This window comes from Semicossyphus pulcher, unplaced genomic scaffold (assembly GCF_022749685.1).
Source record: "Semicossyphus pulcher isolate SPU_LCO1_2020_fin unplaced genomic scaffold, fSemPul1.0.p SCAF_12, whole genome shotgun sequence".
NCBI classification, from domain to species: Eukaryota; Metazoa; Chordata; class Actinopteri; order Labriformes; family Labridae; genus Semicossyphus; species Semicossyphus pulcher.
In genome coordinates, this window is record NW_027211626.1 from 25,612,655 (window position 1) to 25,755,633 (window position 142,979).

A 142,979-nucleotide genomic window follows, 5' to 3' on the forward strand; every position below is an offset into this window, starting at 1 on the left:
CTGCATCCTTCACGGGCTGCGGAGGATGCATCATTCGTAGCCTGTTTTTTCCTGTTTGTGTCACCAGCTGTTCCCGCCCTTAACCTTGCGTCACCAAACGTGGCTCCTGTCGCCTAGCAACATGTAGCTAGCTGGCTAACAAGCTATCATAACTAACGTCACACAACTTAACCTGTTATTTCAGAGATAATTTGTTCCAAGGCTTCTTCCAGCCATTTAAGAGTCCGGCATATTGTTTGAATCAGCATGCAATGAATCTTGGGATACGTTGGGCCATGACGGATCGATGCATCCTTAGCGGCCCGGGAGAAGGAGGACTCATTTGTCAGTTGCATCTGAACGAACTTTCGAAACGGGACAGCCTTCGACACGCCGCTGTGACGCAATCGGCCTTCAAATACGTCCTTCTGAAGGATGCAGCCCCTGATTTGAGACACAGCTCGTCTCTATGTGTCAGCCCTGTGATTGGCTGGTGACCTGTCAAGGTGTAACCCCGCCTCTCGCCCAATGACAGCTGGGATAGGCTCCAGCCCCCTGCGGCCCTGAACAGGATACACGGTATAGATAGTAGATGGATGTGAGAATTTCAAAATAAAGGTGTCTCGTTATGATGATGGATCAGTGTTTTCACTTTGGATCAGTGACATTGAATTGATCGTGAAATAGATAAATCGATCCATATTGATAGATTGTTACATTTCTAGTATTTAATGGTAGCCACATCATCTGGAGAGGATTCCTGAACAGACGTTGTGATTAATATTCAAAGACATTATTTGACTCTGCGTCGCCCTCTGCTGTCTGCAGACCTGAAGCTGTATTTGTGTGTAAATGACAAAGACTCAAAGAGTTACTGGAAGGAGATTTATTTCTTTATCAAAGCAGTTAAAGCAGCATGTTTTTGATCACACGGAGCAGTTTCAGTTGGTACAGTAACAAGGCTTCACTGACTCCCTGTAAAAATCCTGCAGCACGAGAACATTATGCAAAATAGGATCACGAGGAGGAAAAGAGTGGCATCATAATCACATTTTTCTTCTGCTTCGTTTGTTTCCTCACCAGGGCACTGAGCTTCAGACTGTAATCCACACAGTTAAGACATCTATGCGACGCCTCGGGAGCATCCAGCGGAGAATAGGAGACATGCTGCTGCTGGTCAAACACGAGCACAATGCCTTTATTTTGAAACACCTATCGGCATCCAGAACATTAACACAGAAAAGAACATGTCAGGAGGGTTTGCAAGCACGGCCCGATCAGGAGTCATCTCTGACATCAGGGAACAAACAGATCGTAACCTCCTGTGACCGTCAGAGTCAGTCGTTTACACATGATTCATAGAAAGCAGACTGATGAGACATATCTGAGCTCTGAGACATTCAGTGTTTTCATAATGCAGCAAATTCTGTGTCAGAGTGACGTTAAAAACCTCCCCAGCTGCAAATATTCGTCTTCGTTTGCTGCAGAGACAAAAACGCAACACTTAACTCACGACAGAGCATCACACACACCTCGCTCCACTCATCCAGCACGTTACGGGCCTGGAGGTTACGTTACCGAAGCGTTAAGACAATCTACGGGATGCCAAAGGTTCTGCATATCATCTAAAAATATCATGCCGTCCATATAACACTGGATTTATACGACTTTGTACAGTTTAAGGTTCACAAAACTCACTGTCCAGAAACATGAATGCAGGCCAGGTACAGTCGGAGTCTATAGTCAGGTGAGCACTCAGGTGTGCTGCCACCCAAAGCTTGTACATGCACAGATCAGCCAATCAGGCTCGAGCTCCAGGCTTTGGCAAAAACAAGCTTATACTGGAAAGGTTCATGCAGAAAAAGCTCAGGGCTTCAGACTAAAGTCGTCACGTGTTTCATTTGGCGGATTGACGATGCCACTTTTATCGCTTTAAAGAAGCTTCTTACTCTAATAATGTTCAGTGTTTAAACACGTTCAGGAAATACACCTGTCTCATGTCTTAGAGTGAATCAGAGGACTTATACCTGCGTTAGCTCTCAGGCTTCAGGTGGTTAGCTTAGCTTAGCATAAAGGCTTAAACACATACAGCTGGAAAATGTTAGTGTCTAGATGCTAAGATTTATCCACATAGGTTTCGATATGGTTTTTGTTTCAACAGAGGTTCAATATTTTTGATCAGTGATGTCATATTTCAAAAGTAGCAGCAGGTGTGCTTCGAATGTTTGTATCAGCAGGTAACAAAGTGTGGAAGTGATGACTGCATCTGTTTGTAGAATCTGTAGGCGAGCGACTGGACTTTAGTACAGGAAGTGTTCTGGTTTCTGTTTGTAGTCCGAGTAGTCTCTATAAACAAACATCTGCATGCTAACAGCTAACAATCTGTTCTTGAGCTAAAATTCAACTTGAGACAAATCTGCTTGATGCCGCTTCATGAAAGCCGCTCAGTGTTTAGATTTCCTGACTTCCCTGAATGCATCATAAATGATGGCTCCGCCCTCCGTCTCATGTTAAAGTTGTTTTCATGTTGACTTGTTCCTAATCTGCATCATGATGTTGTTATTTCAGCAAACCGAAGAGCCGTTAATTAAAGTCGATCACATGAAAATCTGTTTCTGTTTGGGCTTCATCCCGCTGAAGTAAGCCAGAGTGCAGCCTCTGTGTAACTTACTGTTTACAGGGAAACTGAGACTCAGCACAGACAGATGAACGGGCACTCCTCCGGGGGATGGGACGAACCGAGAGATGACAGCGGTTACTTTGCAGACACATCTGGAGGGAGAATTTCACTTCACTTTGCTCTGAACACACGGTCGCTTCTCAAGCTGCTAACTGGACTGTAAACAATGTAGCGCACGGAGAAGGAAGGCTGGGCTGGAGGTCATTTATCGCTAACCGCTAGCTTAACGGGAATGCCAGCGATACCTGGAGCATAAAGCCTGAAAATGTTCACGTTATCAGGCTACATGGATCTTTGGAATAAATTCCACACTGTGCAGTCTGCAGAGCAGCACACTACTGTTTCTTTTCACCTCCGTGACTCTGAAGAAAATATCTCTGGATTCAGCTAAAAGTTGTTCTACAACTTTACGACAAAATTATTTCAACATATTTTAAGGATCCGACTGGGAAGTTAAATTAAAGTAAAAACTGCAGCTGATTTAAAGACGTCTCCCTCACAGGGTTGGTGGATGGAAAAATTCGTTTTTGTTTGGTGTGAATCATCTTTTGTTTGATTTGTTAAAATTGGTTTCAAAGCTCGGAGCACTTCTTGACATTCCCTGATCAAGGAGCGGTGAGTTTTGTTTGTGTGCTGTGCTGATGCCTAACACAGCTTTGGAAAGAAAACCAGGCTAGCATGCAGTCTTTATGCTAAGCTAGGTTAATCGACTCTTAGCTACCGTACATAAAAGTGGTATCAATATTCTGAATTGACTCTTATAAAGACACAAAACAGGCGTATTTCCCAGCACGTCTCACTCTAACTGTAAGCCCCCTCCCTACCTGAAATAGATACTTTATACATAATCACAATATGATCGTATAAATGAGTTCACTTGCAGAAGGAACACTGACTTCATGTTATACTGGGAAAAAGAGACGTACATTCACACACTCAGAGTTCCTTAGAAATGGTTATGCAAATGGTAGAAAAGCTTTGGCATATTCTGCCTACAAGTTGTGCCTGCACACTTGGAAAGAAGAGCCGAACGAAGCGGCCGAGCTTCACCCCGCTCTTCCTTTACTTTGTACGCCGCAGTCCCACATAAAACTGTGGAGAGGTTAAGTACCTACACTGTTCGCTATTTACACTGTTATCATTGTATTAGGCCTTAGGGTTTAAAGGTGGACCTCTGCTACATGTTCCCAGGCGTTCACACTGGGATTAATGGTGCCACCTTAAATGTGGCACTATCACTATGACAGTAATAGACTAGCTCATGAAGTACCAACAGCTACACGTGAAATACAGCCCCGAAACAAGCTCTGCAGGGGAGGATGTGTGCGCTAACCGAGCACTTAAAGAGGACGAGTGAAGCTAAAGAGATTTCTAATAGAGTCTTATAAGATGTGACTGTCGGTGGTCGCTGTTTCGTCCCACAGCGGAGCAGAAATACTGATAAACACACGACACGGAGGCCTTTCATTACGATCGCTGCACCGATCCCCCACAGCACCTTAGCATCCTAACAAAGCTGCATTAAGAGTGGTTAGCTAACACTTCTGACCTAAAATGCATCCATGGCTACAAAGGACGTTTTTTACAGTCGGGTTGCACGAGGTACTTTTTAATAGTGAGTTTATAACGGACAGCAGATGGAGCCGGCTGGAGTACTGACACAGAAGCTAAGCTGTGTACGGCTGTGGGTTTGAGATCAGTTATTATCAGTGTAAGGGTGCACTATAGTGTCAATATTTTCACTGCCTCACCTTGCTGTATCAGATTTGTCAGTTATGCTCCAGCTTCTATGACTTTCTTTTTAGATCAGTTTCAACAGGATAATGTAAAAGAGCCCCCCTGCAGCCGCCTGTGGGAGGCCTGTTTGTTAACGTTCAGTGGCTTAAGAACATCTTGCTCCTTGGCGGTACAGCTTAGCTTCTGTGTTAGTACTTCTCACATCTACTGAAGGTAATACACCTCATACAACCCCACTTCAGAAAATCCGAACTATCCCTTTAACAAATACGGATAATCATCAACAGGCAGCACTTTACACAACATGAAAGCAGCTGTCTGACTGTAGCTGCGTCTCTGCGGTGCTGAAACAGGAGGAGAAACTAGAAACGGCTGTGACATGAAAGAGTCTGAGAGGAGGAGGGAGCTGAAGACAGAGACACAGACTGAGAGTGTTCTGAATTATTCACTCGTCCCATCAGAATCTGAACAGGAAGGCTGAGAGGGCGTCTCCACCGAAAACCAACAACCCCCCCACCCCCTCCAAGAAAATAAAACGCTATTGCTCAGGATGTCATCATGCTCGTGGAGCGCTCTGCTCGTGAACACCTCCTGTACCTTATTTGTCATGCTATATTCAGTAACGTTGCATAGAAGTTAGAGCTTAATCTAGGGTGGACGGGGAAAGTGGGCGGGGCTCTCTGCTTCATTCATGCCTTACCGGAAGGATGCTACAGAAAGAAAAAGGAGGGGAGATAAATGATGGGGGCCATTTTGGGTCCTGCTGTGCGTTAGTTTCCTCCTCCGGGCTACGACAGAGGAGAGAGGAGAGATCGATCTGTTGGCGTAGCACAGAGAAGCCTGCAGCGTCACTGTGAGGCGATGTGGCGCTAGCTAGCAGCTGCCGGGGGAGGAGCAGACAGAGCCGCACATGCTCAGTTTGGAGGAGGACTCGGGCTCCGGCTCGGGATCCGGTTCTGGTTCTGGAGCATCATCGTCGGTGGCCCCGGCTTCAGCCTCTCCGTCTCCGTCTCCGCTGGCATCATCGCCCCCCGCCTCGGACTGACCCTCCTCCTGACGCCTTTTCAACCTGAGACACAAGGAGAGTTAACACACGACATGCTCCATATGTATATTCATTACCATACCACGTGTAAGACTTCATCTGACTCTTATTTTAACCTTTGACCCTTCTGGAGGAACGCAGTGAGCACATTCGGTCCTCAGAAACTCAAAGGAGACAGACTGTAGTTGAATCTAATGACAGGTCTTTACTCTGTCATAAAGTCTTCATCTCAGCTGTGCATAATTCTACACATTATGTCCTCCATTATAAATAGAAGTAGATTGCCATTCATTAGAGCGATAGAATTAATAAGACATTTGCCAAACAGATGATCTCAGTGACGCTGCAGTGTCAGGACCTGCTCAATAATGAATGAGGCAATAATTTAGAGCAGCGATGAACCCACATCCAAGTCAGAGAGGACACACATTCAATATCAGTCTTTTATGTTACTCACACATGCAAAACATACTTAATATTTAGCCTTAAAGGAGACTTTTAGGTACAAAATATAGTGTCTGACAACATCACAGAGTTACAGATTTAGACCTTATTGTTAAAGAGGAAGATGATTTTTTTTAAAAACATAAACTTTACATCGCTCTCGTCAGAGACACCAGACTCCATTAACAAAAACAGTAATTTTACTTCAGTAAACACAGGAGTTGTTGGTAACTGCTGCCTCAATCTGGTATTTTGTTTGTGTTATTGTGAGTTACACAAATACTGTGTTGGATCCAAGCTAAGCATTTGTTAGACCAAAGTCAAACAATTACACAAACTAACTAATCCATCGAGCAGGAGAGCAGCAGCTCCTGTGTCTGTGAGCTAAAATCAGTGTTTTTCTCAATGGAGTCTGGTGTGTTTGCAGAGAGCGATGTAACGTCTGTTTGTGGTTAAAACAATCACCTTCCTCTGTAACAAAAAGGTCTATCTCTGTAGGGATCCTTTCTGTAATGTTGTCACACACTTAGAATAACAATCTGAGCCTGTCAGTGGAAACAACTTTTAGCAGACGATCCATCAAGGATTATGTTGCAGCCATTACAGCCTGTTTCACTGCTGCAGATTGAACACATCTACTGGAGTGAACTTGTTGTATTTATTACACCACCAAATAAAACAAATGCAAATCTGGAAAACAGCTCAGTACGATGTGTTTTCCTATAAAAGATGAAAAATCGATGGCCATAGTGCGAGTGTGTTGCCTCACAGTCGAGAAAAAGGGAAGCGAAGAAGAACTAATTCCAAAACTAATGCAATGAGCGACATTCAGTCGATCAGGATGTGAACTTTATCTCTGCGTCACTGTGAAATGACGACACAGAATCTCTGTTTTTAGCCCGAGTTATCGCTGCCCGTGCTCTCTTACTTCTCACGGTTGAAGATCATGAACTCCTGCTGCACCACGTCAAGGCACTCCTGTAGGTAGTCATTCTCCTGCGGGCGGAGGACAGACAACACATCATCAGCCTCGTGAGCATCATTAAGACCTTCAGATGAATCAGTGAGCGAGGGGAAAACGTCTTTCTCCTCATTTCCTCCTTCTCCTCTGTTGCTCTTTTTGAACTCGTCATGAATTGTTTGTGAGCCCTCCTCAAATTGGATGTTTGGCCCGAGACAAAAATAGAAGCTCATATTTCCGAAAGCACTCGAGGCCATGACAACAGCAGTGAAGGCCTCATAATTTAATAATCTTGGTAATAACACAGTATGAGCACACACACACAGGCACACACACACGTCTTGTAACCTCGCTATTGTTTGAGGCACACTCCACGCACACACTGATCAGCTTTGATGACACGTGACACACACACACACACACACACGGAGCTGACGTTAATAACCCTGTCTGATGTCATGATGACTGTCTGATGGGAACAGGCTGTTTCTCATGAATACAGAGGACTCCTCCTGTCCGCTGTAAATAACATCTCAATCCAACATAACGAGGCAGAAGACTCAAACAGACCGTGTTCAACATGATGCTGCTTTCAGGACGGGTCCTGGTTTTATAAACTGTTCATGTTTTCATTGAATTCTACTAAAAAGGTGTCATTTTAATACGGAAACTTTACTTTTATGTATTTATTTATTGCCTTTTTGTTATTGTTTTATTCCTGGTACTATATAATATATTTGAATAATCTTTTAAAGATTCACCGTCTGCCCACGGCGCTAACCCCTCGATCCCACAGGATCCGCCTCCGACCCGTTCCGTCTGCACCACGTTTCTGGTCCGTTAACGGCGCGAGCCCTCGCCCACAGGAAGCGTTGGTCCGCAGCGCAGTGGAGCGCTGGCCCAAGCAGCTGGATTCGCGAGATCACAAGATCGCCGGAGAACTACATTATCGCGAGAGAATTGAGAAATTACGCAATAACATCAATGTTAGCACAGCAACACACAAACAACAGCTCAGTTTGCACATCCGAGGTTGATTATCTGCTCATTTGGAAATCATTTGTGATTTTTGTGCTTCTACCGTTGGCGATTTGAATGTGTTGATCTCAAAATAAACGAAAAAAAACGGGAGTCTGTGCCGGTCTGTACATGGTGTTTTATTTTGAAATGACCGGATGCTGTATGCTGTTTTCGTGTGTGACTGCCTGTTTGGAACGATCTGCTCTGTTCAGCTTGATGCGTGTTTGAAGCGGCCTCCGTCAAAAATAGACCCGGCGCATATCTTTAGCGGAGCAGAGCGGAGAGACGCTTCTGGGACGCGCCGGAGACAGACCGCGGCGCGTGCTGTGGAATCACTATCATTGACTTGAATGGGCGCGATCGACTCCAGAGGTCGTGGCGCGCACGGAACGCGCCAGAGACGGATCCTGTGGAATCGAAGGGTGAGGGTGGGAACTACAAATCCTCCATGTTAACAGATGGGACACGAGTCAAACTATAAAATCAAAATACACGTCAAAGACATTTTTCTCAAACATGGTTTCTGTCATTATAGTTAGTTCTTATCATGCTGATTTATGTCCAAGTGTTAATTTTTCTGACTAGTTTACATTTAATTAGTTATTTGATGTTATAAAAAGGGGGTGTGGCCTCATGATTGACAGCTCTGTCGACAAATGGGGCTCCTGGGGCACTCTGTTCCAGAGTAGCAGAGTAGAGGTGGAACGGCAGGAGAGACGTAACTAACACTAACACTACAGTCATTGAACTTTCCATAAGCGTGAATATCTGCTTCAGACCGACACAAGAAGCTGTTCTGCTGCAGACTGAGCCCACCTGAGGGCTCCAACACGCCAAGGACACCTGAGGGCTCCAACACGCCAAGGACACAAGGTAAAGGTGTGTTCTGGGTAGAGGAAGGGGCGGGACGTCAGTACTGTAGCTCAGCCGATCTCTGCTGCACACACTCTGCTTCACTTTTTGTACAGGTGTCGTCCATCTTTATATACAGTCAGTGATTTAAGTAAAGAGCCCCTAACAGTAATGTTAGCTCGGAATTTAGGCATTGAATGCTTCGAAGATTGATTACCTATGATGCTCAACATTACGCATTTTTGCTCCAAGGAAGTTTTGTATTTGTAAAACTTTCCTCAAACAGAAAAAGAGTGATTTATAAACCATGACCTCCCAGCACACACTTGACCTTGAAGCTTGACTCTCTTTGATGTAATGCACCAGGCGGGCGATTATTTTACTAAATAGGTGCCATCTTTGGGTCTGGGGTCCGTTTCACAAAGCAGGTTTATTGAAAACTCTGAGTCTGTTAACCCTGAAATGAGGGAAACTCTGAGTTTTCCGTTTCACAAAGGGAGGTAACTTAAGCTCTAGGTCAGTTACCGTAGTAACAGACTCTATGAACCTAACCTGGTCGCGAGCAGGTTTTCTTCAGGAAACTCTGAGTTTCGCTCTGTCTCCTCCCTCTAGAATATAAAACACTCATTCGACTTCCTCATTCATTCAGCCTGTCTCACGCGTGTGTTTGAGCGGTTACAAATTTTAAAAAAAAGAAACGTCGCGTCTCTGTGCTGCTCTGACCCCTTTGCAAAAGTCTTTTATAATTATGATACAAAAAAATCAAAAGACAAATCTGTGTCAAAGTCATAACTTTTAGATTTTCCACCACCACTGCCGAGAGCGCTCAGATAAGACGCCGTAAGTTATTGGATTTTTTTTTAAACTAACACAATTCAGTTTAATCAACATGAATTATAATGTATGTGAAGTCAGCATCATGTTAGGGATAAAGCTAATGCACATTAAAACAGCCACTGAATGATATGTCATTAGTTTAATATTTAAAATCTGACTGAAGTGAGGTTCAGCCATGAGCCTGTTCTGCCTGAGCCGCACCTTTGAATGATGTTCTGGTATTTTATTTTTAACTGCTTCCATGTACGTTTTTTTCTCCCGCTGGATTGCTCCTAAATTAATATAAATTTTAGCTTCCGGTCGTGATTAAGTATTAAATAAATAGACCAGTTCAAACTTGCAAATTTACTCGAGCAGCAGTTTCTTCCCACGCCGCTTCTCTCTCTTTTGCAGCTGCAGCCGTGTTACTTTATGTTTCTAAAAACATGCTCGTATTCGCTGAACGTCCGCGTGAGTATTTCAAGCTCCACTGGTGTGACGTAGGAGGACATCTTTTTGTGTACCGTTGCCATGGTGAATCGTGGTGTCGGGGCTCCATTAATGCTGGCTTTTTACAGTCAGCGTGCACGCACTTAACTCCGGGTGAACCTACTCAGAGTTGATTGAACTAACTCTGATCAGCTGTTCTGAAACCGAAAACTCTGAGTTTCCTATCTCAGAGTAGATCAACTCAGAGTTCAGGGTTAGACTCAGAGTTTGTTGAACCTGCTTTGTGAAACGGACCCCAGGTATCCAGGTTCAATGAATAAAAACCAAAGTTCACGAGATGTTGTTGTTTTGGGAAAATAAATAAGCTAAACTCATAAACGTGAGGGAAAAGAGTAAAAGAAAAATGGCCGCTGAAACACAAACAGTCATTATCCCCGGCATCCTTCAAAGAGCTGTAAAACCTTCACTCTTAGCCTACATTACATCTCACTATCTTTACCCAAAGTGTCAAATTGACCATTCACCATTATTTCCTCTGACCTTCTAACAGGGAACCAGCAGAGACTCGAGGACATACTGCTACTGACCATGCCGTCCTCTGGCATATAACCATTTAAGGGTAAATTGTTGTTTCTATCTTTGTTTTTTCTATATTTCTTTATGGTAAGCTAGGCTAACTGGATCCTTATCTAACCTTTGGGCCCAGTTGTTCAAAGAGTTTAATCTGGATTACAGGATCAGGTATTCATCTTCCTTTTGTTCTGGTTTTTCAAAGTAAAACTGGGTTAGATCGACATGATCCAGATACAGACTTTTCTAGATTATTAAATTTGGATTACCAGAGCTCGAAATTAGACTACACACTACATACTTTGTCCACAGGGGGCACCAAAATCCACACAATGAAAATTCCATACAGCTGCTTTAAATTAAATATTTTATGTTTGTTGATAGCTTATTTTATTTTATTTTTTAAACCTAAACTTATATCTGCTATCACAGCAGCAGTACAGCAATCCTTGTGCAAAATATAAAACAATGTCGACACTGTAAAATTTAGCATTTGCTGAAATCCAGCCTGAATCCAGATAATATTTTTTATCCAGATAAAAACAAACTAGATTACCTGATCTCATTTTTTTTCTTTGAACAACCCATTCATCAGATTTGATCCAATCCGCTGTAATCAGATCAGATTACTTACAGATTACAGCTGGCCTTGGAGTTAAACAAGTTCCCACAATCTAAAGTATTCTAAATCCCTCTGTAGTTATAATTAGTAGTATTAGTATAATTTGTAGTTAACAATTTAACATTTTAATATAAAATCCTGCAGGATTAATCTTATGTCCCCTGTTCAGCAGTAGTATAAAACACAGTGTGACAGTAAGGGAGAGAGTCCTGTTTGATCTGTAGAGAAACTTCTGTAATCACTGTACTTCTGTGATTCCTGCAGCGAGGATACTTGTACAGTAAGTCTCTCTTTATGTTCAGGATGTTTTCATGTAGACTGCTGAGCTGAGATAATTCACAGTGAAGAAGAAAAGATGCTGGGATTTGCTCACCTCGATCTAAAAATATGCAGTTTTGACAGGAAGTGACAGAGCGGAGAGGAAGGTAAACCTGAGCTGCATTGTTATCCAGCGTGTCTTCATGTGTACGCTATCTGTGAGTTACACTCCTACTGTATGGCAGGTTATTATCTCAAGACACGTGTGTGTGTGTGGTGGAAATAACATTAATGTGATGTGCACCAGGCTGCAGAGATCACATTAACATGGAGGCAGTAAATCACAGCCCTGTATAATGGTAAACAAGCCTGTTAAATGGGACTAAAAATAACCCCCTCTACCATCAAAGGGAATAAAAGCCTTTTAACAGATGCAGTGACATCTTGAATTCCACCTTCATCCTCGCAGCTCCTCACGAGTCCTCCTCCTCAACACAACAGACTGCTTTAAAGGCCGGGGTTATCCAGCGTCTCACCGTTTCATTTCTCATATGTGAAGCTAAAATATGAAAGATGATGCAGATTATAAACTTATCTGAAGAACGTGACCCTCTCACGCTCTACAACTTTGTCTTTCTATTTAGCAACTTAATACAATCAGTTTTATGATGTAGTTTTATCTTAGACTGTCTAGGCCTTAAATCGCCATTCTTTCTAATGTCCAGCAGGGGGCGTCTCCACTGGTTGTTTATATCGAAGTCTATCAGAAAATGGTCCTCCTTCTCTCTTGATTTATCCCCTCAGTAAACATTTCCCTAATGAATTATGGTCTCAATCTCTAGTTTCAAGTCTTCTTCATCACAGCGTGATGTTCATTTAGTCACTAATGCTCCCATTTAGAGTCACACAGACCGGAAAGAGGGGAGGGTTTTTGGGGCGGGGCTACCTGTGATTAACAGGTCACCACAGCGACCTGGAAAATGTCTTTGATGATGTTTTAAAGAATATATTTTGTTTGTTTTGCAAAGCAAAGTTAGCTTAAGTTACCGTGAACTAAAGATCCCCCTTGCTAACCAAGCTAGAGCTAGCATTAGCTGATACATTTGCATCTTCCATGTGTGGTAATTATACTAACAGACCATCCAAGACGCCTGTCTCTATTTTTTAAAGATAAAATTCCAGTGTTATCTAATTTATATGTTAGCACTAATTAGCAGATATTTAGTGTCTGTGCTCACCACACCTAGCTTGTTAGCTTATCTTTTTTAGCTACGTTAGCATTCAACCACTTCCGAGCTGACATTACCATTTGATAGTGTCACACAATATGATGTGAAAGGTGTAAATTCCTACCTAACAGTCATGTCAGCGTGTCAGGAAGCTTTCCAAAGTGTGGACAGTGAAATACTTGTGTTTAGGATTACCCTCCTTCTCCCTGTGTTAACAATGGGAAACAGCCAAACGAGCTAAACATTAAAATGCAGGAGAAAAGAGTAATTGCTGTTTGGTTTATTGAACCATCAGACAATCCAGGAAGTCTGAGATAAATTGTAGATTTTCTGCATTTATACGTTAGGACTAATACACAGGTATCTGTGCTCACCATGGCAGGCTCTTTAGCTCACCTTCTTAGCTATCTAATTAGCCAGGTTATGATTTCGCTTTGAACATAACTGCATAAATTTGATAACTTAGTTCGCGAAGCCCTCATTCCTCTCCATCTCCTCCTCTCGTCCAAATATGGTCACTTCTGGCTTGACCAAAACCAAGATGCTGACCGGCAAAATCCCAAACTCAAGGCTTAAAAACATTGCTCCCAAAATGCTGTTTATATCCAAACATCACTCACAGACTGTGAATCCTTGCTGTTGTCTCGAGACCGGTTCTTGGCCAGCCTCTTCTTCTTCTTGTGAAGGGGGCGCGACTCCAGGATCATCTCTTCCAGCTCAAAGGTGGGGTCGCAGTGTAGGCGACCTTTCTGTAGGAGGGAGATGCACAGCAGATAATTAGAAACACAAACACTCACACACAGGATCATAAATCAGCTGTGGTATGTTCAGCACCACACAGAGTGCACAATTGCAAAGTGCAACACATGAACGCACTCGCATAATGTACCGTAAGTTAATTTGCACACACACACTATATAAAGAGGCTGCATTCAGCTTCCTTTGCATTATTTAGTTGCTACACTTGCTCATTACGATCGGCAAACATGAAGGAGTGCCTGCGTGTGTGCTTTTAAGTGTTTATTATGTGTGTGTGCTGATGGCTTCACACTAACATTAGGAACAAATCCGGCCTCCATCTTCTTCTCGTACACGGCGTCCCAGTTGACGTCAGCGAGGTAGGGAGAAGTCTGCATGTCAGACAGGCTGGAGAAACGATGCTCAGGGTTCACTGTCAGGAGCTGGAAGGAAAGGACACACACACACACACACACACACACACACGCACAACAATGTCACCTACATCATGTCACCTTCACAACTTCTCTCCTCACTCTCAGCCAGGCTCGTCTCTCGGGGAGGTGAAATAGACTCTATAAATTGAAGGTGAAAAATAGAAATCAATTTGAAGGTTTCCGTCCTTTTTGTTGTGCAGTCTGAGAAAGCAGAAGTGCAGCCAGACTGTGTTTCTGTGCTAAGTGAAGTGAACATAACAAGGAGCCAAAAATACTCTGTTAAATTTGTAATCCTTCCTGGCTTCCCTGAAACTATCTCTCCATAAAAAATTTTCATCGAGGCTATAAGACCTGCATAAATTCAGACTTGGTGCCATTAATACCACACTGTCATGCTGTTTCTTTTCATTGGGAATAAGATATATTTTAGAGACTATTTCTTATAAATTCTGCATCATGTAAAGCTGAAGCGTTTATAAGCAGGCACAAGATAGTGCTCTAAACACAGAAACCTGTCTATTTATTAAGCTTAGCAAAACTAAATGTAGCATGCTACTTGTATAGCCTGCTACCTATCCAGGCTCCAGCTGTGGGCTTTATTAGCTGTGGAAATGTTTACTCAGCGTTATGGTGAAGAGTCAGTGTGTATGCGATGCTTCCTGTTTAAAGCAACATGGACCACAAAGTTTTACAAAGTTTTAAGGTTTACTAAACTCACAGCTAGTAAGCCGGCTTGGTTGTTAGCATGTGCAGTTGTGTCAAGCTAAAAGTAAAAAGTTAACCAGGTTTCAGTTGTTATGTCTGTGTTCTATGTGAAGTCACACTAGCAGCTAGCTGGTCAGTTTAAAATTACTCTAATTACTACTAACTTATTAAAACTAAATAAACATAATACTTACGTAGCCAGCTAACTCTCTACACTAGCCTGTGAGCTTGGATAATACTCGGCAATGAAGTAAGCCCGTGCTAGCAGTGTAGCTAGCTTCTGTTTGGTATAAAAACCACAGAGAAATTGTTATCAAACACAGTACATATAATTCACTTTATTAAAATGAATGAAGGCGCACAACTCATGTTACTAGCTTTCTGCTAGGCTGGGCTTTTAGCTTGGATAGCTCACAGCCCAGCACAGCTAGTTAGCCAACTAGGTTGGTAGCTCGTTAACCTTTTTAAGCTAAAGCCTAAAAGCTAACAATGTTTAAGTAATTGTGTGTGTGTACTGTGTTTATGTAAAGCAGGAACTAGCTGATTTACTCATAATGTCTAATTTATTTTTAGCTGACTAAATTTGGTATAAGGTGTTTAGCTTGCTAGCTGTACAGGCAGGGTGCTGTCATGAAAAGTAACAGTATGAAAGAAAAAGGGACAATAGCACGAAATGCAATTATGAACTCCTGTTAAACCCTGTTAATGTGGCATCAGAGTGATGAAACACATTTTATAATAATACATATTTACATATATATTTTATACTCTTACACAATTTATTCATATGATTAGTTTTCCACACTTGTTTATTTAAAGCTGTCTAAATATGTTGCCACCACACTTCAACAGGAATACCAGACAAAGTAAACCAACAGGTGGCAGTGTTAATCAAATCAGCCACTCATCAGGTTCCCATCACACAGTAAAGACAGAGGAACACCACACATGAGTGAAGTCTCTTATTCCGGAGAGGAAACCAAACCTGGTTCAGTTGTGTTTTAATGGAATCCATCTGTTTCATTTCTCCCCTCAGGATAAACATGGGAAACGATAATGGGATCGGGCTTTGTTGTCATGTTAACTCTCTTCCTGTGCTTTATTTCCTTCTTAGGGTCACTGGTTGATTCAGTTTTCTCCTGCAGGGCCGGCCGAGTCCAGACGAGGTAATCGATCAGCAGCAGAGCGGAAGAGACCGAAGCTCCGTCCAGAACACTCAGACGCTCTCCACATGCACGCTCTCATGCTTGCTCCGACTCTGCCAGAAAATATCCTGCTTAACAAGCCGGGGCTCCTCGTGCTCACGCTACAATCTTAAACTGACTACAGAAAAACTGACAGAAGAGACGAGATGATCTTTCCTGCACAGTTTCCCTTGTTCAGATTAGAACAAAGGTAGGCTATACTTAAAGACAATATGAATCGGATTCAACAGAAGTATTAGAGTGATTTAGATGAAAAAGTGAGGAATTAAAATAACAATGTGAGGTTAACTACTCGTTGTGTTGAATATTATCAGCAAAAATACTCTCTCTATCTCTCTCCTCTCATCCATTTGCTCTGTTTCTGTGCTTCCATCCTTCGGATTCCCATCTGTCGTTTTCTTTCTCCTTTGCCCTGAGGGTCTTGGATCACCCTCCCCCTCCAGCTCCAGCCCCCCTACAGTACCTGCATCCTCAGTGTTTTTTCTTTACCTCAATATGAACCTCAGTATCACCTCTTCATCCCTGCTCTACATCCCCCCTACTCCTCACCCAAGGGCTACTCAGTGTCTAGTCAGAAGGGTCAGGGTTCAACTTACTTAGATTTTTACTTAACAAAAGTACAACCTTAAACTCATTACATTACGGCATACTTCAGTTTTTAACCCACTTTAATTATTTGTCCTAAAGTACATACTGAAGCCCTGAAAGACAAGTGAACAAACAAATTCTGCTGATCCATTTTTTTCATCTGACCGATGATTCAAGAACAAGTGAAAAGGTTTTTCTTGCATTTATAAGTTACTTTCTTTTTTTAAAAGTTTGCAACATGTGGCTTTATTCTTGTACATGTTCAGTATTGACATTTCCATTTGGGATAATCCATTTTATCCTACTTTTTTTTTTTTTTTTTACATCTTCACTTGATTTCCAAAGAAAACTGATTCTACTTTTACTTCAACTATGGCAGCTATGGCATACAAATTCCGAATTTCCATTACAAATATCAGTTTATAAAATGCAATGCATTTCAAAGTTTTAAACCCATCCTTGCTTCAGGTACTCCAGAAGTTCCTTTTTTCACCATTTAAAAAAAGGTTTGGCATGTGAACGTTGATTGTTTGTGTTTTAGTTACGAACTTGGCTGTCATGTCTTTTTTCTTGCTGTAATTTTTAATATATTTTGCCATATTTAAACGGAAGCTATCGTTTTGAAAGTGAAAAACTAAGGAAGATTATCAAAGCAAAACATTTTCTTTGGATCAGATGTTGAAAAATGTAGCACCTGAATTTTTTGCCTTTCGGCGCTTCTTTAAGTACATTCAAGTCTTACCACATTTATGACTCTCAAACACAGGATCATCACTCATCATTGATTAATCTGCAGATTTTTTTCTTGATTAGTATATAAAATGTCCCAAGATGTCAGAAATGCTCATCAAAATTGTAAAAAGTCTAAAGTGACCTCTTCCATCTGTTTTATCCAATTAACAGCGTAATGCAAAGGGCAGCTTAATTTATCTAAAAAAGTCCTTCAGAAGACCAGCTGGGTCAAGAACGTTCAAAAATATAACTTAATATTTTCTGTGATATTTGAGCTAAAGTAAGTCCAGTTTAACCAAATAATGACTTGCACTATTAAATTTATATCTATTGAATACAGATCACAACATTATTAGAGTTACTGTGCAGGAGGCCAAAAAAAAGTTACTGCAAGAAGTCCAAGTATCGGCTCATCATAAAAATATCACTGATAATCCGGGTTTAGATTCTGACGTGAATCCACAAATTTAAACACAAAAGCTAAACCTAATTGATGCCCCAATGTGTACCGCTCACCTTCCTCAAGAGGGAGACCAGGTCCTTGGGCCAGGCCGGGCTGTACTGGACGCTGACTGTACTGAAGAGCTGGATCAGAGACTCCACCGAGTTACTGGCGTGGATGTCGTACGGTCTCTGGAACGACAGAAGGACATGAGACATGAAATGTGAGGTAGAGAGAGAGAGGAACCTAATAACATGAAAACTCAAACTCCCATGATGCCTTACCCATCCACGCAACACTTCGAAGGCTGTCACCCCTAATGACCACCAGTCTACTTCAAAGGCGTAGCCTGTCCCTCCACTTACAAACGACTGGAAGATCTCTGGAGCTGAAAACACAAACAGAAAAACTCCTCAGACAGCTGCCCGAACATGACAATCATATTTCATCAGTTGTGCAATATAATGAGATGGGACATTACTGCCTCCACTTTTTACTAATACATCTCATTTTAACACAGTCGATCTACATCAAGTCTATTACATTGCTCCAGTAGATGTGTTTAGCCTGCAGCAGTGAAATGAACGTGATAGCTGCAATGTAACCCTTATGGGTAAATATAAAAAGTTCTTGTTGTTTCCACTGCTCAGATTGTTATTCTAAGTGTCTGACAACATAACAGAAAGGATCCCTACAGAGATAGACCTTTTTGTTACAGAGGAAGATGATTTTTTTAACCACAGACTGTTGATCCATCAAGGATTATGGTGCAGCCATTACAGCCTGTTTCACTGCTGCAGGATGAACACATCTACTGGAGCGATTCCAACACCTTTTGTACCTATTAATCATTTAGACCCCAAAATATGTAAAAATAAGACTCTGTTTAATACATAAATTCCTATTTAATCTCTTTTTATCCCTTTTTAATGAGGTTATCTGCCAAAACAGAGATTAAAGTTTGGAGCCCATTCTTCCTTTCCAAACAATTCATTTTAAATGCAACATAATTCAATTCTTCCATGCAAACAATACAACCATTTTTCTCTTATAATGTTCTTTTCTGACAGTACACATATTTATTTGTACAAAACATCAGCTGACACCACACATGGCTGATGAGATGGTTGTTACCCATGTAGGGCTTTGTCCCAGCTAAGGCTGTGGCTCTCTCTCCGTCCTTTATAATCGTTGCTATGTTGAAGTCCGTCAGATGAACGTGACCTGAGAAAAAGAAGCACAATTAAATCACAAATTCTGTATTTTATAATTAATGTTTCTAATTATATTTAATGGAAACAGTGACAACAAATACTGACACTTAAACTGGTTCAGTGCATCTTTGGGGTTTTGACTCCTCTGACCGTGTTAGCATTGGGGCTCATTATCAGCTTTCAGGGTTATTTTTGTGTACCAATGATGGACTCTCACTGCTGTCTGTGTCCTGTGTGCTTAAAAGATAAATCAGAGCTCAGACTTAAAGAATGTTTTATGGACATATTTATTCTAAATCAGTTATTCTAATTAAGATCTGTTTGCCTAAAAATGTTTTTGCATTCTTCCCAAGTTGAGTATTTACAGGTGTGCATCATCTGCATACAGATTGGTATTAGAGGTCTGTGTTGCAGTAAGAATACTGTTTATGTAGTCTGCAAATAATAACGACCCTAGCATCGGACCTTGTGGTACCCCGCTTTAATTTTCAGTGGTATATATATATGAGAGCATCAGAATTTCTATCAGACATATTTATACTGAATTGGGTTATCCCATTGAAATTTGTTTGATTAATGCAGATGAAATAAGGACATAGATAAGACACAGGGCCAGCCACACACACGAGAAAATGCAAACAGCATCATAAAACCAAAGACTTCCCTACAGAGCTCTCGACAAAGTTTCAGGTCACACACTGGAATCAGACTTTTAAGTTTTAATGTCTTTTGTTGCTCCTTTTTTTCATAATGTGCAAAAAGGATGGGCCGGTTTAAGGATCTGCTCCGGTTCACAGAAGTTTTAGATTTTAGAGAAGATGTTGGATTGATATTAGAGAATACTGTTTATGTAGTCTGCAAATACTAATGACCCTAGCATTGACCCTTGTGGCACCACGCCTTGGTTGATCAAACATTTAAAACTTCTCTGCATGAAACCAGTTGTGAGAAGGTTTCTTTTCCCTGCCCATCACGGCAGGCTGTAAAGCGCTCACTCATACACAGAGCAAACAGCTCACTCTCACCTTGCTCGTCCAACAGGATGTTGTCGGGCTTCACGTCTCTAAAGAAGACAAAAACAGACACACATATTTAAAAACATTTTTTGACATAAATAACCCATATTTTAGTCACAAACTCTGCAGTCAGGTGCCGTTAAAACACTGCAGGTGAGGAAGGTGAATGAGATTATGTAATCGATTGGAAAACTTCTACTTTTTTGTGACATTTGGTTTAAATTTGTTATCTTGTTTTTTTTAATTGGCCAAGACGCTGATTATTTTATTTTACTAAATACATAAAAATAATACATTTGCATAAAATTTTGTTTGTGGAAACACACCTGTTGAATTGCAGCCATTAATAAAAGTGTTTACTGTGACTCGGGTTTTTGCAAAGCTGCTGATTTGTTCTAATAATCTCCAGTTTAATCACAAACACTGTAACAGGTGGACAGATTATAGTTGAGATGTTTGCAGGATGTGAAAGTCTGTAGGGGGTGTTTGTAGGCTGATGCACGTGTGAATTATATGTTGGTGCAACATGTTAAGTGTGTGTGTGTGTGTGTGTGTGTGTGTGTGTGTGTGTGGGTGTGTGTGAGAAATTCTCATCTTGCATTACAAACGTTGCCAGAGAACACGAGCGTCAGAGATCCCCCGGAGGCTCCTGCAGGTCTGTCTGCACACGCTTATTATACAGAGCACCCATGCAGCGGACACACACACACACACACACACACACACACACAAAAACACACACATCTCGACATTTCCTCCAATCCCTCCACAGGCAATTAACGGAGCCCACACAGCTGATTTAATTACGCCTCACATCACGCTGGTGTGGAGAATACACACGGTCCACAGAGAGCACCGACACTTCCCATGTGTGCACTGCGGCGATGCTACGCTCAGCTGATGCTAATATCATGTGCCAAGACTGAGGAGAGAGGTGGGGGGTCAAAGTGAACCAGCAGAACAAGCCTGGAGGGAAATACATACATACATGTTCACATCCTGACATGAGAGCAGCACAGAGACGCTTTGTTTGAAATTCTCTTCATGCTGATTTCATGAAACAACATGTGGACTTATTTTACACAGGACCAAACCTCCTGTGTGAGAGGATCTAACAGGTAGCAGGTCTGACACGTCGAGTGTGTGAGGGAGATGAATGAAGCGGCCTGATGGTCCGTGCAGAGAGGAAACACAACAGAGAGAGAGAGAGGACTTTTACTTCCCTCCTTCTCATTGGACTGATTTTACCTCCTTGGGCATGGTGGCAGCTGACTGTTGCTAGGAGACTACAGACCCTTCTTCCTCAGTTGGTGCAACAAAATAATTGTATAGTATTCTGCTGTCAAAAACTTACAGGCTGGAACTAAATTGCAGAGCTGGGGACAGCCGTGGATCCCCAGGGGAGGGGCAACACAGAAACATCCGTGTCAGAGGCAGAACAGCTGATGTCAAGGACGGAGAGGAGGATAGATACGAAGCATCAGGTCCGAAGTTTACATTATGGACCTGTTTGTCAGAAAACACTGGCTACCTGGTGGAGCGCTGCACACCTGAGATGTTACATAGCACATATGGAGCTGTGAACAAAACCGTATTTTAGCGATAAACAACGCAAACAACCTCCTGCAACCCTGCGTTCACATGTGGGCATCACATTCTGGGTTTGCTTCACCTTCTGCTCAGTTTACACCTGTTCCAGCTGGTGTTAGCAAAACACCATAATAAGTGGCAGCCATCTCTGCAAAATGATTCTACAGCTGATCAGGAGACAAAAGTGAGCACATCTTATAGTTTATTTATTTACAGTAGTTTAATGTTGCTTACCAAATTGACCAATTGAACTACTCGCAACTGCCTATGCAACAAAGGAAGTACTCGTTTGAGGACGTTGGCACTTTATTATTGTTCATGCAAAGTGAAGAGGTAAAAAATAAAAAGGCCTTGCATGTGGTTCTGATTAGTCTACATTGATCTGTAGTTTCATTCTCACCATGCCATCTCCAGAACATGTTTCTCTGTCAGGAGCAGAAAAGTTACTGAATGCAAATGAAGGAGAAACTCTGATGTGGAGGAAAACGAACAGATCACAGGACTTGTGTGGAATTGTTTGAGTCACGTTTTTGCACAGAAACGTTCAGGCTTTAAAATAAACAGTTTTATAATTTGTTAGAAAGAAATATATTCCACCACACCTGTTTACCTGTTCACCTGCCCCACGTTCCTGACAGTTCCTTCAGCAGTCATTAGGCTTACTGAGGCAACCTGCGCCTGGTTAGACAGCACGGGGCCCTCAGTGTTTTTTGGTTTCAAAACTGAGTGAATAGAACAGGTTTCATAATCATGTTTTAAATTGTTGATTTGCAGTGATGTGTTTCGGTGTCCCACTTTGATGCTCAGACTTTCCATGTTGTTGTGAGTTTTGCGATTGTTACAGTGGTGATTTCACTCTCTGGTTTCCCTCGTTAACGCAGGTTTTTCAGACACGTGTAGACCCGCTAATACAGGCTGATTGTCCCTTTGTTCCCATTGTCAGTGAAGTATACTCCTTTCAGGCTTTTTCACAAACGCGCCAGAAACCTGTCGCCTTATTTCTTCTTCCCCTCGGATCAGAAGAAGCTCTCTCACCTCGCTGTCTTGCCAGTGTTGCTGCATGTTGCACGAAACGAAGAACAAATTCACTGTTGTACATTTACACGACAGCAGCTTGAACTTCAATGCATATCATAGCATTGCGTGGGAAAGGGGGCGGGGATTAGCGTGTCGACACAGGTTTTGTGTTTCCATCAATGCCGATCGGAGCCGAGGTGATAATCACCCGGGTCTACTGTAGAGTCATGTGACCTGGGTCTGAATAGTTTGCAGCTTTTTTGACCAGTGGGGAAGCGGCTTTAAAGATATTATTTATCTACTGATGCTTGAATCTGCAGGAATTATTCTATGGACCATGCAGTTGTTTTTTTTCCTAGTTGGATGACATGAGTGACGTGTAAGAAAGTTAAAAGATACACATAACCTCCTATTTAAAACCTGAAATATCTTCCCCTAGACACGAAACTCCGACTTTGTGTGCTGACTCACTTTGAAGTGTTTCTCCACTCACCAAGCTGCCGTATTCTTGGAGTGAGAACGTGTTGCTTCCTAAAACGTATGCTCCTTTATGTATTTACAATTTTACTTGATGTTTTTATTGTGAAAAACACTTTGATTCAAACATTTCACACTAATAATCCTTCCTGTTACTGTGCTACATGAGAAGGTAAATCAGACCCACAGGTTTGCTTTACTGTCCATAGACTAAACACACACACACACACACACACACACACACACACACACACACACACCGTCTGTTGTTTGAAGAAGAAATGAAGCCCCTCTGAGGTTTTAAACAAGGTTCAAACAGTTTTTCAGCCATCTGTGGTACTAAATCTGCAGTCTGCAGGGATCCAGCTCCTCCACTTACTGGACTGCAAACACACACACACACATGCACACACACGCACACAAACACACACACATGCGCGTCCTGCTGCGCTCAGCAGATCTGCACAAAAAGCTGCGGACAGCGAGTCCACCCTGGTAGAAGATGATGGATGGTTACAATTACAGGAACACACGAGGCTATTTTTACATATGTAAAGTAACAGAAATAAAAACGGTGAGGAAATACCTTCAGCCCAGACAGACTTAAACTACAACTGAGGTTAAACATGGTGCCAGACAGAGCGAACGGAGAGGCCATGTTTTTAGAATAAAAGCATGACTAGGGCCCGCTTTCAGAATAAAAGCATGACCCACCCTTTCAGTTGTGAGGAGCTGTAGGGCAGCATGAGGAGTACCGTAGTGTCGTATGACAGGATGCTCTCTAAACGCTGAGTGGACGCAGGTGAGATTGATCAACAGGATGTGATGAAGGTGTGAATGTATATTTATCTACACTGACACAGTTGACTCATGTGTAAATAAGTGCACATGAAGCTGGTTAGAAAGTCGCCGTGACTCTGTGGTGCTGACACAAAGGATTATTCCCTCAGCGACAGAGAGGAGAAACTCACACAGGCCATGAGCTCACCCTCTGAAGCAGACAGGAACCATGTTGTTTAAACTGACCTAAAATATAAACTACAATAGCTACAGCATTTACTCTTTGTGCAGTGGAAGCCACAGCTAATTCCGGAGATGTTCTTGCTTTTTAATCTTGCGTTCGCGTACACAACCGTCTGCATCATGATACGTCATTGTTCATGTACTTGTCTGTGCACTACACACGTTACTGGAGGATACCTCAGGCCGTATGCAGCAACCGTATGAGCAGGATGTAAACGACAGACATGGAGACACTCGAGGAGGTTACTGTGATGTTCACTCTGAGTTCTCAGCAGCCCTGTGACTGACAGTCTGCAGCCAGCTCAGGCGACTGATGAGCGGTGGACAGAACACACCGTCTGCCTCGTCCCCGCTCCGTAACTTATCTGTTTGCAGCTGTTTGACAGACATGTTTGTCTCTGTGCAGTAGCAACGACACATCGTACACATGTGGATCATCGTGGACTTGGTCTATCAGCTCGTCTTCAGAACTTTCTGCCATTGTTGTCCCTGCTGCTGTGTTGACCCTGTCACATCCTTCCCATTTAAACTGATCTGAAATATAAACTATAATAGCTACAGCATTCAGTCTCTTTAAAAAGAGAGCTGTTATATTTTGCATGCATGTGTTGTTTGTTCCTTGATGACATCCTGATGCTACGTTATGTGGAGTCTTAAACATGGTGAAACATGCAGAGAGAGGGAGGACTCTATGCTTTAGATTATTATTTGAATAATGAAAATGATTTAAAATAAAACATTGTTTTACATTACAAACAAACATCAAGAGTACAGATTTTAGAGATGTGAAGCATTTAAAGATACTTAGAGAAACAATATGTGTTTCATTTATTTATGAAACAATCTTAAACATTTGATGAATTATTATGGTTTCTATTATAGTTTATGTTTTCTTAAATAACCTTTGAGTTTGGGCTGTACAGTTTCTAGGGACATAAAGAATCCTCCACGTAGTGACCTCACAGTAATCAATAACACTAACGTAGGCGTCGGAGGAAAGAGCTCTGAGGGTGAAAATAAAGACGCCTGACTTTTACATAAATTCATTCTGCTGTTTGAGTTCCAGTCTGAAGAATAAATCATTACATTCATAAATCACCAATAATAATAATAAAGCTGAAAGCTGCAGAACACAAAGGAGAAAAAGCTCCTGAATACTGAGACTCACAGACGTCACCTTGAGCGGCTCCTCGCGCTGCAGGAGAAACTCTGCTTTAAAGTCAAACTGAGCTTTAGTATATTTGATGAGACACAGTGTCATGATGAAATGGGCTGACACTGGGGCTTTGGGGCTATTTTGAACGTACTGTAGGGAGGAACTGTGGATATATGGAGGGAGTTTAATGTTTAATCTGCTGTTTTGAAGGCTGAATCAAAGAGAAAGTCTGTCGTCTGGTGCCACACTAGGAGCGTCGTTATATTTAATGTCATTTATTCTGTGAACACTGAGGGCCTAAAAGAATCCAATGCAGCATGACTTCTGTCTCTGAGACAGATCAATAAATCACAATCACAGAAACTAAACAAAAGTGACGGTTACAATCGTTGGCATTCACAGCAAATTAGATTTATGTTGAGATCAAAATTAAAGCTGCATTAATCAATGTTTGCAATTTAAAAGGGAATTCTGGTATTTTTAACCTGGGCCCTGTTATTAGATATTTGAGGGTTTAAATGACTAATATGTACAAAACGTGTTGTTATTGCTTTTAAAGGATTGATTCATGCTGCAGCAGTGAAACAGGCTGTAATGGCAGCATAATGCTTGATGTTGAAACACACCAGACTCCATTGAGAAAAACAGTAATTTGAGCTCACAGAACACAGGAGCTGCTGCGCTGCTACTGCCTCAATCAGTGTTATCGTGTGTTACACAAATACTGTGTCGGAACCAGTTCAAGCACCATAGGCAGATAATTACAGAAATGAAACTAACCAGACGAGGCAGTTAGATTGGCCGAGACAAGGAACTTCTGTGCTGAGTGATATTAAAATCAGGTATTTGTGAATGGAGTCTGGTGTGTTTACTGAGAGCGATGTAACGTCTGTTTGTGGTTAAAACAATCATCTTTCTCTGTAACAAAAAGGTCTATCTCTGTAGGGATCCTTTCTGTGATGTTGTCACACACTTAGAATAACAATCTGAGCCTGTCAGTGGAAACAACAAGAACTTTTAGTGGACGACCTTTGATCCATCAAGGATTATGTTGCAGCCATAACAGCTTGTTTCACTGCTGCAGGATGAACACATCTACTGGAGACATTCACACACTGTTTATACCTTCATCATTTAGACTCAAAATATGTGAACTGTTCTGGCTCAATCTTGCAGAGGAAGATGTTTTGCAGACCTGAACTGAGGACATAAAGACCATGAGTACCTGTGGATGATGTGCTGACTCTGCAGGTAGTCGAGCGCCAGCGTCATCTCACAGAGGTAGAGTTTGACGGCGTCCTCGCTGAACTGGACGCTCTGCTGCAGGTGGTAACGCAGGTCTCCTCCCAGCAGGAGGTCCACCACCATGAACATGTCCTCCTCATCCTGGAACGAGTACCTGAGAGCAGGAGGGAGACAGAGTGCTCACTCAATGTCCAACACAGGCTGTACAAACAGACTGAGCACATACAAACAAACATGCACGCTCTTGCATGCTGTGCACACAGTACAACATGTGCAAAGCTTGAGCAGTAAACATCTGCAGACACACATGCATGTTTACAGAAAGCCACACAAAGACAAACATGGTATATCTATATATCTATGAGCAAACACAGGACAACATGCCCCGTTCATGCTTGTGTCTCCGTCACATTACATCAAAGCTGGTGTTTTATGCTTTAATTTCTTATTTCATGTTTAAGATACCTCATATACTCTGATCCTTTTCTCACAGTGTAGATCGGCCGCACTGTTGGCCAATATTCATTGACAATAACTTAATTTTGTGCTCAAAGTTAAAAAGGTTAAGCTGTTGTTAAAGAGAAAGATCACTATTATGACCCTGTTTCTGGGGGCGGGGCCTCACTGATTACTGTAAATAACTTTATCCACTGATTGTGGTGAAACTGGATCATGTGTCATGGATCCTGATTGTCCCTCTGATACCTTGCGGCTGCTCATCTGAAAACTGTGAGTTTCCTGATGATTGGTCATTTGTTATGGTTAGCTAGTTAGCTTAATTAGCTCAGTTAGCACTTGGTCTGAGAGCTCGACACACTGGGGGAGTGATGGCTTGGGCTTTGGGCTGCGGGTTGGACGTAGAGATGCTATCATACAGTTTTTTCCTTCCTATTCTATGAACCCTGGATGTGGAAGTGCTAACACTATTGCATGACGTTGCTCAAGACAGTAAAGGAATCTTAACCTAAAAACAAGCTGCGCTAACGTCTGCCACTCAGCTCGAGGCCCCGTCTGATGCCATGTGTATGCTGAAGAGCGCTGGAGAACCCTGTTTTTAAATGTGGAACCTTTTTTTTATTAGTGTTACTTATCTGAACTTTATAATACATCATGTGTCATTGGAACATCACGATAGCTTTGGCGTTACACTCTCTGCTAGCAGTGCACTGTTCTTCTCTTCTGCTTTAAAACAGAAGGAGTGGAACCAAGCCCATTTTTAGGGGTGCAATTAAATAATTGTATACGATCAATGCAGCGACTGGCGTAATAACTGATACCCAATTCTGCATTCAGGCTGTACTGGAGGTCTTTCAGATGAAGACTTTTATGTATAAAAACAAATGTTTCAGGTTGTTTCTGTGTGAATATACACTTCCCGACGGGCTCTGAACATAAAATATTTGAGAGTTATTGACATAACAGATCAACATGTTTCCCATTAACATGCCATTTATTTGAAGGAATGCAAAGAGAGAGTTATCAATATTTGAAATTGCAGCTGGAAAACAGCCTTTTCTGCCTGATGTGATTTGGCAGAATGCTCCTCGTGGTCCTCTAAACGTTTTCAGGCTTTTTAATCATGCACATCAAATTAAAACACAGCCTCTGGGTGATCTGGGAGGGGATTTGTAACACTCCACTCCACAATTTCTGCCCCAGACTCTGAACAAAACATTTATTCACACGGGTGAATAAACTGTTTTGGTGCAACAGAAGCTAATTTCTCATAGAAGAAAAAAGAGGCAGAATAATATCTTAATGGGGCCCACATGTCGCCGTGCAGCACAGAAGGAAACAAACTCAGCCTTGTGGTTTCTTCCTTCACACTCGGTTTAATGCAGTTTTCTTCTCAGCCAAATCTTTATTTTTCCATTAAAGCTCTGACTCTGTGCTGATATCACTTCTCTTCATAGCTGCAGGTTCTCGGCTCTCAACACTCTGATTGGTCCCATTCAGGTGCAATTTCCTGCCTCTCAATAAGTGAGAAACAGGCCCGTGTTTCTGCAGAGAGAAAATGATTTCATTTCGTCCACAGATTGGAGAGATTGCCGCAGAAGAAGAGAAACCGTGGATTCGTTCATGAAATAAGGTCCTCTTTCATGTGATAGGGTAGATAACGGGCTCAGAAAGGCAGCTGCATGATTGTGCACAGACACAAACATACAGCACTTTTGTATTGTTAGATTATTAGATTAGGAATGTCCCATAAGAGCGAGAAAAACAAACAACTTTAATACAAAGAGAATAAAGGACGAGCATGAAAGAAAAAAATTATATAATGGAGCAAAATGTATTTTATCTGTATCGATAATAAAGACGAAAAGTTGAGAGTAGTTATTTAAAGTGTTATGAAATAATAAAACACCTTTATTCTTTATACTTCATTCCAGTCATTAAGACTTTATTTCGGATATTTGGACTTTGATCTCATTTCACTTCTCATTTTATTCTCAACGTTTAAACTTTATCTTACTGTTTGAGTTTTTTTTTATAAAAAGCACTTACACTGACAGTTCGAATGTATTATTCATGTGTTGACTTTTGATTTGCAAACGATAAATATAAAGTCAAATCTCTGCACAAAATTTAATCTCTGTATAAGCATAAAAAGTGTCTCTTTTCCTCATAAGACGCCCTGCCAAAACTATGTTAACCCACAGATCGGCCTCGCGTTAACCCGCAGATCGGCCTCGCGTTAACCCTCAGATCGGCCTCGCGTTAACCCGCAGATCGGCCTCACGTTAACCCAAAGACCCACAGATCAGCCTCACGTTAACCGACAGATCGGCCTCACGTTAAACCATACATCGGCCTCACGTTAAACCACAGGTCGGCCTCACATTAACCGACAGATCGGCCTCACGTTAACCCACAGGTCGGCCTCACATTAACCGACAGATCAGCCTCACGTTAACCCACAGGTCGGCCTCACGTTAACCCACAGGTCGGCCTCACGTTAAACCATACATCGGCCTCACGTTAAACCACAGGTCGGCCTCACATTAACCGACAGATCAGCCTCACGTTAACCCACAGGTCGGCATCACGTTAACCGACAGATCGGCCTCACGTTAAACCATACATCGGCCTCACGTTAAACCACAGGTCGGCCTCACATTAACCGACAGATCGGCCTCACGTTAAACCACAGGTCGGCCTCACATTAACCGACAGATCGGCCTCACGTTAAACCACAGGTCGGCCTCACATTAACCGACAGATCGGCCTCACGTTAAACCACAGGTCGGCCTCACGTTAAACCACAGATCAGCCTCACGTTAAACCACAGATCGGCCTCACATTAACCGACAGGTCGGCCTCATGTTAAACCATACATCGGCCTCACGTTAAACCACAGATCGGCCTCACGTTAACCCACAGATCGGCCTCACGTTAAACCACAGATCAGCCTCACGTTAAACCACAGATCAGCCTCATATTAAACCACAGAGCAGCCTCATAATAAACCACAGAGCAGCCGCAGCAGATGGCCGGCCCCAGGATGTTGTTTGCTGTTGGCAGGATTCCTCACTGTCACCTTTTTATCACCTCATTGTCACAGTTTGATTTCCAGGATCCAGTTGACGGATGAGCCTCCTCTGAGGCTGCACTCACTATCTCAGTGTTCCACTAAACAGCCTTCCCAATCCACCGCTCAAATATCTGGGCTCCTGAGAGAGAAAGAGAGACGCTGAGGATCGGTCTGGATGTCACTTCCTGCCTCACTTTGACTCTCTGAGGTGACAGCGAGATGTCAGATACGGGCCGACAGCTGGAGAATATGAAGCTCCGGCACTGACAGGCCTGTCACCTTTATGACTCTCTGCCAAAGACGGGACAGAGACACAAAATATTTTACTCCCCCTTTTTCTGGGGAACACTTCACTTCAAATCAATACAATGTGAAATCCACAAATGTGACAGACGTGAAACTAAACTAAAGAAATCTTCTGCTGTCTGGGAGTGGAGAGGGAGGCTGGCTGAACACGGAAAGACTTGGTTAAAGGACATTTCTGTGGAAAGACATGAATCCATCAGTTTTCTGGCATCACTCCATCACTTTTTCATGCACAATCTCTCTTCAGGTGTCCGTACGTCTCACCTTGTTGCTCAAGGTAAGGAAGCAATAAATTCAGATGCTGGAGCTCAGATCTTCTTAGAGGAGATAGTATATGTTGGGAATAGACATATTTAAAAAGTTTAGGTCTTGTCTTGGTGGTCTTGGAACAAATGTTTAGAACAGACATCCCCATTTTCCAGTAGGCCTGCTGCGTAGTCGCTGTTAAATTGTGTGAAGGCATACAGAAATAAGACTTCTTACAATAAAACACAAAGTTCAGTGGAATACCAAGGTGGAAATATTTTTAGTTTCTCATTTTAAGACCTCCCATGTTTCCTGTTGCCTTCTTGTCACCTTATTTTATCATATTCTTATTAAGATGAAATCTAGTTTGCCATCAACCATTGGCAGGAGTCAGTGTGAATGCAGCGTTGGTGTTCTACAGACATAAGCAACATCATATTTAGTAAAATGTCTGGTGTGATCTGTAACTCAGGTTATTTACCGATGGGAAAATGTTTAAAACATCCGGTCCTCTGTGTCAGTCATGGAAATATTAAAGCTGATTCTGGTACATGTTTGCTGGATCCAGGAAGTAGCTCTGAGGAGAACTGGTTAAAGTTAGAAAGTACCAATGGCCAATATTTCAGAGCGTCCAGTGGAGATCTGGATCTCTGATAAACAATATCTGGGCCAACACCTCCTCCTCCGTGTGCTGGTCATACTTTACTATCCGTCGAGGACATCAGAGTTTAAAGGAGAGACGATGTGCAGATATTTGTTTATTAATTAATATTAATAAAAGGCTAAATTGTCGTCAGATGGGTCCAGGACACACTTCAGGCGATGATGAGGTGAACTGTTTTCCTGCATACTACCAAAGCTTGCTCAAACGTGATTGGTCACTCCTACTACAAAAGGACACCAGACCTGTTATGATCAAGTTCTGTATTCAAATGCCGATATTTTACAGTCAGTGTAGTTGGCATAGCTACTTTTCTACTTAGTTTAGTTCTGTAAATAGCGTTACATACTTCTGTTGTTTTTCTGTGTCTATTGAACCAATGTTACATTTCAGATTTCACTTGTAATCGAGTTGTTCTTATTTTCTACTGTAATCTTGGAACAATCTGGCTCTTTGATTTCCTCTGGTATTAATAAAGTTCGTTCTTATCTTTTAATAACATCGTTTATAGAGATTAGTGTTAAATGTGAAATTAACTGGCCTAAGATGCTGTTCTAACAATAATGATTGTAATCCATGGAGGAAAGCAGAGTTAACCTTAAACCTGCGTTCATTGGTTATAGTCAGTCAGTCAGTGACTCAGCCTGTCTGTTAGGTGCTGAGCAGGAGGATACAGACGGTGTATCAGATTATTTTTCATTGGCACATGCTTGAAAAGAGCTGAACGTACAGCCAAGTGTATATCCAGTGTCACTATGAGCAGCATCTTTCATTCTGCAGCCTTTTTATTAACTGTCAAACCCGTTCTTTTAACCGCTCTTCACACTGTAAAATGCTGCTTTACAGCCAGCACAGATGAGAAGTGGGTGTGAGGGAATGCCCGGCGGTAATCTGGGATCATGGGAGAGCTGTTTCTGTCCAAAACTAGGAGGAGGCCGTGAGGAGAGGACGGGCCGAGGCTGCGACAGTCACAGGATCTGAGAGAGGAGGGCTGGCCGGCTGGAAGGAGGAGCAGGCGGAAATAATCAGGCCATGATGACAAACGAGCCCAGGGAGGCAGGGAGGAGAGGGAGATACAGGGACAGTGAAGAGGAGAAACAAGAGCTTGTGATGCTCGAGTCGGTCTGCAAAGTTTCCCTGTCCTACATAAAGTTGGTGATAGAGGTGTGAACGGCTGCGTGACTCAATCACACGACTCTCGCTCGCTCCTCAGAGGATTCCTGCAGGAATGGCGTGAGTGAACGCTGCATCTCCTCTCAGAGGCCTTCAGCCGACCGCCTTAAGACACATCACCTCCTCTGTCCTGCTTTCACAAGGTGCACTCCGCACGTCCTACAAAAAGTTCTTTACAAGTAGTGCGAGGGGCCGATTCGAGGCTGAACTTCCAGGGCAGCCTCAGCCCTGGATTCCTGATACTTTATTAGAGGCATGCTTTTGGAAATGATCCGCACTTTTTATGAAGATGGTTTAAGTAGAGGTTATTTGTTCCACAGTCTTCCTAAGCATCAAAAAGATCTTTTCAAACTCTCTACATGCCTTTATTTTTTCTATCTTCATGTCTGACAAAACATGTTTAGGTAACAAAAGACTTTGTCAGGGATTCAAAAACCAAGCGAAGGACTGATGCAACAACACGTCACAGTTCTTTAAGATGTTGTGATCGCGCATATTCACTGCACAGTAAATTTATAATAACTAATCCAACACTGGATGTCTTGTGATCATTTATCCACATGTAGAAAACTGTTAGCCCTCCACTTAGCCACTTCCTGATGCCTTGCGTTGAGTCTAATGACCAATCAGAGACTGTGTTTCTAACTTTCCACCAACCAGAGTCTCTGTTACTGATGTGTGTCTGCGCTGGTCTGAAATAGTCATCATACAGTGAGACAGTAATCCCCTGCAGCAGAAGAGTAACGAGGATGCAGCGTAAATGTGATAATGTGTAGATTCTCCTTTGCACGTATGAATAGCACTGAATGTGCACTTCACTGAGTCACTGCACTTCAGTTTCATTTAGTTTTTACACATTTTATTTGATGTCTTGACTCGAATGTCTTCGAGACTTGATGTCCTCCGTTTCCTGGGCCACGACGGATTCATCGGGTGCGTCCTTCGCTGCCCAACGCATCCCGAGATTCATTGCGCGGCAATTCAAACGAGATGGCAGACTTTTAAACGGCCGAAGAATACACTTTAAAATGTAAAAGTTTTTGGTTTCAACTCAATCGAATAGCTCGTGTGACACATGTTTAAGAAAACTAAAGGGCCCTTGAAACAAATTATCTTTAATATTAATAATAGGTTACCTTACGTGACGTTAATTATGCTAGGTAGTTAGCCCACTAACTACCTGTTGCTAGAAGACAAGAGCGTCGTTTGATGACGCAAGGCTAGACCAGACCGTCTCATTTCAGTTCGGCTTTAATGGTCTACGCAGGCTATGACTGGAGCCTCCTCCGTGGACCGCTTCCTTCGAAGGCTGCAGCCCGTGGATTGGGACACAGGTTATGTGTGGCAACTTTAAAAAGCAGCTGTGAAATCAGCAATCACTGAGGACGCTGTGAAGTCCTGGATGGACTGAATCCTCCCTGTTCTAAACTACTTTATCATATTGATCTTTCAGCACCCTTTGCACTCCTAACGATGGCACTACTGTTTAAAAGTGCTGTTGTTTCATATAATATTATTATTACTTAAAATATGTATTTTGTCAAGTCAACTCCATTGTCATTCATCCACATACATCTCCTCGTACGTGCACACATACCGGGTCAATAAAGCTGAATCTTTAACGATGCTCATTTGCTCTGCGCTCTCCTGAGGCCTTCTGACAGAAAGATCATTCTTTAATTTTCTTTATGGTCACGTTCGCCCTTAAAACAAACTCGAGCGTGTTTCAATCTTTGTCTCAGTTTTTGACTCCATAAAAACGTTGTTTTGATACCACATCACGTCACATGTTGTTTCAGGGTCTTACATGACACTGTTGTGACAGTAAATGTTTTTTTGAGTTTGATTTTTATGTTGTTATGTCGACCATGTTTGTACTGTCACACAGCTGTATCACTGTGCCGTCCCTCTCCTGTCACATGCTCTGGTGCAGCCTGTTGAAGTCCAGCCTTTGCTTCCAGCAGCCTCTCAGTGCAGATCAGACAGCCTCTCTCTGAGAGAGGGCCGGTCGACCCGAGCTGGCGAGCTCTGAGGAAGATTTTGGAAGTGATGTTTGGTTTGATGAGGATGATTTAAGGCTGAGCCCCCTCACAGGCCTCGTAATATCTGCTGACGGGGGGGGTGCAGAGGCTAATTTGTTCCACAGTCTCCAAAGGCCTCGTTCCATCCAGGCCTGAAATCAATATTCCTAATGGAGGCTGCACACGGAGCATCCATCCTCAGCACTCCTCTGCCCGCTCGCTTCCTGCCTCTGATGGCGGGATGGACAGTGAGCAGTGTGCCGCTCCTCCAGATGACTCACCCTGTTTGGGTTTAGAAACCTTTAAAATCCTTTAAGACGATCCCGAGGGGCTGCGTTTAAAACTCTGTGAGGACGGCTGACCCGAGCTCCCCTCAGAGTCCGTCTGCTCATGGTTTACTGCTGCGTTTGCTGCTGTTAGAGACAGATCTGTTGTGATGTAACGCTTCAGGCCAAACTTTGCTTCATAATGAAGCACCGCCCTCCATAAAGCAGGGATCAAACTCCGCTGGCTGTCCTCTGCTTCTGGGCGGGGCCGGCGACCTCTGCTCTCTGAGGTTTCAAACACACGCGAGGGAAAGAAGAAGTCAGCGTCTTCTCATGTGTCACAAATCCTCACACAGCTCTGTGTGGATTTTCTGTGTGCAGCAGATGATAGTTAATATTTTCCTCCTCCAAGGTAATCCATTCAGCGCAGCCCCGACTCCCACACATCATATCTGTGCAGCAGTGAGGGAACGGTCGCTGCAATTACTGAGGCCTGCACAACTTGACATCCGCCCAGCTTAAGGCCGCCTTTAGCGCGCTGCTGGGATTCGCTGTGGGCTTTCACAACGTTTCTTCCTAATGAATTTCCTGTGAAGCTCTTGGACAGAGCCGCTCAACAGCACAACTCAGGATGTGTCAATGAAAGCAGCTTCGAGTGTGTGTGTGTGTGTGTGTGTGTGTGTGTGTGTGTGTGTGTGTGTGTGTGTGTGTGTGTGTGTGTGTGGAGGTAAGAGCTGCAGGAAAACAAATCCTCTTCGTCTGTTCTGTTCTTTCTTGACAAAACAAATCAATTCTGAGTTCTTCCTCTGCTCCGTCTCGTGCTGCCTCCTCTCTGTGATGGCAGGAATCATTACTTCCTCTCACATCTGTTTGGTGTTTTCCTGCCTTCTCTCTGCCTGTCTGTCTGCTTGTCTGTCTCTCAGCCTGTCTGTCTGCCTTCCTCCCGGAGCTGCATCGATAAAAACACTCCTATCAAAGCGGGCGTTTCCCGTGACTTGCATCTTTTTTGTTTGTTTTTCTAGAACAGGCGCTCCCTAAAAACACGGCTGCTCCATCACACGAGCATTAATACTGTCATGCACCAGAGAGTGTAACGCTCTGTTTGAGGAGCCCATGGAAGCTGCGGCAGCCTGATCTACAGGGACTCGGTTAAACAGCATACCCACGCACTGAACCAATTAGGACTCGTTGTTGTACAGCGAGGGAGACGAGGGGAAGATGAAGCAGAGTCCTCATCAGTCCTGTCTCATTACCTGCGCGGCTGAGATGCCGTCTCACGCAGCAGCTAAATGAAGCAGACAGGTGATGAGATGCATACAGGTGCAACATAACGCTGCTGTCAGGCACAGGCGCTCTCAGAGAGTCTGAGTAAAGTGGGGCAGAAACAACAAACTCAGGATATAAAGTGATTCCTTTACGTCTCTCTGTTCTCTCTCTGCAGCTGGAGGAGGGAGGGGGAAAGTTTCCTCGATTCTTAAACACAAAGAAGTCTTCAGAGAATCATTTATCTGATTCGGTCAGTTTCTGACTGCAGGTCTGCACAGCAGGACACCGTGATCTGGTATTCTGGAGCAGACTTATTAACTCTCTCTGGGGGCTTTGAATGGAGCAGACTGCTGATTCTAACATTAGAAACATCAACACAGCTGCCAAAGTTCAGGGTCTGCACGTGCTCACCGCACAGCTGCATTCAGACACCATCACACAGCGGGCAGAAACATCACAACACAACTCCAAAGCAGCCACGTTTGAAACCACTTTAACACCTTTTTGTCGCGTTATCGTCATGTCAGACCTTCTGACAGTTTCAGTATCAGGCTTTTGTCTGTTTTTCACTCCCTGATGCAGCAACCATCAGAGTTGTGATGTCCACGCTGCATGCGTGGGTTCCCTCCGGGTACTCCGGCTTCCTCCCACAGTCCAAAGACATGCTCGTTAGGTTCATTGGTGACTCTAAATCGCCCGTAGGTGCGAGTGTGAAAGGTTGTCTGTCTCTGTGTGTCAGCCCTGTAATTGACAGGTGACCTGTCCAGGTGTAACCCCGCCTCTCGCCCAATGACAGCTGGGATAGGCTCCACCACCGCCTTCAGGTTAATTTGAGCATCCAACAGATGTCTGCTTTGTAGGTCTCTTTGAAATCCAGCATCAGATCCACGTGTGGTGAACACTTCTGCAGAGAGCTGATTTTAAAGAGTAACTAAGAAGAAACTGCTGAGTGTGTGACAGCTACAACTTCTGATGTCTATCTGCTCCCTGTGAGACGGACAGACCCTCTGAAGCGTCTCTGTGAGAGCAGAGGGAGGAGGTGTGAAGTGTGAAACGCCTCATTCCCACGTAGCTTCAATGATACACTTTTCTTCACTAATGGGCATCTGATCGGATGCAAAGTACGAAAGCGAGCGAGAGAGCAGCACATGGAAAACTAGAACACAGAAGGCTTTGGCAGCCGTTCTCTCCTGCAGGGAATTAAAGTCTAAAAAAACACTCAGGCCGACGACTGTACGCTCATTAAAATGCCCTCAGTTTGTTCGAGGCGAGCGGCTTCTCCTGCAGGCGAAAATATCCTGCAGATTAAATCATTCACAAGTTGGTGACAGGATGAGCCCAGGACACGGCTCGCTATCTGCACACCATCCGTCCACCGTGAGATCCGTGAACACAGAATATCCTGCTCGCACGTGCTGCACCGTTCCCCTTACAGAGGAGAGTGCTGTGTGAAATACGCCGTGAATGCCGTGCCAGGTCCCCAATTACATTTAGAGTCGCGTCCCGCTCGGAGATGAGCGTTGAATAATGAAAGCAGCCTCAGTTCACCCACATATCTCAGACTCAGGGGAAGAGTGAGGTCATTCAAACCGCAGTAATTATCAAAAGTGTGCTTCAGTCAAAATTAATATCCCAAAATATCTCCTGTTAATTGTTTCTTAACTTCATGCTGTTGGTTCAGGAGGAAGATTTGTCCCGAGACTTAATGGAACTTTTTTGCACTTAGTGCCAAATGCTTAAAAAGTAAAGTGCATGCAACACAGTGTTCACAGAGAACATCTATTTTAGGGCAGCAGACTTTAGAGTGAGCATGCTCTCACAGACAGACAAAGCAGGCAGGCGACACACGCAGCGCAGACCACACTGAAAGTGTAAAAACAGGATAGTCACCAGAGATTTACTAAAAAAACATGTTCAATTTCCTGAAGGATCTCAAGCTCTCTAAAGACGTTTCGGACCTCATCTCTCTCGATGCACTGCTGCTTGTTCATGTACTTCATGGCGTACATCTTCTCCGTGTCCCTCTTTTGCACGATGCATACCTGCAGAGAGGAAACAGCACAGGGAGAGAGGGGAAGAGAGTATTTAGGACAGGATAAACTCATATTTAGACGGTCTGCAGACACAACCTGCATGTGAATCTGTAAACTAACAACATAAACACGCTTAAATGAACACAGATCTAAATGCAGACCCTTGTTGGCAGGGACACATCACTGCTGAGGTGTCGGAGCCAACTTTCGGCTCCACACCGCGGCCTTGTACATCAAACATGATTTGAAAGCAGCCCACAGCGTCTCTCCGCTGATTAATGCCCCCGTCAGGACGGATCCTCTGCACCGACACGCTCAGGAGCTCTAATGAACTTTACAGAAGTTTGTGGGAGAAACCACTTCCTAACAAATCACCTGATTATTTATTTATGAGTTTGGAGGGTTTGTGAGGAAGTGTCTGTGAAAGGTCAGAAGCAGGACGAGACTCCGGAGAGGTCAGAGTCATTACAGTGACATTAAAGACCGACCACAGTCATTGAACAGATCATGGGTCTGCTGTGGATCCTGTTCTGCATGGCTGATTGTATTTACTCATTCTTTTTGAGCTTTTGTAAATGAATGTGTTAAAACTTTTGGGGTCTAAATGACAAATAGGTAGATCCTTTCTGTGATGTTGTCACAAACTTAGAATAACAATCTGAGCCTGTCAGTGGAAACAACAAGAACTTTTAGTGGACGCACTTTGATCCATCAAGGATTATGTTGCAGCCATTAAAGCCTGTTTCACTGCGCCAGGATAAACATCTACTGGAGACGTTCACACACTTCTCCTCATTCAGACCCAAAATCTGTAAAAAGAGCATCTTGGTTTAAAAAATACTGGAAACCCCTTTGAGAACAGACAGTTTTGCATCTATAAACGGTGGATGGAAATGTGTTGGAGACAGTTTAATAAAGGTTTAGATTATTTTAATACAGAACTCATCAGCAGGATTTACACTGAGAGAGTAATTGGTGAGCAACATGAAGCTTTACGGCCGGTGTGGAGAGGAGGAATAAAAACAGCAACCCATAGCTCTGCTTGCATTCTGTGTACCATTTGTTCTGGGTGTCTTGTGTTTAAGATATAATCCTTAAATGTGGCCTTGCAGCAGACTCAAAGGGGGTGCCGAGTGCACATTTGCATGAGCAGGGATGCCACCAACGCTCGACACGGACAGAAAAATGCTGAATTGAGCCTGAGGGAGGACATTACAGACGCTTCAGATTCTAAATGACTAACGAGGTGCATAAAAATATCCTGGTCATTATTTCCTTAACCAGGGATGCAGACACAAGTATGCTGTAAATAGAGAATGGCCTGTGTGGAGGTTCGATTTAACCCTTTGCAAACAGACCTCCTACATTGTTTTTTGGAGAGAGAATCTGTGGGGGTTTGCTCCACTGTTGTCCGTCTGTTTTTGTGATTTCAGTCCTACTTTGTCGTGTGCAGAATGATGGTCAGTGTTTTTCCGCTGCTGTAACGTGGTCTTGGACAAATCTCCCTTTAGAATGAGACAATAGGACAACCTGTGTTATAAAGGTTACATGAAATAAAGAAAAATAAGAGGCACATGTCTCAAAATAAGCAGCATTCAGTCCCATTATGGTATAAAAAAGAACCCTGCACTCCTTCACAGGGCGAAGAGAAATCTGGTGAACAGAGCCAGACTTGCTGATTTCTTTGTCTTGTTTATGTTTTCGTGGATCATTAAAGCTCTGCTTCAGCGTGACAGAGACTTCAGCCTGAAAAACAGAGCGCAGTGGCAGCAGGGCAGCGGGAAACATCATTACTCATCCTTGTAATACACTTAAAATGTACCATCCTTGGTTCAAAGCTTCTGTAGGGGGTCGGAGTGGAATCTGATTACTGACCACCTGCATGTAAAAGCACTCTGATTTTCCTCCTTACTGTCATTTCTCCCCACAGTCTGCTGCAGGTAAACAGAGTGGATGAGAAACACTCACTGGAGACACAAAGTTCACATCATCATTCACTGTCAAACACTTTAGGAACAATTTTAAAGCAGCTGCTTGGCCCTAAAAAGAGTCTCAGAGTGAATGTTGGACCGTCCCGTGAACATTAAGAGCTAAACGTTCCCCTGCTGGTTCTGTCAGACACAAGATTTCATCTGGATTGAATTGTCCACCAAGGAACAGGTCTCCTCATTACAGAGTGAGCCGGACAGATGGCTGCTGAACGCTGCATCCCGGCCCTCATGCAACGCAGGAAACACCTGTTCCAGACAGTGACTTTATATAAAGATGCACGACACACCGGAGCGAGCGCTGCCATCTTGCTCGTTTGTAACCAGAGTGTGTGCAGTAGAGATCGGCTGGTGGAGCCGCGGTATTGACCTCTCGCCCCTTCCTCTACCCGACACACACCTTTACCTTGTGTCCTTGCCGTGTTGGAGCCCTCAGGTGGGCTCAGTCTGCAGCAGAACAGCTTCTTGAGTCGGTCTGAAGCAGATATTCACGCTTATGGAAAGTTCAATGACTGTATTGTTCGTGTTAGTTACGTTTCCTCTCGCCGTTCCTCCTCTACTCTGCTACTCGGGAACAGAACGCTGCAGGAGCCCCATTTGTCAACAGAGCTGCCAATCATGAGGCCACACCCCCTTTTTATAGGATCAAATAACTAATTAAAAATAAACTTGTCAGAAAAATGAACAATTGGACATAAATCAGCATGATAAGAACTAACTATAATGACAGAAACCATGTTGTCCCATCTGTTAACATGGAGGAGGCGGGCTTTATGAGCTATACTGCAGCCAGTCAGCAGGGGGCGATAGAGAGGGTTTGGCTTCATGATCAGGGAGCTCTCATTTCAGCCATCTTTATAAACAGTCTGTGGTCTCAGCTCAACATTTCCGCATGTGATGAAGGATTTCTAACAGATTCTCTTTGTTCTGGTGGATTTTCCTCTTTGATTAAATGTAATAAAGAAAGATGTTTTAAGAGTGAACACTAAAGGAAGTAAGGTGTTAAACTAGACAGTTTGTGGGTGGTGACAGGAGGAAATCCATCACTGTGTAAAACACCATTTTTTTAATTGTGCTGGTGGTTTTTCCCTGCAGCTCACACAGCTCGGTGAGCGCCAGGTCTGCCTCTCCTGTTCCCTCTGCCTGGATCTCTTCCAACCTCAGATTCTTTCCACTTCTGTCACTTCCACTGAAACTCATCATGTTTCCTCCTTCATAAGTGTAAGGATGTAGTGAAGAACAAAGGGAAGTGCTGATCCTCATCAGAGTCATTTAACATTCAGTCTCTGCTGATAGAGAGGCAACTATTTTCATACAGCTGCACTTTAAGTTCATTAAAGTTATTTAAATGTATAATAAGTATAGTCTTAACAACTGAAGAGCTTTGCAATCCTTCCAAACAATTGTTTTTTTTCTTTTTGTTTAACAAAATAAAAATTGACCTTTAAAAAAGCTCTAAACCTGTTCAGTCTCGAGCGTCTTTCTCCCTCTTTAAAAGCACCTGTCAGTGATTGTTTACCTGCGCAACTGTTTTCTGTTGATTGTGTTTTTTCTTTCCCGTGCATCATTTGTGCTGATTACATAAATAAATCACTCTCATTTAGGAACACGCATTAATATTGTCACATAATCGTTACTGGCTGTTTGTTGCTGTGACGACAGGCAGAGAAAATGATGCATTTATGATGCTAAACCGGTTCAGGTGATCTGATGTTATTCTCTTTACAGTCCAGTATCTCCCACACGTCTAGCACTGATATAACAGGAGGTATCTGCTGTGTGTGTCTTTTAATCTGAGCTGGAGAGATTAACAATTTCTCTATCCACGTTTCCTTTTTGACAGCTCAGTTTTGGCATTGAGCAAACATTAGCTTCCGAATGCTAACATTCATTGGTACAGTAGTTGTGTGTGTTTTGTTTCTTGAAATAATCTCCTGATAAGACACTAAACGAGTTTTTTTGCGTTGCGAATCATTGATCTGAAGAATGAAGATCATTTTATATGTCAAATATTTTTGTTTTGAAAATAAAGATATTTGGTGTTGACAATGTTGGTGAATAAAACAGTTTGAATGTTTGTTTTTTTAAATTCCACAGATGTAAGTGAACGTAGTGATGAAGGTAGAGAGGTACATTAACTTTCTATTTCGCGATCAAAATAACTTTTTGAAAAAGGAGGAACGTCCGCTCAGCGGGTCGGCAAAACGCAAACTAAAGAAAGAAAGGAAAACCGCTGAAGATGGCGCTTTGATTACGACTGTATCTGACGCTTTCTGTCAGCTACTGTGAGGGGGAACCGACCTTCTCACGAGTGACCCGGATTAAAAATGAACTGAGGACAAAGATGACACAGAGACGCCTGAACATGCTGTCACACATGGCCGACTCCTCCGGGAGCTTTGAAGGCTTAATTAATGACTTTTCTCCAAAGAAGGTCAGAGACAGCTGCTTTAACTAAAATACTTTTTAATTCTGTTACAGATTGCTAAGATGTGTACCGCCAGGTATGAGTATGTTTTATTTTTATGTTTTATTGAGGGAGGTGTCCCACAGGTGTCTGTGGGAGTATTGTAGTTGGCTGAGCAGTGGGGTGAAAGGGAGGACATGGATAGTGTGACATGTCAGGGAGAGAGCGAGACAACAAGATCACATGTCAGAATAACAAATCTAATCTCTGCTGCTCGGTGGTCGTAGGTTTCACCTCGCTAATGTGGGAACAAACTCTTGTGCTTGGTGAAGGTACACGCAGTGCCCATGTACCAGGCCTAAACTGATGGAGCAAGTGTCTCTTACTGGCCTTGGAACTAACTTAGATGGCATGCTATCCATTGGAGATCATGTTCGATGGTTTACCTCCTGTTGCAGAGCTTCTGGAGAAAAACCAAACTGCGAATCTGACCAAAACCATGTTTTGTAACTGCAGAAAAAGTTGTGCATCGCTGTTTTAACTTTCAATCCTGCTTTTGGGTTTCACGTCTCCCTCTCAGTCCGACCGTGCCTCCTCTTCAGCCTCTTTCTCAGCCCTGAGCAGGATAACAGCTCCAGGCCCTCCCTCTCTCCTTCTCCCTGGTGGAGCTCAACACAGACCCAGTTTCTCTTTGCTGTTAGCTAGGCCGCTCTGCACCATCTGCACTGTGCTGGAAGGTAGAACAAATACACTGCAAACCGGAGTGTGAAAGGTCAGCTACACATCTACATCCTTTTACTGTAAAGACAAATAAACCACATGCACCTTAAACCTTTTATATTTCTGCTTCACCTGGGATACTACAGTACATTTTTATAGACTCTTTACAGGCTCGGGATGTATTTCAGAAATCTTCTTTACGGCTCAGCTGGGGTCACAGGCTGTAACATTCTGCAAAAGTAAGTCTTACAATCACAAGAAACCTGCACTGTGCACACGGCTACAGCATCCCGGTACAGTGTGAAGAGAGAATCAGTGATGACGTGAGGGAAACAACCTGAGCGTGTGAGGACAACCAGAACCTTATCTGGATCTAACTGGCTGCACCCGGTGGACATCATTCATTTTTTACTGTTGCAGAACTTTTCCAAGAGATGTGATCTGTTGACTTGATGCACGACTGAGGACAGTGTTTTAAAAATGGTCCCTGCTCACAACTCCATTACTATTAGAGCAAAGTTTTAAAAAATGAAGGAGGGGAAATGTTCACTGTGAAAAATAAAGACTCTGGATGTTTGCATTCAATCAGTCAAATCTGAACAGCACCTTGAGAGACAGTAGAAAATTAGCATCCGCTATCGATAAACTAGTGGACGATCTGTCTCTACTCCTCGTGTACGTGCTCACACCTGTTCTGCAGGTAACAGAGAGAGACGTCCTCCAGGTCGTCCCTCCTATTGCCGTTCTGATTGAGCTTCAGCCTCTCATACGGACCTTCTTCTGCAGCTGGTTGGTGCCGATGTTAGTCTTCACTCTGAGTGTTAAAACCTTTAGAACAGGTGAGCCTTCACATGCGGCTCACCTGTTGTGAGAGTGGACACAGGTGTACTGTCACTCTGTGGGAGATGAATCAGTTCAAATGTAGACATGCTGCAGGAACACAGGCTGCAGCTTTTCCTTATTTGTACTATAAATGTGTGTATTGTGTTAAAAGGTATTTTAAAATCATTTATTATTTGAAATGACATTTTAAAAATGATACTTCTTCCCTTAAAATATTGTGTTTGTTTCGTATCGTGTGTTGAGCGCAAGTTAAAGAAAACGCTAATAAAGGAAAACATAAAAAACATAATTTACTGTTTTCATTTCTCACTGCAGCGGAGGCAGATCATGTGTTTTTGTTCTGTGGGTTCCTTCAGTTGTTTGCTTTTTAGACTGTAAACTTATTGATACTAGGGCTGGGCAATATGGCCAAAACCCGTATCACGTTATAGGATTTTTCATATCTCAATAACAAAACATATCACGATGTATCATGTTTTCTGGTAATTTAACAAATAATTAATAACCACATGGTAAAGCCTATTTTTGGATAATCCTGTGGAGTAAAGTTTCCGTTTTCGAGTCCTTTTCTGCTCGTTAATTTCCATGTTAATAAACGGAGCCTCCCTCTGTGGTTCGCTCCAGGTTCACTCCCAAGTGCGAGGTTAAGAACGTAAAGCGTTGTCAAAATGCCGTAAAAATTGCCGTAAAGCAGTTTAGCTGCTGGTTTTGTGACATCACGATAGAGACAATATAGGAAAACACACACGGTAGACATTTTCATATCGTTTTATCGATATATGTATATTGTCATATTGCCCAGCCCTAGATGATACTGTATGAGTCATTTCATTGTTATAAATACAAGACGTAAAGTCCACCCGCAACTTTTTTATGTGAAATTAAATAACATATTAAAACTCTTATTTTTAAAACGTAACAAATCTCAATCTCAATATTTAATTTATTTATTCTTTAACTTATTTAAAGTCATATTATCATTTCCTTTGTAAACTTTAATATTGTGCACGACAGAAAGTTAAACGACAAATTAAAACTCTAATTTGGATTAAAACTGAAATTAAATCCGTTTAAAGGTCGTAGATTTTGTTTCCTGAGCTTTAAAGTGAACAGCTAATCAGAGCGTTCTGCATAACACATACATATATTTTAACTCTTCTGGTATAAATAAGAAAATTATAATATTGAGGTGCTTGCATGTTCTCACTGGGCATTAGTATTTATCAGACATTACTTACCCTTTGAATTTTTCATGTGGCTTCATTCACATGCAGGACGAGCAGCTACGGTGGCTCTCGAGGTTCAAGCTGCCGGCCCCTTTGCCCTTTAGAGGCTAATGTGTCCCTCTGGACTAAATAAACACTTATTATTATCACTCCTGTTGCTGCTGCTGTTCTTATAACTACTGAGGAAGACTGAAAGATCCTGTTCAACATCTTTACAGTCTGCATTATTTTCTGTTGACGATTAAGCTTCAAATTTTACATTAATTGGCTCAGACCCTCGTAATGTCAGCCTAAAGGCCTTTGCTCACCAAGTCCATATTTTTCGTCCAAAATTGTCGCACGTTAACAAATAAATCCGACCTTATGTCAATCACGTTTACACACCGAATCTGAAAATTTTGTCCGTCTTTCAAGTTTTCGGAACAAGTTTGATTTTCGGCGTTTTTTCACATCCCTCAAAAGCCTTTAGAGAGTTTGACCACTCAGAGCCACCGTACATGCAAACGTTTAAAACGGCATCTGATCAGCTCATTCATTTCGTCTAACAGCACAAAGCACTTCAGTTCCTTACGCTGTCGAACAGCGCCAATGCATGGGCATGGAAGATGTCTGTTTGAATGTGGCTCATAGGTTCAATACGGTTTAGTGGAAGTTCAATACATTGACCTTTAAATTATATCTAAACAGAAATCAAATAACAGAATAAATTAGATATGAGAGCACAACAAGATTTCATGCTTTAAAATGCAAAATATACAATAATTAACTTCTTGATATCATATTATATTCATATATATTTCTGCTGTTTCTCTGAGCTCTGCTGCTGCTCTTTATTAGAACTGAACATTTGATTGTATATTTCTATTTTCAGCTTCCTAATGATCGCAGTGTGGAGAGTAAAACCAATCAGACAACTCACCGTCAGTCATTGACAGCAGCCCGACTTATCTGAACCCCCCAGGAGCCGGTCAGCGCGGTGAAATGATGACTTTAAACAGGATTTATTCATATATGCATTGAGCATATCAGTAATACAGAGCATTAGACCAGTTTAGTTTGGAGCAGAGAGGAGTCTCAGTTTGGAGGCGGCACGTTTGGCGACTTATTAGCATATGAATAAAGAGATTTTCACCAGGCTGAGATCGGGTGAGATGGAAGGTTCCGGGTCTTTCTCTCCACTGAGGCAGCGACGGAGTGACCGGACCTCTGCGAGCTGTGACGGACGCTGAACTGAAGATAATTAATTCTGTAACATTATCTCCCAAATGCTAATGATCAGCATGAGCCAGCCTGCGATTATAATGCCAGCGAGGTTTTCTTTGTTAAATTGTAATTTCAGAACACCTGCTTTTCACAGTGCCTTTTCATTTTTGTCACCATGAAAGGTCATTTTGTTTTCGACAAGCGAGTTGGAAGCTGACGTCGGAGGATGGAGCCAAATTTCTGCCCCGGCTGGATGGATGAGCATCTGGGGTGAAAACCGGCTGACAAATTGGCACAGGCGACAGGTGTCTCTGTATTTTACTTTACAGAAAATAACTCAACAGAAAACCTCTAAAAACTTGCTTTGCTGAGTTTACAGCGCTTCCTTAAATCGGCCAAAATAACATTGTTTAATCACGCTCATGGACACAACTATGATTTTTTCTGAGGTCAGTCAGCACAACGTTTAAACCAATATCTTTCAATTGGAACTATATTTATATGTCTGCATCAGGAAAGTCTTTTTGACCACATTTAAAGGGATAGTTCGGGTTTTTTGAAGAGTCATTATCAGTAGAGAGTCTACGACAGGGCCACTAGACACACATACTGTGTAAGTCCTAGAGATAAAAAACATTTCAGTTTTTTGCAATTCATTTTTTGAATATTTCCCGTGCCTCACATTGATGTTATTTTTATATTAAGGACTTTTTAAAGTGGCTGAAATACACGTTTCTCCTGACCCCGTCTACAGCACAACATAGCTTTGCTTCTGTGTCAGTACTCCAGCCGGCTTCATAACAGGAGCCGTGCTGACTGTTATCTACTGTATATAGAACGCTTACTATTGATAAGGACCTCATACAACCCAACTTCAAACAAACCGAACAACCCCTTTAATGGTTGCGATATGGATGACGTATGCCTTCAGGGCTTTCTGCACCTGCTGCTTATGTCCTGTGAAACCAGTGGTCGGCTAAGACGTATTCTTTCATCCTTTATCCTTATCCTCCTTCTGTTCTTGTGTTGCCTAAAAAGAACCAAAACCATTCACTCTGTTTATGTTTAGGCACCACAACTACTAAAAGAAAATGTAGGTTCAGTCACAGCGTGGTGAAAGTTCGGTCATTATTTATTTATTAAAAACAATTCAACTTTAACTTTCGGTCTCTGCAGGAACTCAAAGGTCTCTGTGGGAGGTTTAGTAGTGACAGATTCTTTGACCCATCCATCAAAGTCGACCGTGGAGCTGCTGCAGCCGTAGCTCAGTAGCTAAAATCACTAATCTGGTCAAATAATAGCATGACAGCGATTTCCATGCACCTCACAGGTAAAACATGAAACTCCTGTAGGCTGACAGATGATGATCTGGTGAAAGAGTAATCCTCAGAGCTCACAGCTGGGCCTGTTAATGAAGAAACACGTCCACTAGTGCCGCTCTGCTGCTCACTGTTTTTAATAGTTTGTGGACAACAATGGAGCTCTATGGCACAGAGGAAGAATCAGTAACACACACAATACTTGTCGGGAGATAAATTCATAATTGGTTTTGGCCTTTTCATGGGGACAGAAATAAAAACATTATTATCAGTATCATTGTGCTGCTTTCACTTGTTTCAGCAGGAATGAACCCACACCAGTGTTTAAGCAGCTGTGTTTACATACACTGTGTGAGTACAACTCGCTGTTACGGTCCAGGTAACACTGAATCCAGCGCTGCAGCTGTCGGGCGGCTTTACTCCCATTCAGCCGGGAACTTGAATGGTTTAGCGGTTAATGAGCAAATACAATTAAAGAGGGAAAAAGGCCGTTCATGCGGTCGGTGAGCAGAGTTTATACTTGGCTCCAGATTCAGCGAGGAGGACGACAGCTCTGCACGGCCCGCGGTTAGACGCTGTCACAATGCTGGCTGTAATCTCTGACCACCAGCTGTTTATCTCTGCTAAAGAGACATTTTCAGACGTGGGCAGAGTAAACGTGAAGGCGGGGACGATCGATTCCTCTGTGGAGAGTCAGAAGTCATTTGATGTGGAGGAACTCAAAGGAGCGCTACAGATGAGAGCACCTGTCTGTCTCTGCAGCCACTGAAAAGCCTCCTTTGCATCCGATTCTCACTTGTAATAGTTTTGCGCTCTGGAGCATGAAACTGACTGTTTTTCTGCAGCACAATCATTATTTAATCAGTGCTAAGAAAGGAGAACGGCACTAATAATAACCAGGAGCTTTGGTGGCTGTTTCCTGGAGTTAATCTCTGCAGGGTCAGCCAGGGGCGCCTGGCAGCCGCAGAAACACGTTCCCGCAATTGAACAACACATTAAAACATCCACCGTTCTAAATAAAGCCACCGCAGCTATCCAGCCATATGTTCTGAAAACTTTTGAGGATCCCTAATGAGGCAAAGTGAGCAGCAATTACACAATAACAATGGTGATGGGAGCAGCTCCTTGTAAACTCTGGTTTGAAAGCAACAATAATTCATTAATAATTCAGCATTTCATATTTAACGAACCATTAGAGACTGCATGAGTGTACACATCCGACTGAAAGGGTGAAGATCATTCAAAGAGCGCTGCAAGAGAGGGAGCATCGTTACAGATTAAAAGTATATAAAGACGTGATTTAAAGCAAAGATGATTTATGGATTTTTAAACCTCCAATCTAAGTTTCACATATTTTAGGGTCTAAATGCCTAACAAGTATAAAAAGTGTTTGAATGTCTCGAGTAGATGTGTTCATGCTGCAGCAGTGAAACAGGCTGTAATGGCTGCAACATAATCCTTGATGGGTCAAAGGTCGTCCACTAAAAGTTCTTGTTGTTTCCACTGACAGGCTCAGATTGTTATTCTAAGTGTGTGACAACATTACAGAAAGGATCCCTACAGAGATAGACCTTTTTGTTACAGAGGGAGATGATTGTTTTAACCACAAACAGACGTTACATCGCTCTCTGCAAACACACCAGACTGCATTCATAAAAAGAGTGATTTTAGCTCACAGGACACAGGAGCTGCTGTAAATTCCTTGTTATGAAGCACTAATCTTCCTCAGTTTACAGGATAAATCCTCTGAGTCCTTCAGTATCTCCTCCTCTGATTCGTCCCCTGCAGAGCATTAAACTTATTATAAATTCTACCGAGATGCTCTGACTAGATCTTACTTTTTACACAGCTGCTGGACGGGTAGATGAAGTTAATTTGGGAGGTCACTGAATAATGATTCAGCAGGGCAGCGGAAAATTCACAATACAATGAAATTATTCATCATCTTGTAGAAATAATTCAGCTCAGTCGGGGTAAGAGAGATTGTTTCTGACAGTGACAGAAGAATACCAATTCTTTAGTTTACACTAATTAAACCCAGGAGCTGCTTTCTCCCACTTTCATTAAAACACAAAAATAAGTTCAGTGGTTTAAAGCACCCTGAATAGCCTTTTATTAACTGGCAGCTACCGAGTCATTTGAGTGTTAGACTTCCAGACTTATTAAAGGAGAGGTGTGGTGGATAATATCAGAGCAGAGAGAGACTGACGGGTCTGTTGGCAACCGCCTCAAACTACGCTCAGAATAGAGAACCAGGAAGATGATTACTATCCTTTAATAATGTGATTCATCCATCACTGAGGAGATATTAAATCCTGCATACCACTGCACTTTCACTAAGACTTTAACTATATATGTTTAATATATATATTAGACATTCATCTCAGTTAGGCAGAAGAGCTGAGGATGTAACCAGTGGTGGATGGGTTATTCATCAAAACGACTGTAAACATACTACATGTAAAATAAAAGTGAATATCTAAATGTGTTAAAAGTATGGTAAAGTAAGAAAAAGTGGTGCCTGGGACGTTCACGTTTACATCCTGTCAGTTGCATTCTGGGTGATTTTAAAGACGGTTCAACAAAAAAGACGGACAAACTTTTAACAGCATGTTAAAGCCCTCATCAATGCGTCAAGCTCCAAACACATTGGATACTACACTTCCCATGATGCAACTCAATGAAGTCTTTCGTTAAACCCACTAACTGTTCACCTCTAAGACCAAACAGAGGCTAGCTTCTGCTTTGAGATCAACCAAGAGATCATTTGTGTTCATGTACGATGGTTAGACACAACCTGAGAATATTCGTCTGTCAGATACGTCAGAAAACTAAACTCCATCCTGTCTGTGATCATGACATCACCTGTCCTCTCACACAGCTGGGTTAACCTCTTCCTCCTGAGCTGTGTCTGCATGAACTCTCCTGCTGCTTCCAGCTCCTTGAGGCTGACCAGTGCCCAGTGTGATGAGCTGTAAGCTCGGATCAGTACCAGGATTTCTCTGATGGCGTTCTGTTTCAGCTGTGGAGCGCCTGTCCATCTGTCTCTGCTGAGTGACAACAAACAGGCTGAAAGGATGCTGACATAACCACATCACGATGCAGATTTATAAGGTCTGAATTCATGCTTGGTCAGGTCTGCAAGACAAAAACACGACTTTTAAAATGACTGTTTTTGGTTTGACCATTTCTGATGCAAACTCATCTTTGCGTTGACATTGTGCAGTATAAAACATTTGCTTCACCTTTGGTCTGAAGACAACGGTTATGACATCAAAAGGCTGACACAAGGTCTTAAACAGACTCTTTTAGCACTCAGGTGGTCAGTTGGCATCATATATCTAGCTTCCACACTTCTACACTGACCTGAAGTCGCTCTGTGTCCTCGCATGCCCGGTCTCTGCAGGTGAATCCTAACAAATAAGAACCCAAATCCTCTCTGCTCTTAATCTTTCATACCTGCACCCCAGACCCTGGAAGTCTTCTCAGACCTCCTGCTTAATCTTAATGCTGAATTGTTCTGCGCTCCTCGAGCACAAAATATTTATTAGCTGAACATATCGCTGGGCTCTTTCATGTGGCTCTTCAAAGCGTACTGTCACTGTTAAGCCTCGGCACGGTGGCTGCATGTTGTTTACCTTTACAATCCACTCTCTTCCTCACCCCTCATCCCCCCCCACACCGCTCTGCTATAGATAGCAGTCCTATCAATTGTTGTCAGAGGGTCTAAAGCTCCCGAGACAACACAGCATGCAGGGAGGAGAAACAGGCCCGGTGTTAAATTTAGTGGACTCGGAGAGGAGGCTGCAGACTTTCTGTTTTCTAGGTCAGGTGAGAGCCAAGTCGGCCAGAAGCCTCTGACTGAGACACATGGGGAGGCACGAGCAGAGACAGGGCCACAGCCTGAGGGGGGGAGGAGGGGGAAAGAAGCTCGAGTCTCTCCTCTTAAGAAATTTACTGCACATTAACATCCTTCAATCCCTCAGATCAGCTCTCGGTGTGCGTGTTGTCAGAGACTTGTAGCGGAGGATAGCCTGAAAATACTCGCTCACACACACACACACACACACACACACACACACACACACACACACACACACTCTCTCCAAAGCTGCAGAGAGCTGTGAGAGAGGCATGCGAGGCAAATATACTTTCAGGGTCTGATGAACATGTCATCCAGGGAGAAGAAGGAATAATTTGCTCTTTCGTTTGGTTCATTCCGCTGGAAGTGTCCTGCTCCTCAGCGGCTGCTGTCAGCCTGCAGGAGTCAAACTCGGCCGTACACTCACACAGCTCCAGGATGTATTATAACAGCAGGCATGACCATTAATAAGCACAGTCATGGATCTGTGAGACAGAGCGACATGAAGCTTTGTAGTGAGTACAGAGAATCGGGAGGTGTTTCCTTTACAAGTGTGAAAATCATCCAGCATGGATTAAATTACATTACACACAATTCAAGCACATCAAAACCTCACAAAGACGTTCAGACACACGATCCTCTGACGGCCGCAGAGTGTTTCCATCTTTGAAGCAGCTTAACTTACTGGATATTATACAGGGTTTGGTGTCACAAAGGGAAAAGCCATAACAAGCTCCATGTTTACACTCGTTTTCTCCCAGTTCTAATGCCTTAACTCAGGGTTGAAGATATTTGGAATAGAGGGAGGAGCTATGAAGGAGCGAGGGGTTAGGAAACGTTAGTTGAACAAAGTTATATAGTCCATGTGTCAGGATGATGTGGGATGGGACGCAACTGCGGATCAGGGGTGTCTTAAAGTTATCCCAGAGGCATAACCACAAGATCGCAAGCGACTAAATGGGAGAGGGGAAAAACCACAATGATGGCAAGCTAAGGACAAACTAATCCATGGCTGCCAAGCAGCTGACAAGACGGGAACATTTCAGGGTGACCAGGGAAACACCTCTAACCTGAGCACAGCGGCTGCCTTCAAGCAAACATAAAAGGCTGGGGTAGAAAAGACCTACCCAGCACAAACAAACAACTTGAGAAAACAAGACATGGTAGCAATTCACAGAGAATGGGAAATCACTCGAGACAACCTCTCACTACCTCTGATGGTGAGATAATGAGTCAGCACAGAGCACTGGAACCCAAGGATATTTGTAGACTTCCCACACCTGGCGTCAATCAGGGGCAATCAGACACACACACACACCTTACCCTGCACTGAGCTGATGACCTCACCAAACTCAGTGAGTGGCAAGTGTGAGTGCCCCTCACACTATGTCCAATGTCCAATTAGATTATTAATGAGCTAACAAGCAGGTATGTGAGCACAGTCACAGATAGCTGCTAATCAGTGCTAACATATAAATAAAATAATGAGTGTAAAAACACTGTGTCAGACGTGTTGGACGGTCTGTTAATCCAATAAAGCGCACACACAAATTATCTGTCTGATATTTACATGAACAAATCTCCAAAAGGCTCCAACAGCACCGACACGGCCCAGAGGTTACGTTCAGTGACTGAATTAGCTGAGGGGACACCTAGCAGACAGCTAGCAGCTCCCACCTGTCACTCAAAGACGCCACGCCCCTAATGATGCGTCACCTGTTTTTTTGTACCAGGCTGTAAACATGTTTATTTCTGCTGTAAAGTTTAACATGGGGCTCTATGGGGACTGACTCACTGCTGGAGACAGCCTCAAGTGGACATCAGAGGAACTGCAGCTTCTGGCACTTTTGCAGTGGCTTCATTTGTCAGCCCTGGATATCCAAACCTGACTTTGAACTGGAACTGGCTGTTATGAAACAAGTTTTCTCCTTAAGAAAAATACACGATTCAAATAATACAAAATCACAAATCGTCCTCTGGGAAAAAACATAAATGGGAGAAAATTGTTCTTTAAGCTCACATGCTTTAGCAGGCCTGCCTCTAGTATATGTGCTTACATCAATTTATATAAAACACATACAGAGGCTTTGAAGTGACTCGTGTGTGAAGGTGGGGAGATATAAGGACTGCTTAATGAGGATTACATGCATCACAGACTGTAAAGACACAAAGTGCCTGAAGGAGTATCTCATGTATATTCTCTTTAGGCTCACTGAGGGTGTTAGAGGTGTCACTGCATGTTTCATTAAGATATTATAAATATTCATGCATTTGGAGGCTGTTATTGGATATCTGTTCCATATCATCTTATGGAATAACCTGCAGTTTAAAGCATGATAGAAATCAGAGGGGGATAAAAATGACTGTTACATTGATTGACATCAGCCTGTTACCTTGAGTCTTGTTAACTGCAGAGATTTGACAACTTGGTATTTTAGTTCACGTGTCTGACAGCTTCCACTCGATTCTGTGTGAAGGTTTCAGAGCTCTCTGTTAAAGGAAACGTCACTCTCTGCACCGTTAAACCAACAGTATGAGCACTTTAGCTTTCACTATTGATCCACTGAGCCAACCCCCCTTTTTATCCTTTAAAAGCTTTCAGTTTTCACACAGTCACAATGCAGTTTACAATGATAAATTCTAATTTATTTTTTTAATCAGGTCCAGACAGAAGTAGACAAATGCAGGCTTCTAATTATCCAACTTGCAGATTTTGGCAGCTGAAACTAGCTAGGTAACTAAGTTAACATTAGCTTAATGAGCTGGTTTTTAATGTTTCATACTGATTCTTATTAAATGAGAACCCTGTAAAAACATCTTCAATTCGTACCTAATGAAATCATGATAAAAGACTACGGCTAAAGCTTCATGCCCAGGCTGAAAGATACGGTCAGACTGTCTTTCGTTCTATTCTTTTTTTGCTGCAAACTTCTTTATAGTAATAGTATGCTTCTCTTCCAAAGTTATAATTTAAAAAAGCTTTAATGATGCCAATGTTTTTGGCAAATAATGCTAATGTTATGTAAAGTTGGCTAAGGTTGCTGGATATTAAACCTAACAAAAGCCAATAGTGCGCAGAACGGGCCTGCTAACGTTAGCCAAAACCCAGATAGCATCCAGGTCTTCTTACACACACAATACTACAGAGATCATATAGTGTGGGCATGCAAGAAGTCATGTAAGATAAAACCACAAGCTAATTTAGTTTTCTAATTTGATATGCTAACTCTTTGTCAAGTAATGCTATGCTACTATAAGCAGGTAGCTAATATGCTGGACATGTTATTGCAACAATCACAACTTCCATTAGAGAAGTACACTTTTCCTAAGTGTTGTCGCTAGCTAGCTACATATTTGAGCTACCTTACGCTCCCTGAGCTGAGAAATACATTCTTCATCTGTTAAAAAATAAAGCTGAGAAAACAACCCAGTGGGTGTGCTCAAAGTAATGTAAGATATAACTCCACACACTGATGTAGCTAGCTGAAATGATATGCTAACACAACAGGAACAGGAACTCCATGCTACTACAGGTAATAAGCTAATTAGCCAGACGTGATAGAAACAATCTCAGCTTACATTAAAAATATATACTTTTTAATCAATTACAAAATACTAGTTAGAGTATGACACAGTGTGCAAGAAGTAATGTAACATATAACAAGCTAATGAGAAATACATTTTTTAGGTTATGAAAGCTCCAACACCCTCCACACTCCAACGCTTTAGTTGGACGATGGCTGTTCAGGGAAAGTTGCTAACACAGTTTCACTCCTTTTAGTGAACCACTATTATGTTTATGACCGCTGGCCCGTTGCTTTAATTTACAGCTAAATATGATCAATTTGTAGTATCTTTAAAAGCTATAAATCAAATATCTTGAAGTCTCTGAAGTATCCTGACGTCCCGCCTGGAGCAGCTGCAGACACGATGAAAAGACATTTGAGTTCGGAGGTTGATGGAATTCTTATCTGCACTTTTAAAGCAAATGAGAAATGTTATCTGAAGTTATTTATCAGATTATAATCAGAAAATGTAACCTCCTCCTCATATGAATCTGGATGCTCTCACACTTTTGCAATGTATCCTCCACAGAGCCTCACAGATGTAAGAAATGTGGAGGTGGAACAAAACCCGTCTGTTTATAACACAGGCGGTGAATTAAATAATGGTACAGCGAATGTGAATGCTTACATTCTGTGTCACTCTCGGGGGAAGAATGGTTGGAATGATAAAGAATTTCAGCAAGAATTTAACCCTTAAAAGCTTCATGACACATCCTGCAAGTATGTGTGTGGTTGTGTTTATGTACAAGGACGAGCTTTGGCATGGTTGGACGATGACGAAAATAAGATGTGAAAGATTTCGAGGTCATGACAGCTTTCTGCCAATCTCATTTTCTGCCACGTATGTTATATTCTGTTGGCAGGAATGTTAATATTAATGCCCCAAAAGGCTCCATTTTGTCTGGATTCAAATTTTATTAACAAAAAAGAGACAGATGGTTAAATTTAACACAAAACAAATGAAAATGGGGCATTTCAGGATCTCTGAGCTCTCTGGAGGTTGTGTTCAAGCTGCTTTTTGAGTCCTGGAGCTATTTCATCCATATGGCCCCTTGTTTCTTTGAGTGGCTCTGCGGTGGAGCTTTGTACTCTGAAACCTATAGAGGTGTAGTGTAATGGAAGAGCACACATTTCTAGGCTAATAGGTTGCCGAGGGCTACACTGCGGCTGCTGCAAAACTGCACTCTGCAAAACCAACTCTCACATGAGCTCTTCACACCTGCAGCTGGAGGCAGAGCGGAGGGAGGACCAGGCTTCGGGTCTTTAGAGGCACGAGGACGCTCAGTGTGCTGCCTGGGAGCCCTGCAGAGCTGACGCGGAGAGAAAACGCTAACAAAGGCTTCATCATCTCCTGACCTTTCCTCTGACGCTGCTACCTTCCCTGACATGATGAGGGTGTCACAGCCGCGCTCGCTATCATCTCCTGCCCCACTTATTTCCAGCTCCTGTCTCTGCCTCCCTCACACTCGCGCCTAATGAGGGTTCACTCCCACTGAAGTGTGTGTGAGGATGTAGGAGCCACCAGCTGAGCTCCTGTTCTACCTCTGACCTCCCTTCACCCCTCCCTCTCTCTGTTTAGATGTTTACTGTCTGCGTGACCGCTGGCATTCAGGGGCTGTCACTAACCTGCTGTCAGTCACGCCTCCCCGGGCATCCCGATCGCTCCGTACAGGCCTTAATGAGCCCAACGGCGGAAACGACAGTCTCCTGTACAGCCGGAGCTGAAGATGGAGCGACAATAGGGGGCAATGGAGTGATGCTCATGGGGAAAAGAGAGAGAGAGCGACAGGGGAGCAGGCAATTACCTGACTCTGGTGGTGTATATAGCCATCCAGCCCGCTCGCAGGCATGTTACAAATGAGCTCAATCCTCCACTGCTGTAGAAATAATCACACCTGGCTACCATCACTCCTCACCCCCAACCAGTTGCAGGATGGATGCTCCAAAACATCAGAGGGAGAAGTAAATAGACTGTATCAATGATACATATTTCATTCGGAATAACACTTGCCGGTATCTTTAATGTCGAGCCCATAAAACAGCTTTGAATTAAATTGCGAGAGGAACAGACTGATGTATGAGAAGAGAGGGAGGGAGGGAGACGGGTGCCTGCACCGATATATCAAAGGAAGGAAACGGGGAGTGACTTTGTGTGAGAAAAGGGGAAATAAAGTGAGATTTATGCAAATAAAACCGTCTGCAAACGACAAAACTTTTGCTGTAATTTGTCTTTTCCGGACTGTTTTCATTTCTAAGACGTCATGCTTTGCAAGTTGGAAATAAAATCCATGCAGGTTTCTGTCACAACAAGACAAAGAGCTCCCATCGAGATGAGTCTGATAGAGGGGGTGATTATTATGTGATGGTAGCAGCACAGAGCAGCCAACACCCACCTGAGCTTCTGCAGTTAAAAGTAACTTTTTTCAGTTAAAGGTAAAACATCAACATCGTCAGCGTCATGCTACCAAAAGCGAGGAGTTTCCAGTAAAGTCTCTTCAGTCGTTTAGAACTGGTTTAGGTTTGCAGTGTCCGACCTTAAAGTTTTTTTTGCAGCTAAAAGCAGCAGCACTAATTTATTCCCTCACCTCGAAGAGACGTGCAGCAGACTGGAAGAAGTGTGGGGCACTGCGAGCTGCAGACAGCAGACGCCTGCTGTAAGAAGCTAACATCAGCAGCAAAAATTGAAAGATTGACAAAGTGAAAATTGGATGTGGTGTGAAAAAAGTGTTTAAAGGGATAGTTTGGATCTTTGGACACACATGACGTGATCCATCAGCTGTTTCTAAGATATGCTGGAATCAGTTACTTGTGAGACAACGTTTGTTGTCGCAGAGGAACGTACATGTCTACATGGTGATTTTCCTGGCTGTAGAAATAAAAAATAAAGAAAATTAAAAAATTCCACGGCGCAAATTTCATCGTTTTCCCGACACGTATCGTGCCCTTAGAGGTCCCGTTGGAGCCGTTGTTAAAGATAAATCTTCCTCATCACTTTCATAGTCCGACATGTTTACTTCAAAGATGACGCGAATCAGTCAGAATCAACGTGAAACATCTGGTGGGTCGGCTTACCTGAGAAGCCGGCCTGGAGGAGGCGTAGTGATACTGGAATGTTCAAGAGAGAAAATAGTGCCAAAAGAACGGCACAGTATATGAAATCCTAGGACGATGATTTTGTGTTGAAATGGATCACCATCGCCTGCGTGTTGTTTTTGTAGGGTGAAACTTTTTGGTTTCATGACCCTGGCGTCTCACTGGAACGACTTATTCTACGTTCTGAACCGGCCAGAACTCCGACCACGCCAATAGCTTTGCATCCACTACACTACTACTACATACTTTCATACAACTATGCGTTCAAAAATCCGAACAATCACTTTAAGTGATTCAGACCAAAAGCACAGCACATTTTGCATGCAATGCTGTTACACTCAAATTCAACCCAAACACATGAATTTGCACAAAGCAACACAAACTAATTTAGGTCACATGACTTTTCAACTCGAGCGAGAGATTTGCTCGATGCTGCGTCTTGAAGTTACAGCACAGAGATTCTCCTAATGTCCCGACATTGGATCAACAATGGTCAAACCAAACTCCATTAAAAAAAACAGTCATTTTAAAGTCTTGTTCTTGTCGCCTTGCAGACAGACCTGACACAGCATGTATTCAGACTCTTTAAAAACCTGCATCCTGATGTAGCGATTTCAGCATCCTTTCAGCCTGTTTACTAATCCGAGCTAACAGCTCATCAAACTGGGCACTGGTCAGCCTCACGTAGCTGGAAGCAGCAGGAGAGTTCAGGAGATTAACGCAGCTGTGTGAGACTACAGGTGATGTTATGAAGACAGGCATGATGGAGTTTGGTTTTTTTTCTGATGGATCTGGAAAGGCAAATATTCTGGGTTTGTGTTTAACCAACACAAACAAACACAAAATATCCTGTGGGAAACTCCGCACCAGTAACAAGAGGCAAAAGTCTGCTTGTTTTCTGTCTGAAACAAGAAAAGTCGTCACGCGAGTTTGCGAATCAAATAAATCTGTGTCTATTTACATCTTTGTACTGGCCGTGTTTGTAATCGCATTTGGTCTGAACACAGTTTAAGACATAGAGAAAGGCTATTGTTTACAAAATGAGAGCTAAAGGTTCAGTAGAGAAAGAAACCAACATTACGTCTGCATCTGTTTTAAAATGAGAGTTAGAGATGAAGAGCGGCAGCCATGTTTCCTCTGCTTCCTCTCTCAGCTCCATCCTTCCTCACGAGTCCCCGCTGTGCATGAACGAGCCCCGCAACACACATTCGCACTCTCACTTTCACTAATGCACATCGACACACAAACACACACACACACACACACACATTTTCATGGAGCACCTACACAGGCTGTGATATACTGATCATGTTTCAGCTACAGTGTGAGGAAAACACCCCTCTGTGTTTCACTCAAACTCACACCAACGTCTTTGTTCTTTAGTCTTTTATAATGCCTCACACGCAGAACTTTAGACTTATATAAACCATTAGAATGAAGAGAATCTGCATCATTTAGCTTATGGAAACCTAATTTATGTTTGTATTATATGTACTGTTTGTGGTCCGTAATCGGTAACATGGACACTGAAAGTGGACATACAGAGCAAGTTGTTTCTGTGCTCTTGCATAAAAGCAAACGCAGAGAGCGAGCTGACAATGCTAACAGCAAAGTGGTAATGACTGAATGTGTTAGACGAACCTTTAAGGAGACTTAACACTTATTTAAACACAGAAAAACATTGATTCTCCTGAGAGTCCGCCCTCTAAACAGTCCTTGGGAGACCGCTTCTTTGTGTCGTCTGACTCCGTTAGCTTTAGTCTGGTTTGTAGCTGCTAACTGGCTAACTAACCTGAGCCTTAAAAACAATGTGTTCTTCTATGTGTTTATATGCTTTCAACAAACCTGCAAGACTACATCACATGCATACATTACCCACAAGGCCACCGTCCCGAAAGGGGAAGGCTCAGCGGTATCACAGATAGACGCTAAGGCTGTTTGTTTGATCGAATCAAAGACCACATTTTTGCATTTTGCCTCCAGTTCGGTTTGTGTTCACACACAGCAGCTTTTATCAGCGGACCATACGTTTTGATGCGTGAGGAAACTGCTCTCTGATTGGTCAAAAAGAGAGAGAGAGAACACACTCCTCAATCACACTCAACACGATCGCAGACTTTAATGAGTTTTTGTTACTTTTAACCGACATTGATCCACAGATCGATCAGTTCAATCTCCTTCACTTTCAGTGTTCTTCTGCGTTTCCACAGCATTTGTTTGGTCGCCCATATTTCTGTTTCCTCGTCGCTCCCCCACGTCTGTCCTCTACTCATCTTGCTGCCTGGCTGCATGTCTGTCTTTGCCAGTGTCAGCACACGTTAACTACCCACAATGCACTGTGTTTGGTTCACTTCATGTATTTGGTTTGGATCGCTTTCTCACCTGCAGTGAACCAAACTCGAGACCCCCGTTCTTAGGCGGACCAGAGTTTGTTTGTTTGGTCCACATAACACCAAACCCTGAGATTACTTTCACACCATACTGAACTGACCGGACCAGGCTCGGACTGGCAAATGTCCAGGTGGGGGGGGGCAATTGTGGGTGAAAAAAAAACGACTTGAACACCAAACTCCAAAAACACACTGCAGTTCAGGCAGGATTACAGAGCTCCGGTCTCAACAGCAGACCAACTCTGCTGGAGTCGGACCCGGCAACCCTGGCTTCGCATCACATGATGTGATATGAAACTTTGTTTGATCATGAAGCCTGATGCTCCTCTAAAGCTCTGTGTTTATCAGTGAAATATATGAACTACAGAGCATACGGACATATGACTACATGACAGACAAAGTTTATACTTTAGCTGTGCGCAGAAATACGGACAGATCGCGACGTTATTGATTCAGATACAGAGCATCGAAACACACACAGGTCTGTGTCATATCTGCTGCTCGCCTAACATCTGTCTCCTCCCTGCACCCTGAGACAACAGACAAGGAGCAGCCCCTGGAAGGATGGTGAGGCTTTAATTCTGCGCTTGATCAATAAAAACATGGCCGACTATAAGACTCCTGTCGTCGAGTATTGTTTGGTCGACTGTTAGGGAGCAGCCGTACTATGATGTCATCTTCATTTAGTGCAAAAATCTGAAATGAATTCAAATTGAATCGAAAAATATGACGTATTAAGTTTTTGTTTCGTACTGAAACTACAACTACAGCAGCTCAGGCCTGTGTGTGTGTGTGCACGTGTGTGTGTGTGTGTGTGTGTGTGCATGTGTGTGTGTGTGCACGTGTGTGTGTGTGTTCAGTGGGAAGCTAAAGACTCATGCTGTTAGGTATTCAGAAACAGCAGGAGCACAGAGTGAGGCCACAGACAGGACGACTTTCAGCAAGGACAAACTTTATCTGGACGTCTGCGAGCATCTGTCTGACTGTGGAAGTGTTTGTCTCTGTGTGTGTGTGTGTGTGTGTGTGTGTGTGTGTGTGTGTGTGTGCGTGCGCGTTGTCTCCATAAAAGTGTGTGTGAACATGACTGTGTTACAGATATTGCATAACTGGAGGCTCTCAGACGGCGTTTGTTTCAGCTGTTGTTTGCTTTTCTCGTCTGATGCAGAAAGAAACAGCAGCTTATTTTAAAGTTCTTATATATGAAAGAAAAACATGAATGAAGATTTATTTACATGTGGTACTATTTAAAAAGAAAACCTGGAGTGTGTGTAAATAATTATGCCGATGCTTTGGGTGGCCCTGCCTCAGTCTGAAGTCAGACCTGTTTGCTGTGTTTCCCGGCTCGCTGCAGCTTCCCTTCAGCATCATCAGGGAAGTGACAGCAGCTTCAAGGAACAAAGCTATGAGTAAAGATTAACATAAATTCACATGGTAATGTATTCAGCATTGGGATATGACTTTCCATGAAACAGGGGGGCTGTGTTTCTGAAAGAACCATTTGAGGAGCAAAGCAGAGAGAATTTGCAAACTTGTGCAGAGACACGAGTTTAATGAACAAATATTAGCGGCGATGTTTGGGATTCAAAACGAAGATAAACTATTCTCATCTCTGGAGCCCAATTTTGTATCAACACACGCACACACACACACACACACACGCACACACACACACACACACACACACACACACACACACACACACAGTGCGCCCTGAATTCATTACAGCAGCCTCAAACAGGCGTTCAATGGCAACACAAAGGAGTTCTTCTTCTAACAAGTTAATCCAAATGTCTGTTTTATCAACAACGGCCACCGGTGCTGATACGGGCACCTGAGAGGAGGTCGGAAAGAGCGGCAGCAATTTGGTTTCACAATGTGCAGCCATCACACACGCACCCACACACGCACACACGTTTCCTTCTGAGCTGTATTCAGCCCAACCATCGAGCGCGGTGACAAATGCAGCCTCAGTATTGTGCTGCTCTGTAATTAAATGGAGACGTGGGGTCAAAACTCCCAACAGGTCGCCTGTCAGGAGATGAAAAGTAAATTGGCTCTCCTCTCAGTGACTTTACAGAAAGAATTACTTTAGCTGCATTTAGAACGATTATCAAAATAGGAAATTATTTATCATGAGAACTCTCCCCTGGCCCTGCGTGGCTCTCCTGCAGAGATAATGACTGTGCAGGCTAATTGAAAGAGCAGAACGCACACGCCCATTGCATTAAAAGACGGAGGTTACATCACCTTTCCAAAGCTGCCTTTCCCGATGGCCCGCAAAATCTGGAAGTGGTCAAAGTTCACTGTGAAGGAAAGAGAAGAGAGAGAGAGAATTCATCAGTAATCATAAAGTATCAGCACAGAGAACACTTCACTGCTGTTTGGCACCACAGCACATTAAATTTAAGCTGAACGACGACTGTGAGGTTAAAGTTCTGACTGTAAGCATTCATTTGATGTTGTTAACATCTACATCCCACACAGCCCCTTATATAAAGTGTTCCCCACTTTAAAAGTCATTACTTTTAATGGTTAGCTGCAAATCCTTTGCAATCAATACCTGACTGAAGTCTACAACCCAAACACATCAGCAGATATTTCCTGGTGATGCTCTTACTGCCTGAACGGAAACCGTCGTCACTTCTCGTCTTTGACGGCTTTTTATCTTCTTCTTTCCCAAAACCTGAACAAACTTTGACCGCTTCGGTTTGTAGAGCGGTCACAGTTTGGTCATGTTCAGTAAAGTTCCTGCTATGGGCTAAAATAATCTGCTACAATGATCAAAACATCATGTGAGTATATATCTGGTGTTGGACATCATGTAGTCCGTCTGAACGTTAATATATTTCAGTTCTGTAACGTTCTGATTGTCAATGTGAGAACTGATCAACAGTCAGGTAACTTTCATATGAAAAGATGCAGGAAGTGTGTGTGTGTTTATAAATGATGAGAAACAAACAGAGAATAATATGTGTGAAGTCACAGTCAGGCTGAGCTCTGCTGGAGCTTTAATCTGCAGGTTCACACAGAGGTTAGCTTCAGGGAACACTTAAGATCACAGGTTAGATACAGGACGAGAGGCGTTGCACTCACAGAACATAACAGGAAATTATGAAATCTGTGGCTGCTTTACGTTGAGCAGAAATGCCAACATAAAATAAAAACAATCACAAAGCAAAGATGCTGCTTTAACTAGGGATGGACGATATTATCGGCACGTTATCGTATCGGTATGGCTTGAAAATGACATTGGCAGATATGTCATTTTTCTGCCGATATTTTCCGCTCCGTCTAAATGCTTGATGATTCCACGCAGCACCATGCCTCTTCCGTCAAGCGCGAAGGGTGCAAGATGTCTGCGGTACGGCAGTTTTTCAAAGTTTCCGAAACGGACAGCAAGATTGATTTCGTTTTACGTGTTCTGTGCAGTAGGTAAGATTTGCCAGAGTTGTGGCTACTGTCAGGATTGCCTCAGGGAGTGCATCATCCAAGCCCAGTCGAAGTTGTATATTACAGTTTTATATGAAAGAGAATGTTTATAAATAAATGTCATTTTGTACATAGCCTAAGTTTAAGTTGTCTTCTTATATTGCCCAGTGACTGGTACATTGTAAGAAGCACTGTATGTTATTTCTGCATCTGCCAGCGGGCCACTACAATAGGAGTAGGCATGATATCAACTCCACCACAGGGGAGACGTCATGTTGTCTGCAGTTTGCCGGAAAAAAAACGTGCCGAATATATCGGTATTGAAATTGGCAAAAAGGGTTGGAAAATATTGCATATCGGATATCGGCAAAAAAATCCAATATCATGCATCCTTAGCTTTAACGTTAACTTTGCTCACCTTATTAAGGTAGCATGCTAGCATGGGAACACACGCTAACAAGTACAGCCTTCACTACAGCTGAAGCCGTACCTCATTCACTTTACATGTTTGTGAGTATGAACTTCCCTCACAGGTAGAAACGTCAACGACTTCTCAACTTGGCGGAGTGGCAGATACAAAGGTCAACAAAACAACAGCTTAGCCCTGATGATGGTATAAGATCTTATAATTCATCCTCAGAGGAGCAAAAACATCAGCTAAATGTCATGGCGATCCATCCAACGGCTGCTGACTTATTACAATGAAAACCTCAAGATGGCGCTAAAGGACAAGCCTACACAGTAAGATTCATCCTCCCAGGACCACGACATGTTCATGTCATGTTCACCTTGTACAGTTTAACCCTTTCAAACACTCATCCAACTGAACAGCAGCACCTCCACCTGTTCCATTTTGAATCCAATGTGCTGGAGTTCAGAGCCAAAATATAAAATCATGTTACTGTCCTAACACCTTCTAACAGTATCGTACGTTGGTACTGTATATTGGAGTGGTGCTGTCATATAGAACATAAAGCATATTTCTCCAGTAAATTGAAAGCAGCTTAACTGAGCAGTGTGGGATAGAGAGCTTCAAACATGCCAAATAAATCATCCTGAGCTGAAAACATAAAGATTACTATGAGCTATGTCACAGAAAATTAGACACCTTGAACAGATCAATGGAAAATACTCTCAAGATCAATTATTGCCGTCCAAAATAGACAAGAAGAAAGTCAAGACGGCCCGTGACCTCTGTGAACATTTGTTTGTGGTTTCAGTTGATTCAGTGGGAACTTCAGAGGGAAAGCGAGAGAGCAGTCTTATGTCAGAAAGCCACCCAGCTCACCGCTCGGCTCACATTCATCTTATTTTATTTATTATATCAATATGTGTAATGGCATGGTTAGATGTTTTGGCTCATTGCCTTCTTCAGTGGATGTGTCTGATGATTAATAGATTTGTCCTTTCTGAGGCTGGTCGGCTGGGACGGGTTTTAAACCTTGTACAGACGGCTTACAGTGAGAAAAAATAGAAACACAACAGAATTAAATGAAAGCTCTGATTTTTATTCACTAAATAATATTTAAGTATAACCATAGAATTGACTTAACTGATATCTGCTGCACAGTTTTCCAGCTAACAGCATCGTCTAGCGCTTAGCTCTACGCTGTAGCCGCTTAAGCTAACGTAAACACAAAAACAGAACCCCCTTTTTAATACAATGAAACTAAACCGTCCTGAATAAATGCTGTTTGAATATTTAGTATCAAATATTGTTTTTAATACAATCAGGACATTCAACTGTGACTATATTGATAAAAGCTGTAAGGTTAGCCAGCTAACAACTGCTAATTTGATCAATGACACCTAACCTAACCTCCACTGTAGCTGCTTAAGCTAACAATAGCCCAAAAACAAAAACTCCTGTAATATGTAATCCAACACAACAGCCCTGAAATAAAAGCGCTTAATTTCCTCATGCATTTTTAATACAACCATGTTATTCTATAGTGACTAAATTTATATCCGCTGCATAGTTTTCCATCTAACAGCAACGTCTACTGACAAAGCCTAGCGCTTAGCTCTACGCTGTATTTGCGTAAGCTAACGTTAGCCCAAAAATAGAAAGCCCTCTTTAATATAATGCAACAAAACAGTCCTGAAGTTAAAGAAGAAATATATGCTTTTGGAATATTTAATAAAAAAGTATTTTTTTCAATACAATCATAACATTCAACAGTGACTATATTGATAACTAAATAAGTTGTAAAGTAAGCCAGCTAACAGCTTTGCTAACAGCTTTGACAGATGACACCTGAAGTAGGCTGAAAACAAAAACACTGCCTCCATAATGTTAAAGGCGTGCTATGGTGAGGTTAGCGGCACTATAGTCAGTTTTTGGTTCACACCTGGACCTGCTACACTTTAAGCCAATCTTGATCACGTTAATCAGAATTTAAACTTCAGTGTTTGTTACATGTTTTTGTATTTTTTTACCCCCTGGTTTGTAAAAGGTTTGACCTCAAGACATTCAGGGGCAGAAGGCTGTTTTTATGCACTCTTTGTAAAAACTTGAAATATTAAAGTCGAGCTCAAATGGCATTTCAAGAGTATCTAGCTTCCGTATTGTGACGTATTTCCGAGTGAAACAGGACGTGCAGGCGGGACATATCATTAGAGGGATTTGATTTGATCGTTGAGAAGTGGGCGTAGACAGACGTTCTCCACAGCGCAGTAGCTAGCTAACTGACCGAGCGTTCTTGGTGCTCTGCGGCTAAATGTTGCAGATTGATTGGTTGAAATTGTTTGGTGCTAACTTACGTAAGCACGCGTGAAATTTAGTTTTACCGGAAGAAAAAATGATCAGATTTTGATATTAGAACACGAAGAAATGGATTTTCTGTATTTTTTTGGCCTATATTGTCAAATAGATGCACAATATTACCGGGGATGTGATCTGAAAGGATCAAAGTGACATTTTTCATTTCACCTCGACTTTAAGATTTAAGGTGGAACGTTAAAAACGATTTATTCATTTTTTTTGGTTTGTCTGTCTATTTGTTCTGCTTATCTGTTTGTGTGTTTTTTCTGTTCAATGTCACTATCTTGTTTGTCATGTTAATCCACAAATAAAAAAAAAAAAAAAAAAAAGATTTATCCTCTTATTTTTCTCTCCTTTTTCGTGGCACTGATTCTGAAAGTCAAACTTGATCTCTGACATCTGGTCTGTATTCAAGACATTTCTAAATCTTCATTTTTACTCTTATCATTTCTATTCTCAACAATTCAACTTTACTGTAAGAATATAGACTTCACTCTCTACATTTAAAATTTAGATTTAAAATTTTGACTTTATTCTCAAAGTTTTGAATTTTCGTTCTCTGTCTTTCCTTCTCACCTCCCACACTCTCTTGTAGAGTGTTTATGTTACAGTGTGTGTTTATGGTACAGTGTGTGTGTGTGTGTGTGTATGTGTGTGTGTGTAGCAGTGTCACGGGCAGATGTGATCCCAGCAGGCTGAATCTGACTCCTGCAGCTCCTCCTTAAAAGTCGTTCAGCTGGTGAAAGTGTCATCCTGATCTGCTCGCCCCCCCGTCTGTCAGACAACCAGCGATCATGAGAGAAGAAACGCATCACGCTGAGCTCTTCCAGGCAGACCCGCTGCCAGCTGACCTCTGACCCCCCCGGCTGAATCAGGTAGTGAAGCAAGTCATGATTTCTGCTCCGAGACCAAAGACACAAGGTGTGGGTTGTTGTTTTGTCTGAAGACTAATCCTGTGTGAGTCCTCTCTGCTCAGTCTGCTGTACACGAGTAATCCGCTCATATGGCTTTGACTGCACCCACCCACACACACACACACACACACTGTACCACAAACACAATGTACTGTAAACACACTGTAAGAGAGTGTTGGAGGAGAGGAGGAAACGTTGGTTTCGACGGCACCCTAAGAGTCGAAGGCTTGATGATCAGTCAAGTAGATCCCGAGTGGACACGTTAGATGTCACTCAAATATCTGAATCTTTAGTTATTTAGCTGCATCACCTCAAGCTGCAGGAGTTTTTACAAGGAGCCGGATTATCCACATACATCTCGTCCTCTCCAAAACAAACCAGTAAAACACTAAAGCAGCTTAGTGACAAAAACCAGCGGCCCTTTTCACACATGCACTCACACTGACAATTTCCTGAAGACTTCAGGATCGTCTGCTTTCAGAGCAGGTGAAGTCTTCATCTTTTGAGGCTGATGATATATACCCTATACCCGGCTGCCCGGGTATATCAACGGTGGTCCAAGTATATTTGGCGACTAATTCTATCATGTTTCTTATCTTATCAGGAAAGATAATCATCCACGGTTGATTAATGACTGAACGTTGTCCCATCGCGCTCTGGCCCTCCCATACCTGTCACGAGCAGCGACTCCACACATGCTTATCAGAGAAACACATACAGAGAGCGACGTAGGCTAAATGCATTCAATGAGGTGTTAAATATGAACCGTATCATTCTAGTTTAAAAGATCTCACTGACACTAGACGGTTTTAATCGTTTCGACACGTAACGTCTTTAACGACGAGCCTCCTCACCTGCGGCTCACCTGCTGCTGTGGAAACGAGATCGTAGGTGAAGAGTGGACACGTTCAGTACAGGTAGAGAGAAACAGAAAGAGGCAGGCTCAAGAGGTGAGCAGATTTGTTAAGTTGTAGTAGTATTAGGACATCACTGTCTTTAGATAGGGTTAACTCGCTTGCTGTGAATGTTCCTGACTCTTACCTGCTGCATTCACACTTTGGCTCGACTTCTTGTGGACATTTTACAGGAGGCTGCAGGAAAAAGTCTGCATGAAGTCGAGGTGAAAAATCCCCTCGTTTGCGTTCACACGTGCAGCCCACCCGGACAATGTGGGGAAATGTTCAGGAGTGCAGAGCATGTGTGAAAGGGGCGAGTGTCTCAACAGCGATCTTTCGAGCTACAAGCCAAGCTGTCGCTAACTTTAGCTCACGAGCTGACTTAAATCCTTCGGCCTCTTAGCTGCTGTAGTCAAATATGACGGTGATGTAAAACTGTCAGAGGGCTGGAAATATTTAATATCCGTCTGACAGCTGGGTGAAAACTGTGATAGACGTCAGTCTCACAGGTAGAAGGTGAGGCTCATGTAGGCTGACAGAGGAGCATGGTGTGGAGCTCAACTTAATATAAAGAAAACAAATACCTGAAGCTTCGTATTAAACACACCAATCAGATCCGGGCACTGTCCCAAACTTCCATGTCCTGATAGTAATTCAGAATAACTTTCAGTGCAGCACTATTTACGGCTTGCAGGACAGACGGTCTGATGAGTAAGGATCACCCTGTTACCATCTTCAAAGTTCTCATATTAGCTCATAAAAATACGACTGTCCCTCCACTGAGGCTGTTTGACACGTTTGTGCTTCAGTGCAGTCTGACACCATGTTTCTGTTCGGGTGTAACACAAACACTCATACGACAGCGACAGCAGGCAGCTGGGTCTGAAATGTATTGCCTCACCTGGTGCTGTCTCATGTCACTCAACATTTCCAGAGACCAGGAGTGCATCGAGCAGGGAGCAGAGAGATTTCAGATGGAGCACTGATTCTTCTGCATGTTTGAATGGTCGCCTTATAGCAAATCCAATTTAGCTCCCGTTGCCTTTACCCCGAGAGTTTGAAGCACGTCAGAGCCAGACTTTATGTATTTATTTCTCTGAAGAAAATGCGAGCGAATTTAAACGAGCCGGAAATGAAACCTGGAGCAGCTTCGACTGAAAACTATTCTTACGTCTTAAATTAAATTTAAAATTAGTTTAAGAATATTTATTAAATTAGAAAAACCTTTCTGTAGTGGCAGGTACAAAATGTATACCCTGCATTCTGCACAGGTGGCAGGTGTCTAAGATTATAACTGTGTTCCAACTATGTTTTAAAGTTCCTGCTTTAAGTTGAATTTAATTCCTTTTTTTACTAATTATTAAGGAAATCAAATGTCGACTTGTAAATTCAAAGATAACTTGAATATAATTTTGACTACCAAAGTGTACATTCAAGTAAGCTAACAGCAACATTGGGACATCAAATTCTGTTGTTTACTAATTTACTGACCTGCATGTTAATTAATTCAATATTCTTAATGCATTTTAAAGCGGGAGTAGTATCATCTGATTTATCTTACACTGCAGACCACCACCATGTTACTTTGTGCTGGTTTAATATACAGTAGCTGTGTGTGCAAAGTCACGCTAGCCAGACTGATCAGGTGACACAATAATGAGCACAATGTGACGGTGGATGTCATGAAGCTGTAAATATCAAACTTTCTCTGTAAACCTCGAGTTTACCCCCTGGACATCCATCAGCCTGCAGACAAACTAATATCATCTGCAACGCCTGAGAGCAGTCTGAGGAAACACTGCATCCATCATCCTGGAAACAAAGACACACACACACACACACACACACACACACACACATACACACACACACACACACACCGTGGTGTCTCTCTATAGGAGGAATTATTCAACCAACTCTGTGTGCAGAAAGATATCACGCAAACGTTCGATGTTTTAGATTGTGTCTGATATATCTCACAAAGGAAGCAGGAGGGCGTGAGACGTTAAATCTGTAATGTCTGATAGCTCGATGAACCTGTTGGATTCAAGTATTAAACTACATTCATGTTTTATTTTGATCCACATGTATTCTTTCATTTATTCATTGTGACTCTGCAAAGGTACCCAGAGGAACTCTTAGACACATAACTTCACTAAAAAATACCTGACATTTCTGTTCATCGTCAACCAACTGAATATATATTCACACGGCGGCCATTGTCCTCTGACATCACGCACAGGGACGCACAAATGCTGCGATAATGTTGTACTGCTGTGTTCAAAGCTGTTAATCATATAAGACAATGAAGAGAAAAAAACTAAGAAAAATCCGGCTCCAGTCAGAGAAGAGCTGGAAGATGTTAACATTTAATGTCTCACTAGATAATATCACTGTTAGCAAGGAGTAGCAAGAACTTTGGCTCTGTTACAGGATAAAAGAGGAAAGGCGTAAATAACATTAGCTAGGAATTTATCTTCCACGCTAACGTTGTGTTAGGAAGTGGATGTATGCTAACAATGTCTTACAGCAGCTCATGTGTAATAAAATATGTTGTTTTAACTTGAAATATGGCCCAACTGACCCTTCACGCCCCACCCCCCTTGGTTACTGTTGCTATGCCTGTCAAGCTGTCGCTCCTGTAATGTAAATCCCGGCATGTAAATATTATGGCGTTTTCGACTACAACAGTGACAGATGTTCCAAGGGGAATAATAGGAAATATCTGGAGAAATAAATCTCAGTATATCAGAGAAAAGTCGACAGACAGGATGACAACACGCAGGCGAAAGCTTCATCCAGAATATAATGTGTCAGCAGAGTGAATGAAGAGGACATGAAGCTCACCGGTCCTAATGCAAGCGTCAGACACCCCACGACAGTTCATGTTTCGGACAATCACATACAGGAACAACAATGTTCTCACACAGCAGGTGAGTCAGTATATTGTTTTATTTTAAGCTAATGTTTAGTTATGACTCCCTGTAACTTCCATTATCTAACATGTTTTAGCCCACTGCTAGCAAAACTAAATGATCCCACTTTTTCACTTTGTTTAAGCGCGTCAGGATTTCGCTCTCATATCGTGAGCTTGATCCAAACACTGGATCTGGATTAACTTATTATTAATATTTAACCGTCTTTCTTTGCTAACATGCTAACCTAAGTTAGTTAGCTTAACTCTTAACTTGTCTTAAGTCTTAACTTGGAGCATAAATGATGGAGTTTTTGTTGATGCTCGATGGATTAAACTGCAAGTGTGGGGTTCCACAACTTATAATCCATGTCAAACTTTGAGGAAATCTGCTGTCAGACTTGCAGATTCAATATGCACACCGTTATAGCATCTGAAAGCTTGACAGGCCTCCTTTGCCTAGTTAGGGTTGCTAACGTAGGATTGGACAATGGCCATTCAAGGGAGGGGCCAGTTTCCCTCCTGATTTTCACTATGCACTGTCTTGTAGTTTTCATGTCAGTGCAACGCAACATGTACGCAGACATATCTGTGATAGGCCCATATCGACCGTTAACATCACCTGACGTATGGATCAGGTTTGAATATGTTTCAGAACAGATGCATAATTATCTTCATTTTTCAGCCCTTTAATCGACGCCCCGAGTATCACTAAACAAAGTATGAGTCATCGGGTAACAAATGATGAAACACAACTGGCTGCTGAACGGAGCTGCTCTTCAGATTCAGCGATTTGGGACTTGGAGGTAATCAGAGCGGACACAGTGTTTCCTAAAACCAAGGCGTCCTCCCCACATGCTGGGGCAGAGTTTCATAAGTTTTATAAGAACAGGCAGCGTGTGGAGCGGCTGACCAGCGAACAAAACAGCAGCACAAACACTTTATTATTCACACTCGGCCCTGACAGTCTTCTTGTTTTCTACCGGTGTGGCGAACCATTCAACAGCTTTTCAATGGATGCTTTTCTGTGAGTGTCCTCACACACATGCAGCACTTCTCTCTCCAGCAGCCAGTGTTGACTGATTAAAAATGATTAAGGGACAGAGGGCAGCCGCTCAATAAACTACAAGGCTGAGGGTTTGTGTAATCTGTGTAGTTTCACGGTCAAGTGCTCCTCCAGAGAAACAGCATGCTGACGCTGAGCGGAGGATGGAGTCACTGCGGGGCTCGATCTCAGGTTTCAGAGCACTCGGGGCTAAAAGACGATGGTCAAACTCTGCAGACGAGAGTGAAACTGATCCAGGATGAGGGGACAGAGGGAGGAAGACAACACCTCCTCCTCCTCCTCCTCCGTCGGGCTGGAAGCTGCTGACACACCAGGATGAGACGCTGAGTGGGCTCCACGGGGGGTCGCGATGGGCGAGCGGCTCCTGTGGAGGCGCTGATGTTGGCATGAAGCCCGTGTCAAGGGGCAGGAGGAGAGCGAGACTGAGAGGGTGTGACAGTGTGTGTGTGTGTGTGTGTGTGTGTGTGTGTGTGTGTGTGTGTGTGTGTGTGTGTGTGTGTGACTGAGCCACTAAAAGGAACTCTTGTATTTATTCAGTTATACAGTAGAGTTATAAAGAGTTCAGGGACGCAGAAGTTTGAATCCTGTTTTATTCAATCAAATATAAAAACTACAATAGAGACACCGACCCGGGGGCAACGCTGACACACATTAAACATAAATATACAGAGACAATCAAACGTACTGCTGGTCTGTTTGTAGCTCATACAGAGACATCAGGATTCACTTCTGTTTCATAAGCAGATAAAAACTCTTCACAGGAGCTTTAAAGACGAAAGAAAGAACTTCTGGAGTGTAAAGAAATATTGACTTGTGTGTATGACATAATTTCAGTGCAATCATTGTAGGATTGCACAATTAATCGAACATTAATTCCTTCCCACGATTAAATAAACATGACTGAAACACGATGATCTGCCTGGCAATCTCACAATACAAAAAACAAGACCCTGAGGTACTTAAACTCTTCCACCTGAGGCAGAGACTCACTCCCCACCTGGAGGAGCCACGGCTGCAGGCTTAGAGGTGCTGACTCTCATCACAACCACGTCACACTCTGCTGCAAACCGTCCCAACGGCTGCTGGAGGTCCCGGCTTGATGAAGCCAACAGGACAACATCATCTGCAAAAAGCAGAGACACAATTCTGAAGTCCCCAAACTGGATCCCCCCGGCTGCGCCTTCAGATCCTGTCCATGAAAATCACAAACCGAATCAGTGACAGGGACAGCCCTGGCGAAGGCCAACACGCACCGGGAATGTGTCTGACTGTGTGCTGAGGGTGTTGACACAGCTCTCGCTAATATACAGGGACCTGACGGCAAGTCACAACGGCCCCGGTACCCCACATTCCCACAGTGCCCCCCACAGGAGGGACACGATCGTAGGCCTTCTCCAAGTCCACAAAACTCCCCTGCCCCCAGAAGCAGCCCTGCAAGAGTCCCTCTGTCCCACGGCCAGGACGCAGAGTTTCATGTCATTTTTTAAGCAAATAAATGAAACATTTCTGGCTCCAGCTTCTTAAACAAGACAATGAGCGCTTTTTCTTTGTCATTTCTGACAGCACATGAAGAGTCTCTGTGCTGCTGGACAGCAGATGACATTTACAGACATCACTTTGGGCTTCGAGAAACTATGAAGAGAATAAAGTAAACTTTTAATGGCTTAATCAATACAGAAAAATAACCTGACCTACTTTATACAAACAGCTGAAACGCTCTACTTACCTCGATAATGACTGAACTTAAAACAATCGGTCGTAATACAGGGGAAGATGAAAGAGAGAGGAGAGGAGGGGAGACAAGGTGAACTGTGCGGAGGACACCTTGAAGACCATGAGAAATACATTATGCAGAGGGTTCATTAACCTTGCTAATGATACCCGGGGAAACACCGAAGAGGAGAGACAGCCTTTCAAAGTAAAGTCCTTTATGAAGAAAGACAAAACAAAGTGCAGCTCGGCAGTCGGAGGGCGGGGATGTAATCAATGCTGCACAGATTAAAGGGAAGTTTTACAAGCAGGAGTCATTATTCAAAGAAACACAACAAAGAGGCAGAACATGTCGACACACACACACAGAATAAAAAACAATTATAATAATAAGGAAATAATGTGGGGTGCAAAGTTTCTATTGTCTTATTTTGGTATTAATTATGAATCCTCAGATGTGGTCATTTTCATCAGACGTTCTTTATTAATCATCATCACAGCCGCTGCTGCTACAGAGAGGGTGTGTGTGTGTGTGTGTATGCGTGTGCGTGTGTGTGTGTGTGTGAGTGGGGTGCACATGCTGATAAATTGAGTTCAGCTCATAAGTTGTACCTGCAGTTTAGTTGCTTCCCGCTTCAAGGTTGTGTGTTTATGTTGTTTATGCAACGTCACACGCGAGAAAAGTTGGATGCACTCACAATTTATCGGCACTGACAGGCTCAGATTGTTATTCTAAGTGTGTGACAACATCACAGAAAGGATCCCTACAGAGATAGACCTTTTTGTTACAGAGGAAGATGATTTTTTTAACCACAAACAGACGTTACATCGCTCTCTGCAAACACACCAGACTCCATTCATAAAAACACTGATTTTACGTCTCAGGACACAGGAATTACTTGTTTATCGCTGTAAGTTACTTTGTGTTATTGTGTGACTTTGGTGTTTTAAATGTTTAGTTCAGGTCCACCATTATAGAAGTATATCACAAAGAAATACAAACTGATTGAGGCTCTGAGGACCAGCAGCTCCTGTGTCCTGTGACGTAAAATTACCGTTTTTATCAATGGAGTTTGGTGTGTTTGCAGAGAGCGATGTAACGTCTGTTTGTGGTTAAAAAAATCATCTTCCTCTGTAACAAAAAGGTCTATCTCTGTAGGGATCCTTTCTGTGATGTTGTCACACACTTAGAATAACAATCTGAGCCATTTCACTGCAGCGATTACAGCCTGTCTCACTGCTGCAGGCTAAAGAATGAATCTAAACGTCTCAGCGAGCAGCAAATGAAGTATTGATGCATTCATCAGAAAATCTAAACACCACCCGTAACATCTCGTCCTCCACCGTGTGGCCTCCTGCTTCACTCTGGTTTCCCCGAAGAGACTTCAGAGAATCACTACAGGATCAATGAAGTGGTTTGTGATACTGTTCCTCTGTCACCTGAAACAGACTCTTCAGGCTGAGCTGGGAGGAGGAGCAGGAGGAGGTGAAGCTCTATCCTAAAGAGGGAGAACCTAATATGTACGATGTGCAGCTCAGCACATCGATCTACGAGACACCACCTGATACGATGGAGCCATGATTCAGTCTACTCACATCTTTAAGTGTTTGCTGAGATGGATGAAGTGGAAAAGCAAACAAGCCTTCTGAGACACTGGAGAATGACTTTGACTACTTTGTTCACCTACAGACTGTGTTCATATGCAGAATCTTTTTAGAGATTACATACGATCAGTAACCAGCACAACAGGTCATTAAAACCAGACGACACATCGACATAATCAACGCCATCCATTACGGAAACATGTCGATAACGTGCGTCGATGAGTCACAAAATCAAGAAGGCTGAGTTTAGAGCTGGAGCACGGTAAAGTTCTGGCGTGCAGAAACGAGATCTTGTCATGGGTGGCGGTCTCCTCAGGCGCCACGTTCTGGGGAGCGCTGGCTGAATGAAGCCCCGGTGGGATGTCCAATATAAACCTGTCTCGTACTTGCTCGACTACTCACTCAATGCGCACTTCACGCAACAAGTTACAACAAGAGGAGAGGAGGGATGCGTTAAGGTCCAGTTGGCTCAACTGTTAATGATGTTAGAGTGCAGAATAACATCAGCACCAAACAGCTGCACAACAGCAGCATAAGAAGGTCCATATTTAACATGAGAGAGCTCAGTCACAACATCAACAGGAGGGACGTCTCTCTCTCGGTTGCCTTCATCTGAGCGTCGAGTTTGTTTCTTTTTCTTTGGATTTTCACTTATTGTTGAAGTTGTATCTGTAGTCATCCATCTTTTCTTTGTTTGTTCAGCCATAGTAGATTACTGTTTACTCACAAGACCGGAAAAGCAGCCGCTTAGCTCCGCCTACTCTCTCTGGCAGACCAACCACTGCTGGCTGATGGAAAATGTGTCACTAACTGGGCGTTGCCACAGACACCCAGTCTGTAATAATACAATATACTGCAAATGCAAAGGCTTTCATCAGTGGGCCATAGGCTCAATCACCATTGTGTTACCTCATTGGGCGACAGATAGAGACTGAAGAGACATTTATTTACATGAACATCTTTGAGATTATCACTTTAAAGAGAGTGCTTTGGAGTTTTCTTTAGTTTTTTAAGCTAAAATGGTTGTAAACATACGTGAGCAGGCCGCCCAGGTATCATCTATGTGTGTGAAACACTGACATTGCATCCTCAACCAGCTGCCGCCATGTCTGTTCGCCTCTATCCAGCTACAGACGGAAGAGATGCCATGACGTCGAACGTCGAGACGTCACAGGCAGAGCATCGCGGTTCATTTTTCATCTCACCCGTTTGAATCTTTCCGTATGTGAACCGACTCTCTCACGAGGCACCGTCACATCCCTCGTCATAACACGCTTCAGTTCTACATCGTGTCAGAGATAATGAGGTAGATTGATACATGACTGTCAATGATCTGATTATTGAAATATGATTAGTGACTCTCACACTGAGGCTCCTGTATACTGTCTGTATGTAGACGCACAGAGAGTGAGCTGTGAGTGCAGATGCATTTAGAGCATCAGATCACAGAGCGGATCCTCCCTGTGAGGACGAGCCGGCTGGACCGGGATCAAAAAACCTCCCAGCATCGATCCCTTCCTGCTCCGTCTGTGGAGAATACGCCTCTGCTTCTAATCCTTTACTGTCTGCCTCTGTCGTGTTACTGCCTGCGTACGCGCTCTCCCTCACTTTCTGCTGACAGGTTTCCATTTCCAAACACGGCTCACATCACCGCTCGGCTGCGTGCAGGCGCGCTCTCATGGCGGAGTTTCTCTGGCAGCAGGATCAGAGTGTGAGCGCATGTGACACCGCACGCTGCCACTCGCATCATAGAACGAAAAAAAACAGTTTGCTTTACAGCAGCTTCCTCTCCCACGTGATTACTGAATATTTTATCGCAGTAGTAAGCCATATTTCAGCCTGTAGCAGCAGCTGAGGCTCACTCCTTGATATCGAGCATCCAATCGAATCCATCGAGCAGAGGGAAGACTCACTGAACGATTCAGACGGTTAACTGTTGGTGTTTTCCGTTACTATCTGTGAGACCGAGCGCTGCACGGTTACAGGCCGCCGTGATCTTGACCTTGCATCGATCCTCTTTGATCTGCATGATGGGACTCTCATTACAGGAAAGCAGGAAACACTCACACGTCCTTTTGATCCGCTCAGAGAAGCTGCATGAAGCCGGGGCGGTGATAAAGACACTATGTTGGTGTGGTAGTTTCAGCTCTTTGAGATCTTGCTCAAATAAAACTATATTTGCTGAAGGCTGGAAGAAAGCAGGATCAACTGAAGACGTCAGCACTTGATCTCTACAGATATATTTCTTCTTTATGAGGAAGACAGAACTTCTGTGTAAGGAACAGACCCGACAGATCTTTGTTTGCATACTCGACCTTAAATAAAAAGCATTGTAGCTTGAGCCTCGAAAGCTAAGTGACGTCAGTGCATTCTGTTACATAAATGGACTCATGTATAAAGTTCTCTTCTAGTCTTCAGACTACTTCACACTACTCGTCATATTCACACGCTGATGGCAGAGGCTGCAAAGTGAAAACTAAGCATTCAAACACATTCATGCTTTCATGGCGAAACATTCGGGACCAGTTAAGGGTTCAGGACAGGGACACGTAAATTGTCGGAATCAGGGATCAATCTCGCCATTCTTCCAATTAGAGGACAACCCGCTCTACCACTGAGCCAACGACAACAATGGCCATAGAAAGCTGGAGAACAAAAACGAGACTCGCTCGGGCCTTCATCCTTTTTGCAAAAGCACACCAAGGCTTCTTTCTGATGCGGGGTCCACACAGCCAGATAATCAGATCTGATTCCTCCTTCAGACTAAAGTAACAGAGTCCTGATGTTCTGATGGTTCTAAAGATGATCTCTCCAGATGTTCCTGTGGTGTGAGGGATGTTAGAGTGATTCTACTTCCCCCGATCTGCTCAGAATAACATCATGCCTGCTCCGATTTCAAATATTAAACATGTTCAATATTTACGATCTGATATCCTGTGGGGGGGAACCCCAAGGACAGCCGAGCACGCTCTCTGTGGAACGTCACATGGAATCAAACGATAGCCAATCAGGAAGCAAGCTGACTGAAGAAGGAAGGAACCGCAGCCATGGCAACAAAGGCAAACGTGCAACATAAAGTAACATGTCCAGCCCGTGTTCACGCCGTCTCCACCTCTTCATCCACAGTTCTTTTTTCGTCCTGAATTTTCAGTAAAAAGTCCAAAAACTATCATCACCAGTTCTTCCTGCCCGCCATCCGCCGTCCGCCATGTTTGTGTCCTCTAAAGTCTCGTTTAAGAGATTAAGTGAGATTTCCAGCTGTGAGAGTCGGACTCTGGTTGTTGGTGAATGAATGTGTTAGTGTGCGGTGTGCTGTTTGGGTCATATCGTTGCTCTGCACACACAACAGGAACAAAACTGTTCAATCTGTCAGTATCTGTCGTCATGTGTGTCTCTCTCACATTTTATACATCTTTGAGAATCTGTTTATTTAAATCCTTATCACCTCATCACTTCCCCGGCGTACACTGCAGCAGTAACATTGCGCAACTGTGGCTCTAAACGGATCATCTCATGAATATTCAGGAGCTGCACGGAGCTGATTGTCTTTACAGGCGTGACGACTCCAGCGACGATCCCTGCTGATAATTAGAGGAGGACACAGATCTGCACAGAGAGAGTGTGCTGCTGCAACTTTATATTCAATCCCTGCAGAGAGTGGACGCTCCCCGCGGGCGCAGTGTCGTGTGGTTCCTCCGTCTCTGCGTCTCCTCGCGTGTGCATTAATTACCCAGAGAGAGGGTTTTTGATCTGCATCCGCTGGACGGCTTTCATGAGGACACAAAGGAGTCACACTGCTGGAAAATTAAAGCAGCCATTAAAGCCTGATGTGGCTGTTTGTGTACCGCGCTAATGTGATGAAGCTCTATTCAGAAACAAGCAGCTGAGCATGTGATTCATACGAACCTTGTTGCTGAGGTTACTCACCAAATGAGAACAGACCTGGACCACAGGAGCCTCACAGAGCATCGACAGATCAGGGAGGGGCTCGTCAGCTGACTTTTATTGGATGTTTCATCTTCGGCTGATAGAGAATACAGGTTTGGTCCCTGAGAGGTCATAACTGTTTGTTTCTACATCCATCAGTCACTGAACAAAGCTCCGCAGACCGATGAGACTCTGCCACGTCTATCCCTCCGAGTTATCCATCGACCTCCTCGTGTTTTTACAGAGCTTTAAATCTGCTCTCTCATTTCTCTCACTCACTCAAATACTTTAAAGGCACTGAAAAGGTCTTAAGTCTGTCCCGCTCTCACGTCTAAAGGCAAGCAAGTCACAGACTTTAAGATTTAGCAAAGACGGGGCATCCTGCAGGAACTAGCTTCCTGTTGGGATTATTTCCCATCATGCACCTGGTGGAAATTTACAAGAATAAAAACAAATGAGCAGAAGCAGCTTTTGTCCACAGCTGTCCCTGTGTGAGCGGTGCTTTGTGTTATCTGCCCTGACTCAGGCTGTAACATTAGGTGGGTTAGCATGATGAGCTAGCAGGCCGCCATCGAGGCGTTTCCTCTCTCTCTGCTTCAAACTTTCACTGGTTCACTGGAGCTAAGTGCCGCTGTGCTAATACCGTGTGCTAACAGCAAGCTAGCACGCAGCTATGGCGTCACATCCAGTGAGGACATGGAGACAGCAGCCCTCCCCAGTGTCTCCTTTCACACATCCACTCCTGAACATTTCCTGAATATTTCAAAACTGCACCTGAAGTTTTCCAGCTTTGCCCTTTCACACACGTCTCTCACAGCGGGAGAATTTCTCTGTCGAATGGGAACATGGGGTAAAAAGTACGTGTGGTCCTGCGACTGGCGGACAGGTTCATCGTCGGCCCTCACAGCTCCTGAATCTCTTCCTCTCTCCAGTCAGCAGACATCTTTGCTGTCGTCTTGTAAACGATCCTTCTTCTTCACCCGTTATGTGTCGTCACTCTTCTGGTTTTACACCGGTCACATGATATAAACGTCATCAGACCATCCACTTGCTCGCAGTGAATGTTCCTGACTATTTCCTCCTGCGTTCACACATCGGCTCGCCCCGACTTCTTGCAGACATTTTACCAGGAGGCAGAGGTGGTGCAAGGCAGGTGCAACAGAGGCTCTTGTTTACCATCTACCTGGTTTGCTGCTTCCTGTGTGACGCTGCAGAGCACTTTATCTTCATAGGAAACATGATGCATTTTTAACAACACTGATCCATCATCTCAAACATGGCCATACGGTTATTCTCTGCATCCTTTAAAGGTGGATTATTTTTTCTGCAGGAGACAACAAGACGGATCAGCCAGAGCGAAGAGCAGCATCAAAGCGAGGAGGATTATAACTGAGCATAAAGAGTGAAACATCTGTTCAGCCCTCCTGTAAAGGCACAGTTTTAATAAAGCCAGTCATCAACACAAACTCAGTGAATCCTCACACACAGGGAGCCTCGTCTCTGTAATGAAAGAGGAGAGGTTGGACACTGCTCGGGGAGGAATCACTCGGGGAGGATCGCACATCTGAGGGCTGTCAGGACGAGGAGGAGGCTCAGAGAGGAGGAACACTTCAGAGGAGAAGTCTGCAGCGGGGACTCCAGCACGCTCCGCTCTGTCACACAAACATCATGTGGACCGTGTGAAAACTTCTGAGGTTACCATAGCAATGTGGGCCTCTGTGTGTGCATGTGTGTGTGTGTGTGTGTGTTACAGTGCTGCCACATCATCCTCGGCTCTGCATCAGGATAATGAATTCACTGTGATTCACACTTCCTGGCACATTGTGTGTTCATCATTAATGAAAGCTTCTGTGGAGTCATTATTGTTATCATTGTTATCATTAGAAAAAGTCCGGTCAGATGACTCGCGTTGATCGTGACACTGCAGGTCAGTTTCAGTCGAGTTCATGTGCTTACGCTTTTATTCGGAAGTGCTTCCGGGGCAGGGCTCTCAGGATGTCAGAGGATTGTGCTCCGCCCCTTTTGCTCTCCACACGGGCTGTTTGTCCTGTATGCACTACAGCCTGCTGACACATGATTGGTCAATACTACTTGGACTACAAATGGACTACAAACGGAAACCAGAACACTTCCTGTACAAAAATCTGGTCGTGCACCTGTTAATAGAGATTACTTTAATGGAGGAAGCTCTCTGTGGCAGGACAAACATACCTGTACACATGCACTAACACCTATATATTCCCCTAACTGTGCTACATTTCCAACCTGTCCCTCGAAATAACCCAATCCGACCTGCCTCCATCGTCCTCCTGCATCCTTATCAGGACCTGGTGTCTCAAACCGCCGGGCTGTGACCCATCGCGGTGTACAAATGGACAAAATGCCGCACTAACCTTTCAACCGATCGCTGAGGGATACATTAAGGATCTATTTAGGGCCTGTGGGAGGAGGTGGGAGGGAGAGCAGACACAAAGAGCATAGAAGAAGCATTGTGAAGGTCTAAATAGACCTCTATACAGTGCGGTTCTATACAGCTCAGGTAGGATCTCTTTATTTTCTGCCCCTCAGAGGTGAAAAGTACACACAGGGCTGAATAATGCATCCTCACTTCCAGCACCAGCTGTCCTCATAAGAACACAAAAGTGCAGCGCGAGCTTCAGAGGGATGCTGCAAATTATTTACGATAACATCGCCGATCCAAATTTAAAGGAGCTATTTATAAACCTCAGCCTAAATTTACATAATTAGGGTCTAAATGACGAAAAGGTTCAAAGGGATTGGGAACTGCTAGAGTTGCTGCTTTCACACCTGAAGTCCGTTTGTTTGATCAAACACCAAATTGTTACAAAGTTGCATTTTGCCTCCAGTTCGGTTTGTGTTCACACGGCAGCTTTTACCAGCGGACCAAATGTTTACATGTACGAGGAAACTGCTCTCTGATTGGTCAGAATTTCTACGTGTGAATACTCTCTGAAGCAAACAAAGAGAGAGAGCGTACTGATCAATCACACTCAACACGATTGCAGACTTTAATGTTTTGTTGAAGTTTTTTTAACACTTTGAACACCTTTAGTTTTTGTGCGTTTCCACAAGCATTTGTGAAATTGTTTGGTCGCCCGTATTTCTATTTCCTCGTCGCTCCCCCCCTCTACCCATCTTGCTGCCTGGCTGCATGTCTGTCTCTGCCAGTGTCAGCACCCGTTAACAACCCACAATGCACTGTGTTTGATTTGCTTCCTGTATTAGGTCCTACTTGAAGTCCGTTTATGTTCTCACCTGAATCGAATCGGACCGTGATTCGTGTGGAAACCGACTGAGACCCGTCTTTTCAAGCGGACGACGGTCCGGTTGTTCGGTCTGCACCAGAGTTAGACTGCGTGTTCACACCTGTCCACACGAACCGGACTTTCAGAGTAAAGTCAGATTGAAATCACTGTTTTTTTGAATGGAGTCTGGTGTGTTTGCAGAGAGCGATGTGACGTCTGTTTGTGGTTAAAAAAATCATCTTCCTCTGTAACAAAAAGGTCTATCTCTGTAGGGATCCTTTCTGTAATGTTGTCACACACTTAGAATAACAATCTGAGCCTGTCAGTGGAAACTACAAGAACTTTTAGTGGACGCAATTTGATCCATCAAGGATTATGTTGCAGCCATTACAGCCTGTTTCACTGCACACATCTACTGGAGACGTTCAGACACTGTTTGTACCTTTTCATCATTTCGATCCTAAATTATGTAAAATTGAGCTCAGGTTTTGAAATACTGGAATTCCCAGCAGAAAGAAGACTTTCCTTATCCGTGTGCACAAAAACACGTAAAGCAGAAATAAAAGAGGGAAGAGGGAATTACATGATGAGAGGAAAAAGGTTCATTTGGAATAACGAGGAGAAACGATCCTGGAGCTCCTGTGTGACTGCCGCTCAGAGTGTGTTTAAGGTGAGAGGAAGTGGACGCTGTGGCCTAGTTGTTCCCCCTCAGCAACTCTGATTCGAGGCTCAGGCAGGACACATCGTGTTCTGGCCCAGATACACCTGACTTCTATTAGTCCTCACAGGTATTTAGGACGAGCAGCGGGGCTGTTTATTCAGTTCAGCAGTCAGGTGTGTGCTCACATGATGCCTCAGCCCGAACCCACTTTCCCAAACCCTGATAACACCTGTTTTTCCTTTAAATCGACTCTGTCAACACCTGTACGCAGCAGTGTGTGTGTGTGTGTGTGTGTGTGTGTGTGGACCTCTGATCTGTGAAGTGAAGCAGGTTTGTTTGCACACACACGCCTCTCTCCAGGGGTGGGACGGGCAGCTGGAGAGGAGGAGCCTCTGTCACATTTGATAGTGTCACATTTCATTCAGTGACGAGGATTTCAATGAGACTATGGGTGTGTGTGTGTGTGTGTGTGTGTGTGCGTGCGTGTGTGTGTGACTGCTGGGTTTGTGCAATAGCTGCAGTTTCCTTCATGAGGTGGGGATTAAGAGACATTTCTGCTGGAAAACCTGATTTTCAGCCACATGAACACTTCAGAGTTTTACAAAGCGCGTGTGCACGTCGAGTCTTCAGGCGGAGGACGTGGGATGAAAGGGAAGATTAGAACTTGCAGCAGTGCATCCTGGTGTCCAGAATAATTAAATCCAAAGCCTGTGGTTGTAACATATGTTTGGGTAGAGAGGGGAGGAATCGGATTAGTGGCGTCCTGCATGTAAACACGGGTTTTACAGTCACACGGATGTAAACCCGCTCTGGTTTCCTGCCTTAACCTGATTTCTCTCAATAACCTTGTTTCTTGTGCAGAACACATGATGAGCGTGACGAACGCCTCCGGGCGAGCTCACAGAAGACGTACAGCTGTGACGGTGGAGTGATGCTCTGACCGTTCTGTCCTACAGCCGTAATGTGAAGAAGAAGAGTCACCTTCCTCTGATCTCATTCTGTCAGTAACAAACCAGAAAACATCTGTACCTGAGCAGGTGGGTCACTATTTCTCCACATGCTGAAGCAGTGTGCATGGGGCTGTAGAGGAGGGCAAAAATCTGTCTCTAAAAGAGGTTTACGCTTTTTAAGGCTTTCTAAAACCAATAGAGGTCATTTTCATCAGTGTTATGAAACAGAAAGTCTTGTAAAGGCGCGTTGAGACACAAACGCTGGTCGATTTAAATCTGCGAGCAAGTTGAATTTTTTTCAACTCAAATAAGAAACGCAAGAAACTCAGTTTTTAGTTTCTCCCGACATCCTGAGATTGCATCAAAAATGTTCAAACCAAACTTCATTCAAAAAACAAGCATTTTAAGAGTGGTTTTCTTGTCGGCTTGCAGACAGACCTGACAAAGCATTCATTCAGACTTTTTACAATCAGCATCAAGTAGAATATCGCAGGATGTGTTTTAACACTGAAATGAAGAATTGTGCTTCATTCTCCACATTTTAGTGTTTTTACTCAAAACTACTTTAAACTGGGGGCGCAGGTTTAGCTCTGTGTGTAGAGCAGGCGCCGCGTGTAAAGAGACTACTGTCCTCGCTGGACTGATCGCAGGCTCGACTCCCGGTCTGCCGAGTCGTCCCCGACTCTTTACTCCTCACATTTCCTGTCTCTCTTCAGCTGTAAACTACAGGCAAAAAAGCCACAAAAAAATACTTTAATCTGTTGAAATTCATTCATTCAATGCATTTACAGGAGGGACAGACCAGCGAGCGTCTGTGTGTGTGTCTGTTTTTATCTGAAGAGCATGTGTGGAGATGCTGTCCGCGGCAGGTACAGGAGTAAACAAACATGGCGGACGACGGGCAGGAAGAACTGGCGATGATAGTTTTTGGACTTTTTACTGAAAATTCAGAAAGAAAAAAGAACAAACTGTGGATGAAGTGGTGGAGACAGCGTGACCACAGGCTGGACATGTTACTTTATGCTGCACGTTTGCTTTTGTTGCCATGGCTGCGGTTGTTGTGCTTCTTGCTTCAGTCAGCTCGCTTCACTATTGGCGTGACGTTCAACATGACGATCCACAGAGAGCGTACTCGGCTGTCCTTGGGGTTTCCCCCCCACACAACAGGATATCAGATTATAAAAATTGAACATGTTAAATATTTGAAATTGGAGCGGCCATGACGTTCTTCTGTGCAGATCGGGGAAGTAGAATCACTCGAACATCCGTCACACCACAGGAACATCTGGAGAGATCATCTTTAGAACTGCTTACTTTAGTCTGAAGGGGGGAATCAGGCCCAAAATCAGCTTGATGATCTTGTAGTGTGTGCCCTACATCAAACTGATTATACAACATATCTCACAATTTATTTCTCTGAATATGAGATGTCACATGTTGGAACTGACCCAAACCCTGCAGGAGAAACACCAGACGATTTGTCAGAGTGTGAGGAAGGAAGTCGGTGAAATGTCTACGTTAGCTCACGTTACGTGCTGCAATTTCATGAGTAATAATATACCATAAATGTGGTACCATGTCGACGGCAATGGTGGTTGTTTAATGACGCAGACAACAACTCCCATGATCCCACGCTCCTTTACACCCTCCTCAATCTACATAATTTATTGTTTGTTTGAGAGGCCCCAGAAATTACGTACTGTGCCTTTAACTCGCCAGCATGCAACAGCTGATGTAATCTGGCAGCAACAGTCGTCCTCTCATGAAATCATGGACCAAATGAATGATGGGTTTTAAATCTTCCATCCTTATCTTAATGAACTGTTTGTATGCCGTGGGAATGGTCTGTAATTAAGTCAATAATCGCTAAATGAGAGCTTAATAAAAAAGTTACAGCCTATTACACTTAACAGTTTACCAGAGAGAGAGAGTGCTGTTGTTCAAGTGAGACATTTGGAGGGACGCAGAGTTTATCAGAAAGTGGTTTTAATTGGTTTCAATGGGCAATAACGTCTGTACCTGCTGCTGAATACAACGTTTGTCTCACCAAACTGCACACACACACACACACACACACACACACACACACACACACACACACACACACACACACACACACACACAGATTATAAGCTACACACACTTTGTACTAACGTGTTGACTTTGTGAGTCTTCATGCTCTCGTTGGCTGTGAGGTTCCTGAACTCGACGCCCTGAGGGTGAGGATGCACTCACAGCTTCATTCAGGTTTCCTGCAGGAGTCTTCTCTGCGTCTCGTCTCTGCCATGAGTCTGATTCAGTAACTGAAGCAGCAGGAGTAAACGTCATCGTATATTTCTCCTTATTACAGACGTGTAAACCAAATATTGAAGTTGCATTAAAGCTGCTGCTGTGAGGAGACTGAAGGTAACAGTTGTGTTTGCTGTGCTCACAGCTTCTCTTCCCACGAACCGTGTTTAATTTCCCAAGACAAAGACGAGCTGATCTGTGGTCGACAGCGACGCTGCCGACCCCTCTGAAGAGTCTTTGGAGAGGGTGAAGGAAAGCACTGACGAAGCAGCAGAGAGGACTCGACACACAGACACTTCTACACCCGAATTATGTGTGAGCAACACAAATCACGTAAACTTGCATCATTTGTGAAGTTCAACTCTAGTTCACACAAAAATCCCATCCTCCTGACGTTCTAAGAATGCATCAGAAATGGTCAAACCAAACTCCATTCAAAAAACGAGCATTTAAAAGGTGGGTTTCTTGTCGACCTGGAAAAGCATGAAGTCAGACTTTTTACAAACCTGCATCATGATGACGCTATTTCAGCATCCTTTCAACCAGGGATGCACGACATTGGATTTTTTTGATATGCCGATATTTTCCAACCCTTTTTGCTGATTTCAATGGCGATATATTAGGCACATGTTTTTTCCACCTCATTGCAGAGAACATCAAGTCTCCCCTGTAGTGGAGTTGATATCATGCCTACTCTAATTGTAGTGGCCAAAAACTGCCATACCGCAGAAGTCTTGCCTTCTTCACACTTGACGGTAGAAGCGTTGTACAAAAGGTCACGTGTCTGATCACTCACGTTTCTGAGCGCACCTGAATGCAGCATCCCCTCGAAACACGTAGTGAGGGAGACGTGCCCGGACTTGTTTACTGCACCTAATACGGAGACATCAGTGATCGCAGACGGACCCTTTTTAACGTGTGTGCGGAGGCAGATGGACAGGCGCTGGTGAACACCTTGCTTCAGGTGGGACAGACTTAATGCAACTGTCATCACCTGAAGCTAACACAGGTTACTTAACACCTGAGAGGTGGACAGAAAGCAACAGCCCATTAACTGCTTTATGAGGGAAAAACAAATCCCAACAGCAGGAAAATCTCAGGTGTGAATAATAAAATGAGTGATGGCTCAATACGCTTTGGCTCCTTCACTTTCAGGGAGCTGATTCAGTGTTTGTCTCACTTCCATGGCTCATTGGAGACATTTAAACAGAACAGATGCATCGTTAATGTGATTTGTAACACCTGTGCTTCTCCTCCTATCACAGGTCAAAATGTCTGCAGGGAAAAAGGCACGACACATCAGCACTCAAGATCAGGCAGAGACGTAACCACTACCAGATTTTGTCGTCATCCTCCGTTTGTACCTTGTAAACAGACAAAACATATATTGTGATATTTAGATATTTCCTTACTGAAAGAGACACACTATAGCTGATTAGTAGTTATTAGCATTCTTGCCACAAAACAGACTCTTATCAGGAAGTCCTGAGTTGGGTTAGGTTAGGGTTAGTAGCTCTGCAGCGATCTTGTGATCTCACAAATCCAGCTGCTTGGACCAGCGCTGCTCCTGTGGTGTAGGGCAGTGGTTTTCAAAGTGGGGGCCGCCAGGGGGCGCTAGAGGGGCCTCAGAAAATTGGAGGGAAGATAAGAAAAAAATGCAAAACATTTTTTTTACATTTTTAAATTTTATTTTTTTAATAACCATTTGTCCTGAACCGTACAACACGTAAACTGCCGTAATCTGAGATTCTCAAATTCAGTTGCAAATTCAGCATGACGACGTCATAACGACGTCATAATCTGTGTAGCCCTGGCGGTTGTTATCAAGCTGCTCTGCTCCTCAAGCTTGCGTGTAGCTAGCTAGCGCAAAATGGACAGGTTTTTGACAACAAATAGACCGAAGGAGCATATTTTGTAGCATTGTCTGTGGGTTTGGGGGTCCCCGGCCAGAAGCTAATGCTGTTTGGGGGGCCTTGGCATGGAAAAGTTTGGGAACCCCTGGTGTAGGGCACGCGCCGTCTGACGGAGCAGAACTACGGCACACATGGAACACGGTGGACACGGGTCCTTTGGTTTCCGTGGGCTAAATTGACTTCTCGTTTTTTATTTGAGGTCCAACATTCCTAAACTTAGGAATGGGCCCAATTTGAAAGCTAAAAATATTTCGGGGCCCTCAGAGCACTTTAGTGAAACAACTCTCATCAAGATTTAAGACTGAAAAAGTGCTCCAACGACAGTGCAGTGCAAACACATAAACATCCACGCTAAGGAACAATTTATCAACCAACAAAATAAGTGCATTTATTTCATTTTACTATTTACTAAAAACGTATTACTGTAAATGTCATCAAACGGCCCACTTGCAGTACCTTCACAGCCCACCGGGGGGTCCCGGCCGATGTTTGGGAATCTCTGTTCTAGGCTTTTAAATGATGCTATTGTGTTGGTGCTGAAACTGTTAGAATTAATCCCACATGTTAGTCTGTATCGGATGCATCTCAACTCTACGAGGGAAATACTCCACCATCTGAACTTCATCCACGCTCTGTGATAAATGATACCACGCTACGAGCAGGACCGCACTACTCTCCTATTGTGTTTCTGCTGAGGCCAATTACAACGTCTCTGCTGAAGCACGAGGCCGGCGTGTCTGCAGGCAGAAGCTGAGCTGAATAAAGAGAGAAACTGAGAGTCTGAACAGAGATGAAAGAAAGAGAGAGCCTCAGTATTCAGCGCGAGTAATCAGCCATCTCTCTCTGCATCTATCTTTATCCTCAACCAAATCTGCTCTCAGACTCGCACACACACGGCTCCTCCGCGGGAAGAGCAGTCACGCACACACTCAGACCTTCACACACACACACAGAATACGAGCTTACTGTCCACAGCTTAACCAGGATGATCGAATGAACACATTAAGAACACCATAAACAGACAAGATAATTAACAGCATCGTCTGCATGCTCGCTCACTGTGAAGGGTTTGGAGCAGAAAGAACACAGAGTCTGTGCCGAGTTAAAGCGGGCGTCTGTCGGCTCGGCTCTCTCTCCTGAATACTGTAACACATTCACAACAAGTGAGGCTTTCACAAAGAGACATGCAGAGCTCAAGTTCACATGAGGACTGAGAGAGAGAGAAGAGCTGCTTTGTCTTCAGTCTGGATGATGGTTAAAGAAACACTCCAAACTCACTCAGCCTGTCAGAGTGTGCAACATCTCTGTGGAGTAAAAGTCTTTCACATTTAATAATGATGAATATTTCCTTAATTTACCAGTTCAAAGGAAACTCAGCACTTTTGAACAATTAAACAGCTTTTGTCAGGTAGTGAAACTCATCTGAAGGAACATGAGATAAGAAAATGCAATTTAATTGTTCAGAAAATAAAGAGCGTCTTCAAGTTTTCTTTTCATTCGTTTGGCCTTGGATATCTCATCAACAGCATCTCAAACTAACTCTTTCTGTGTCCACAAAACGCTCCAATCCTCACATTTCTCATTTCATCATCAGAGATATACTTGATTTTCAATCTTGCGTTCACGTACACAACCGTCTGCGTCGTGAACGGAACTGTTCACATACTTGTCTCTGCACTACACGAGTTACTGGAGGATACCTCTAGAGGGCACCAGAGAGCTCAGGCCGTATGCAGCTACTGTATGTGTGGGATGTAAACAACAGACATGGAGACACTCGAGGAGGTTACTGTTCAGTCTGAATTCTCAGTTACCCGGTGACTGACTCTGTAGCTGCTCAGGCAACTGATGAGCGGTGGACAACACACACCGTCTGCACCGTCCCCGCTCCGTCTCTCCAACATGTTCCTGTGTGCATGGACGTAACGCTCCCGGACTTGTTTCCATTTAGTTTTGCAGGTTTCCACGTCGACTTCTAAAACAGAACTTATCTGCTGTTTGTCAACGACACATCGTACAGATGTGGATCATTGTGGACTTGGTCTATCAGCTCGTCTTCAGAACTTTCTGCCATTGTTGTCCCTGCTGCTGTGTTGACCCTGTCACATCCCCTCTGCCTCTACACTGCCCCTACTGTTCATGTGCAGACTGCAGCTCATGTAGCGTTAATGTTTGAGGACGTGCACAGCCGATGCTCCAAACAGTCGCAGGGCACGCTGGGCAGCCATCATGCGCGCACAAACATGTAGTTAGAAGCAAGCATATCTCCGGCCTTCATTGTATGAGAAGATCTAAATCATTCTCGTGTCAGTGCTGTAAATATAAACCGTTAGCTTAGCTTAGAGAAACCACTTTCTGTACAGTCAAATGAAATTACTAGCTTCTCGTTGTCCACATCACCATTTTTTCTCCGTGTGTGACGGAGTCTCTGTGAGCTGTTTTGGAGAGGCCAGAATCATATTTGGACAACAGGGTGGATGCACATTGCTGCGACGCTCTCCTGGTTGACTGGAGGATTTAGTAGCAACTTGTCAATCACAGGTAGCCCCGCCCTAAACCCTCCCCTGCTTTCTGGCCTGTGTGACTCTAAATGGGAGCATCAGTGACTAAATGAACATCATGCTGTGTTGAAGAAGACTTGAAACTAGAGACTGAAACTCATTAGGAACATGTTTACTGAGGGAATAAATCAGGAGAGAAGGAGGAACATTTTCTCATAGACTTCTATAGAATGATACTTTTTTTTTAAACCAGTGGAGTCGCCCCCTGCTGGACATTAGAGAGAGCTACTGTATTAAATAATTGTAACATCAACATTGACCAAAATAAATGAGATCCTGGTGCATTACATCTCTTTAGATGTATCTGTGCCAAACCAGAGTGTAAGAACTCAATGCAGGCTTATTAACTCCTCCTCTTCTGTTTCAGTGACTTTGTTCGATCTGCGCTGGTTGCCTGACAAATTATGTTGACAACAAGCCTCCAGGAAGTCCTGCGCCCAGCCTGGAAACAGTCCAGCACAACTGAAAATTTAACGAGCTCTGTTCACTGATTTAGCATCCAAAAAGAAAAAGAAGCGACGTCTCCCCGGTGATGATGAAAGACAAAGTGTCCAGAGCGGCTTAACCATCATTTATCTCTCACTAATTTCTCAAAGCTGCTGTTAAAGAGTCTCAGTGAGAAAGCTGTGCAGAAAGTAGCCGGATGTGCACCTCAATCAATTCCACAGCCTTCCCTTGGTAATCAAACTATCTGCCAGAAAAGCCCTTCTGGCAGCTACGCTTGGACATCAACCTGACCACTTGATTATGTTTGCAGCCTTTTGAGCCAGACGCTGCTCTAATATTACTGCCTAATGTCGGCCATATGCTGTTTTTTTTCCCAAGAAGCCCACAGATTCAGTTTCTTAGAGACCTGAGAGGCAGCAAGAGACATGTAGAGTCACAGTCAGCATCCACAGAGCACCACAGTCTGCTCAGGCTGATACCAGGCTGCTCTTTGAGGGATGAACAGTGTGAAAGAGAAGCAGCTGCTTTACAAAGACGAGTAACTGTGAAGAATCAGCACATAGCAAGTGCTCACGGTGGTCAGACCGACATTAAAGGGGAATTCCTGCATGCTTAAACCTGGAGCCTGTTTTTTTTTTTTTACATATTTCCTGGGTCTAAATGCGAATATGTGGAAAGAGTTTTGGAAAAAATCTCCAGCAGATTACTTCAGACAGGCTCAGTATGTTATTCTAAGTGTGACAACATTAATGAAAGAGATACACCTCATTTTGGATCCAGAAACAGCCGTAGCATCGCTCGTTTTAAACACACCAGACTCCATTGACAAAAACAGTCATTTAACCCTACAGAGGAAGGGAAATGCAGGTCCACTGCTGCCTTCAGTGCTCAGGTTATTTTTGTCTTATTGTTAATTACAAAGTTATTTTTGTTGAGTGAAACTAACCATTCAATACTCCAAAATCATTTCCTGACAAAAACAAACTAACAAATCAAAGCAGCAGTAGAGCAGTAACTCCTGTGTTCTGAGAGGTAAAATCACTGTTTCTGTCAATGGAGTCTGGCGTGTTTGCAGAGAGCGATGTAACTGTCTGTGTGTGGTTAAAAAAATCATCTTCCTCTGTAACAAAAAGGTCTATCTCTGTAGGGATCCTTTCTGTAATGTTGTCACACACTTAGAATAACAATCTGAGCCTGTCAGTGGAAACAACAAGAACTTTTAGTGGACGATGTTGCAGCCATTACAGCCTGTTACACTGCTGCAGGGGAACACATCTACAGGAGACATTAAAAAACCTTTTGTACCTTTTAGTCATTTAGACCCATTTAACAGCGGCCTCTTTTAGGGCACCTTCACACCTAAAGTCTGTTTGTTTGATCCGAATCTAAGACCAAATTCTTTAGCATTTTGCCTCCAGTTTGGTTTGTTCACACGGCAGCTTTTACCAAAGGTTCTGATGCATGAGGAAACTGCTCTCTGATTGGTCAGAATTTCCACATGTGAAAACTCCCTGAAGTAAACAAAGAGAGAGTGCAAATTGATCATCAATCACGCTCAACACGATCCCGGACTTTGAACACTTTGAACACCTCTGTGTTCTAGTGTGTTTCCACAATTTGTGAAATGTTTGGTCAGCCCATATTTCTATTTCCTCATCGCACCACCACGTCTGTCCTCTACTCATCTCGCTGCGTGTCTCTGCAAGTGTAAGCAACAACTCACGATGCACAGTGTTTTGGTTTGCTTCCTGTATTAGGTCCTGCTTTAAGTCTGCTTATGTTCTCACCTGAATCCAACCGGACCGTGGTTTGTTTGGAAACGGACCGAGTCCCGTCTTTTCTAGAGGACCATGGTCCGGTTGTTCGGTCCGCACCAGAGTTTGATTATACTGATCACACCAACCTAAACGAGCCGCACCGAGGGGACAAACGCTCCAGGGTTCAATGGGACTAAACAAGGCTGGTGTGAACCCACCCTGTGACTTCCTCTGATTCACTCTGCGCCTTCAGTTTTGTTCGCAGTAAGTGTTTCACTGCTGCATAAAGAGACTCTCCATTAGAACATCCTTTCAACAGAAACGATGTATAATAACATAATAAAATCAAAGGCACCTTAAGCCCTGTGCATCTATGCATCACGATAGGAGTAATATTCATCGTGATGGTTCTGCTGATGCCATCACACTGACTCCTGACACAGCGGACGGAGATCGAATGCACGCAGTTATTAGAGTGCAGTAGGTCAAATGTAAGTGGCACCTGCCTCATACTGATGATGGGAGTGTATGGAAACTGACTTTTGTCTGATAATAAAAAAGATTGAGGCTCTCTCTCTCTCTTCATAAACACTCCATCTCAGCCTTGAGAGGCTCAGCCCTGAGCTCAAGGCTGCTCCTTTAATCACAAAGAACAGCTATAGAAACAGAACTGTGAACAGCCTGGCCACGAACATCTCTCCAAACATTAATATGATAAAAAATGTGACATGCTGCAGCAGAGCGGGAGCATAGAACAGCTACAGGCTGTTAGGCCACTCCTGATTAATAACCACTCCCGTCGACAGCATCTGCATCTGACTTATAGCTACATGCTTTAAGGTTAAGGTTAGGTTTTTTTTTTTTTACATATCTTGGGGTCTAAATGAGTAATTAGAAGAAGAAGTTTTGGAGTTGATCCAGTAGGTTGCTCCAGCTGGCAGCAGTGAAACAGGCTGTAATGGCTGCAACATAATCCTTGATGGATCAAAGTGCGTCCACTAAAAGTTCTTGTTGTTTCCACTGACAGGCTCAGATTGTTATTCTAAGTGTGTGACAACATCACAGAAAGGATCCCTACAGAGATAGACCTTTTTGTTACAGAGGAAGATGATTTTTTTAACCACAAACAGACATTACATCGCTCTCTGCAAACACACCAGACTCCATTCATAAAAACAGTGATTTTAGCTCACAGACACTGGTCTACTGCTGCCTCACTCGGTTAGTTTGTTTTCGTTATTGTGTGTTACAAAAATATTGTGTTTGATCCAAACGTATTTTTTGAAGCACCAATATCACATGAAAATACAAACAAGTAATTGAGGCAGCAGTTGATCAGTAAACTCCTGTGTTCACTGAAGTAAAATTACTGTTTTTGTAAATGGAGTCGTTTGGACGCAGTGGAAAAACAGTCATTTTAAAGCTCCTATGAGAAACTTTCGGTTTGTGTTGATTTTGGCGCCCCCTGTGGACAAATCAGTACTTTTTATCTCTTTCCTGATTTTGTCCTGTACATGCTTAAGTAGTGATTTTTAACAATAAATCTAATTCGAACCTTTCTTTAACAGTCAGATGTATCACTCACTTTAAATCCCATCGGCTATAGTCTGAGACGATACAGCCTCTGTGGACACCGGTGAACGTGCCGGGCGGTAAGTGATAATCAACTTCCCGTCAAGACTTCCTTTTCCGCGTGCTGCATTGTTACAGAAAGAGAAAACGTTCTCTTGAGATTCACTGGTTATTAACGGGTCTTACCTTTGCCCAAATTTCAACATCATGATGCAGATTTGTTGGAAGTAAAAACTCAAGCTTTGTCAGGTCTGTCCTCAAGAGGAGAAGAAAACTTTTAAATGAGAAGTTTGTTGAACGGAGGTCGGATCAATCCGGTTGCTTTTGTAGGTCATATAGAGTAATCAGCATTATTTCAGTCTGTTTCATAACCAGCGAAAAAAATTCCTCACAAGAGCTCTAAGTGGACATAGGTTGCACTTGTTTGGATTACGTCACAGCCATTACAGCCTTTTTCAACTTACCCCTTAACTGTGTCATGCTTGTATGTTGTGCAGTGTATTAGCACACAGAAACACACAGAAGTCTTATGACCACTTGCCTGCAGTGAAATGACCTCATTTTTTACTCAAGTTTTGCCTGTAACTTGGTCGGCACATTAATGATAGCTCTGCAGTCTATCGCAGAGCTTAATGAGTGCATATTCCAAGAGGCTTATTTCCCATACACTGACAAGATATTATATGAATTAACATTGCTTCCATGCATGACACTAATCTTGTCCTAATTATGCAATTAAATATCTGCCTTCAAATAGTTTCACATTTCAAAGGGTTCACTGGAGCATTAACGTTTTTTCCTCACAGCAGGAGCGGCAGATATCAGTGTGACTGAGTGGTAATGCTTCCGTTTATGCATTGTAAGAATTATATCTGCAAATGGGCTAATTTCAACTTTAAACGCAGTCAGCATGTAGGCGTTTTGATAAATGTTGCTCATTTTATCATGACCTCTGGGTGATAAAACTGACACACAGTATCACAACACTTGACGCACAAAAACAGCCAGCAACAGTGTTTTTCTGTCAAATTTAAATCCCATACTTGTTCGAAGAAACTTTGACAACTCCATGAAACTCCATGTCAGTATTGCAGCCAACAAGCTGGTGCTAACATGACACTAAAAATCCATTACTGTCACACAACACAACTGCAACTCCGAGCTACAACTTCTAAAGTAGTGTGATTTTTGCATGGGGTTTGGCGTGAACTTACCATCCTCCTTCTCGTCGAACACGGGTCTCTTTGAAGAACTGTTGGCTCCCATCCTCTTCTTCCACTTGCCCCAGTGAAACATTGATGCTCAGATTGCATTCCTCGCCTCTTCAAGAGAAACTACAGCTCTGTGTTGGACACCCCACTTAAAAGACAGAAATCATAACCATACATTTCACCCGAACCGTGTCCGTTATTCCGCTTTATGTGTCCGTTATTTACTCTGCCGGAACCGTGAGAGTCTTTCTAAGCCATGGGAGACAAAGAGCGGTAAAAATAAAATTAAAGACTGTTCGGTTTGTTTCAGTTGGAGGTAAATATAATCACTCGGTACTGCTGGTGTTCAGTTGTCTTCCGTAGCCTGCCAGCCAAACCGAGAGACTTGTGTTTGTCAGGCTGAGAGTCGGAGCTGCGTCTAGTTACACGCAGTCACCTGGGAGGAAACAGGAAGTCAGACAAGGGTGCCTTAAAAATAAAAGCTTGCAAATACTGTAGCGGTACTTCGGACGCCTCAAATTCGCGGCGACTAAAACAGTTGTCATTTATGCTACTAAAAGTTAAAGGGACAGTGAACAGTGAAACACCTGGTGTGGCATAAAAAGTCAATTTTGTGAATTTATATGTTTTTCCCCCCCATATGGATTGTGATTGCTGAATGCCTCCTCCTGTCTTATATCAAACAAATATGAAATCACAAATAGTTTGCTTCTGGGGGCTCCAAAATAAAACCCCAACATATACAAAATTCAATACAAAAAAACGACAAAAATAATAACATTAAAATCATATAAATAAACAGAAAAATTACTCATACGTACATGTCAAAGAAAAAAGAGAGAGGGAATCTTGGTTGTTTCTAAGACAGAAAAAAGGGGTGAGTTAGTACACATTGAAAGTCATGGTAAGAATGAGAAGAAATGAGAATAAAATAAATGTATTAAGGGTTAAATGCAAGCCATAACAGCAGCTTTGACAAAAAATGCAATTAAATTAGATTATCAACTCATGATGCAAGTGGTCTTTAGTGGATCTAAGTAAAAGCCTACAGTTGTACAGAAAAGAAGAATACATTTGTATTTTTATAGTAGCAGTATTCTTGAGATGTTTATGAAGTTTATCCCTTGGGTATTGATAAAGTTTGTCTTAACTTTTCATAACTTCTTACTTTATAACTTTCTTTATATTTTATTTTGTTATGTTAAAAAAAGGTTTTAGGTACATAGATCTAAATAAATATCGAAAGTATTGCTATTATAAATGGGCCTACTTCTTCCAAATGAGACTTTTATATTGAAAGCGATAACCGGAAATTATACCTCTATAATATGCCTAACTTGACACTTGTAAGAGTAGTGTGACAGTTGCTGGCCAGTGACTGTAGCCGACGTAGCTCCGTTTCACAGACTGTCATGCATATCAACACATGAGGAACAGGCAGCCTCTCCGCAGATAAAGCCCGGATAGATCAGCACTAACTGGGGCTCTTCTATCACCTGTTACTGGCTGAAATTCGGTGCTGTGTTCCGGTCTAAATGAACCTGAGTGAATCAGTCTATTAGAGGACGGGTGGGCGGTGCCGGATCACTGAGGGGGAAACATGGGTTTAACACTTTGTCTTTCGGCAGCGGTACCTGCTCCTGTTGCTGCTGTGATACACAATATAAAATTTTACATGTTTTTAATTGTAGCTTTGGTGTGTTACATGCTCATATTTAAAACACACTATTAAAGTCCTGATTTGATTAGTGGCTGTATGGATCTAATTCAGTTTCGAGGCAGTTCGCCTTGTTTGAACGTCAGCAGTTGCCGTAGTTTTTGTGGTTCTCGCTGTCATGGTTACGGCGTCAAACTCACGAGGCGGTAGCTAGAAGTTAGCGGGACATTTTATCATTTCATACATTTATTCGTTTTATAAAGTATTTCTCTTTGAAGTTCACAGGTTGCGAGTATGTTGATAAAAAATACAGGTAAGCTAACGGGTTTAAAGTAGTTGCTAATGCTAGCCCAAGTTTTCTAAATTAAGCTAATTTTATAGCTAGCTAAAACATGCCATAGGCTGGCCATAGATATCTTTTTTTTTATTTATAGTTATAATAACTGTATTCTAGAATATTTATGTGTGTATTCTACAGATATTGTACAGATTTTATCGTATAATACTATAGGGGATGCTGAAGTATTTTTGTTATATTCTTACGGTGTAATTTAATATATTCTGTTATTGTTTCATTTAATTTTCTTTGATTATATTTCTCTATTAATATTAACTGCGTAGTTACTGTTTTTGTGCCGCTGTAAAACAATAACTTCCCAGTGTGGAATCTTTAATGTACATCTATTTATCAATCTTCAACCCGTCCGTTAATGTGGTATTTACATACATTTATTTTGTCATTTTCAGACACCAGGAGGAAAGTGACAGCACAAACAGACATCAGAACACCTACAACAATGCCCTGTGTGCACTAAACATCTCAGCATCACTTCTACAATGACCTCCCCGGAGAAGGAGAAGGAGGAGGAGGCGGTTTCTGACCTGCAGCTGAGTTTTGTCTTTGGGAACAGTTTTGTCAGACCACAGACCCCCATCATTACGCCTCAGGATGCTGAGCCTCAGGATGCTGAGCCCCAGGAGCTCTCAGGATATTATTCAGCAGAGACGTTGTGTCTGAGCAGAACTAATCTGAAGCATGTCACAGACAGTATTTTGAAAAATAGAAAACTAAAGGTCAGTTTGGACTTCACTCTTTATTTATCCACCCCTGCCCACCTCGATATGTATGCAGCAGTGGTTATAAAGCTGTAACATCAGGCAAAACATTTTAATGTCTCGGTGAAATGTGCTCTTTATGTCATCTGCAGTGTTTATACCTCGAAGGAAACCAGATTTCAAGTGTCCCAGAAACAGTGTTCATCAGCCTGCCCAACCTGCTGTGGCTGGATCTCAGAAATAACCAAATTGAAATGCTCCCCGCTGAAATTGGCTCACACAGGTAGGCTTCTTATGCAACCACTCTTTGAAATTTATGCTGATTGATTCAGATCCCCTCGGCCACCATGGGAGTACAGTATGCTTCGTTCTTCTAAATGTCACATTTCAGAACATTTTTAGAAAACAATTTTTTCTATCTTAGTGTTCTTTTTAGGAGCCAAACCGAATGCATAATTCCTAAGAGTTTCCAAATGAGATTCTTTATGAAAAGGGCACATTTTGTACAATGTATTCGTCTTTAGTTCAACACACAGAAATCATCTCATATTCTGTGATTTTATTCATGTAGATGTCTGAAAACTTTACTTCTGGAAGGAAATCCCATCTCAGAACTTCCAGCAGAGTTGGGTGAGTTGAGTTCATCTTAACCTGTAAGCTGTGTCTCTGTTCTTTAAATTAACAGGCTGCTTGTCTGTTTCATCAGCTACAAAACAGGCTGTAATGGCTGCAAAGTAGTCCTTGGGGGTAAATGCACCTGATCAAAGTGTGTCCACTAAAAGGTCTTGTTGTTTCCACTGACAGGCTCAGATTGTTATTCTAAGTGTGTGACAACGTAACAGAAAGGATCCCTACAGAGATAGACCTTTTTGTTACAGGTCACAGAACACAGGAGTTACTGGTCTACTGCTGCCTTGTTCAATTAGTTTTTGTGTGTTTTTTTCTGTGATCTGCTCCGTAAAATCACTGTTTTTGTCAATGGAGTCTGGTGTGTTTGCAGAGAGCGATGTAACGTCTGTTTGTGGTTAAAAAAATCATCTTCCTCTGTAACAAAAAGGTCTATCTCTGTAGGGGTAAAATAAAAAATAAATTAGGCCCCAGGTTAAAAATAGTGGAATTCCCCGTCTACGTTAAAGAATTCTCTACTGATGCACTCATTGTACTTTAACCTGGAGACTGTCCTCTAAATGCAGCTGTGACCTGTAAACACATTTCTAATTGATTGTTTATTGGTAAAATTTTCCCAGGTAATGTGATCACCCTGAGAGGCCTGAACCTGAGGGACTGCCCCATCACTTTCCCCCCACAGGACATCCTGAACCAGGGGGTCCAGAGCATCCTGCAGTACCTCAGGAATGCTCTGGCTGAGCGTCCAGTCATTGTGATGAAGACCCCTCCAGGTGAGTCAAAGGCACCTTAACTTTGAACACTGCAGCAGCGAGGTGTTCAGTATGCACGTGCATCCCGGCCATCTGCTCTTTTTGTCAAAGCTAGGACGTGCTGGTCACAAAAATAGCTCCTTGCCCTGGTACCACTTCGCTGGTGTGACTTCTGTTGCCTTGGAGAAGGCGCGTGACACTCGGCTAACTCCCCCCCTCCTCCCTCTCTGGAATATTTTTAGCCCAATGAAAATGATCGATAACCTGCGAGCTCGGAACGGGAGCTCTGTGTCTCTGAGCTCTGTCTGGAGGTAATCACTGTGAGAAGCCCGAGACGGCCCCCCTCAGGAGAGGCTGCTGCTGCACAACCAGCCGACCAAACCCTCCAATCACACCGTTTATCTCCCCGAATACAAGGTTATTAAGAAGACGGGGCTCGGTCTCCAAAGGGAAATCTCCTTCATTTAATCGGCTCAGAGTTTACGTTTTTGAAGAGACACCATTCATTTACATGCTGCGTTGTCATCCACCTGTTTCAGCTGTGATAACGTGGACGCTTTAGTCTTATAATCCTTGAAAAAGTTGCATTCAGACACTTATTTTCTTAACTCAGTAAAAACTTCCCAAACACTTATTCTGCTCTGCGATAAGTTATAAAATGTTATATTTAGTTATTTGAATATGTTAATAAAATCTTTTTTCCTCCTCATATCAATACCTGAATTTGCTAATCAGCTGCTACAGAGAACTGATCAGATACCACTGCTTTATTTTATCAGCCTGTCTGGATGTGATATGATTGCTATCATAATATAACTTGGTTCCGGTTAAATACTTTGTTAAGATAGTTTTCTTTTATTATCTTCTTTAAAAAAAAAGTCAGAACTTAAGAAGAACATAAGAAAAAAATAACATCTCTGCATGGAGAAGATTTGTTTTGACACCTCTCTCTCTTGTATCTCCAAAGAGCATCTGAGAAATACAGTTTTTTAATGTGAAATTCCTTTTTAGTATTTTTTATTTTCAATCACAGGGTGTGTTTATTTTGGAAATGAGGGGACCTCTGAGGATAATTTGGCTTTGGATATAATGCTTGTGAACGATTAGGAATCCTAATGTAAAAGCAAGCAGAGCACCTTGGAACAAGCTAAGCTAACGTTAGCTGCAGCTCGTGATAATGTCCTGAGATTAGTTCTTCTTGGGGCTGCACGGTGGCGCAGTGGTCAGCGCTGTCGCCTCACAGCTCGAAGGTTTGAATCCCAGTTCAGACGTAGTGGGTCTTTCTGTGTGGAGTCTGCATGTTCTCCCCGTGTGGTGTGGGTTCCCTCCGGGTACTACAGGTGTGAACGCTCCTAGGACGGATTGAAGACGCATTCAGATCTGATCACTCAGGCCACATACGGAGGTGGTCTGGGACCATTTATCCACATACTGGTAGTGTGAACGCACATGCGTCCTGGGCCACATTAAGCACGGCCCACTCTCCCTGTATCCACGGCAACGATGACGTGAGAGAGACCTCTCCTTTCATTCCTGTCTGATTTACCATTTCTCTGCCACGTCTCTTAAAAATCGTTTCTTTATCCATGTCTCATGTCACTCATGCTGTGTAAATGTAGTTCATGCATGACAGCGGAGTGTGCGCTGATACACAGACAGAACATGTCTGTGTTTATTCACTGAGAGAGAGAATTCATTTTTTAATACAGGACGATCCCGAACTGATGAGGGAGAGAGACGGCGCGGGTCGGAGAGATGATCCAGGAGCAGTTTATCACAGTTTAAAAATCAAGTGATCCACATGAAGGCAATCAGAGTTTTTAATCATGCAGCGCAGTGAGGAGGACACAGATCTGTGTGTGTCTCAGGCTCTGCTCCTGCCTTTATAGCAGTCGCCATCTGTCCCGTATTTTCGCGCACAGTTACCATAAAGTATAAACTACATGTTCACATCACATGCCGTGAATGACACGAGCAGGAGCTATAACCCGCATGCAGATCATCATAGTTTATAATAACGCAGCACGGGGAGGAGACCGGCGCTTCATAACGTGGATCTGTGTGTTAATCATGCAGATCTGTCTGACTGCCTGCCTGTCTGTCCGCCTGTCTGCCTGCCTGCCTGCCTGTCTGTCTGCTGTGTATCATATATCTGATGAACACAGAGCTGTGGAGGAGCATCAGGCTTCATGATCAAACTAAGTTTTATATCACGTCCTCACTCTAGTCCGTGATCACCCGCTCCCTCCCTCCCCCTCTCTGTGCTCGTGTGCAGCAGCTCTCCCCCTCTCTGTGGAGTCTGCAACACACTGTCTTTCATATGATGTTTTATATTATTATATGATCAGTCTAAAGAAGGAGACTGAGCATCCGTGTTTATTTGCATACAGAGCGGGAAAGTGAGATCTGTTCACAGGTGGTAACTGAAGACGCATTGGAGGGGTTCGCACTAATGCCAGGTGTGAACTGCAGGCTTAGAGAGGACCACTTGGGATCGGATCAGCCAGGACAGATGCGTAATACCAAATGTGAACAGGGCCATTGTGTCAGCCCTGTGATTGACAGGTGACCTGTCCAGGTGTAACCCCGCCTCTTGCCCAATGACAGCTGGGATAGGCTCCAGCCCCCTGTGACCCAGAACAGGATAAGAGGTATAGATAATCAATGGGTGGTTCTTCTTGGCCGCTCCAAGAAAGCAGTTGCTTGGGGAGCCTGAGTAGTGTCTGATGAAACAGGTTATTTGAAACACAGGCTTTTAAACTTCGTGTTTAGATTTGAGCAGTTGAGGCTGAGTCAGAGGTTTTCCTGACACTGGGACTGGAATGGGAACAGCCCTAAAAATGAGGCCAAATCTCTGCTGCAGTTGGAAAAAGAGTATTTTATCAGCTGTATTAAAGTCAACCAGTTATCATCAGGGGCTTGTAGCAGCCACAGCAGCTGCAGACAGCAGTGGTTGCTCCCACATTAAATTCGTAGCTGCCATGATTATTTTATTGGTAGAGCTGCCGGTGGTGGAGAAGCTCCAGCTGTCGGAGCTGATGGGGTCCAGTGTGGAGGAGCAGGACGAGTCTGTGGACGAGGACGAGCTGCAGAAGTTCAGGGAGCTCAAACACAAGATGATCCTGCTGGACAAAGCTGAGCTGGGATCCACAGCACAGGGCGACAAAAAGACACGTCCTCTTCCTGTTATCAAAAGGTAAGTTAAGTGATAAGTGAGAGAAAATGCTTCTTTTCTCACACATTATTTGATATCTGACTCTACAGCCAGGCAGAGGGAGCAATACACATTCTTATTCAAGGAAAACGACAGAAATTGTGTGGGAAAAAATTCTCTAGTAAAAGTAGAAACGTCCTCTCGGTATAAAGTCACACACGTCCCTCTGAAGAACATTTCTAGTGGCTTTTCTGTGCTAAGCTAACTGAAGCTAACCTCATATTTGGAAGGTATTAAACTGAAATCATTCTAACAGAACAATACAGTAAAAATAATGAACATTAACTTTGCTCCAGTGTGTAAATCAGATTGATGGGGAATGTCTCGCTGCTGGTCGTCGGGCATGTTGGCTGCTTCTCTTTCATCCATGTGGCTCCGAGTTCTCCCTGTCGCTCACAGACATTCACTAGTTCCCTCTTCTCCACGCTCCAGTTTCCCCCTCTGTCTGTCTGTCTGTCTGTCTTCACATGGCTGTTACCTCCTCTTCTTCATGTGAAGTCTGTGCTGTGTGATGTGACCTGATGGAGGCACCAAGGAATCAGCTTTTCTATGAGTTATTGTCCCGTCTGTTTAATTGAAATCAGTCTGGATGTCCTTATGGAGGTATTCAAAGATGATTTTGTCCCCTCAAAAGCATTAAAGCTAAAGTTATGAGACTGTTTTTTAAATGTATGTAGTAGAAAGTACAGATAACTGTGTAGAAATATAGAGAATACAACTAAAAGAAAGCTGTCAGAAAAGTACAGAACCGACACCTGAAAACTCGACTTTGTTACAGTAATCAAATATACCACTTTGGTTACTTAGCTTAGCATAAAGACTGGAACAAGGGGGAAACTGTTAGCCTGGCTGTGTCCAAAGGTACGAAAATCTGCCAAGCTGCACCTCTGAAGCTCAAAAATAAATGTGATTAATTATATCTTCTTTGTTTATGCCACTCAAAAACCATTTAATTCGTATTTATGTGCCAAACCATTTCTTGGCAGGGACCAGTAACTTCCTGGAATCTGGTTACCTGGAGAAGAAATAGTCATTTTTAAAGCGATAGAAAAAGCGAGTTACTGAATGAGTGTCAGAGGTGCTGATGGGTGGATGTTTCTGGGTAAGCAGTTTCCGGTCTTTATGCTAAGCTAAGCTAACCAGCTGCTGGCTCTAGCGTCATATTTCAGTTCAGATATTAGGTTTGAGAGAGGGATTGCTCTTCTTATAATCAGGTGCAGGCCCGGTACATCCGTTTTTTACTGGACTGGGATCAAAACAGCTCATCATTTAATTGCTCCCACTTTTGTTTTTGAACACTGCATCCTGCCAACGAAAATCTGTGGGCCACAAATCATTTTTCAGCGGTCCGCGCTCTGTGAGATGGAGTTTGAAAGTGTTATTGGCTCTCTAACAGAGGAGCCGAGCTTGTGTTGTTTCAGTAGATAACTTCAGTGCTGGGGTTTGGAGTGGTGGCTCGGCGCCCATGAAACAGGACAGCAAAAGACTTTTTAATGACATTCTCTGCAGAGGAGACACAGTGATAAAAATCTCCCAGGCTGTCTCCGCTGGGACTCAGAGCTCCGGAGAGCAATAAAAATAAAGCATTTGCTTTCAATTTATCTGCCAGAAAAAAGGCGACTACCAAGGCCGGCATAATTCCCGAGCTGCCGCTGTTTGACACTCGGCATTGGGAGAGGCCAGAGGAGAGGAGACAGGCGGCAATGAAGGAGCTGAAGGAGAAACAAGCTATTCTGGAGCAGAGAAGAAAGTGAGTTCTTTTCTGCTCTAGTTCAATATAATCAAGGCCTAACTGACTATCCTACTGGACTGCAAGTAAAGCATTAAGGGGGAATTCTTTTTTTATTTTAAACCTGCGCCATATTTTCATATATTTATGAGTCCAAATGAAACTGGTAAAACAGTTTTGAATGTCTCCAGTAGATGTGTTCATCCTGCAGCAGTGAAACAGGCTGTAATGGCTGCAACATAATCCTTGATGGATCAAAGGTCATCCACTAAAACTTCTTGTTGTTTCCACTGACAGGCTCAGATTGTTATTCTAAGTGAAAGGATCCCTACAGAGATAGACCTTTTTGTTACAGAGGAAGATGATTGTTTTAACCTCAAACAGACTTTGCATGGCTCTCTGCAAACACACCATACTCCATTCATAAAAACAGTGATTTTACCTCACAGGACACAGGAGCTGCTGCTCTGATGCTGCCTTAATTGATAAGTAAGTTTGTTTTATTCTTTGACTTAAAAGCTTTAAATGGTTAGTTTGGACACAATATTTATGTAACAAACTCACAGATGGAGGCAGCAGTCGAGCAGAAGCTCCTGTGTTCTGCGAGGTTAAATCGCTGTTTTTGTCAATGGAGTCTGGTGTGTTTGCAGAGAGCGACGTAACTTCTGCTTGTGGTTAAAAAAATCATCTTCCTCTGTAACAAAAAGGTCTATCTCTGGAGTGATTCTAAAGCTTTTGTACCTTTTAGTCATTTAGACCCCAAAATTTGAAAATACCTAAATATGCCTTATATTAAATTTGATTGCAACAAATATTCAGGCAACGTGGTACCAAAGATATGGTAGGACATTGTTCTATAAAGCTGGGCTATATTGTCTTAATTAAGACAAGTGCCAAACAGTAAGGGATCAATATTAAGTTCATAGTATGAAGAAAGATAGTAATCTGTGTGTACAGTCCCCTTTACAACCATTCAGAACCACAAGCCCAGGAACCATTCCCCCTGACAAAGATCCATGACACTGTATTGTTCTCTGTCTCTCCTTAAGAAGCCAGGAGGCTCTTCAGATGTGGCGTTCACGAGCCAAGCAAGACAAGCAGAAGAAACAGGGGAAACAGAGAAATCAGGAGGTAGTGTGGAATAAATCACCTCAATGTGCACCTGTCAACCTGCCGGCCACAAGGGGGCAGTAGAGCGTTATCCCTGTCACACTAGTTTGAGGACCTTAACAATAAAATTACCACAACATAAAACATTTTAAAATAACATTTAACAGTCAGCTCAGATGCAGGTAACTTATCTGCATTTTTAATTTAAGTATTGACTGAAAATATAGTGAAAGCATTTGTGTAATTTGACACAGTGAGGCTGCCCGATGTGTTGCTGTATCATCGTATAAGAACACACACTCTTATGTATTTGCTCACTGTAGAATACGTGTTGTATCTAAAGTAAACACCTCTTCTCTCTGTTACAGGACGCACATTTAAAACCTGGTGTGAAGGACAGCAGTGGTTCTCCTCAGGGTCAGACTCGAACCGGCATGTCCGTCTCAGAGAGCGAGGAGTCCAGGTAAATGAGACACCAAAGTAATAATCCTATTAACAATAATTATATTGTAAAACATTTTTCTAATGAATGTTTACAAAATGCTTTCTAGACACAAAATCAAAACTACAGATACTGATGGGTGATATAAGAAGGTGGGAGTTAAAAATAAAAGCACATCAAGAATCAGAAATACTTTAAAGAACAGATGAAAACTATACAGTTGTTTCCTGAAATATAATATAACAAGAGAGACCCAGGAAAAACAAAAACCTTTCATATAAACACCTGTTTATAAAGGTGTGTTTTAGATCAAATGAAGTAGCACACTTCAAACACCTGAGCAGGAAGACGAATCAGATCAGTCTTCATTCATCAAGAATGTTTGTTTAGTTCTTTGTGTCACTTCGACTTGTACTTTTCACACTGAAAGAAGAAAATACCTAAAACTTGAATGCTTCTGTTTATCTCCATTACCTGTTCATGATGGGTCCAGGGTTCATAAAGAAATCAACAGGCATAATGTCATCGTGATGAGAGACTGATGCAGAGACTGCTGAACATACAGGACTGTGTCTGTAATGTTTTGGACATTTGATGGATTTTGTCAAAATATAACAAAAAATATCTGGGAATATGAAGGCTGTGAGTTTTGGTTTTATTAGTTTGAAGTCCCACATCAACAAGGTGTTAAAACGTTATTTTTTCACAGTAGAAACATACATTTTATTACATACATTTGTTGAAATATTGTTTTTCTATAGGGCACTGCCTCTCTGCATTAATCCATTCACTTTATATTCTATATTTTCACTGATATCTGAGTTGTATTTCTCTTATTTGTGCTGTATTTTTTTGAGCTATCTGACTCTATCATGCCGATATCCGATATGACGATATTTTCCAACCCTTTTTGCAGATACCTATATATTAGACACATGCTTTCTTCCACTTTATTGCAGAGAACATCAAGTCTCCCCTGTAATGCAATTGATATCATGCCTATTCTTATTGTAGTGGCCATCATTACCGCAGACATCGCGCACCCTTCTTCACGTTTGACGGAAGAGGCGTGGTGCAGGAGGTTATTGCGCACAAAGTTAATGTTGTAGCATTACGTCAAGCTTTTTGAGGAAACAACATAAGGAATCATTGAGCATTTAGGCAGAATTAAAGCGTTGCTTTATGGGTGGAAAATATTGGCAGAAAAATGACATATCTGCTGATGCTGAATGCTGATAACGTGCCGATAATATCGTGCATCCCTATAAAGTTCTATCTCATCTTATCTTATCTTAAATTATGACCATTTCAAGGTCAAACATTTGCAGAAACACTGATTCATGCCTTTATTTCAAGCCAACTTGACAGTGTAATTCACTTTATACTGACCTCCGAAGAAATAACCCAAAGAGACTTGAGCTTTTTGAAAACTTTGCAGTGAAGCTGTTTACCAGAACCAAGAGGAGACAGTACAACAGTCCAGTGTGAGCTGCTTTGCACTGATTTCCTGTTACATTTAAAATTGATTTTAAGGTCCTTCTCTGTACATACAAAGCCCTTAATGGGCTAACACCAAGCTACATTGCTAACTCCTGCTGTTAGCAAGCTTCCCTTCAAAAACACATTTATTTTCCTTGTGTTATGCATTTAATGTATTTATTTAAATTATTTTATCATATTTGATCAAATTACTTACATTTTCATTTTTAATGCTGGTTCTGTCTAATTTCAGGTAAAGCTCTCGGTGCAATATTTTCCTTTCTGTTAAGCACTTTCAGCTGCATTTATTTCGAATGGTCTGCAAACATCAGCTGTGCAGATGCAGATGGAAAGCTAGAGACACCTGGTGGACAAAGAGGGACATTACACCCCCTGAAGACCAGCAGCAGCTTCTTTTGTTCTTCTTGAGCAACATTAAGCTCAAATCCAGCTGATAGATAGACACTTTATGAATCCTTTACTGGAGATCACAAATGAACCAGGTTAAATAAAACACCTTGGACTTTTCTGCTTTCAGTCATGGAATACATTTCGGTCACAGGCTCGCATCTGTTATCAGACGCCTGTCAGACAAAATTATTATAGTTCTACTGGCCATACATGTAAATATTCAGTCTTTCTGTATTCTGACGTTGGGACCTTTGACCTGTGTGTTCCTCCAGATCGGCCCGCAAGCTGGAGCGACAGATCCGTGCCCGTGTGGAGACGATACAGGAGCGTCGCAGGAATCCCAGAGGCTCGAGCAGCGAGCAGATGGCAGCGGCAGAGCAAGATGTGGAGGAGGTTAAGACCTGTTCTTCATTATTCACACAACAAATCTGTTTTTCAATCAAAGGTTATTGATCTGAATTTGTTTTTTTTAACACAGATGAGGAAGTTGCAGACTCGGCTTCTGGAGAGGAAGACAAATCAAGGGAGAAATGTTGAAAAGTCTTTCACTATCTTCACCGCAGACACCTGGCAGAGTTTCCTTAACAACTGACGCAGACTGTACTTCCTGTTTGTGGTATTACGTTTTTACTCATCGTTCAGACTAATCCCGTCACGAATTACTAATCTACTGCTCATAACTTAAATAAAGATCACATGGCTCTATCCTTGTGCAAGACAATCTCTACATTATACATCATGTTTTTATTCTTCTTATAAGCAGTTACTTCTAGGTAAATGTGGTAATAATATTTATTGAAGCTGTTGTTATATTTTCCTACTAGACATAATAAAATAAGCATAATTTTCATGCATTATTAAAAATACTGCAGTGCAATGATACTGAAATTACTTATTGTACTATTGTTGTTGTTTGGTACTGTTTATTTGCATTTAATCTTTATACACTTTATACATTATATTTCACCAATTATTCGAGTTGTTATTTTTGTATTAATCTTATTTTTGTGCTGTGATTTTGGAGCCATCTGGTACTAGAATTTCATTTGGGATTAATTCATTTTCATTTTATTTTATCTTAATAGAACAATCCTTATGGAGAATAAAAAAACAACTGTTGGTTTGACAAAAGAAGCAGTTTGGCTCTTGATAATGTTGTGCATTTTTCACAACTTTATGACCTTTTGTAGACTTTAGTTTAATAATTTATTGTCAAAATAATGGGAAGTTTAAGAATGGTGAGTTGCAGGCCTAAAGATTTGATGTATTTTAATGTACTAGAGGGACCATCAAGCATCCCTTATTTAAAATGACGTGGAGTTAGCTATAACTTCTAGAGAGATATACCAGACAAGCAATAACACAATAAGATAAATAAAAAGCCAGTAAAACTTTAAAATCAGGGGAAATAATTTGAACGGTACTATAAAGCAATTAAAATGTATATTAAAACACAGCTGTGTAAAACACAAATAAATAAAGGCAAACGTGGATGGATTTGCTGCGGGGACGTGTCAAATTGATGAATGTCAAGAGTGTTTTTAGTAAATAGATTATTTAATGCTTTTGTGTAAGATTCAGGTCATATTTATCTTGACGACATACGCTTTCAACATGTAAGATAATGCATCCACATTTTTCAGTTTTCCGATGTAATGGAGGTATAAGATAAATACAAATCGCCATCATTCCCTCGCAGTGATGATCAGAGGCATCCCGGAGGTGAAGTCCTGAATAATGGCATCAAACAGTCATAGTGAGGCAGAGGAAGGGTAGGCCTCGTCCGCTCCTCCAGCACACAGAGTGCGTGATGTCAGCGCTAACAGTCCTGGTGTAATTGACTTGGTGGGGGTGATGGCGTCATTTCATGCCCTGCTGTAGCCTCCTGCTCCAATAGCGAAGGGGAGACGGATCTTTGGCCGACGCGACCGTGGCTCCCTTGGCCGGGATCGAGCACCGCCGAGCCGGACACTTGACGCCGGGAAACATGGAGGCTGAGGCCGAGCAGCTGCGGGCCGGCTCTCGGGTACCTGTCACTATCGATCAAATAGTTAACGATACACTGGTGGTGACGCTGACCTACCGGGAGACGAGCTACACGGGGATATTACTCGACTGCAACAAAAAGTGGGTGTTATTTCCTTTATCCTTTTCATATATTTTAATTAATTTGCTCAACGCAGCTAACGGCTAATCCACCTTTGATGCTAACAAGTCAAAGCTAGCTGTTAGCTAACTGGGCCTCCATACAAAAGACTCGCAGGTTATTGTAGCTGACAGGGGAGCTAACTGTTAGCATGTCTGCTATTGGTAAACTGATTTAATTGCATAACACAATGAAATGGTTAAATGTGTTAATTATATGTAGGCCACACACTGTTTGTGAAGACAGTGAGCCTGTCTACAGAGATTAACATTGACTTCTCTTGAACAATAAGTAATGTCAGTAGGTTCATATATAGCTTATTGTGTTAGCCTAATCTCATACACAGTAGTTGAAACGTATTCAGATAAAGGACAGGCCTTGGCTGGACAGTATTATACATATCAATCATGTTTTGATGTATTTATTTACACACATGATATTGCAGTGTGGGTGAGTTTTCTGTAGTGATAATTCTATTAAAATAACCAGAAACACAGTGAGAAATGCCCTCCACAAGCAGTCACTTTTGATCTGTAGAAACAATAGATAATAGCAATAATGTCACAAGTGAAATCACAATTGTGCTGCTTTTTATTTAAACCTGGTTCTGATGAGATCCATTGACAATCTAAGCTTCTGTATTTGAGAAGAAAAGGCCCTCTCCTGCCAAAAACACAACCCTGTACACATGATAAAACAGTATATCTCTATATATTTAATATAACATGTTATCAGTGTTATGTCTTATCTGCCCCTGCTGCTCTGTGTCACATGTATAAGCCTTGTGTGCACCTTAGAAGCGACTGGCTTTAGACTATTTATAGATGAGCAGAATCAGAATCTGACCAGCTTTGCCCCTTAGTATGCTTAGATAGTTTTTCATGTGAGAGCTCGAGCTGGCCTGAAAATAACCCACCCAGATGGGAAAAGGCAGGCCTTGGAATAACCTAAAATAGGCCTTTATTTCAGGCCTTGTCACTGACAAAATTTGACTTCTTCTTCCTTTCCAGCTCATGGAAATACACTTCCTGTCATTGTCTCCCACAGGTCTTTTTTAATGTCATCGTCAGGGCCTATCATTCAGGCAGATCTCTGCATCTACTTACACTGTACATAACATGAAATGGCACCGGTGCAGCCAGTCGTTGCCGTGTCCTTGTGCTGTGCTTAACTAGCACTGCCTGTTCCCTGTCACACACAGACCTGTTTGTGCCGTGTCAGTCACACTCGGGGCTAATATTCGGCTGCTTTAAGGGCACATATAAAAAGGTGAGAGGAGCAAGCTGCACCAGGAGACTATTATTCAGAGGTGCCTGCCAGTTGCTCCTCCTGGGAGGAAATCGGGCTCCCCAAATGTGCACTAATTAATAATCTCACCACACATGAGCCCTGATCAGACACGGATGCAAAAACAAACTGAAATCTCCTGGCTCCTTCCCTACATCTCTGAATCCCGAGTGATTCATGGGATTGTTTTTGTTCAGTCAGATGTTAGGGAGGGGGGGTTCCTGGGCATCCTGTAGTCTCTTTGTCTGCTGTCTCCTGACTAAAGCAACACAGCCATGTTACTGTTGCCTGCCAGCCACCCTCAAAGACTCCTTGGCAGTTTGGGCTTTCTTTGGACATGTTTGCAGGTCCCAGAGTAAAAAAAAGAGAACATAAAACCACCTAAAGAGAGTCTGTGATGCTATACCTCCATTTTTGTGGCCTTAAGCAAGTCAAACAGATAACTGGCTTGAAGTCCCCAACCCCCACACGTAAAGAATTTTCAGCACACAGGTGACAGAGAGCGGCGTCTAGGCAAAGTTAAACAAAATGGTAAAATAAGAGCTCAAACAGCTTTGTGTGCTCTTCTCCCTTTAATCCTAATTGAAACAGCGAGGTTTGATTTGTGCCGTCCCTCTGGCCTTCAGTTATCTGACATGAGGAAATGAAAGCACGATATTACAGCACTGCTCTTGTGAAGGAGATTGCTTAACCAAAATATTCAAGAAATGCTTGTCGTGGTTGTTATGCTTTTAATGAACGTCAATGAGTCACAGTTTTTGATTTATTGCTGCTGTTTCTTTCTTTAGGACCGGGCTGTTCTGTCTGCCAGAGTTCACAGCCAAACCCGAGGACAGCCTGATATCTAAACCGGATTGTGAAATCCCAGAAGTCCTGAGTGAGGAGCCGGTTTCCAAATCTCCGAGCCAGGCTTCACTCAGACCAAAGGATGAAAACACGCTCCCTGAAAGCAGCGTACCTGCTGCTCCTCCCCCCTGCCCCGTCCCCACACCAGTGCCAGCTGGACAGACTCCTTACCCTCCTTATTTTGAAGGAGCCCCCTTCCCTCAGCCCTTATGGGTGCGCCACAGCTACAGCCAATGGGTACCTCAGCCCCCTCCGCGACCAATCAAGAGGAAGAAGAGGCGAACGCGAGAGCCCGGCCGCATGACCATGAGCACGATCCGTCTGCGGCCGCGGCAGGTACTGTGTGAAAAGTGCAAGAACACACTGAACAGTGATGAGGACAGCAAAGACGGCATCAGCAACAACACAAAGAATTCTCGGAAAGAGAATTCACCACAGAGCGATGATGATGGGGACGATAAAGACACACCCGCTAAGCTGTCCAGAAAAGAGGACGTAGTAGCAACAAAGGACGCCAAGAGACGTGAAAACGGCGCCAGTCTGGACAGCAAACGCCTCAGGAAGGACAAACGGGGGGAGGCTGAAGGGGAGAAGTTCCCCGGTGGCGACGTCATCCCCCACAGTCCGGTCATAAAGATCTCCTACAGCACTCCACAGGGCAAAGGGGAGGTGATAAAGATCCCCTCCAGAGTCCACGGCTCCGTCAAACCGTTCTGCCCCAAACAGCTGGTGCAGAACGGCGTGGGAGAAAACGGCAAGACGCCGTCAGATCCCACCAAGGAACAACGGCACATTCTCGATGCCACGAGGTCCGGCCTCACTGTGTCCATTCCCAAACTCAAACTCACCCGGCCTTTCACCACCGTGGGTCAGGACTTACCTTCTCCAAAGATCCGCTTGAGACCCCCTCAGAGGGAGGGGGAGGAGAGTGTGGTGGAGTACGAGGCAGAACTTGTTGGAGGCACCAGGAGACGGAGCCCCAGGGTGCCCGGCCCCTGCCTCCCCCACTCCGAGGACTCGGGAGAGGGTAAGAACTCTCTGGAGTTGTGGTCAGGGAGTTCAGGAGAGGAGGCAGAGCGGGGACACAGCGACCTCACGCTTCTCATCAATTTTCGTAAACGTAAAGCGGATTCTTCGAGTCTGTCGGTCTGCAGCAGCGACAGTCTAGACGAGTCCAAGTCCTTCAGCTCTGACGGCACGTCCCCGGAGCTCTGCGACCTTGCCCCAGGTGAGGACCTGTCCGTGACTTCATCCTCTGTACCCTCACGGGAAGACTGCAAGACAGTGCCGCCGCTCACGGTGCGTCTTCACACCCGCAGCATGACAAAGTGTGTGACAGAGGAGGGTCACGCGGTGGCAGTGGGCGACATCGTATGGGGGAAGATTCACGGCTTCCCCTGGTGGCCAGCTCGAGTTCTCAGCATCAGCGGCACCCGCAAGCAGGAGACGGCGAGCTGCGAGGCCCAGTGGCCCGAGGCCAAGGTGGCGTGGTTCGGCTCACCCACCACCTCCCAGCTTTCCGTCGCCAAACTCTCGCCCTTCAGAGAGCTCTTCAGGTCCCGCTTCAACAGGAAGAAGAAAGGGATGTACCGCAGAGCCATCCTGGAGGCCGCCAAGGCCGTGGGTCACATGAGCCCGGAGATCACATCGCTGCTTTCACACTGCGACACGTAGGTCAGTTCAGACGCTACAGGTGGCCGTGTCATATCTACTGTTTTTATGTCCCTGTGCTTTCAAGACTTAGAAAAGGGCTGGCCATACATTTTAAACAAAGATACCAATACTAACGTCATTAGTTTCTCACCTAGTCAAGTTTTCAATAAATTAGCAGAGCATTTTATTCCACCTTAAAGCACAACAAACCCAATGATATTACAATACAAGCAACCAGTCACTGTCAGTTAGTACTTGTGTGGGTTCTTTCAAACAAAAGAAGTCCAATAAGTAGTTATTACATTATGTGATTAACCAAGAGTGCCCAGGCTTACTAGAACTATTTAATCAGAGGAAAAAAAAGGACAGGTGCAGTAATCAGGAGGTAGATGACATGTCAGTGGATAGGGCACGTAATCGCCTCCTTATACACAGAAGAACAATGTAAAATGTGCTTGTCCTAAAACTACAAAAAACAATGATGCTGATCCCAAATGACAAGTGTTACCCTTTAACACTTTTACGTGACTCAAACCTGCAGTAAAAGGTTTGTTTTTAGTGCTGAGGAGGATCATAATTGTAAATTATCATTACTGAGAGAAATGTTGCTATTAATGTTCCCAGCCCAACTGCTTGACTTTTAATACATAGATGACATATACACTGATGTGATGATGTTAAACCCTGGGTGGGTGTGACTCAAAGTGATTCTGCACCAACCTGCTTATTTAAACAAACACTTGTAGTTCTGCCAGTTCAGGGACACTGAATACATTTGTGCCATGAAGGAGCTGCTGTGTTCAAATCTGCAAAACAAACATTAATACCAGCTTTAATGCAGGAACAGGCTGTACTGCTGACTGTAAACAGGAAGAGATTGTGAAAACAGCCAACGATGGAAATTCACAGGAATAAGTGCATAAAAACAAGCTTCTGTTGCGTCTCAAAGAGGAACTTTCTTTCAGCTTGGGTCTGGTTTTTAAATGTTTCAGGGGTAATTGTTGGGGCTTCATTGAAACCCTTGAGGCAAATGTACCTGTTCAAAGTATTAAGTTCTTGTAGTTTCCACTGATAGGCTCAGATTGTTATTCTAAGTGTGTGACAACATTACAGAAAGGATCCCTACAGAGATAGACCTTTTTGTTACAGAGGAAGATTTTTTTTAACCACAAACAGACGTTACATCGCTCTCTGCAAACACACCAGACTCCATTCATAAAAACAGTGATTTTACCGAGCAGAACACAGGAGTCACTGGTCTACTTCTGCCTCGTTTAGTTAGTTAGTGTTAATGTTTGACTTTGGAGTTTTAATTGAATAGTTTGCATTTGTTTATTAAACAATACCACAAACAAACTAACCTATGGAGGCAGCAGAAGGCCTCCTGTGTTCTGAGTGTTAAAATAACCATTTTTATGAATGGAGTCTGGTGTGTTTGTAGAGAGCGATGTAACGTCTGTTTGTGGTTAAAAAATATCATCTTCCTCTGTAACAAAAAGGTCTATCTCTGTAGGGATCCTTTCTGTAATGTTGTCACACACTTAGAATAACAATCTGAGCCTGTCAGTGGAAACAACAAGAACTTTTAGTGGACGCACTTTGATTCATCAAGGATTATGTTGCAGCCATTACAGCGTGTTTCACTGCGGTAGGATGAACACATCTACTGGAGCGACTCTACATTTTTTGTACTTGTTATTTAAATCCCAAAACATGTTTAAAAAATAGGCCCAGGTTAAAATATACCAGAGTTAACCTTTAAGGTATGTTCCCCTGGTTCCTGAGTGCATTTTCTCTGTGTAGCCAAGCAGCAGGTCCTCCGCTCACTCTCAGAGGTTAAATATTGTCTTTGAGTGATATGAGAGACAGACAGGCTGCTCCCAGTCCCGATGTTTACTCTGTTATGGGCTCAGTAGCCAAGAAGAGGTTGCTTATAGTTGAGAATACAGTGAGGAGTTTGGACGAGCCTATATTTGGTCCTTTTTCCAGAGCTCTCAAAGGAAGCGTGTTTCCTGCTCTGTCAGCTTCACAGAGGTTTTAGTCGGCTGGAAAGTAGCTGACGTTTACTTCACAGGGTTCATAATCTCCAGATGACTAACAGGACATGTTGAGAAGCACATTTTTACCAGTGCTGAGCCTTATAAAGTCCCCACAGCGGATATATGACCTGCTTTGTTTGCTCTTTGTATTTACTCTGCTCTTTCTTCTTCTCTTGTGTAGAAGCTGAGGACGGCTGGAGGACTGCTGTTTTTTTACGAATTCTCAGACTCTGTCATCAAAACCCAGGAGGAGTACGTGAGGTGGCCTCGGCTTATATATATATATATTTTTTTTTCTTCCACAAGGCGGGTAGAAAAATGGCCGCCGAGGTGGAGCGTTGCTGAGACTGGATAAGGGAGCAAAAAAAAAGGCCAGGTGTCTCATGGTCTTAACTATTCCTCCTTTTTTATTTTTTAGGTTTAATCATATTTCAATAGAGCCGACACTACAAGGACCCAAATGTATTTATTATCCGTGATGGTTTCTAATGAACTACCAGTTACTACAATCTCCACAACCTCCCAGTCTGCTGCTGTCTTTATTGCGGTTCTCACCTCTGCCGCTGATGTGTCCACTGCGAGGTCGTCCTGCCACAGGAAGCTGGTGGCATCTTCCCCCTGGACATGAGACCTTTAACCGAGGTTTAAGAAGTCTTACCCTGAACCCTCTTACTTCTGAAACTGTGAACGGCTCCATCCGACTGTTCCAGCTCTTCTAGCGATCAGTGTTTCCATCCTCGTAGCCTTCTGTTGGATCTGTGGATGTATTTATACTGTTCCTCTCCTGAATCATCTTGTGTCTCTTTTCCATTTCATTTTGAACCTTTAGGAGTGTCATCCTGTCAGCCAACTTCCCCCTTAGTTTCCTGAGAACCATTTTTACATCACTTTACTTATTTAAAGTTTAAGAAAAAAGCACTTTATCTGTACCTTGGTGGCCTGCTGTAAGCTCCCTGTCTGAAACACTATTGTGAGATTACAGCCCTGATAGGCAGCAGGGGAGCTCAGAAGTCTTTGTGGTTGACTATCCATGGCCTTGGAGATACAAAAAAAACCCTTTTTAATTTTATTATATTGTACGATTTTGGGGACACCAGTCACGGATGGTTGTGTACACTGTATTCTCACATTTGACTTGGTGTGTTTCTCTCTGTCACTACAAAAATCCACATTTAAAGGAGAATTCCAATATTTTAAAACCTATTTATGCATATTTTGGAGTCTAGATGACTTGAAGGTGAAAAGTCCTGGGATTGCTCCTCTACTGCAGTGAAACAGGCTGTAATGGCTGCAACATAATCCTTGATGGATCAAAGGTCGTCCACTAAAAGTTCTTGTTGTTTCCACTGACAGGCTCAGATTGTTATTCTAAGTGTGTGACAACATTACAGAAAGGATCCCTACAGAGATAGACCTTTTTGTTACAGAGGAAGATGATTGTTTTAACCACAAACAGACGTTACATCGCTCTCTACAAACACACCAGACTCCATTCATAAAAAGACTGATTTTACCTCACAGGACACAGGAGCTGCTGCTTTACTGCTGCCTCAATTAGTTGTTTTTTTGTGTTGTGTTTATTTTAGCAAATTATTAAAAACAACAAAGTCACACAGCAGGATAATCAAATAAATTGCTTTAGGTAGAGGAAGACCAGCAACTCCTATGTTCTGTAAAGTAAAATTACTTATTTTCTCAATGGAGTCTGGTGTGTTTGAAGGGTGCGATGTAACGTCTGTTTCTGGTTAAAAAAGAAAACATCTTCCTCTGGTTTATCTCTGCTTCACTACAAAATACATTTGGAGCCATTACAGCCTGTTCCACTGCTACAGGCTGAACACATCTGCTGGACTAATTATGAAACTTTTAGTACCTATTAGTCATTTAGACCTTAATTATGTAAAAATAGGGCCCAGGTTTAAAAATATTGGAGTTCCCCTTTAAATGTCCCTGGAGAAACATGGGTGAACCGATGTGTCAAAGCCTCTTATGCATAATCAGTCAAAGCTTTATGAGTGACAGTGAGGGAAAATGAAATATACCAACATGCTGTAAGAAAACTGTGAATTCAGCGGCTGAGTGTGCTGAAGAGAAGCTCGCTGCCCGTTGCAGCCTGCAGGTATTGAGTCATCCGACTGAAGCAGACTGCAGCGCTGACCTTTAGTGACCTTTGTGTTGAAAGCAGCGCTGTTTGAAGAGGGGGAGGGGGGCAGCGAAGGTGAGAGACCACAGCCCGGTCTGTATTAAAACTTACTGAAGATTGCACACAGTCAACCAGCCGTCTCTTTTCTGCCTGTCTGGGAACACGGAGTTCAGACTGAGGCTGAAGCTAGCTCAATGAGAGGAGTGTGTTTAGTAGAGGTGCAGGTGACACACACCTGTCCCGATCTTTGCTTTGACTGTGACTTACACAGCGAGCAGTGGGAGAGTCTAAATGTACGTACACCTCAGAGGGATTTTCCTGTCTGTGTGAGCAACATGGCGATCTACTGTTGCCCACGTTGGTCAATGTTATTGGCTACTTTTTTTTGTTTTCTTTTTTTACATGTACTGTACATAAAATAAAATATAAAGCAATAATGTGCTGGTGTTGATGGCTCACTTTGTCATGGATGATCAGATGTTGTAGCTTAGTTTTGTTCTGATTTATGGTTTAAAATACTTAAAGGGGAAACGGTGCTTCATATTCAGATTTTTAACTTGTTTAAAGTGTGTTTCTTTAATTTTACACAAAAATCTTCAGGTGTCAAATTAGTGAAAGACCCCTTTAACTCGACCCCATGTTTACACATCATGAGAGCTAATGTCTTCTGTTACTCTGGAGTATTCATCATTTTTACAGCATTCATTTTCGGTCATTTTCCTCTGACATCACTCTAAATGTTTGTTCTTCTGTGTTCCAGGTTTTGAGTTGTGTCAATGTTGGAAATCTGATAAATCGATAACATTCTACAACTTCGTTCAGCGACTGAAGAGACGAGGACAAGTTTAAAAATCCGTCCTTATTTTAGGGAGAAACTACAGATTTAGCAACTAATTAGCTTCTGTGAGACAACAGCTAACGTTCAACGACTTTGTAGCTGACCTTATCGTTGGCTGGCAACTTATGCCTTTTTACTATAGTACTGTGTGACTCTATCCAATGGTTATAGATAGTGTGACACAACACCATGAAGGCTAGAAATTGTCTGTATGCTAACTTTAGCTGTTGTCTTATGTTAGCTAACCGGATGTCAAATATGTTTGTAATCAACAAACTTGAAAACAAGATGACACAAAAGAGTGTGCATGCTCCAGCGTGTACAGAATACGACGAGAATATACCGGTGGATCATCTAAAAAATCTTCCCGTCTGCAGTCTACATTTCAAACCTGACTATTTTAAACGAGACATGTCATCGGAGGCGGGCGATTGAGGAAGTGTACTTGCCTCCACGAGATGATGAGTTTTACGTAGTCTGGTGGAGGTTTTCCAGGGCCCATTGGAGAAGTGTCCTCCAAAGGCACAGAGCCAAATTTCATTTTATTTTCCTACCATAATGGCATTAGCTCCCCATAGCATGATAAGACTGAGGGTGAAAGTCTGCGAACTGGCCCTTTAATGACTCGAAAGATGGAGGTCTCTGCTGCTTTAAATAGGATTATTCAAGAAAAGTGTTTCTGTTCCAAAGAGAGCAACTATCAGGAAGAGGTCTAATGATACATGCAGTCCTGTTGCATTATGGGAAATGTAGGTTTTAATGCCTTATCTGAGCCTCTGCTGCTTTAATTTTGTAATTCTGCACTAAATCTGTCTCACCGGTCCCTCATCTCTCTGGTGAAGTGTGATACCAAATGATTGAAGTGGTCCTTTAATGTCCTAAAATCAGATTTTCTCTCTTTCACTCTTTTTATTCTTTCAGGTTTGTATTTTTTAAAGGAATAGTTAGATATTTAAAAAAGAACAACTTTGCTTTCTAGCTAAGCAATGAGAAAGACGACACCTCTTTCATATGGGTAACTTACTACTACAGCTAGCACAAAGTTAGCTGAGCATGGAAAAAAATGGGAAACAGCTAGCTTGCCTCGCTCTTTCCTCCTTTCCAAAATTTATGCTAAGCTAGGCTAACGATCTCCTGGTTTTAACTGTATATTTAACAGACAGGTGTAAGAGTGGCATACATCTTTACAAGTTGAACTCTTTCAGTTTGTGACTCAACCCCTGGTCCTCTGATTTCTCTGTGGTCACATGTTCGCTGTCGTCCTGTCGCACATGCTCATGTTTAGTAACAGCTCAGGTTTACAGTGTTCATGGAAGCATTTACCTGACACACCCTGCGGTGCTGTGAATGCATCTTTGAGTACAAATGAAGCTAGCACTTTTATCGGCACTCTAAGCAGTAAATCCATTATTCTGTACACTGTAAAATAAGCTCTACTTTCCTTCCTCTCTGCCCTCCTCGTCCATCTCCCTGACTACTCCTCGGCTGTGGACATGTCATGTGTGTTGATTTGTCACCTCTGTGTCATAAATAGGAGCGGTTAAGTGTTGCATAATAACTTGTGTGCAGCTCATAGGCGGCCTGTTGAGGTGAGGTGACCCTCCTCATCAGATCTCTTCACTGTATAGCTGCAGGTCTCCCCTCCCCACGCTGCTCTTATTTCATAACTCTCCTCTCGTGTTTCCTTTGCTGCCCTAAAGCAAAGTCACAGATTATACAAGAATCATATAGGGTGGGTGGTCCTAACAAATGCTCTCTTCAAATAAAGCAGTTTCGGTGTTAACAGCTCGTACCACTCCTAAATCTACAGGTATAAACAGTTCAGTGCTTCAAGTGGTCAAGTTTTTAAATTAGCACGAATTCTTCTGCAGTTAATTTCCCTACAAATACAGTTGAACAGGACAGGTATTCAGTCCTGAAAAGTGGTTAAAAATCTATTTTATTAGCTGTTAGCTAGCTTGTCAAATTAGCTAACACACTCTTTTAGTTTGATCAAGTCAGGCTGCATGTTTTATTTTAATCTAATCATTTTTGATCTATATTGTATTATCTATGTTTTCAACTTACTCATTTTAAAAGGGTTTCAAATATGTCCTTGAGGGCTACATGTATGATATGTAGCTAGCTGCTAACAGACTGAGGCTTAAGCTACTCGTCCCTCTTAGCGGCTGATGACCTGTGCAGAAAAAATAGTTAAAAAAAATAACACTGTAGGGCTGTTGTTCTACTCTTATGACTAAAGTAAAAATGTAAGATCAGACTGCTATTTGTTCCAACATAACGCTGTTTAGCTTAGCATGAAGACTGTTAGCGTGGGGGAAACAGCTAGCCTGCTCTGTCTGTATGGTCTTTATACAGATCAGGCAGCTAATTAGCTTCATATTTAGCCTACAGATATAAAAGTGGTATCCCCCTGCTCTCCCATCTCTGAGTGATGAGTTCATTGGAGTGAAAATAGTCTGAAATTGTAAAAATGCGCCTGACTAGGCTCAAAGCTTTCAATACTTTCTGTGGCCTTTTTACGGGCTAAACGGTCGCTGCATTAGACGTATGTGTTTAAGATTAATGAGAAACTAAACTGAAGCAGCTATCAGTACGTTGGTTGTGTCTTCCTGGATGTAAACATCTCCCATTTCAAATGGTTTATTTCTGCTTAAAGCTACATGAAGGAGAAAAAGGGCTCCAAAAGACTGAGGTGATTCTGACATGAAACCTGAAGCCCAGCTGAGTCCTCACTCGTGTGTGGCTGTAAGAAGCATTCAGTATCTGTGAGAGATCCTCCGTCATGATTTGCACATTCAGATATAAAGGTCAGCGCCGGCCCTGTGGAGACAGAGCAGAGATTTACAGTGTATTTAAACCCATCTGGTCCTCCCTCTCTGTTTCAGCTGCTGTTGGTTTTGGTTTGTATTTAATCTGTTTCTTCCTGCTGGCGAGCCGTCGCCATCTGAGGCTCTGTTACTGTTGCTTAGTGTCGATCTGTCGCTCTGTGCAGGTGAGGAGGAGGAGGAGGAGGAGGAGGAAGAACATAGCTGAGGAGACAGAAATAATCACATGAAGAAAAATGTGTGAAACAAAGACGCTGTGTTTGCAGGGAGAGCTGCAGGCGGGACAGAGTGACCACTGAGGAGAGATCCGTCCTGCCGGGGGCAGCTTTTATGAAGTGGAGCCAACATCCCCTCAAACTGTGCATCCCTACGAAGGAGGAAACGTCTGCTCCAATTTATTCACAATGGGCATTTTGGCATCGATTCGACTTAGTATTTGGATGTTCATGGTTGTGCATGCATACAAGCATGTGACCTAATCTCAAATCTGTGGTTGCTCTTAAGGCCAGTTCAGATCAATGATTCGCAACGAGACTCGATGCAACTGCCAAAAGAATCCCTGACATCTGATCGTAAACGTTCTAAAACTGGGCCGTTCACATCAAAGCAACGCAAGGCACACAGACACAGCTGACCGTCTCCATAGCAACAACGTACTGACATACCCCACTACTTCTGTATTAATACTATAACATTAGTTGGATTTCTGTTATCGATCTGGAAACTGGAGCAGTCTTTGGCTGCTGCAGCGCCAGAGACAGGGTGCCTACGCCAATTTATGCTGTTTCCTGATTGGCTGAAGTGAAATAGGTATATCATTCACTTCTAAAACTGCATTTGGACATTTGAGAAGTCAAATCTTCAGACGCTCTGCAACTAAGCACTTCACACCGCTGCAATTTTCTCTGCGACATTCTAAAACTGTTTTGTTGCGTTGCGAATCATTGATATGAACTGGGCTTTAGAGCTCAGTGCTCTGCAACAGAAGCAAACACAACAAATAGCCTTACAACAATCAGATGAAGAAAACATACAGCAGATATGCAGCACAACAATAATACAGGAACTCTGCCGGCTGCACAAAAAACAAAAACACATCAAAAAAGTTTGCAGGGTTCCCATAAAAGCACTGAGGATGTCAGAGCAAACAGGACGTTAGGATGGTTGTGACCCACGTTGTTACTTGACTGAGCCTGTACATTTACAGTTCTGTACATTAGGTGTTTAGAGTGCTGCACGATTATGGCCAAAAAGATAATCACGATTATTTTGATCAGTATTGAGATCATGATTATCAATCTCGCTTATTCATTTTAGGGACAACAGTTGGCCTTTTGTGCTGCATTCAGGCTCATGTACAAATTCTGCATCAAACTTAGACTAAAATCAGGTTCTTTACCTGAATGTGGTGCATCATGGGTAATGTCAGTGTGTCTTTGGGAGTTGGGTGGATAGGGTGTCTCTGTACAGTGTCTCTGTTCTGGATGTCTGACTTGACGCTGGAGGACGGGGAGCAGCTCGTTCTTCCTCTCGGCCTTCACACACTCATCATGCTGCACTTTGTGCTGTTTTTTAAGCTGCTTCAACAAGTTAGTCGTGTTGCTTTGCGGCGCAGACGCAGGTTTCATGACCTCTTTGCTGATGATTGTTTCTTCTTTAACCTGAAACACCTCCAAACAAGCGCTGATGAGCCGTTTCAGGGGACCAGCTCTTCGTCTTCTGATCCAGACCTTTGACTTTAGTTTCTCAGACCGTCTCTGTTGTTTACTCTTCTGCTCTAAACTGCCGCTGCAAGGTCGGCGCTCATCACATGACATGCTAGCTCCCCTAAAAGTGAAACCTAAACCTCTCCATCGCCCCCTTGAGGAGTGGCTGTTAGTTTAGGGAGCGCTTGATTTGATGTGCAGCAGAATTTTCTACAGGCAGAGCATTTTAAAAGTCAATATCTCCGTCAGTCATGTTTATTTAATCATGATCAGGATTACTATTTGATTAATTGTGCAGCTCTGATAGCTCATGTCTGCGATAATATCTGAGTGTTTTTTGTGTTTGAAGCAAAGTTCATTATGTTGCATTTCTTTTCCCAAAAAGCTGAAAGTGTTTCTCAGTTTGCCGTTTTTTTCCTTTGCACCTTGTTTGTGTCGATGCTGTGCACGAGTCTATTTCCAAGGTTTTTGTCTTTGTTGCAGTGCATGGACCTCTCAAAGCCTCTGTAGAGCTCCATGGTTAATGCTGCAGCAGAGTCTTGTTCGATGTTATGTAAGAGCTTCGTCTCCGTACAGGTGCAGAATAATAACCCTCCTCAGAGATCTGCCTGCAGCCTGCAGAGATGAAACAGCCTGACTGCTTCCACATTTTAAAATTTACACTTCTTTGTGCACAAACCGGTTCTACAACTGAGCCGGATGGAAAAACTGTCCCACTGTTGATATAAAAACACACATACACACACACACATACATACACACACACACCATGCTTACACAACAAACACACTGCCTCTCAGTAATCCCTGTATTTCCTGCACCATCTACATGTTCCCTTTATATTCACATGGACGCTGCTGCTCGGCTCCTTCGTGGATCAGTGCAGCGTAAATCTGGGACAGAAAGAGGAGGCACATGGCGGAGGGATGCTGTGTGCAATTACTGCTAATGATATGCCTCCATGCAAGCTGTGGCCGTAATTACCTTCAGAGGAAGCCCGGCCTGTGAGCTCCGTGTGAGGGGACGCTCGCAGGAACAGGCTCTGCTCAAGAGACCAAACCTGTCTGACATTATTCAGACGACATGTCTGCCTCCACAGCTCAGGCATGTTGGGTGGTCTGGTGTTCGCAGTAACATGAGGCGGATGTTAATGGAGTCGTCCTTCGTAACTTCAGTGAAGCTCAGGTTTACTCAGGAGGGAGCGGAGGAGCAGAGTGGTTGAACTGGAGGTCAGAGAGAGATTGTAGAGCTGCACGAGTGCAGCCTCAAGTCTGCAGGAGAGAAAATATGTTGATAAAATGTAGTCAGCGAAAATAAACTGAATATACTAAAAACATACTATAATAACTAGCATACTTATCGATTCAGACTGGAGACAATCACTGAAGTTAAAGATAGCTAAATGCACCTGGGGAGAGTTATCTGTATGCATGTCCCATTAATGCATGTTAAGCCCTTTTCCGACTGGTCAAAAAACCTGCTAACACCCGGCTTCTTTGCTTAGTGCGAAAGGTTACAATCTGCATTCAGACCCGGGTCACATGACTCTGCTCTGATCGGCATTGATGGGAACACAAAACCCGTGTGACACGCTAATCTCCGCCCCCTTTCCGGTGCGATGCTCCGTCGGTAACTTCTGCGACTCCTTGTCATCTCAGCTACAACAGCTTCAGCGCTCGAACATCGTTCCGAAATTTGTCTGTGCCGAGTTGGTAAACAGACTGAATGAGTAATAGATACAATAAAGACCTAACCACCGTAACATCTTCCCTGGTTACTAACCCTGTCTGCGGCGCATTTGTGACGTCAGACGGTGATGCAGCAGAAAAGAGACAGACAGGAGGATACTTCACAAGCAATGGGAAAAGAAACAATCAGCATCTATAAGCGGGTCTTCCCGGGTCTGAAAAAACTTCAGTGGGAGTGGGGTTTAACTAACTAGTCTTTGCTTTACATTGGAGGTAAAAACATGTGAATATAAGAATTAACAATCGCTTCCATGATGATTAATAACATACCTCAGACAAACCACAGAGCAACCAAACAATGAGTGGCATTAAGAAAAGCAACAACTTCACACACACACACACACACACACACTCACACACACACACAGAGTAACTATTCATACGCTCAGGAGAAAAGGGTTTTGTCTGTTCTAAGTAGAAGTTTGCTTTTGTAGTCAGGAGACCTTCAGAACAGAATCAGTGATTTTGCACAACATATATTTCACCTTGACTCCTTACACAGAATACTTTGACACACACACACGCAATGCACGTGAGTATAAGGTTTCCTCTTCCTGTGCTCTGTGTGTGTGTGTGTGTGTGTGTGTGTGTGAGAAGCTCCAGCGTTGCAGTCATAAAGAAAATCCAGCCAGACGTGTTTGTGTTTACGTGATGTGTCCCACCTGTCCCCGGAGCGGCTCGAGGACGACATGGAGGCTTCAAAACACACCATGGCTCGTCTCCAGAGTGTGAGTGTGTGCGTGTGTGTGCGTGTGCGTGTGTGTGTGTCCTCCTTTGTCCTTGATGCCGCGCAGTCATTTCTCACTCCTGTCGTCTGTATTGACAGCTGAAGTTTGCTGGCTGGGCTGTTTTATTGATCCGAGGTAATCATTCGGGGTCTGATTACTTCAGTCAGTCATTTACATTCAGCAGAAGATGGCACGCCCTCTTTTTCTTTCCCTAAAGATGATAAACAAGATCATCTGTAAAATATTTTAGTTGTAGTAGTTGTTCAGACTTCAGTTTCAGGACGTTACAGCTTTAAGATTTCCCTCAACATGTTTTGCAATTTCTGAATTTCTCTGCTCTTGTTGCCAAATTTCCCGCCTTTCCCAAACTTGCCTCACGCAGTTCCAGGAAGACACATATTTCTCAAGGACCTGGGAGCGGTTCATTTTGACATTTTACACGACAGCCTGCGGGTCAAACCATGTGACCTGCTGTCAGCACAGTTTGTGCTCCGACAGGAAGCAGCCGTCACTTCTGATGGACGCTAAAACTTTAAACGTGCAGCTGCACAAGGACTCTGTTAACTCTGTCCTCCAGTGCATACAGTGGTATTTTAGCTTATTGAGTTTCTTCAAATGCTTCATATCCTTAAAATGTGTTCAGCCTGAAGGTTATTTAAGTTGTGTTAGCTATTGTAATTTCATTTCAAGATGGTTTTAAACAGCAGAAACATCCTCGTACAGCCACACCTGCCGCCTGCGTGTTTTCACCCTGTTTTACACCTTATGTGTTGAACGTTACAATGTCATCCACAAACACACAACGTGGTGACGTCGAAGATGGAAGCCTTAGCCTTCTCTTGCCAAAAAAAAAAAGTTTCTGTCTATTATAGTTTTTATTTTAGACCGCTTTGAGCAGGACCTAGTAAAAAATCTCCTGCATCCATGTAGAGGTCGCCTGCAGTTTGTTTTGGCTTTCCCAGCACCAATATAAAGTTAGTCATCAACGGACGTACAAAAGAGAAGTCTCAGCTTTCAGTTGCAAACAGAACGACAGCTCTGCATATTAAAGTTTTTATTTTAGACCCATCAAACATGTGAAAAAGGAGCCCCCTCTGCAGGCCCGTTCATCAAAGGGTTAACACGAGTGGACAGATTGAGTAAACACTTCTTCTTTGTCACGTCCATCTTTCTTTCAGCTCGCTGCGGTTCTCCGTCCGTGAGCGTGCATGAGCTCTGAATCCTGCAGGATGTGTCTGAGGTTCTGCCCGGCGGCGAGCTGCAGCCTCGGGCCTCCCCGAGCAGCTGTCAGCGGGCTCCAGAGACCCAAAGAAAGAGGGTCCCCCTCCCCCAACCCCACCAGCCTGCCTGCTCGCACTGCAGGCCGGAGGGGGGAGGGGCTCATACATACAGATATAACGTGCAGAAATCATGAGCGATTCCTCTGCATCATGACATCAAACGTGGACGTTTAAGAATCACATTTATCCTCGCTGTTTTTAAGCTTTTGTCTCATTATCTTTCCATCTGCCTTCTCCTCCTCGTCCTTCTGTTACCACCTCCTCCATTGTCCTCCCACGGTTCTCTCCTTCTGAAACCACAGAGAAACATCCTCCAGGGTTTAAAAGCAGCAGAGTGTCACTGTAAGATGGAAGAGAGTGTGTGTGACAGGGGAATGTAGAGTACAGGCGGGTTGTGTAACATCTGCATGTACCAGGAGCCACGTGTTTATCAAAGAAAGGCAGCATGAGAAAGCAGAGCGGAGGAAGGTCACGCTTATTAAAGAAGCTAGCTGCTTCTTAAATGTCTGAGTATCAGAGGATCCTTTATGAGTCATGTTTGACCTTGAATAGAAAATGTCTTTTGGAGCCTCCAGTAAAATGTTTTTGTTGTGTAAAAGCTGTTAGAAACTGTCCTTTGTTCCTTCTGTCTGTGACTTCACTGTACTTTACATCACGTCGGTTTTGTTAGATTCAGGAGGAGCTGATGTTTGGAGGGAAAAGGTGGAAAAGATGAGCGACAGGAGGAGTCAGCTTCAAGACAAACTTTAGATTACAGCCCACACATTGCATCCATAACTAAATCTACTCTACACACACTCTTCTATTCACCAGTTATTAGATCATTAATACATGTGCATTTCCTTTTGAACCACGCCTCTGCCTTGCTTCAGTTATCTAACCTGTGTTGCCTGTGTATGAACAAGGTGTTAACATCATATAATCCCTGGGGTGACACCCCAAGCTGGCGCTACCGGGTTAGGTACACCCCTGCAGGCCTCGCCACCCGGTTATTACTGTCAAACTGATGAGGCACAAAAACGACTTATATATAAGAAAGCAACTAAATCATTACATACGTACATTGCAATAACTCAACTTAGACTTTTAGTTTGACACACAAACTCAAAGTCCTGTTTCTCCTCAGTACTTAGACTTTCTCTTTTTAATATGTCACCTGATGTGGGGTACGCACGATGAGATCAGGCTGAGAAGCTGATTTTGGGTCTGATTTCCTCCTTCAGACTAAAGTAAGCAAACTCCTGATGTTCTGATGCTTCTAAAGATGATCTCTCCAGATGTTCCTGTGGTGTGAGCGATGTTAGAGTGATTTTACTTCCCCCGATCTGCTCAGAAGAACGTTGTGGCCGCTCCGATTTCAGATCATGTTCAATACTTAGGATCTAATTTCCTGTTGTGTGGGGAGAACCCAGAGGACAGCCGAGCATGCACTCGCAGTAGAGGAAGGAGAGAGGAAGGACATGAACCGGAGGAGGGCAGATCGTGAGATACCAAGCTCAGAGAGAGTAGAGAGGAGGATTTGGAGGTTCACTGTGTCAAAGGCAGCAGACAGATCTAGCAGCAGTAGAGCTGAGGACTGTCCAGCAGCTTTAGCCAGACGCAGTGATTCTGTTAGCGACAGTAGTGCCGTGTCGGTAGAGAGGCCCCGCTTAAAGCCACACTGATTTGGGTCCAACAGATTGTTCTCTGACAGGAAGTCAGAGACTTGATTAAAAACTGTGCGCTCAAGTGAAGTGAAACTGGTCTGTGGTGTTTAACCTGGTTTGGTTTGAGCAGTGTGGTGACCTGAGCTTGCTTGAATGCAGAGGGGAACACACCCGTTGACAGTGAATGTTATTGATGTTATTGGGTCCAGTGGTCAGGTAGTGGGCGGAGAGTCGTGCAGAAGCTTGGAGACTTCATCCTCTGTCAGGGGGTAGAATGAGGTGAGTGAGGCGCTGTTAGCTGGTGGCTGCAGGCTGAGTTGGTCGGGCTCAGAGAACTGATTTCTGATGGTAGACTTCTTACCCACACGGCGGCGTGTTTAACAGCAGAACAGCTTCTTGTGTCGGTCTGAAGCAGATATTCACGCTTATGGAAAGTTCAATGACTGTAGTGTTATTGTTAGTTACGTCTCCTCTCGCCGTTCCTCCTCTACTCTGCTACTCAGGAAGAGAACGCTGCAGGAGCCCCATTTGTCCACAGAGCTGTCAATCATGAGGCCACACCCCCTTTTTATAACATCAAATAACTAATTACGTCTCACTTGGACATAAATCAGCATGATAAGAACTAACTATAATGACAGAAACCATGTTTGAGAAAAATGTATTTGACGTGTGTTTTGATTTTATAGTTTGACTCATGTCCCATCTGTTAACATGGAGGAGGCGGGCTTTCTGAGCTATACTGCAGCCAGTCAGCAGGGGGCGCCAGAGAGGGTTTGGCTTCACTTTAGGGAGCTGTCATGTCAGCCATCTTTTTATACACGTCTATGATTGTCATGTGGATCCAAACGATAGCCAATCAGGAAGCAAACTAAATGAAGAAGGAAGCACAACAACGGCAGCCATGGCGACAAAAGCAAATGTTCAGCATAAAGTAACATGTCCAGCCCGTGTTCACACCGTCTTCCGTCTTTTTTTTTCTTCCTGAATTTTCAGTAAAAAGTCCATAAACTATCATCACCAATTCTTCCTGCCCGTCGTCCGCCATGTTTGTGTCCTCTAAAGTCTCTAAAGATTTCCAGCTGTGCGAGTTGGACTCTGGTTGTTGGTGGATGAATCTGTTCGTGTGCTGTGTGCTGTTTGGGTCAGATCTTTGCTCTCCACACTATAGGAACAAAACTGTTCAATCTATCATTATATATCCTCGTGTGTGGGCTCTCTCACATTTTACACATCTGTTTTAAACATCTTTAAGTGTGGGCCGGCCCTGACCTGATATTTGGAGGAATCTGCCCTCCACAGAACTTAATGGTAAGGATCGACCGGCAGCCAAAGTTGGACTTTTTGTGTGCAAGTTTGGAAGTTGTGTTATTTGTACACAATTAGGTGAGAGCGTGCAGACTTCATTCTGTCACAGCAGGAGACTTTCCTTCAAATATCATGAAGCTGTCAATCACAGGAATATGAACAAAGTTCCTTTTTTAAATCATCGAAAACCTTTAATTTGTGTTTTTTTTGATGAGCCTCAGAGGTCTGAATTTGATTATTATTCACACCTTAACATCTGTCATTTACCTCCAAACCTTTTCTGACATGTGAACGCCAATCAAATGATTCCCTGTAGAGATGAGACAGCACTGGTTAGTGTGTGGTTTTAACCCGACGTGTAGGACGGATGTGTATTTCAGTGTGTGTGTGTGTGTGTGTGTGTGTGTGTGTGTGTGTGTGCGTGTATGTGTGGGTGTGGGTGTGTGTGTGTGTGTGGTTGTGGGTGTTGTCTTTGGCACACACTCTGATCAGGTGTGTTAACATCTTAATATATCACCATTCACAGCGTCTGCAGTCTCATTCCTAACATGTGCAGGTATTTACTGCTTCACTTATCTGCTGCTATCTCTCTCTAACTTCTCCTCAGTGTGTGTGTGTGTGTGTGTGTGTGTGTGTGTGTGTGTGTGTGTGTGTGTGCCCTCTGGCTGCTCCGCTCCCTCTTTATCTGTCCGTTATTTTGAACCTCAGCGTGTTGTCGACATCAAAAGCAGCTGGCACAAAGGAAGAGGACATTCCAAGATCACTGACTCTCACACACACACACACACACACACACACACACAAACACACACAGATCCTGTTGTTTGTGATAACAGTGGAGATGATGTCTGTATAAATGGATTAATGTGAGACTCAGCATGTTGTAATGTGATCCTGACAGTGAGAAGATGAAAAAGACGCTCAAACAGGTTCATAAGTGTTGTAAATACTAAAGCAGCGTCACACTCGAGGTCGTGATGTTGTTCTGAATATCAGCACAGCTGTGATTCAGTCGTAGGCACAAGGCCGCAGATCATCAGTGATAACAGTCAGTAGTAAACAGTAATAATCAACAACACATTGATTTTTGCTTCAACAACTCAACTAGTTTCAAAACTTAACTGAAACTGGACTTGTGTTGCCGAGCAACCCAAACATCCTCCTGCCCTCTGTAGCTGTGTCCCGGTTCTGGGGCTGCCTCCTTCCATCTGGATTTGAAGGCTGATTGTGTCACAGCAGAGGGTCGAAGGCTGTCCCATTTCGAAGGCTTCTTCAGATGCAACTGACAAATTCCGTCCTCCTTCTCCTGGGCCGCGAAGGATCCATCAGGTGCATCCTTCGCAGCCCAAGATTCATTGTGCACCCATTCAAAGAGCTGGTGGACTCTCAAGCTGCCGAGGAATACACTTTAAATGCAAAAGTCAATCAGATAGCTGCGAATGTTAAAAAAACAAAAGGAGCGTTGATACTTTAAATAATCTTTAAAATAATAGGTTATGTGTCGTTAGTTATGTTAGCTAGTTAGCCAGCCAGCTACCTGTTGCTAGCTGACAGGAGCAGCATTGGGTGACGCAGGGGTAAGAGCGGGAACAGCTGGTGACGCAAACAGGAATTCCTCTGCAGACCAGACGTCTCACTTCAGTTCGGCCTTAGTGTCGCTACGAATGACTCATCCTCCGTAGACCGCGTCCTTTGAAGGAAGCAGCTTGCGTCCACAGGTTACCACAGATCGCCTGCTTATCATGTACATGTTCATTTTGTTAGACTTGGTTGGCTGTAGTAGTGGTCTGGCAGCATGTTTATGTTTACTCTTAGCTGTATACGCTACATGCTAGCATGCTAATGCCACAAGCTAGTACATCAGAATGAGTATGCTTTTCAGACCTGACTCGAGTCCTGACACAACTTCGTGAGTCACACTTAGACTCGGACAGTGTTTTGCTTTACAGCAAATGCAGCGAGAGCAGTGCAACATGTTGGATATGTAAAAGTAATATGTATCTCATTCACACAAAAGTGGACAAATTATAAAAATGTATTTTTAATAAAGTTGTTTTGTGACCTGATGATGATGTAAAGTTATTTTAGGTGGTTTAAAAGAGATTTCAACCAGACATCAACGTTGAAGTCTCAGCTGATACAAAACCAGGCGTAGTGTGGGTGACATATATATTTATGCATGTTTTTGCTGTGGACACAGAATGTAGATTTTTGCACACTTTCATTGACGTTTTTTGTCCAGTGTGTGTGTGTGTGTGTGTGTGCAGCTCATCCCATCTGTGACCTCTGCCTCCTCACAGCTTGATCCTGCTCCGCCTCCATTGTCTCTCTAATCCTCGACCATTAACATCTCAGCTCCACAACAGGCATCACTGAACCCCCAAACTCTCCCCTCTGAGCAGACTGCAATCTACTTAACTCTGGAGAGGGGGGGTCAGAAGTGTGTGTGTGTGTGTGTGTGTGTGTGTGTGTGTGTGAGGTTAACAGGATCCAGTGGATTAGCTCCTCTGATAACGGGGTGAGGATGGCCAAGCTGCCACAGGTGTCCTCACCATGAAATCATGTTCACACTCCAGTTCAGAGCATCCATGTTCTGTTTGTGTTCACACCAAACATTAAAAACACGCAAGCGCACACACACACACACACACACACACACACACACACACACACACGCTCTACAGTAAAAAGATGTCTGGAAATGTTTTTCAAACTAACAGGTATCAGAACCATGATCCGGATCATTTAGTTTCACGCTGATGTAGGAAAACACCTCCAGGTCACTCAAGGACCGAAGTACGATAGAAACACAACAAAACTAGAGTGACTTTAATCCGTCTTTAAGTGTCCCTGATGCTGATTTTGACCCGACTACATTTAACTAGTTTATGTGACTGTAAAAACATTCATTGTCATATAAACAGTGTTAGGGTAATATGTGTAAGTAATCTGTTAGAGTACTCTTTTGTGAATACTTTTTTGTTGTATCGAGAAACGTAACGCATTATTTCTGCAATTCAAGTAATCTGTTATTTTGTTACTTTTTCATCAACAGTAATCTGTTACAGAAAATAAATCACCGAACTAGCTGAAGCTCTGTTTCTGTTTCTCTCCTCCTTCTTGGCAGGTAGCTGCGTACCAGCAGATTGAAACGCAGCTGTGTCAGTGCGCATGTGTAGCTAGCTAACTCAGCTAGCGAGCTGTCAGAGAGGACAGCGTTTACTTTGTGGAAATATTCACATTATTCTGAATGTTTGGGTGAAAGGGACGAGAACAACATGACGGTGAAATGTAAGCTGTGAAGAGCTCGACTTCAAATGTGAAGAAGCATCTGCAGCTAAAAACTGCTCTACAACACTGGTGGGGCTAAGAGCCTGTGTTGTGTTGTTGCCTGTTATCAGGCTGCAGAGTTACAGATTATGGGCCGTAAACGAGGCTCTGCAGCGACGGTAGAGTCGATACATTCAAAGGTAGACGTACAGCAGGCTATTGTCCTGACAATATAACACATATATGTAATGAGTTGCAAAGAGGGTTTAAATTTTGGTAACAGAAGTAATTTAACGTGTTACTTTTCTTAGGAGGTAACGCAGCATCGTAACAAGTTTCTTCTAAAGTAGCGTGTTACCCAACACTGCCTGTGATTCACAAGTTATGGTTACAGTGTAGACAAAACAATCTTATCAACTTTCTCGGCCAAAAATGAGTCTCCTCTTGCCAAAATGGAAACTCCAAAATTTCGAACTCAAGGTTACAAAGCAGTACAGCCATGGTGGCTGTATCCACTTTTTGGCTGACTGCCGGGGTCAGCCCTACACACGGGTCTGTTTGCGACGGTACTTTCAGAGTCGTAGAGAGAGAGAGTTGCAACATTGCAGTGATGGATCATGGAGCATATTGGACCTCCACTGACACATATCTGTCTATATGGCTCTGGATACTTTGTTCGGGGAGTAGGCGGGGCTGCTCCTCCGCTGTTCTCTCCTACATCCGCAGCGCATGTTGTGAACGTCCTCATAAGGACAGTCCTTGTAGCACATTGCCCACAAAAGCACACATTGACCTGATGCTGTCGGCCACATACGAGGTTTTGACCTAGTCTTGTTGGATACAGTCTTTTCTGTGTGCAAATGAAACATTAATACTTTAGAAACAAACTGATTTCTGTCTCTGTTTTTCTGCATTTGCTGCTCCCACTGACATCCTCTGTCAGCTCATATTGGTTTTATATACACGTCTTTCCCCTGAAGGAGGCCTGAGGTTTGACTCTTGGTGCACACAAATATTTCATGCAGATAAAAATCACATTATTATGGAACAAGCAGGAGAGTTTAGCTGCAGTGCTCGGGGGTTTGTGCTAAAGTCTCTGTGAAGAAAAGAAAACAGATCTGAGCTCAGGTTGTGGTTTAGCCGAGGATCTTTCTCGCTTACTGTAAGTCAGAGCAGCTGAGTGTGCAGAGCTTCACCTCCTGAGGCCTGGGAACTGTTGATTCTCCAGGATTTCTGTGTGTGTGTGCACATGTGTGTAAAGAAGATGTGAAAGCAAGCGAGCTTGCTTCTTACACTCCCTCATATCTGACATTCTTTGGCCTTGTACGGCAGATCAGCATCAGCTGGAGCTGCAGAGGAGAATAATAACCTCAGACCGCCAACGCCCTCTCAGAGCTGCTCATGTCTCTCTACAACTCTCACTTCGCATTCAGTCACACAGCTGGTAAAACACGCCAAACATCTGCACCCAGGACCACATTTAAACCTTCAAAATGTTCTGTATGCTTTCATTAAGGGGACTGAAGAAATGCTAAATGTGCAGAACTAATTACAACTTCCCTCCTCTGCTCTCTCTCTTCAGTTAGAGTCGTGATGAGTCAGAGTTTCAGGCCTGATTGCGGTAGTGTTCCCGGAGGGAGGAAATGCCAATGTGTGCGTTCATACCCGAAGCTGCACAGTCATTATCTCTGCTCCTCCATGTGAAACACACAGGCATTTTAAAGAGGGTCACTGCCTCATCAAGGACTCTCTCTCTGTGCTGAGGCATCAACATGAACACAGGCACAGGAGAGGCGAGGTGTGCGTTTGAGATAACAAGACTGTAATAAGACTTTGTGCCTCAGGGCGTCAGATCGAGTTCATTCGGGGTTTCGTGTCCCCCTCTGGTGCATTCTTGGAATAGAGGTCAGATATGAAACCACAGCGATGAAATAAATCAAAATAAGAAGAATAAACAAGTGAGAAAGAGCTGTGAGCAGGAGAATCCTTCAAAGCTCATTTTGTCTTGTTATTACAAAGTCATGAGAAGACAGAAACCAGAGTGAGGCTGAAGCAGAAATGTCTCCACTGATTTTGTGACTACGGAAGCCCCTTGTTTTCTCGATATCTCATGTAAAGCTGCAGCATCAAAACATCAGATGATCATAACTCGTATCTCCAGAGCTGCAAAAGCACCAAACAAACATAGAAACAGGCTTAACTGACCTCATCAGTGTGGGCAATGACAGCATGGCTGTAAAATCTGTAACATCACAGAGACCAGCCTGTTGGTTTCTTGATCGACAGAAAATGATCCCATTATCACGAGAAAACCAGCTTTGTTACCTCGAGATAAATACGTCGAGATCTGCAGAAAACAACCAGAAATGATTGTTATCATAGGAAAACAGAGTAAATAAAATGCATGGATGCATGTCCGCTTAGGGCTTCCGTAGTTTAGATATATTCTTGACTGTTTAAAATCAGTCCCTGAAAAGTAATTTCTGATAGATATCTGTCATAATTTAATTCCCAAGCTTGGAGGGTCTTAATCTATGTAGGACTCTGTAGGTTCCCTCTAGCAGAGATTTAGACTTGAGACTTGGTGACTTGGACTCGAGTCGACTCGAGTCACTGTTTTGATAAGTTGCAACTTGATTTGACAAAAAATAAATGATTTGAGACTCGACTTGACTTGAGGCATGATGACTCGGATGACTTGCGTGTGTTCATAAGTTTGAATGTTAGCTGTTAAATATAAAATAATCAAAGTTTCTGTCTAACTATCAGGTATGTACGCAGCACAAACTGGCAATCATGATTGGACGATTAAAAAAAGCTCCCCGTTATGTGATTGTCATGATTGGATGGCTGGCCGTCAGTCAAACTCCTCGCTATGGCAACACGCAACATCAAAGCCCCCAAAGAGAAGCCTCATCAGTCGTACTCGTTACTACTCAATACGCTCTCAGAGCAGACCATCATCATGGCTGCGTCTGTGCCAAGATAATACAGATACAATTCATTGTCATACTTTTTGAACAGGTTATATAAACTGGCCAATAATATCATTATTAGACGGGCTGCTAACACCTTGTCTTTTCTCTTTATAAAGACCGGAGACTACAGGTAAGAGTGCTGCATCTTGGGTGGAAGAAAAGCGACTTGACTCGAGATTTGACTTGCCTTAACTAAGGACTCGACTTGACTTGACTTGCCCAAGAAAAATGACTGGAGACTTGCTTGAGACTTGGACCAAATGACTTGAGACTTATTTGGGACTTGAGCAAAGATGGCTTGGTCACAACACTGCCCTCATTTCCAGGTGTGTCCTCTAGTTTATGTTCATGATGTGCCGTTGACGTCAGGTGATGTTGGACAATCATCAGGAAAGTCTGCCTGAACAGGCGGTAGTGGGATGTGTCAAAAAAACACAGAACTTTTATCTAAAGCCCCTTTCACACTGCCAGTTCAAGGCGGGATTATTACGCCTCTGTGACGTTCCGTCTTCTCTGTAAAACGCACAGAGGGTGCATGGTGGGGTCGTTTCTGTCATCAGAGGTTGTAACAGAAGCGTATCAGAGGCGAAACGGCGTCTGTGTGTGTATCTGAAGCATTCGCTGTTTGCAGCAAAGGCTGCATGACAGCAGAGCTTCATTACGGAGCTGAGGTAGAACCCGCAAAGCAAAAAGGGCTTCAGAGACAGGGCGTCAATATTTAAGGAATTTCACTTCTTTTTTCAGCACATGTAAAGTATGTTAGCTACATTAGGTTCTAACTATGATTGGCTGCTTGCCTGATCCGGAGCGGGATTAGTGGAGACAGAAATGGTAAATTAATGCTATTTAAACATGTATATTTGCGCACACATGCTTCACGCCCCCCTGCATAAATGAGTGCCCAAGTTTTGGCCACCCCAGCCAGAAAAGTGTGGACACGCCGCTGTCTAGAGCTGAAGAGCACCAAAGGTTAGCAAAAACAAATTCATCAGCTTGCTTTTTTAAGCAAGATGCATCTGTAATTAAGGGTTAAAGTGATTTTTTATGGGATGCTTATTTTGGTTCGCTGATTGAAGGAAACATTTTCAGCAAGCTTGTTAGCGTCTTGTCAATCACAGGTAGCCCCGCCCTAAACCCTCCCCTGCTTTCTGGTCTATGTGACTTTTAATGGGAGCATTAGTGACTAAATGAACATCATGCTGTGTTGAAGAAGACTTGAAACTAGAGATTGAGACCATAAACTCATTAGGAACATGTTTACTGAGGGAATAAATCAGGAGAGGAAGAGAAACATTTTCTCATAGACTCCTACCAAATCTATGCATGTAGGCTAGTAGCCGTAACAGCTCATTTAACACCATCTCTCTTCTTCCTGTTTCAGGGGATGAGGGTGAAATCCAGCAGAGAGGCAGCACATTTCTCGCCCACAATTCCCCTCGGGCCTCGTGGTGTCTAACTGCCACCTCACTCTGTGACAGGTTTCATCTCATCGACGGCTCAGAGTGAGACCCACACACACACACACACACAAACACACAGTAATCAGCAGGGAAGAAATCAATGGCTTGCGCTGACAGAAAAGAGGTCTGTATCTCTGCTTAACCATCCACATTCTGCTTCATGTGTTTCAATGCTTTCATCAGTAATTCATCCTTAATTAGAGCCTCGATTAATAACCCCCTAATTAAATCTGGCACAATCAGTGTTTAATTTGATATCAGATCTGAAATAATTATGTTTCCCTCCACAGATGAGCTTAGTGAGAGTGTCTGAATGTAATAACCCCGCCTGCAGCTCTGAAAGTAAGAGCAAAAAGAAAATGTGAGAGAGAGCACGTTCAGTCACACTTCATGCAGACATCAGTGGTGTGTAATGTTAGAGTTATTCAGGGTCTGATTCACAGCGCAGTAACCTTTCAGACAGATTCGGTGCCAGACTACCTTGATGCCAGCTCGGTGACTCATGCAGAGAGGAATTATTCAGGACAAAGGCACAGTGAACCTGCAGGCACCAGCTCAAACCTCAACAGTCTGACTTTATATCTGTTACTGCTTCGTAAGAGCAGCTCTGTGCGTGAAGGAACCTGATGACTTTTAGCACAATGACTGCTTCTGCGCTCATTTAATGTTCCCCTTTCTGAGATGGCAGTCACAGGATTTAAGAGGCAGTAAACCTCCTCAGAAATCCAAAATCTCCGTTATCACGTTGCTATCAGCTTTCAGGAGGATACATACAACGGCAAAAAAAGATGAATGGGTTTATTTAATGATATTTGAATGGAAAACATAACAATTGTTGTTAACTCGTCCTGTACTAATATTCTTTAACTAATTTTAGATCCAATGAAACACTTTTGGGGCTTTTTATGTCTCTTTATGACTTTAAATTCTGCCAGTTACAGTCTTAAGTGCAGGAGCTACAAGTTAGCTCGCGGGTTAGCATCCCATGCTTGTTAACACTTTTGATTTTCCTGCTCCTCTCCCTGCTGTTTTCTATTTCCCCGATTTCTAACCCCAACATGATAAAAAATAAAGCGTTTTAGTGGTATTGGCTACTTTAAAGGACAATCAATATGTGCAGCAAGTTCTCCATGGTGTTCTGTTTTTACAGGAAACATAAATATGCTGAATCATTCTGCGCTATGCCAACTAATTCAGTAGACCTTTAACAACAAATCTTTAAAAAGAAGATACAGAGGGCAATCATTATACTCAATAAATCAGAACATTTAAATAACACCCAGCAGAGAGGGAAACAATCAGCACCACAATATGAAATAGTGCTGCACTGCTAACGACACGCCCAAGCTAGTCAAAAACATTAGCTATCAGCATATCTGGCAGAGAGGAAAAAGCACATAAGCAAATTAAATATTGTTTGTACATCTCAGTGTCAGTAAGTGTAGTCAGCCAACTCATCATGTTAGCTAGCAACCCAACGCTTCAAAATATGACTATCTGGGTTCGGCTGTAGTGTCAGTTTTGCTCCCTGGTCAAGCTAGCAATGATAAATAAGCGACGTCCTGTTTGACCCGAACAATAAAACATGAAACATTTTACATTTGATACATTTTGGACGCACAACTATTTTTTACACACTGTGAAAAAAGTACTGATATACAGTATGTTATAGGTACTTAACTGTTGTCTCTCGACCTCTACCCCGACAACCCTATCCCCACCACAAGTGTTGTTTGCTAGCAGACAAAGTGATGACAAATACAAGGTCAATGAGAGGCATGAACTGTTTTTCCCAACTGTTCACCATCCTCAATAGTGTCCATGGATGGATGATTAAGACCTGGATACTGAACCCAAAGATGGCGCCTATTGAGTCTAATAAGACCTGCTAACCCAAGTAATATGCTACATTTCTAGCTGCTGTGTTTACCTCTGGGTTATGCAGCCCATTGAATACTAAATAACTTGCCGCCTCAGTGTGTCACTAAGAGGAAATGGAGCTTGGGAAAAAATATGTTTACAAAATACAGCACATTTTTTGGGCGTATAGTAATCTGTGACTCCTCCAGTACCATCTTATGACTGTGTGTGTGTGTGTGTGTGTGTGTGTGTGTGTGTGTGTGTGCGTGTGTGCGTGCGTGCGTGCGTGCGTGCGTGCGTGCATGTGTGTGTGTGTGTGTTAGTGCGTGTGTGCCCAGTATATGGTGACAGTGCCAGGGACTCTGTGGACAGCAGGCTATGAATCACCAGGACGTTGGTTTGACAGGAAGCACTGTGTCACCGCTTCATTGAATTAACCTCCTATCTGAATTAACTGATGGGCCTGTGACTCAGCATGCACACGATGGAGTCTTTATACTTTTTATGACTGTTTTACTCAATAAAAAAACTTTACAACCCATAAATTCTCCTACATAAAGATAATGATGAACCTTCTCAGGATGTTCTGCATGCTCTTACTGTATAAGCCCTGTTTGTCTGACGCAGGCGAGTAGAGAATCAAAGGTTTATAGAAGAAAGAAAGTAAAGCAAACAAGTGATAAAATCACCACGCTTTAAATATAAATCAATATCAACACAGTGAAGGCAGAAATAGGAGAAGAAAGATATTTTCAAATTGAGTAAAAGAGAGTTAAAAGAAATCAAATAAAATCAGGTGAGGCTTTCTGACAGATACACCAGACTCCTTTGACAAAAATACTAATTTTACCTCACAGAAAACGCACTAGTTACTGGTCTACCGTGGCTTCTACTGGTTTGTTTTTTTTGTGGGTTTGTTATGTGTTGAATCAGAACTAATCACTTACAACACAACAGTCACACAACAACACAAACAAACTAACATATCAAGTCAGGGAAGGCGAGCAACTGCCAGAAATGTTATGTTTTTGTCGATGGTAAAATCAGTGTTTTTATCAATAGAGTCTGGTGTGTAGCAATGTAACATCTGTTTGTGGTTAAAAAAATTCTCTTCCTCTGTAAGAAAAAGGTCTATCTCTGTAGGGATGCTTTCTGTAATGTTGTCACACACTTAGAATAACAATCTGAGCCTGTCAGTGGAAACAACAAGAACTTTTAGTGGACACACTTTGATCCATTAAGGATTATTATTCACTGCTGCAGGCTGAACACATCTACTGGAGACACTCAGACATTTTTTTAATTACGTCTCATTTAGACCTCAAAATATGTAAAAGGGCCCAAATTTAAAAAAATACCAGAACTCTCCTTTATGCGATTGTGTCAGTGTCGCAGAATCCGGCTGTTTCATCACACTGAGGATTCCTGACAATAACAGGAAGTTGTTCCACGTATAATAAAGCTGAGGTCAATGTTGTCCAACCCTGAATAACTGTTGAAATATATCCATGCTGTATGTATGCAGAACATCTGATGCGTCTGTGAGTCATCCTGTAATAAAACACACATGTGCTGTCTTTGAAAGAGTTCAAATCCACGCCTGAATCTGTGCCTCCTCATCCTGTCCTTCTCTGTTAATGTCTTTATTTCACTTTATTTGCAGCTTCATCCATTGCTGTCTTGAAGGGTTAGTATTTTAACGGCACAGTGCAAAGTGCTGTCTAACTTTTCTGACTTGCGATTGACCCTGTAAAAAGATGAACTGCCTTAACGTGACCTCAGATTAATTCCCAACAGTGGAGCAGGCAGAGTTTAGCCTGCAAAGGTCAAGAAAAGTAAGAGGAAACAAATGTACTTTAGTGTAACTTTATGTAAGTCATCTTTAAATCACCTTTATTAAAGTGTTCTAAATTTCCTCTTGGGAACGGATGAAATATATTTACCCCTTTAGCCCATACTAGCTGCTCTCGGCTCTCGGGATGGCTTTCTTATTCAGCTGGTTTGTCGGTCCACTTTGGTCCAGACAGATTTATTTAAAAAACTGTTGGATGGATCAACATGACATTTGGTAGAGATGTTCATGGTGCACAGAGGTTGAATTCCTCTGACTTCTGAGATCCCTTGACTCTCCCTTTAGTAACACCAGCACGTCAAAGTTGTCTCTTATGTAATGTCAGTTTCTCAACTTGGTGGATGTGTCAGACATTCTGTACAAACATTAAAGGCTCTTCAGTTCACACTAAGAGCAAAGCATTGTGTTACTTTTAGGATCATTTCTGTTTATTCATGAACGTTAAAAACAACTCAACAAATATTTAAAAAATGTTTTGGCTTTGGTCTGAACACACCTTAAGTCCTGCCCTCCAGGTGTGAAAGAACCAGCCCACAGTTTGACAACCATTGTTGCTTTAATACTGAGTGAGCCGTTACGAGGACATTTTTAGGCTTCATAAAGTGACAAATTAAATGTGTTTTCATTATGAAAACTGTGGGGGAAAGTGAACTTTTTAGTGAAGA

General features: G+C 43.1%; 3 protein-coding genes across 3 annotated transcripts; 2 read left to right on the forward strand and 1 right to left on the reverse strand.

Annotated features, from left to right (window-relative positions):
- Nucleotides 1-5,269: 5,269 nt before the first annotated feature.
- Nucleotides 5,270-96,567, reverse strand: LOC138588617 (serine/threonine-protein kinase 32C-like). Its single transcript, XM_069658839.1, has 12 exons — nt 96,225-96,567; nt 62,617-62,672; nt 37,610-37,761; nt 26,229-26,402; nt 19,750-19,787; nt 18,645-18,734; nt 17,795-17,898; nt 17,585-17,701; nt 13,719-13,844; nt 13,284-13,412; nt 6,814-6,881; nt 5,270-5,465 (listed from the first exon to the last, which is right to left on the reverse strand). Exons 1-12 carry the CDS (start codon nt 96,304-96,306, stop codon nt 5,270-5,272), a joined length of 1,332 nt encoding a protein of 443 aa, XP_069514940.1. The 5' UTR covers nt 96,307-96,567.
- Nucleotides 96,568-98,715: 2,148 nt separating this feature from the next.
- LOC138589041 (leucine-rich repeat-containing protein 27-like) lies at nt 98,716-109,393 on the forward strand. The gene is made up of 10 exons (XM_069659316.1): nt 98,716-98,952; nt 99,087-99,217; nt 99,506-99,564; nt 100,182-100,334; nt 103,290-103,509; nt 105,137-105,277; nt 106,306-106,390; nt 106,735-106,829; nt 108,971-109,091; nt 109,177-109,393. The coding sequence occupies exons 1-10, from the start codon at nt 98,716-98,718 to the stop codon at nt 109,288-109,290; spliced, it is 1,356 nt and encodes a 451-aa protein (XP_069515417.1). The 3' UTR covers nt 109,291-109,393.
- Nucleotides 109,394-110,469: 1,076 nt separating this feature from the next.
- pwwp2b (PWWP domain containing 2B) lies at nt 110,470-118,083 on the forward strand. Its single transcript, XM_069658903.1, has 3 exons — nt 110,470-110,825; nt 112,920-114,651; nt 116,851-118,083. The coding sequence occupies exons 1-2, from the start codon at nt 110,686-110,688 to the stop codon at nt 114,649-114,651; spliced, it is 1,872 nt and encodes a 623-aa protein (XP_069515004.1). The 5' UTR covers nt 110,470-110,685; the 3' UTR covers nt 116,851-118,083.
- Nucleotides 118,084-142,979: the final 24,896 nt, after the last annotated feature.

Coding starts and splice junctions, on each gene's coding strand:
- LOC138588617 (XM_069658839.1), bottom strand. CDS start 96,306: ATGTTTCACTGGGGCAAGTGGAAGAAGAGGATGGGAGCCAACAGTTCT. Junction 37,762..62,616: donor GGAAAGGCAGCTTTGGAAAG/GTGATGTAACCT, acceptor TCCTCTCTGCAG/GTATGCATCGTGCAAAAGAG. Junction 5,466..6,813: donor ATGATCTTCAACCGTGAGAA/GTAAGAGAGCAC, acceptor CTTGTGTCTCAG/GTTGAAAAGGCGTCAGGAGG.
- LOC138589041 (XM_069659316.1), top strand. CDS start 98,716: ATGACCTCCCCGGAGAAGGAGAAGGAGGAGGAGGCGGTTTCTGACCTG. Junction 103,510..105,136: donor CCTCTTCCTGTTATCAAAAG/GTAAGTTAAGTG, acceptor TTTATCTGCCAG/AAAAAAGGCGACTACCAAGG. Junction 106,391..106,734: donor AACAGAGAAATCAGGAGGTA/GTGTGGAATAAA, acceptor TCTCTGTTACAG/GACGCACATTTAAAACCTGG.
- pwwp2b (XM_069658903.1), top strand. CDS start 110,686: ATGGAGGCTGAGGCCGAGCAGCTGCGGGCCGGCTCTCGGGTACCTGTC. Junction 110,826..112,919: donor TTACTCGACTGCAACAAAAA/GTGGGTGTTATT, acceptor TTCTTTCTTTAG/GACCGGGCTGTTCTGTCTGC.